At 49.5% G+C, this 140,155-nt stretch overlaps 5 protein-coding genes across 6 annotated transcripts in view; 2 read left to right on the top strand and 3 right to left on the bottom strand.

Annotated features, from left to right (window-relative positions):
• The window catches only part of POGLUT1 (protein O-glucosyltransferase 1), a 13,644-nt gene extending 6,173 nt beyond the window's left edge, over positions 1 to 7,471 (bottom strand). Inside the window, exons 1-5 of the mRNA XM_088533166.1 lie at positions 7,381 to 7,471; positions 6,579 to 6,669; positions 4,376 to 4,519; positions 3,820 to 3,955; positions 1,324 to 1,445 (exon numbers count right to left, since the gene is read on the bottom strand). Of these exons, the coding sequence (XP_088389292.1) occupies positions 1,324 to 1,445; positions 3,820 to 3,955; positions 4,376 to 4,519; positions 6,579 to 6,669; positions 7,381 to 7,471 (584 nt within the window). The remainder of the gene's footprint in view (positions 1 to 1,323; positions 1,446 to 3,819; positions 3,956 to 4,375; positions 4,520 to 6,578; positions 6,670 to 7,380) is intronic.
• Positions 7,472 to 44,337: 36,866 nt separating this feature from the next.
• On the top strand, positions 44,338 to 88,702 carry LOC148595987 (uncharacterized). 2 transcript variants are annotated; one of them, XM_088533152.1, is made up of 3 exons: positions 44,338 to 44,371; positions 85,431 to 85,513; positions 88,499 to 88,702. In XM_088533152.1, exon 3 carries the CDS (start codon positions 88,511 to 88,513, stop codon positions 88,700 to 88,702), a length of 192 nt encoding a protein of 63 aa, XP_088389278.1. In that variant the 5' UTR covers positions 44,338 to 44,371; positions 85,431 to 85,513; positions 88,499 to 88,510. The 2 variants fall into 2 exon arrangements, with proteins under 2 accessions (XP_088389278.1, XP_088389272.1); XM_088533146.1 differs by lacking the exon at positions 44,338 to 44,371 and having other exon boundaries at positions 85,382 to 85,513.
• A 50-nt stretch (positions 88,703 to 88,752) lies between these two features.
• On the top strand, positions 88,753 to 99,999 carry BCL9 (BCL9 transcription coactivator). Its single transcript, XM_010217292.2, has 7 exons — positions 88,753 to 88,805; positions 90,300 to 90,616; positions 91,558 to 91,747; positions 92,208 to 92,307; positions 92,751 to 94,980; positions 96,681 to 96,941; positions 97,787 to 99,999. The coding sequence occupies exons 1-7, from the start codon at positions 88,753 to 88,755 to the stop codon at positions 98,902 to 98,904; spliced, it is 4,269 nt and encodes a 1,422-aa protein (XP_010215594.2). The 3' UTR covers positions 98,905 to 99,999.
• Positions 100,000 to 106,206: 6,207 nt separating this feature from the next.
• On the bottom strand, positions 106,207 to 113,835 carry ACP6 (acid phosphatase 6, lysophosphatidic). Its single transcript, XM_088533138.1, has 10 exons — positions 113,665 to 113,835; positions 112,527 to 112,655; positions 112,304 to 112,434; positions 111,583 to 111,662; positions 110,636 to 110,723; positions 109,367 to 109,499; positions 108,574 to 108,674; positions 107,080 to 107,175; positions 106,716 to 106,881; positions 106,207 to 106,383 (listed from the first exon to the last, which is right to left on the bottom strand). Exons 1-10 carry the CDS (start codon positions 113,833 to 113,835, stop codon positions 106,243 to 106,245), a joined length of 1,236 nt encoding a protein of 411 aa, XP_088389264.1. The 3' UTR covers positions 106,207 to 106,242.
• Positions 113,836 to 131,551: 17,716 nt separating this feature from the next.
• Positions 131,552 to 133,296, bottom strand: GJA5 (gap junction protein alpha 5). Its single transcript, XM_010217296.2, has one exon. It carries the CDS (start codon positions 133,222 to 133,224, stop codon positions 132,115 to 132,117), a length of 1,110 nt encoding a protein of 369 aa, XP_010215598.1. The 5' UTR covers positions 133,225 to 133,296; the 3' UTR covers positions 131,552 to 132,114.
• Positions 133,297 to 140,155: the final 6,859 nt, after the last annotated feature.

Below are 140,155 nucleotides of genomic sequence, written 5' to 3'. Positions count from 1 at the left end.
TCCAATGAAACAGGTTTTCCTGTGAATAATTCTGTTCAAAGCAACATGATATAGGCTACTTTTCAGAGTTACAGTCAAAAGAATAAATTACACACAAAAACTCTTATCAAACCTTTGCTTTAAGAATATTAACATTTTCCAAAAATTTGAATATACCATTTACATTGCTCCTTTACTGCTCTTCATTTCACTGAATATGCATAGTGCAAAATGACTATACAGAATTTCTAACTGTTATCACATTCCTCTTTTTACAAAGAAAATGTTGTTTTGTGTTTAAAACACATGGGCTTGTTGTTTCCCTAAATATCTTTAAAGTAAATCCTGCAGAATAGTCCTCATATGCCTTCTCTCTCCCTCAGAGGATTTTTTTTTTTATTATTATTTTTTGCACCTGGCCAGATATGTAGGTCCTGATCCCCAACCTCATCTGTGCAGACTGATCTTTGCCTCTGCATGTAACCCAGAGCTGTCAGTGAGGCCTGCTGGAAATGCAAGGATAAGTAAATGCTTCGGACATCTTCTATATTACATTATAGCACATTAGCATTCAACTATGACTAATCCCACAAGTCTTCAGGTTTTGGACATGTATGGCATTCTGATATCAACTGACATATATCTTTTTCCCCCCCACCCCTTGTTGCGTTTCTATTTTCACTCACTGTTACATTCTTTTACGTCACTTTTCAGGAGAAACAACTCCTTATTCTGCTAACAGTCAAAGATTTGCCAGAAGACAGACTTCCTGTCAGAAACATGTTCCATCTTTCTAGCCCATCTGAGCCCAGTAATGACTCTTGCTCCCTGGGAATGATTCCAGGTTTCTCTGGTGCACAACTGCAGCCCTCAAGTGAAGGTAGGTCTGAGGAAGGCTTTTCCTTCACCCTTCCAGAAGCTTATACAAACAGTTTGGATCATCTCTGCAGTGGAAAAAACAAAAACATGGATCCTACAGAAGTAGCTGGAAACAAAGGAGAATATTGCCATGTGTTGAGGAAGATTTCTGCAGACAAGTGATAACAACTACTGCTTTAATGACCAGCTCTATCCCACTGAAAATGACAGTAATCAGGCTTTGACTGTGTGCCTTGCAAAAGGGCTGGAAATAGAGAAGCTAACTGTAACTTCTGGCTGCACCATGCAAGGTTTCCATGAAGAATTCTTACGCAGCACTTCGGCTGTATGCAGTTTATCAGAGCCAACAGATTGGACCCCAGGACTTCAATATTGCCCCAGAGCTTCCATGGTGCTAGAAAACTTTTACCGAGATAGACTCATTGTTGTGCCTCCCCACCCAGCATCTGCCTTCACACAACATACCTCCTCAGGTCCTCTCTCATGAGATCCCAGCGCCCTAAACCTGTCGGGTAAATTGGCCAAACAGCTGGTCCTCCTTCCCAAAACGTCCACGCAGGATACATGATATCACTGTATTCAGGTGTCTTAAGAAAAAGGAGATTGTAGTTAAGAGGAATCTAGGAGTACAAGTAACACTTAACTTAGTTTTCTGAATGACTCAGTCAGCAAGACAGACTCCTTTCAGGAGTTCTGCCTGTTTTTTCTGTTACTGTCTTGTAAGCAACCACTGGAGCTCTATGATCACTACTGGATTTCTGGGGATCACACCAAGACAACCCCAACAGAGAAAAAAAGCAAGTGTTATTTCAGCATGTATATTTCATATTTAGTCCTGCTCTGAACAGGGCACTAGAACAAACAACCTCCTGAGGTTCCTTCCAACCTATTTTCTATGAAACTAAAGAAGCTGCAACTTGCTGCAAGACAACACATGATTTTCATGATTTTGAATGCTAAGCCATCCATCCAGAGGGTAGCTGTTTTCTTGCTGGTTTTCAACAACTATCAAAGTTCTCTTTGGGATAAATAATTCAGTTTGGTACCATGCCAAGTTGTTATCAGTGAGAGACGAGTCAAATTCTGGCTTCACTTAATCTAATTTTCCTCATCATGCCTTCCTGTCAGCAAGTTAGCAGAGCTGCTCTTCCACTGCCGAGAAGGCATTTGCTCACGGAGTTCAGCTGTGTGCATGGGAGGACCAGAAGAACCAGGTTTGTTCATCCATGAGAACAGAAGGCGAGGGGGGATATAATTGCTATCTTCTACCACCTAACAGGAGGGTTGAGAAAAGGTACAGGCAGACTCTTTTCAGAAGTGCACTGAGACAGAATGAGAGGCAAGAGACACTGATTATAATACAGGTAATTGCAAGTAGATATCAGGAAACATGTTTTCACTGAGAGCGAGGTCGAATGCTGCAGCAGGTGCCCAGGAAGCCTGTGGAATCCCTATCCTAGCAATACTCAGAGTTGGGCAGGACGAGCCACAAGCACCATGAGCCAACTCATGGTGCTCTCAGTAGGGTGCTGAACCAGAGAATCAGCTCTCCTCCTCAGGTTCCTTTCAACCTAAATGAGTTTGTGCTTCTGTGATCTCCTTGGACACATTGTGTTGGCACTGACATCAAACCATGCCAATTCCAGACATCACCCTAGCCCTCTGGGCCTTCCAGGATGCACAAGAAGCACTCAATCCTTTATACCTTTGGCATCAAACCTAAGCCTCCTCCTTCCGGTAGAGGCTAGCACTGGCTGCTTACGTAGGAGCTGGGTCTGAATCACTCCGTTACGGTTAAGGCTAGGGCTGAGGTCACGGTTCAGATACTGAACAAGGACTGGAGAACTCTGCGTCCAGCTGGCTTCTGCAAGCCTCCCAGGGAAGGATGATGAATACATCTGTGTGAAGAGAAAGCTATTGCAGCCTATTCTGCACCTACTTGGGTCCTGCCAGCTAGAACTAAGGTTGTGCTAGGGTCAAGGAGTAACACAGTTAGTTTTACTACTGCATCCTGCAAAGACCACAGTTCTTGAATGACAGTGCTTGCAAAGCTGTATTAAAATCTGCAGAGATAGTTTTAGGATGGCTGGGAACTACTATGTAATGACTATGAATCATATGAGAGTTTGGACTGCATGAGCTAAAGACCAGGGTCTAGGGTAACATACTTACAAGTTAGCAGAAATAGAATCAGGTTCCCGAGTTAGTGAGAACCAATGGTTTATTCCTTCATTCTGCACCTGTTATGGCTTGCAAGGGCAAACCCTTTCAGTCAAGAAAAAGAACAGGACTAGACAAAATTCAGAATTTGGGCATGTTGGACCACCCTGAGCCAGAACAAGATTTGCTGAGACATGAAGTGCAAGGATATTTTGGTGAAAAGGTTGGGACACTGATTTGCTACACTCAAGCTTGGCAATGCCAGAGGCAAGAGAATAGGCAGTAGAGATCTGCAGTCTGGCAAGGGAGAGATAAAGAGTGTGTATGTGGATGGAGTAAAGAATATGGGGAAAAGGGTTAACAGAAGACAAAAATATCACAGAAAAGAAGATGAAGAATATTTATCTATGGTATCAAGAGAGACCCAAGATTTACATATTAACTCAGCCTAGCTGTATGGCAGCTGACTGAGGATCACGTTTTCTGAGCTACACTTTTAACAGAGGCACTGTAGCAAATCAGTGATGCTGGCACACATCTCACCTAGCTGTGCAGCACTTCACTGCGGCAGAAGTGTATTTTTGACCTGGAAAAGGAGCTAATGAGGGGTAAAAACTATTCCATTGAATAAGCCTCCAAGTCTCTGTGCTAGAAAACTGGAAGTAGGAAGGAACATAAAGAGCAAAATAGAACAAACAATTTTGACGCAAAAGAGATCTTTGGACGACCACCTTCAAAGACAGGGGCCAAAGAAAAAAGAGGATGTAAGTCTCAGAATTGCCCAGCATGTGAACCCCTCACCTTACTGAAAGAGAAGACTGGGATAAGAGGCTTCATCCACTTGAGGACTTGGGGGTAGTCTCGCACATTGATCACCATCTCCATGTCTGGGAGTCGGTTGATGATCCCCAGAAGGAAATGCTCCACTCCACTGCATCTGTGGAAAAATGACACATACTCCAGGAACTGTGCTTGTTCTCTCGGAAGGCTTTTGCAGTCTGTGTAGAAGCAGGAGAGATGGTGAATCTGAACCATACCTTAATTCAGGCTGGAATTGCCTATAGCAGCGCTGAGCTCCAGCACAGATGCCAATGAAGCCACCTACCCTGCTACAGCAGCCCCAATCCATAGCTGTCTCTGGGATCCCACATTTATCTTATGCTCTGTACAATGAGGTGCAATAGTGACTTTTACTTCTTGCCTACGTTTCAGTCTCATACATAATCTTGTAGGCTCTGACCCTGTTAAGAAATTCAGAACTCTGAAATATCATTTGCTCGATGACTTTTAAACTTGGCAGGCTTGGAAATACTCTTGTGTCCTGGTTAGGGAGAAGGATATTCTGCATGACTCTCACCTTGCAGGGAACATGCAGTCATGCTCACGATATAACTTGTTCTTAATGATTTGGTAGTGTGTTCCAAGCTTCCGGCTCACCACATCTGATATTATCTCCTTGGAAATGCCACCTTGAAATGGAGCCAGGTCCTGCTTCCAGACGCTGAAATAGAGCAAATACCAGCCACCATTAGGCACAGCAGGGAGGATACTGCACATAAATTACTGCAGCATACAAGAGAGGCTTCTAAGGTAAGCTCAGTGTAGCTTCCAGGAGCTCTCCTATACATGGTACTAGAGAGGATTCAATTCAGCTCACACCAAACAGATGCTACTCAGAGACCATAAGATCCTAGCCTTGCTCTCTGATTACCTACCCGCTGCCTGCCCAAACAAAAAGCCCAACACAGGACTCGGAAATGCAGTCAACACAGACAACTCCAGCTACTCTCCTGGAAAGCACCTTACACACCTTGACATGTTACGATTAAAAGCTTTTATCTTATTTAATGTTTGAATCCTGCACCTGGAGCTCTGGCCTTCCAGGAATGCCAGGCTACTTCAAGACCAATTTCCTCATAGAGTGTGATGCTATTTAGCCATAAAAATGCAAGTTAAGAGTCAGTCTCAAGAAGCAGCACTGTCCAGTCACGCTGTGCTCGGTGAAAACCAGTCCAGGGCACCGAGCCTAAGCAGAGTACGCTCTGTGACACCTGCACACCACCAGCGAGCTCCAGGAATGAAATATGAAAACACAGATCCAAATATATGTAATACAAGACAGGAGAAGTAGAACGCAGTTTATGTCAGTTTGAAGATCCTCAGATCTAATTGCTTGGAGCAGTTAGGAAAACGGTCAGATGAGAGCAACCATGGAGAACTCCTCTCTATTTCTTGATGATACTATATTGATGCCTTGGTTTAATATAACACTACAATGTTTAAACAGGTATAAGATTATAAAACTACATAAAAAATGCTGCTTAACAGATGGGCCAACCATGGGATGAGCTGTCAGGCAGGGATGGAAACGGAACGTGCATGAAAACAGGATGAGAATAGGAGAGATTTATGGCACATCCACGTCATGTTAATTTAGGTCACTACCTTCCAGTTGTCACTAACGAGTTTGGACCTCCAGTCATTGTCCACTGAGTGGCAGAAAACCAGACACAAGTAGAATCTACTACATGGGGGAAGGCAGGGCTTTCGCTGTTCTGCTGAGCATTTAAAGATCTCCAAATCAGCTAGCAAAACGAGTCGGGTTTCTTAGTGACACACAGTGCACACGCTATATTATCTTGCTTGATTCTTTTATAATGCTTGTCACTATAGAGTACCCGTGCTTCACTACAACCCTTAAATAAACCACACTACAGTGAAAACTATGTTTGGGGCCCACAGCAACTGTAACTTTCTGTTACTATCAATTGTCACGTTCTGAAGCAAGTTCAGAGGCTGTAAGCACCTGGGAAGGGGCTTTGGGCTCTCACCAAAGCCAGGCAGGAGACGATGGCATGTATGTTTAAAGCTTAAGTGATATCCTCAGGCTCTAGCAGATTTGGAATGAGGAAAAAGACTGGGAAATGAAGCTACAAGAGGCTTTCCCTCACCAGTATTTCAAGAACAGTGAAGATCAAAAGCTCCAGGCACAGCATACAAACAGCTGCCTAACATGAATCATCCATCCGATTTTAAAAATCAATATAGTACCTAGTCTCAGCCTCAAAATAAATGGTACAGTTAAAGGGTGTTTTCATTTATTTATTTATTTTTAAAGAGGGAACTTAAAGCTGGGCATCTGTGTTTGGAAACCTGATCCTAAAGATGGAAGAATTAATATTTTCACTCTTCCCTGTACTCCTCCTCCCTGTATCCCCCCTTCCTCTTTTAGCTTAAAAAAAAAAAAAAAAAAAAAGCTTAGAGATGCCCAAAATAATACAGTCCTACAGTCTCTACCTACATGACAATTATAGCCTAGATATCTGGAATGTAATTCTCCATACTGCAGCCATGCTCTGTCAGTAGAAACAGATGTCAATCTTAAACTGGCTAGGTCTATGGGACAGCTTAGCCCTTGTAGTATCCACAGGTATCCTGCATCCACATATAGAAGTCCCTAGCTCTCTGTATTTCATGGTAATTCCCATCCTTTAGTGCTGGAATGGCTATTCCCTTTGAGGGCCAGGGGCCTGTCCAGGAAAACGAACCCAGTCTCTCACCTTTGGTGGCAGCTGCAATTCTCCTTTATACATGGCTTATAGACCTCCACAGCTCTGTTAATTTGGTCAGTGATTGCTTTCCATTTGGCATCTAAAACATGCATGAAAGAAAAGTGAAAGGAATTTATCCATTACACTCCCAGAGCAACCTGTGGGAGCTGAAGAGGATTTCTGCTCCCGCTGCCATCAGGGCAATAGCAACGCACTCCAATCCCAGCACACACTTAGTACTTCCCATGCAGTGGAGCAGAGCATGCCTGACGGAGAACGTGCTCAGGCTGCCGCCGGAGGAGGGACGGGGCTGGACCTCTGCTCACTGCCATTCCAGCCACCACTGCTCCACTGACACCATGACCAACTGGGTGTCAGGGATTCTTTTAACACAGACTTTACTGAGTGCAGGCTGCAAAACTAACCGCAGCTTCCCGCACAAGCATTTGAGAACCGTGACGACTGAAGCGAGTTAGCCGTGCTTGGCTCCATAATGATACAGACCCAGCGCGTGTCCCCTGGCCCGAAGAGCCTCCAGCAGTGATCCCCCCAGCCCCAGTTAAGGTTGTGGGCTCGGCTGGTGATGAGGCAGCTTCGCTATAAGAGGGAACCCAGCACGGAGACAGAGAGAGGGCTAGGCCTCCCCTGCCCGGGCGCCGCGCCGTTAGGCTAACGGTTAACGGCCGGGCGGCGGTGGCCCCTCTCCCAGCGGCCGCTCCTCCAGCCCAACAGTAGCGTACTCGGCGCCCCCGCGAGATCCCGGGGCGCCACCCGTCCCTCCTCCTCCCCGCTCGCTCGCTCGCTCGCTCACCTGCCGGGCCGCCCGCCGCCGCCGCGGGCACCGGCCACCACACGGCAGCGGCCGCCGCCAGCGCCCACAGGGCCGCGGCCGCCCGCCCCATGCTGCCGCCAGCGCCGCTCCGCGCATGCGCGCCCCGCCCCGGGCGGAGGGCGGGGAGAGACGGCGGCGCCCCGAGCAAAGATGGCGGCCGCCCCGCACAAAGATGGCGGCGGGGCGGGGGCGCCGCAGGGGCTGGTGGGGGTTGTAGTTCCACGCGGGCTGGGTCCCACGCAGAGCCTCCTGCTGTCCCTGCGTGATGGGGAGGGCAGCCGCAGCTCCGCCGGGGAGCGTGGACGTGGGCCCTAGCCCCGAACGGGTCGGGCACGAGCGGTTTTATCAGCCATCTTTGCTAGCCCTCATGGCCTGGCACTCCCGGGCTTTCTGAATGAAGAGTAAAATTAACCTTCTCTACCTGGTGCCGCTTGGGTCTGTCTACATGAGCTCCTGAAAGCAAGAAGCCCCCATATTTTGCTGCTGCCAAGCGTGGCTCAGTTTGATCACCTGAGTTTAAGTCTTGAATCTTACAGTGTAAAAACTGAGGCTGCTTTGTGCAAGTCTTCCTGCCCCTTCAGGAATGTGGATGTTAAGGAGAAAGGCAAACAATGTTGAAGAATGCAGTTAATGGTCAGCTTAGCCATATGAAGCCAGTCTTCAGGAGACAGGCTCATTAATACAGCCTGGATGTGATAACCGTACTGATAAGCAGCCAAATAACACAAGTAGGAAGGTCAGGGCTATGCTGACGCTATCTTAACAACAGCCCAGATCATTTTATTGATGTTTCCTCCCTAGGTTGAGTGTGGCATGGACCACCTCTCTTCCTGGGGTCAGAGGATTCAAATGTGAACGCCAAACTTTCATCTTTCAGAGCCCGGATCCATACTACTGGATTTTGGATTCTCGGAGGAGGCTCTGTAGTGGCTCACACATTTACACTAAGTTTGTCCCTGAACATAGCAGGAAGGCTGAAGGATTAGCCACACAAGGCACCAATTAAATTTGCCCTAAACACCTCTTGTGTGAGATTGAAGGGGTTTCATAGGCATCCTTAGGTTTGGATGGAGAAACAGTTACCAGAAAATGGGCCAAAGAGGAAAATATGTGCTGAGGACGCTCATGAGACTTTCCTGAAAACTGGCAAATTCTGGCAATTGGTACTTCTGTTAATCTACAAAAGCTGGTAACTTAGGGCCCCAAGTATCTGCTGTGCAAGGCCACAAGTAAACACTAGCATCAACAGTGGTGGGCTGTGTGACTAGAGGGCATGGGTTTCTGTATACATACAAAGACTGCAGGATCATATATGCATCTGTTGAAATAAATGAGTTTGAGGGACTTTCCAAACACCTACCTAAAAGCTGCTAATGTGTCAGCGCAACCCACTAAGTATACAGCTGGCGTTGGCCACTCAACTGTTGCTCCAGCTGGATAACTGCGTGAACTATGTGAGTAAGTGAATGTGTTGTGGGTAGTTATCTGCTATTAGTAGTAACAGCTTCCTACAGCAAAAATCTGGAGTATTTCTGTCTTGTATTTTCATCTTAAACTTGTGTTGCGTGGCCAAAGAATTTTTCAGCAAATTGGGGGATGCATCCCTTCTTTCCAACTTCTGCTAGAATCCTTCTGTCTTCCTTTTGCTTTCTACACAGGATCTAGTTTCTTCATCTTCTACAGTCTGTCACTTCTGTAATTGCAATAGTAATAGATCCAAAACTGGAGGCTGGTCGGAAAACTCTGCCAAAAGTATGAACCTTAAGGTAAAAAATCAAAAGCGGATTATAGGCTCGATATATTTGCTTGCCTCACTCAGCCCTAGTTGTTTCTACAAATCCAATCCACTCATTATTTCTAGTATTAGTTTCTGTCTTCCCCTTGAAGTTGCAGACTAGATTTTCCTGCTCTTTCCCCACTCACCAAACAGACATCAGTGTGCTGTTCCAACACCATTTCTGGTTGTTTCCCACAGCTCCCCTCTAGTCCGTTTACACAGCCAGCAGAACTGTAGTAGTTTGCTCGGTAGCAAAGGTTATTTCGGGTGCTTTCTCCAAGGCAAAGAGTAGGAGTGGTAGTCAGCATAAATGTTTAATAGGCCCTGAGAGCTAAGACTTTAAGATGAGGCTCCTTTTGAAGCTGCATTTACAGCCTCTGCTCTCCCAGGCTTTGTATAATGAAAGCCCCTCGGGCCACTGTGGTGTGGTTTTGGTATGTGCTGCAGTTTCCCTCAAGCATCTTGGATGGCTCTAAGTTTCGAACCCCTTGACTCTCATTTCAAACACACCCTTTGCCTCACCTTCTCTACCTGCTTAATTTCCTGCAAATCCAGAGCTCTGTGAAGGAGCATCTGGCTCTGATCTTTGATACCCTCCCTCAAACACTGTCCTTCCCTCATGTTTTTTCCTGCCAAATCAAGCACAAACACCCACAAACTGACTTTCATCATGTTCCATCTGCCTGGAGTGGAAAATCACTTGGCTGCAAGTCTGGTGTCCTTGTTTTACATATTCAACATAGGTTAGAAGAAGGGTGCTTGGGAAAGAGTTTGATTCTCTGAGATGGTTATAAGACTGAGCTAAAGACAGTGATTTGCTTTCCAGATCTTGAGTTTCTCCCAAAAGCGTAGTTTCGCTTTTCTGCTAGTTGCTACTGTCTGCTCGTGAAGGGGTGCTGGTAGGCTTTTTCCTCCCTTAATCCATCCTTTTGTGCTAAACACAAAAGAAGTTCTAAATTTTCTGAACTCAATGGCAATTTTCTTTCTTAAGCCCCATTCTCTTCTCTGAGTGCTTTTGAGATGACACAGTGTTACCAGGCTCCATAGCTCATTAGTTGAGACGAGTTCCATCACTGCCACCTCTTTTTTTTTTTTTTTTTTTTTTTTTGGAGTGTGGGCTTTTTAATCTACTTTCCTCTTTCCACCTGTGTTATCAAGATGGTGTGCTGTAAGAGGATGTTTGAGCCTCAGCATCTGGACCTTGTACCTTAAAAAGGTTGTTTCATTGCCTGATTGGAACTGTCTGTATTATATACTGGCTACACTGTGTCTTGCAAGCAGTTAGTGTACAGATGTTGAACAAAGAAGAGTTTTGTTTAATGCTCGGGTCTTTGACTATATGAAATATGGACTAGAGAATATACCAAGTGAAGGATGGGTGCCCTACCTGCACTCAACTTCAGAAACATGGAGACCTTGGGAGGTTTAGATGCAGGAAAAAAAAAAGTGATAGCAAGAAGGGAAATACCCAGGGATAAAACTTCTAATGGCTGCGAAGCAGGCAGTCTATGGCTCTTCAGAGGTCTTTATCATCTGTGGAGCTAGGCTAGCACAGAGAACAGTCTCAAAGCCCAGTTGTGCAAGGGAGGAAGGAAACTACAGAGCCTATTGAAGTTCAAAACTTGGCTGATGTTACCAAGGCTTCTTGGGGATGAGCCCAGCCCTTCCCATAAGAAGCTGCATTGTTTCTAGAGAGTCAAGACCATTTCTGTCTATGAACCACTCATGGAGCTTCTCTTCCTCTGTTATTGTGAGATTTGTGTCCTGTAACTCTTAGCCTTGTGGAGGTGTTGAACTGTGCATGGCAGGCTTAGGAAAGTGGGCACACCCAAAGTACCTGCCTCAGGGGTATTTGGTATTGAGTGTTCTTTTATTTTAAGAAAAGGAGGCTAATTGAAACTGTTACAGTGACAGGAGAGCTAAATAAGAACCATTTTAAGAGTACCAGAATGACACCTAGAAAGAGTCATGAACTAGCACTAGAGATCCAGTCTTGTAGTTTTACAGAGTCTGCAGAAACACTGGACAGGGGGTAAACAATTCCAGGAGGACCCAGAGCCAACTCTTGATGAGGCCTCATCTGAGACTATCCAATGAAGAAAGTCATCCAGTTGAGTGTGAATGTTTGAAGATGGGCAGGACTGGAAGCATTGGAGGATCTAAGAAAAAATTGGAACAAGGTATCTACAGCTCAAGCCCGAAGTCGGGTTTCAAGGACTTGCACATGCTGCGGGAACAACACAAACCAGCAATGTCTGGTGTTTGAGAAAAGATGCAAGAACTGCAGTAGTTTCATCCTTGAAGGAATTCATATGTGCCAGGGGATGCCTGTGCTCATGACAGCAGCGTCTGCATTATGGAGAATTCTTCATAACAGCAACATAGTGTAACAGCCCCCAAAAGGAAGGAGGTTGAATTTTTAGTGTAAACTGGGATTTTCAAGTACCTATATAAATGTAGAGTCAGGAGTAATATTCATGTTTGTTTATGTTGCCAAAGAGGGAACAAGCAAAATCTACTATCCTTAGAAGAGAACAGAAAATGTGGGACTTTTCTTTTAGCACAAAAGGATGAATTAAGGGAGGAAAAGCTACTGATACCCCTACACAAACACCAGTGTGGAAAAGGTACAGATATGTAATGGTGGAGCATGCGGGGGAGATGGTAGATTCAGAAAGGATCAAGTCCTCAGCCTCATCAAGAGGATGTGTTCAGTACTGTAGCCATTTGCTTTTGCAGTTTGCCCCAGTAGACACCAACACATGCTAAAACTGAATATATTTCAATAGAAAAAGTCACGGCCTTAAGCAATGGCTGCACAGACTTTTAAAAAATCAGTTTGAGAGGCCATATTAACTAAAACTGATGATAAATCACTTACTGCCACTGTCTGTGGGTAGCTGGTAAACACCTTCCTGCAAATCGAACGTCTGTTTCTTTAGCTATAGTTGCAAATTGAACGTCTGTTTCTTTAGCTATAGTTGCAAATTGAATGCAAACCTGAGAAAGATTTAGTAGTTACAGGCGTACTCTCTAGTGCCTTTGACAAAAATGCAGTGGAACAAAGTCCCAGGCTAGATTATGTATATGTCAATTGGGGAAAACAAAACAAAAAAACCCAACCCTGTTGGTTCTCAAATGAAATGCAGACTTTTATTGCTAGTGGTTTGCTGAGGATGAGACGCTGCAGGATGTAATTAAGGCTCTAGTAGAAAATGATTTGCACAGCTTATTCTGTCCCTGTTTCAGTTTAAAGCGATTTAGATACCACTTCTTTGAGGCACGAAGAAAACTGATCCTTGAAGTGTTACAGGAAAATAGTTTAAAGATGCAGAGTCATTCAGAGTCTGAAAGCAACATGAGACATCCCTGCCTCCATCAACAGTCAGAAGTAACAGCGACGTTAAATGGAAGCACGTACGCTGGTAGAAAACACCGGCCCTCTAGAGCCGAATTAACTTAGGTTTACACTGGCTAGATGGAGGAGCCCTATGCTGCCATTTTCATATCCCTTTGGTATCTTTATTGGAAGATACTATAGCATTATAAGGAATCAGGACTTGCACTCCTAACAATGAATTTGATATAGATGACATTAAGGCCTCTCAGCATGCTGCGGTTTAGCTGTGTAAGCACTGAAATCCACGTTCAGCTGCATAGCAGTTGGCCCCACTGCCTGTATCTCCTGTGCTGGTGGAAAGCCGTGTGAGAAGAGCACCAGGAAGGGGCAGTGCCAGCACTGCTCGGGTGCAGGAGATTGTCTGTGCTAGCAGAAACAGATATCATAACCTGTGGGGGTTTGCCAAGATAAGTCAATGGAAAAAGGTGAACAAAGACCTAGTGTGATTTTGGGAATATGGGATTGGCCATGTTTCACAAATGATGTATGTGCATAGCAACAGTTGGAAATAACAATTCCTGACAAGCCGTGCTCTGTGGTGGCTTTGTGATCACATGAAGTGGTTGTTGTAGGCTGTGGAGAAATGCTCCCTGCTGTGAAGAAATACTCATATCTTCCAAGTCCCAAAGGGCTGGAAGTGAAAGTGCAAATTGCTGGCCTTTCCTGTGAAGAACTCGGGTGATACCTACAGCAGGCTGAGGTGACTGTACACCAGAAAGACGTCTAGGAACTAGTGGACTTTCTGCTAAGTAGCCATGGGCATGGATTTTTCAAAGGACGCAGGAGACAGCAAAGAGTGTCTCAAACATGAAAACTTCTATTAAAGAGTAGTGTTTATGGTTGACATTGTCCACTCTGTTGGCGTAGATGACCTTGATTTCCCAGAGAAGCTCTAGAGATCTGTATATACATACATTTTTTTTTCAGAAGATGCCAGCTGTGAAGAGCTCCTACTGAACAGCCCTGATCAGCTAGTCCTCAGGCAGTGAATGATGCAAAGCTCTTCAGGTCCCAGGCCCAGAGTAATTCCTGAACAATGTGGAGTATGGAAATGATCTTGTATAAAGTACTGAGAGTTCAGAGGGCTCTAGTCCCTTCTAAATTCCTGAACGGCACTTGCCATTACCAGTGTCACTTGTTTCAGCTATTTTGTCTCTTAAAGACCATCACCGGGCAGTTCCTAGATATTTCTGACTTCCCAGCGATTAATTCATTCAAATTGTTGCATCATTGAAGCATTGAGCAGTGATTGAGTATTTTGTTTTCTGTACTTTGGCGGTTGTGAGTAGTTTTGTTGTAGGCTTTGCTAGTAATTTTATTTGCAGAGCTGCATAAAATTGTGGCTCTCTCTCTTAGCACTGCCTGAATGTAAAATAATTTTCTTTGGCTAATAAATACATGAATTAAGTTTCTAATTTAGGGTGGTATAAAATGAGTTGTGTTGTGATTTCTAATCATGGGAGAACTCTTCTAATGTGCATGAATGTTTAGTGTTGGTCTTACAAATGGTTTCTTAACAATGCCCATTGCAGCTAATTTGTAACTACACAGTGTAAACATTGATTTCTAAAGTTTTTTAATAGATCCCCATGCTACTTAATTATCACTTACTGACCCTTGTTTTCTAATGGTGATTAGTTTAGTTTCATCAAACTTTGTAAGAACCAGGTCTCAAGTGAGGGTAAGATGGGCAACTTCTTATTTCATCTCTAATAGGATAGCAAGATCTCCTTAGTATTATTAGTTCATGTCTTCCCTAGGGTAGAGTCTTTCTTATCAGTGATACCCCTCATGGTTGGAAATCTGGAATACACTTTCTTGTTCATCTGAAGTTTGTATTAAAAGTAGGGAGGAAAAAAATTCAGATCAGTGTTGCCTTGAGGTTTAAGGAATTCTCCCCTGTACTGAGATGTTTTCTTGTGCTAGGCTTCTTTTCAGGTCTGGTTTCAGGTTTTTTCACACCTTTTGGTGTGCGAACCAGCTGGACTCTGAAATACCAGCACCTGCATGAGTTGAGGGGGGAAAAGAACTTTCTTCTTTCTTCTGCTTTCTGAGAACATTTTTTCCATGAGGAAAATCTTGGCTAGCCTAAACCCTACTGCAGTTCCATTGGCTTCCTAATCTTCTTTTAGAGGGTGTCCACTCCACAATTTTACATCTACATTACACTTAAATGACTAGTATGTGGGCTATAAAGTCACTATCACATCTTGCTCTGATACTCCTGTGAACAGATGGAGCAGTTCAGGGACTTGGAATCCCTTGGATGAGTTGTCTCCAACAGGAAAGAGGAGATGGTTGTCGAAAAGCTTGACTCATCTTTTTTTTTCTTGTATTTGCCAGAAAAGAAAAGCCGAGTTACATGGGGGAGAGATTGGGGAAAGATAAGGAAATGACAAGATTCGTGTGAGACACCAGAGACCCTAGAGGCTTTTAAGACCTTCACAGACTTTCGCTACATTCCTTATTGTCCTTGTGTGTCTGAACATTAGTCACCAATTTGCATCAGGCACTACACCAGCAGATTGAATGCATGTGCTCAGAAAGTACCTGCTACACTGCTCCTGCTACAAAAATAATGATGGTATGTTACTTGTGAGGTAAATGCTACAGCTTATAAAGGGTAAGTAATTATCGAAGATCGGAGGAGTAGGAGGTGCATGCATCCTGGAAAAAAAAAAGAAGTGTTTGAAACAGTTGGCACAGAGTTCAAGAGACTGCTTTTATTCCTCAATAGCAGTGTGGAACAGCTTTCCTTCGTGTATGTAACGTAATGTAACTGGAAAGAAGCTCCTTGGACTAGGGATTCGAGCCCTTGGAACATGTGCTGCAAGCAGCTGTGTTGTGCAGTTCACCCCACAAGATGAAAAGCATTTGGCTTGTTTAATACTCTTGCAGGATGAAGCACGAGCCTGATAGCATTGGTGATTGCTGCAATACATTGAGAAGATTTGAGGAAAAGGAGGGAGTCTGGGGAAAAATGCAAATTAAACATTAAAACTGATCTTGAATATATTTAGGTGGGAAATTTAAAAAAGGCTTTCATCCATCAGAGAGCTTAAGTTCTGTAGGAGACTTCCAAAACCAGTATAGGGCTGAATCTATACTAAAAAGCATGCTGAGACAGTCTTGGTGGTGATAGAGCATAGCTCAAAAAGAGACCTCGCCAGTCCAAAACAAGACATTCCATCTTGTCAAATAGGGTAGGAGAAAATATGGCTGAAAGATGCATTGGCTTGCTCTCTGGCCATCCCCTCAAAGGATGATTAGTTAATTTATGTCATTCTTGACAAATGTTTGCCCAACCTATTCTTAAAGATGTGCCTGCCCAGGCAATTTATTACAATGGTTTATTATTCTCAATAGTGGGGAATCTTTCATTCTTCTTAGGCTTGCTCCCATGCTTCTACTGTTGGCATTGTGGCTCCAGTTAGCTAGTCCGACCCCAGTCTAGATTTAAATAGATGATTTTTGCTAAGTAATTGTAGAATTTAGCATGTCCTTTTTGAATAGCAACTTATTTTGCAAATTTTCTCAAATAGTCAAAGTTGCTTTGAATTCCAGTTCTGTTTTCTAGCATTATTTGCAGCCCCTCCCAGCAGGATGCCTTCTAAAAATTTAATAAATGCAGTCTCCATTCTCTCATTCTTGTCATTAATGAAAATACTGAATAATAGAAGTTCTGGGAGAGTTCTCTTCAGAAATCTACCTTGATGCATCTCTGGTTTGATGGTGAATCAGGGATAATTACTTTGGGTATGAAACTTCCCCTTTCCCCAGCCAACTCTGTCAAGAACAGTTTACTTTCATGGACTACAAAATGTTTCAAGTTTAAAATCAGCTTTGGAAAAATGTCTCTAAAGAAGAGACTTGGGAGACACTGGGTGAGTACAGGATATACTTCTAGCAGCATATCCAAAGTTTACTCAGATCATAGAAGACACATGCTCTAGCTGTAAAATCCCAAACATATAAAGGGAGAAGATCTACTCAAGGAAAAAAAAAAAAAAAGTTTATGGCTCTCTGTCAGACTGCTTTCAAGCTGTCTGGCCTTAAAGCTGGAGTGTTATAGGAATAGTCCCAGTGGATTGCTGGAAAAATCCTATGTCTTTAAGTTTTTTTTTTTTTTTGAATAGCTATAACCTCTATAGAAAGTGGAGTAATTCCCTGAAGGTTTAATTTATTCAAAAAAGCTCTGAAGATTTACTTTTATCTTGAACTCCCAAGTGATGTAGTGATCACAAATACCGATGGTATGTTGATATTAGTGCTACTGATCTGCATGTTGCAAAATTGTACACCAATGCGCGAAGCATGGGGAATAAGCAGGATGAACTGGAGATCTGTGTGCGGTCCCAGCATCATGATCTTATTGGTATCACAGAGACGTGGTGGGATAGCTCGCACAACTGGAGCACTGCCATGGAAGGCTATGTGCCTTTAGGAAGGACAGGCTGGGAAGGCGAGGTGGTGGAGTTGCTCTTTATGTGAGAGAGCAACTGGAATGCATGGAGCTCAACCTGGGGGTGGAGGATGAGCGAGTTGAGAGCTTGTGGGTAAGGATTAGAGGGCAGGCTAATGTGGGAGACACTGTGGTGGGTGTCTGCTACAGGCCACCTGACCAAGATGAGGAGGTTGATGAGGCCTTCTATAGGCAGCTCGATATTGCCTCACAGTCACAGGCCCTGGTTCTCATGGGGGACTTCAACTACCCCGACATCAGCTTGAAGGACAGCACAGCCAGGCACAAGCAGTCCTGGAGGTTCCTGCAGAGCGTCGACGATAACTTTTTGACGCAGGTTGTGGAGGAGCCGACGAGGAGAGGTGGGCTACTCGACCTCGTGCTATCAAATAGGGAGGGCCTAGTAGGAGATGTTAAGGTGGGGGGTAGCCTCGGCTGCAGTGACCATGAGTTGGTGGAGTTCAGGATTCAACGAGGAGGAGGCAGGGCTGTAAGTAGCCTTGCGACGATGGACTTCAGGAGGGCCAACTTTAGCCTCTTCAGGGACCTCCTCAGTAGAATCCCATGGGCTAGAGCTCTAGAAGACAGGGGGGCCCAAGAGAGCTGGTTAGTTTTCAAGCGGCACTTCCTCCACGCCCAGCAGCAGTGCATCCCTGTGTGTAAGAAGGGAGGCAGAGGGGGCAGGAGACCTGTGTGGATGAGCAGGGAGCTTGTGGCAATGCTCAAGCAGAAGGCAGCGGTATACAGAATGTGGAAAAAAGGACAGGTCCCCTGGGAGAAATACAGGAACGTAGTCAGGGAATGCAGAGATGCGACAAGGAAAGCTAAGGCATGGTTGGAACGCAATATGGCAAGGGATGTTAAAAATAACAAAAAAAATTCTTCAAATACATTAACAGCAAAAGGAAAATCAGGGAAAACGTGGGTCTGCTGGCAGACGGGATGGGCACCCTGGTTACAAATAACACAGAAAAAGCAGAGTTGCTCAATGCCTTCTTTGCTTCGGTGTTTACCAAGGGCAGCCCATTAGAGCCCCAGGCCCTAAGGACAAGAGAAGAAGCTGGTGGAGAGGAAGACCTGCCCTGGGTAGAGGAAGATTGGGTCAGAGAGCACCTAAGGAACTTCGATACCCACAAATCCATGGGCCCTGATGGGATGCGCCCCAGAGTGCTGCGAGAGCTGGTGAATGTCATAGCTAAGCCACTCTCCATCATCTTTGAAAGATCCTGGAGAACGGGGGAGGTGCCGGAGGACTGGAAGAAGGCCAATGTCACGCCAGTCTTCAAAAAAGGCAAGAAGGAGGACCCAGGCAACTACAGACCAGTCAGCCTCACCTCCGTCCCCGGAAAAGTGATGAACGGCTCATACTGGCCGTTGTCTCCAGGCACATGGAGGACAAGAAGGTGCTCAAGAGTAGTCAGCATGGATTCACCAAGGGGAAATCTTGCTTGACTAACCTGATAGCCTTCTATGATGAAATGACCGGCTGGATAGATGAGGGGAGAGCGGTGGATGTCGTCTGTCTCGACTTCACCAAGGCTTTTGACACTGTCCCTCACAACATCCTCCTGGGCAAGCTCCGGAAGTGTGGGTTAGATGAGTGGACAGTGAGGTGGATTAGGAACTGGCTGGATGGCAGGGCCCAGAGAGTGGTGATCAGCGGTGCAGAGTCTAGTTGGAGGCCTGTAGCTAGCGGGGTCCCCCAGGGGTCAGTCCTTGGTCCAGTCCTGTTCAATTTATTCATCAATGACCTGGATGAAGGCACAGAGTGCTCCCTCAGCAAGTTTGCTGATGACACGAAACTGGGAGGAGTAGCTGATACCTCAGAGGGCTGCGCTGCCATCCAGAGGGACCTGGACAGACTGGACAAGTGGGCGGTGAAAAACCTCATGCAATTCAACAAGGCCAAGTGCAAGGTCCTGCACCTGGGGAGGAATAACCCCAGACACCAGTACAGGCTGGGGACTGACCTTGTGGAGAGCAGCTCTGCAGAGAAAGACCTGGGTGTCATGGTGGATGATAAGTTGACCATGAGGCAGCAGTGTGCTCTTGTGGCCAAGAAGGCCAATGGGATCCTGGGGTGCATCAAGAAGAGCATCTCCAGCAGATCGAGGGAGGTGATCCTGCCCCTCTACTCAGCCCTGGTGAGGCCGCATCTGGAGTATTGTGTCCAGGTCTGGGCTCCCAGTACAAGAGGGATGTGGAGCTGCTGGAGAGAGTCCAGCGCAGGGCCACAAGGATGATCAGGGGCCTGAAACATCTGCCCTATGAGGAGAGGCTGAGGGAGCTTGGCCTGTTCAGCCTGGAGAAGAGAAGGCTGAGAGGGGATCTCATCAGTGTATATAAGTACCTCAAGGGAGGGAGTGCAGAGGATGTTGCTGGTCTCTTTTCGGTGGTGGTCACTGATAGGACTAGAGGAAATGGCCGGAAACTGAAGCACCAAAAGTTCCACAGGAACTTAAGGACAAATTTCTTAACAGTGAGGGTGACAGAGCACTGGAACAGGCTGCCCAGAAAGGTTGTGGAGTCTCCTTCTCTGGAGATCTTCAAAACCCGCTTGGATGCAGTCCTGTGCCACGTGCTTTAGGTGACCCTGCGTATGCAGGGGGGTTGGACTAGATGATCTCTAGAGGTCCCTTCCAACCCTAAGCATTCTATGATTCTATGAAAATATTTCTAAGGGTACTTGGACACTCCAGTGACCCACGGGAGTACAAGAATTTCAGGACAACCATGCACTGTACCTTCAAGATTTTAGCGCACCTCTAACTTTTTGGTAGTAGGAAGAGCTCTCTGCAGAAGGCAAATTATCCATATGGTTGTGCTGCCATTCTGGAGGTCCTGGAGAGGTGGAGAAATGGCCCAATAAGAATCTCATGAAGCCGAATGAAGGGAAATGCCGAGTCCTGTCCTAGGAAGGAGTAGCCCTGTGCACCAGGGGCTGGAGAGCAGCTTGGCAGAAAAAGCTCTGGGGGTTGTGGTGAACAAGTTGACCATGAGCCCTTGCAGGCTAGCAATGTGCCCTCCTGGCTGCACTAAAAGTATGGCTAGCAGGTTGAGGGAGATGATCCTGGCCTGATCACTCAGCACTGGTGAGGCCACATCTGCAGTGCTGGGTCAAGTGCTGGGCTCTGCAGTATAAGGGAGTCTAGGATGTCCTGGAGAAAGTTTAGTGACTGAACACAAAGGCAGTTAATGAATTGGAGCCTCTGACACACAAAGAAAGGCTGAGAAATCTGTTTTGTTGTGGGTTTGTTTGCTTGTTTGTTTGTTTGTTATTTATTTTAATCCGGAGGGAAAAAAAAAAAAGATCAGAGTGATCTTATCAATATGTACAAGTGCCTAAGTGGGGAAGATTAAAGATGATGGTGCCAGACTCTTCTGTGGGGGCCAGTGGCAGGATGAGAGACAATGGATACAAGCTGAAGTACAGGAAATTCCATTTTAACATAAGAAAAAAACATTTTTTTGTGAAGGTGGTCAAACTCCAGAGCAGGTTGCTCAAACAGGGTTTGGAGTCCCTGTCCTTGAAGATATGCAATGGCCAACAGGACATGGTCCTGTGCAAACTGCTCCAGCTGACCCTGCTTGAGCAGTGAGGTTGGACTAGATCTAAAGAGAAGTCTTCCAGCCTCAAAGGTTCTGTGATTCTGTACTTGTCCTGGATAGTTTCTTAGATGTTCCTCTGAAGCATCTGTATGTGGAACTATCAGAAAAAGGACACTGACCTGAGTCCCAATTTGTTCAGCAGTGCAAAGCAAGAATTCACAGAATCACAGAATGGCTGAGGTTGGAAGGGACCTCTAGAGATCATAGAGTCCAACCCCCCGTGCTCCAGCAGGGGCACCTAGAGCACATGGCACAGGGTGGCATCCAGGCAGGTTTGGAAGATCTCCAGAGAAGGAGACTCCACAACCTCCCCGGGCAGCCTGTTCCAGGGCTCTGTCACCCTCACAAGTAAAGAAGTTCTTCCTGACATGGAGATAGAAATTCCTGTGTTTCAACTTACATCCATTACCCCTTGTCCTGTCACCGGCCACCACGGAAAAGAGCCTGGCCCCATCCTCCCTACCATCATTCCTCAGGTACTTGAACATGTTCATCAAATCTCCTCTCAGCCTCCTCTTCTGCAGACTAAACAGGCCCAACTCGCTTAGTCTTTCCTCATACGATAGATGCTCCAGTCCCTTAATCATCTTCGTGGCTCTCTGCTGCACCCTCTGTAGAAGCTCCATGTCCTTCTTGTACTGGGGAGCCCAGAACTGCACCCAGTACTCCAGGTGCGGCCTCACCAGACAACACAAGGGAATGAAAGAAAGGTATCTACTCCCTGCCTCTCTGGCACATAACAGACTCTAATACAGGTCCCGAACTGCTGCGAAGTTAGCATTTTACACATACCTAACTCTGCAAAGGCTAAAGGGAACAGTAAAAAAAGCCCTGTGTGATATAAGCGAGGCCTTTATGTTCATGGGTCTGAATGCGAGGTGCTGCACACATAGTTAAAAATAATCATGCTCAGATACAGGCATATCCTGTCCACATTACTACCATTAATATCTGTTTTCTGTTGCAGGTACGGGTGGGTATGTAGATCGTCCTGACCCAAAGATGAGGACACTGCATCCTCCTTGCTGTCCTGTGAGATGGCGCAGCAGAAGCCAGTGCCCCAAGATCCTGGTCTGACTGAGCAGAAGGTAAGCCATTAGTTTTGAAAGACCCATCTGGAAAACAGCAAATGGATCTGGTGAGCTGCTGCCAGGAAGAGCTGTGGAAACAGTTGGGAGGATGGCCTTGTGAGAGGAGAGGCAGACTCAGATTTCTGCATACAGAAACTGCCTGTCTTTGTGTGTTTCTTCAGCACTTAGGGAAACAGGAGTTTAGCAAAATACAGAGACTGTATATCAGGAAATGCTCCACTGATGTTTCTCCACACAGAAACAGCCCAGAGGAGCCTCAAAAGCCAAGCAATGAGCAATAGCATAGTGGATTTTTTTTTTCTGTGATATATTCTGATATATTAATGTTTTCCCAGCACTTTTCTCAGGTTAGGTAGTGCCTTTCCTGTTTTATTTTTTATTTCAGCAACCTTTTTTTTTTTTTTCTCTAAGCTGTATGTCTTTGTGTGCACCGCAGAGATGTATCTGTGAGCACAGTAAAGTCCCATAGGCCCTTGGCATGTAGTTAAATGCTGCTTTCTGAAGGCATCTGTAAGATCCCTAGAATAGATTATTCTTTAGTTTATGAATCGGTGAGAGATGTAGGTATTGCTCAAATGTAGAATTCCTCTCTCTTTGCTGTGTACAATCTGGAGCTCTATTTGTGCTTAGACTTCAGGTTGTTGTGTGACACAGTTGCTGTGTTACCATGTAATAGGCTTTATTTACAGGACAGGAAGGGGCAAATGTAAGGCAAAGATTTCAAGTGACATTGTAATGTGTAGGTAGAGTTTGATCAGTATTTCCACGATGCTTCTCTATTTCACAAAGCTCTTGCTGTGCTCATACCAGTAATTCTGGATTGGTTTTGAGGGCTGGTCTGTTACTTGGATGTAACTTGGTGCTCTGTGAAAGAGGGCAGCAAAAAATTGTCTCATCATTGCATCTGGCTCCTGCACAACATCTTGGAGCGACCTGTTGTCACCAGCTGGCCTGCTAAACCAGATGGCTTGATCTGGAGTTGTGAAGTGCTGCTGTGGTGCTGGTGCAAGAAGGCTCTGACTGAAGAGGGGTCCATCTCAAGTGAGCCGAGATGATGTGACAACAGTTGCCCACCACAGTGCCACTCAGATGGCACAGGATCCTCTCTGACAGCATTTCCCTATAAGCTCTCTGCAGCCCAGCACTGCCACCCTGCAGTAAAAAAAGATGGCCTGTGTGGCTCGCTCAGTCTTCTGACTTCACCCCAGGAGCTTTTCCTGTTATCCCAGACCTGAGACTCCAGGAAGAAGAACGAACTTCCACTTCACAGAACAGCATTTCTCAGCAGCACTAGTTTCAAGCAAGCAACTTTGAGATGAGCTGGTATCCTTTGGTGAGCCAGCAGTGCCCCAAGTGCGCGCCGTTCAGGGTCACATACTTTGGGCGTTAGTCCCTCCTGCCCCGAACGAAGAGGTCTGTATTTACAGGTTTAGCCGAACAGTGTTGTATCTGTGTAGAGTGGCGTATGCTGAAACTCAGTGTGCCAGACTCCCTTTTTCTTTAAGCTCGAGGGCGTTTCTGATTTATTCCTTTACTCTGCCCCCCTCGGCTGGGAGGAACAGTGTGTTGCTTAAGCGCTAGCCATGGGCAAGATGTGGTATGTGATTTCTCTCACCATCTCTGGAGTTAAGCATCAGCATGAGGCTGCTTTTCCTTGCTGTCCCATCCCGTTCTCCTTTCCCTCTCAAGAAGCACAGAGAAAATGCCACCCCTGTTGTTAACCCACAGCCACAGGGGACACTTGGGGCTTTAGCCACTGAGAGGTGGGGGCAGCCCCTGCTGCTGAAGCGCCTCCAGCTGCGGCCCTGCTGAGGCACCCCTGTGCGCAGCCCCAGCCGCGCTTCTAACTACCCTGCTCGCACTACGTGAAAAATAACTTTCTGTTGTCATTAACTCTGATCTATAGCCGCATTAATGCGTGAAATCACTGGGTGTGAAAATAGTGTACTAACCGCTACTTAATGTAATATTACCACAGTAATGTCTCTAAAAATATCTTGTCCACTTGATTGCTTTCATTGTGAACTAGAGATAATGTACCACTTACAGCTGATGATTAAAATTCATAAAGCTTTGGTTCTTAATTACAGCAACTTGCAATCAAAGTGAAATGTCAGATCCTGAATGTTGTTTATCTGTATACAAATTCACAAAAACAAGAAAATATAAGGACAGTCTACACAACAAAGCTGAGCTGCTTTGGTTTAAGGTTGAGCAAAATAAATACCCATGTGAGCATTTATTGAGACAGGCTGGAGTCTGTCAGCATGAGATCTTTGGCATGGCAGTATTCATCTTGTAGAAAATGTGTATCTTTAAGAATATGCATAAGTTGAAAGAAGGCAAGAAATTTAAAAAATACTTTGAAAATATAAACTTGAGAGCACACTGTTTGGGTGAATGGAAGAAACTGATAATTTATGTGCTAAGAATGGAAATTTTATAACTTGGGCTCAAGGTTGAAGTCCAGAGACATCCAAAGATGGAGTCACCTGGAAATACGGAGATTCCCACTGCCTTGAGGAACTACTACGGTCACTGGCAGAAGAGTAGAGCATCCTTTGCTTCAGCCATTAAAATGACTTCACTGTAATCATGCTCTTAGTTGATGGTGACACTGTCAAACAAAGTTACATTCTTTCAGGTGCATTTAACTGTTCATTTCCTGAACTATTGTATTTCAACTTTTTTTCTTCAAGTTAATTTTAAGTTCTGAGGGCTTGCAGTGCTCTGGTATGTATCTTACCCTAAATTTACTAACTCATACTCACAGCTCTAACTCCATGTCAACATTTTTTTTTTTTTGGTCTGGTATGTAAGAATCTAAGATACATGCATAACTCTGTGGAAACCACACTTCTATTCCATTTATAGTCCTGCTAGCCTTCTTCATTTGTTATATCTGTCCTATGCCCAGTTTGTAAAAATCTAACCCAGAGGGAGCCAATTTCTCATAACATCAGAATGAGAAAATAGCTTTAGAACAATAGAATCCTTACTAAATCTGGGTATCTCCATTTCTTTTGATCAAATGTCACTTTGGAGGAGACCTGGCCCATCGTTTGTTTTTTGTTTGTTTGTTTGTTTGTTTGACTATCTGCTATTCCTACTGTCTACACATTCATTATTTTTCATATCACATTTGCCATCATCACATTAATGAGAAAACTGAACGTGATGATAGCATTGATATTCCTGGCCATTTTTCAAACTCTTTTTTCCCTTCAGATGTTATTCTTCCTGCTGTTCTTGTTCAAATTTGCAGTGATGATGTTGAGGAAAGGGTATGTTTGTTTCAATGCTCCTTAGAACTGATCCAGTACACCCAAATAGTCTTCCTGTAGCAGCTTGTCTTGCAGACATTTGCACTGTTCCAGCTACAGCAGTGAACTTTTTTGAAAGAAGAAGGCCATCTCCTGTGCTGGCTACCCTAAGCAGATCTGTTTCACTGCGACTTGTCCTGGCATGGCGTCAGTCCTGGCAGCTGTTGTGGCTCATGACCTTTTTGTAGCTGTCACTGCTTACACTACTTGGATATCACGAAGAAGGCAGCTTGTTTGCAGTGGGAAAGATTTCCATGGCCACGTGGCATGGTGAATTCCTTGGCGTGTGCCAGCTTTAGCCATCAGGGCATCCAAACACCTTGGCACTTCTGGTATGTCCTGCTGCTCCTGAAGCTCTCCTGCTTGGGTAGTTACCCCAGCAAAAGCTGCTCTTCACACGCATCATGCTTCAGTTGGACTGAGTGTTCACTGTGGTTTTCTATACCCATTTCATGAGTGCCATCCTGAACATACGCTCAGCCAAAAGTAGAAAGAAAACTTTGAGCAACGTCAAACCAAATGTCTGCCCCTTCACAACCTGAGAATAGCCCATTGCGTGAGGCATGGTATGAACTTGCTGGGGTGTTATCTCATGTACCAGCTTGTCTTCAAAAGGCCTCTTGCTGAGTCCTCTTCTACCCTATCCCCTATCTCAGTGCTTAGGAATATGTGGTATGGTCTACGAGCTGGGCCAGATATCACAAGGGAGATTACTGCACTGAAAAAATATCATCTTGTTCCTCCTCTTGATATCCAGGGGCATTTCCTCTTGATAGCCAGGCAACTAGAAGAATTTGAGGTAAAGGTCCTGTTCATCTTTTGATATAGATGCCGCAGATGAGACGTGGTGCCTCAGATCCTAAACAAAGGCTTGCAAGATATTACTTCCCTCAAAATTTGTAAGAAAGACAGTTACCTATCGTTTTTAGTAACAAATGCATCAAGACATGTGTCAAATGGCTTGCAGCTTTGCTGCATCTTTATCTACTTCAGCTGTTCTGCTTCTAGTGTCCAAACAAATTCGTTTACAGGTACTTTGGGTATCTCTCCCTTCCATTGCAGTGTACACTGTGGCGATATTCTGCTCTGCTACTGTTTACTTTTTATTCCCACTTTCAGGGCTTTTCGCAGCCCCTTGGAGGTATAAGTGTTTCTGTTGGGATTTTGCAGCTGCAGCGAGGGTGTGAAAGGAGATACATTTAGCTGAGCTAAATGCAGTATAGGGTAGCAGGCAGAATCTGGTACAGTGGTGAGGAGAGACATAACCAGGAGCTGCCTTACAAGGGGGAGAATCCAGGGTTTTCTAAGCAGCTTGAGCCCCCTGAGGAGCACGTCCTCAGAGACGCTGTCTGACAGCTATCCCACTTGGCTGATACGCTGCATGTCAAGGAAGGCAGCGTGAATGCAGCGGGCCAGACTCGCGTTGTGCCTGTTGCCTCTTCACGCTTCCCGAAGGCCGCAAAAAGGCCCAAGCGTGGAAGGGGAGCCAGCCCCTTGCAGTCATGCCCCATGCTGCTGGGAACCTGGCAGGCCCTCGCTGCCCTATGCCACAGGTTACCGCCTGGGGACGGGAGGGCCTCCTCCTCCTCTCGTGTCCGCCTTTTATTGTGTGCAACAGGCTCAGGGGCTGCGATGCCAGCTTCGTACCAAGCTGTAAGACGGTTGATTTGGATTGGGCACCACGTTGTTCCCTTGTCCTCTCTGGTTGGAGACGAATCTCCTTTAAATACTGTGTTTATTACCTACCCTGTGAGCAAGAAATCAGACTGTGCAAAGGAGGCGAGGAGGTACAACATGTAAAAAAACATGTCCTCCCACTCTCCCTTTCCTGCAAGATAGGCTATGTTTGACTTCACACTTGAGGAAGCAGCTGAGAAATTCTTCAGATGTTGAAACATTTCAAGCAGTTTGGATGTGCAAATGTCCTAGATTTTTAAAATTTCACAGAAGTACTTGAGCTAAAGAGGACCACAAAATATTTGTGGAAACACCCTTAGCCTTTTCTTTCTGACATCAGAAAGAATAATGGGATGAGGGAGGTGAAGCAGGAATTTTAGGGCAACTCGGAAGGAAGCGGGTGATGATATGTTTAGAAATTAGATTCTTATCCTTGGAAAGGACATACTATACTTGCCTCTTGTGTTTCCCTTGTTTTAGAGATTCTCACGTCTGTGCAACTGTTTGCCATTTCAGTTTAGTGGCATTTATGCTTCAAGTGATGCTTCCCTTCCCAGAGCTGTGCTTACAGTGACCTGGGGCTAGGGTCTGGGCTCGCAGACGGTCATGAGGGAATCCAAAAGGGAAAACGGCTCCTGCCGGTAACTTAAGGTTTAGTAAGAGGAAAATACATGTTACAGAATATGTAGTGCTACTTCTTAGTGATTGTCTCAGTTTCTCATGCAGCAGCACTCAGAGATGAGTGATTTTTGTTTCATTCTGCAGTGAGTATGATGTTGGTGAAAGGTCCTGGCCTGACGGCTCTGGAAATTGAGCCCTTTGTGAACCCTCAACATAGAGAGCAAAAGAGTCCAGCGACGAGCTGTTCTTCTCATCCGGTTTCAATGATGGAAGAGGAAATCGAGTTTACACAAAACCTAGCCCAACCCCCAGAAACATCTTGCTTTGTTTATGTTTCGAGCTAAAGCCTGCAACTCTCGCTATTTGGGAAATCTATCCAGACATTTCTCCATCTGAGTGACTTTACATCTATTCTTTGATCTCATCAAGAAATCTGGCTTTTGGCTGCTGCGTGTGACGTTCCACTTTTCTCTCTCACTTTGCTTTCCAGTGTTTGAAAGATCCATGTATAACATGATTATGCAACCATGCAAATGGACACAGTTCTTTTCATTTACTGCAGACCGTGCTTCAGGTCTCCCTTTATGAAAACAAAATCATCAGGGGGAGACACGCTACAGAATGTGAAAAGAAGGGAGTGCTATGTGGCTGGGCTTGAATGTTTGAAGGTGGCATTAGAGACAGAAGCGGTCTATTTAAAGTAAATCAGTGAGCCACCATCTATCCACAGGAACCAGCATCAGTTAATACACTGAGACAATTCTGCTCCGAATCCCTTCTCTGTAGGAAATGGCAGACACTCACATTCCCGGTTGTTTTCCTCAGCTGGAAGCCTTCCCCTGCTCCAGCTGCAGGGAAATTAGTGAAGCTGCTCTCCCAGAAGGCTAATTTGCACCCTCCTACTGTAAACATGCAGTTGTGTTCTTCACTTTACACCCGGGCAGGAGGGCCTTTGGGAGGCAGTTGGCAGCATTGCTGCTGCACACGCATTCAGGAGAGGTGCTCGTGGCCCTGGGGCACCTGGGTGAGGGCTGTTCTCTGGGATGGACCTCTCAGATGAGTTGCATTGCCTGCTGCGGTGGTAGCAAAGAGGTCTTTTACAGAGGGAGGCAACCCTCCATAGCTCTGCTTTTTTTTTTTTTTTTTCCTCAAATTACAATCTTTCCACCCCTCCACAAAAAAAAAAATATGTAAAAGCACAAAGCTTCTAATGTTTGGTTAATGGTTCCGGGTGGATTTGCCACCCCTTGATGTTCCTGCAAGAAGTGAGGATGTCCCTCTCCACCATGCTAGGACTGAGACCTGTGGCATCTCTGGCTCTCAGTGCATAAGCTCCCTACTGATTGCTTGTGGTCCTCATCCTGCTGCAGGGGTTCACCCTTGTTTTAAACATGCTGAGAGCAGGGCAGAGGGCAGGCAGGCCTGTCACTTAGGTGGGCTGTGTGCCTGGGGCTCTCTTCCTCAGGCAGTCTCTTCCTCACTGCCCCACGGCAGTGCTACATGCACTGCCCGCATAGTTAGAGGAACGCATTGCCCCTCTCCAAGCCTTTCCAGAAGAGCTGTGCTGTTCCATCTCACTGCCACTGAAGAAGGCTTATTTCTTTAGTAAGTTTGTTCAGTTCCCCTTATTGGTAAACCAGGGATCCGATATTTCACAGGTTTGAGCAGCAGTTTTCAGTTCTGGTTATTTGAAAAAGCACCTAGAGCTCTCATGCTGCCAGGCTATGCAAGAGGAGATGCTAGTCCTTGGCTTAAAGGAATCATAAGCCAGCAGGATGAGGTTTGGGGTAAGAAGGCAAAAATCAGCGGGCTCCTTGCTGACCCGAGGCTGCCTGCTCCTGCGCTGGGACAAGCTGCCACTTTCACTGCGTATGACGGAAGCACCGGACTCTAATGAGAGGACGCAGAGAAGGTGCTGGCTTTGCAAGATGTGGCCAGGATCAAACGAGGGCAACGACCAAGTTCCTGCTGAAGAACCGCAGGGCAGCAAGGTGGGCGCTGCGAGGGAGGCTCCCCGTCGTCCCGCCACGTGCGGCCGCGCTCGCCCCGGCCGGCCTCGCTGCAGGCCCGGGGGAAGGCAGAGGCGGGCAGGGGTGCTGCTGTGAGCCCCAGCATGCAGCAGCCCTCACATCCACGCAGGGGAGAGCAGACGTGGTGCAGGCCGTAGGGAAAGCCTGCGTCAGGCAGGGCTGGGAAGGCTCCTACTTTGCAGCGGCAGAGGGCAGTACCTCTGCTCGTGTATGAAGGTGTTGGCGCCGCTGCGCAGCCGGATTCCTGCAAGGACCGGAGGGGACGTTGGAGGGAGGCGGGTTTGGGTGGGTTTGGGTGTTGGGGAGCCCCTGGCGCAGGGGGTCGGCCGGGCGGGCACAGTGGGGACGCACGGGGGCTGTTTCCCCTCGGCGGTGGATGCCTGCGCCTCCTGGCTGTGCCCGGCTTCAGGGAGCATCTGAGGCTCCCTGAGCGCGCCGAGTTGTACTGTAGCCTCTGCTCCTAAGCGCTGCTGGCCTCCCGTTTTGTCCCCCTTCTGCCCTCGCCGTCCTCTCAGTCTGCATCTCGGTTTGCTTCCCTCGTGTGTGTCACACACATGTACACAGCCCTGCGTGTTTCTGTGTTTCTCTCCCCGCCGTGCAGCCCTCCCTCTGTGCTGCTCTCTCCATGAAATGGAGCTGAACAACTGCACTGGAGCAGCTTTTGCTCTCGCTGCCATATGTGTGTATGCTGAGACACCATTCCTCTCGTGGTATTTTGAAGGCATTTGTGCTGGAAATGCTAAGACAATACCACAATCATGAATTTCTGCCCATGTCTCTTTGGAGCCTCTCTCTGGAGTTTTGAAATAAAGTATTACTGAGGCTTGATGGATGATTGTAGTGAAATGCTGGGCTTGTTTAGGACACAGATCACCTGAGATGTCCAGTCCTGATACTGCCCTGAGACCTTTCAGGAGGAAAGGAGAGCACCTCCCTGAATGTTACCTGCTACCAGAGCACAAAGAGGATGCATCAAGTCACGGAAGTGTCGTTTATCATTTTATTTTCTTTTCCGTTGGAGGTACATATGGCTCTGGAGGCAAGGAAGTGAGGAAACTGAACTAGTTGTCATTTCCTTAAATACGGGAAATTGATGCCCACCTGCACCTGCAGAGCACTTGAAGTGGCAGGAGCTCTAATCAGTGAGTGAGTAAGTGAGTGTCCCACTCATCTAAGCATTGAAGCTGCCTCCATGGCATGGGAGTCTCTACTCTTGCCCCTTGAAATTCCTGTTGGAGCATCCTACAGCTCCATCCCTCCCACACCAGGTGGATTCACACTCCCATGTCCTCCTGATATAGAGGGCCTCTGAGACTGGGAGCTGCACTGCCCTATAATTAACACACACTTGGCTTCAAACACGCAGCGACAACAACTTAAATGCCAGCGTTCCTAGTTAATCCCTTGCTAACAAAATACACCAGGAAAGAGACGGCTCTGCATAATCTCCAGTGAACAAGATCTTATTTTAGTAGCATAAGTACTTGGGAGATTTCCGTAGTTTGACCAATGAAACTGAAGGATCAGCTTCGTTAATCAGAGCTGTAAACGATGCATCTGATCCCGTTAGTGAAGAAGCCCATGGCATGCGGCAGAGCATCCAAACCCTCCTCTGCCCAAGCCCTCCTTCAAAGTAGGCTGGTCTTCCTGGGTGCTGTTTGTGTGGCAAGGAAAGTTATTTCTACTCTCTAGTGTGTGCTGCTCTCTCCTCTGCTCAGGGAATTGCTCACAAACTCTTCTTGAGCCACATTTTCCAGCAGAAACACCTAGAAGCATTAAAAAGGGAAGTGTAGGTGAAAATTGATTTTGATATCCTCTTGGGAGTGGGAGCAGAGACCACAGACATGTGGCAGTGTTTTCTCTCTTTATCTGGCCCAGCCGGCTCGGGAGTCCAAGCATGCTGCAAGTGGGTTTCACATTGTCTCCCTTTGGCTGTTTTAAGCTTGGGTGAAAGGCAGAGCACCTAGGTGAGGAGATGGAGCTCCTTACGCAAAGCAGTCCAATATTTCCACTGGCCTGGCTCCCCACAGGCAGAATACCTGTGCTGCCAAGATCTGCTCTCCACACATGCAAGGCAGCAGCATTGCCCTGGCAGGCGGGAGTGCCAGGGAGGTGCAAACACAAGATTTCTTTTCTGGAGCGGATCAGTGCCTGGCCTCCAGGCCCAGCACTGAAACACAGCAGAGAGACGGTGGGCCAAACTTCTGGGGATCACTGCAATTTAACATGCAGTCCCCGTGCCTGCTGGTTACTTGTCTCCATGTTATGTGCAAGCACATGTTGCAGAATTTTCCCATTCTGCCTATAGTTTTCAATCACTGGCTTGCAGCACATCAATGTCACCTTATATGTGATGATAGATTTTATATCCACTTTTTTTCCTTGCTTTTTATGTTTCCTTTTTTCTTGCCTTCATCCCGTCCTTTCTGAAGGAAGTGTGATGGGGGCTCTCCTCCCCGTTATTTCTAGTCGTTCGCTTCAGCCTGACTTCTGCTCATGTTCTCATTCTCATTCCACCTCTTTCATTCTGCTTTGTTCTCCCTCTACCTTTCATGGAATCCTCCTTCTTCCCATCTGCACTTTCTCCTAGAGACCTACAAGTTTCCTTTTTCCCCATTCCAAACCTCTCTCATTCGCTATTTTCTAAAGTATCTTCTTCATCTCCCTCTTTCCTCTCCCCACCACTCACCCCTACTTTACCTCTCCCTCCCAACCCTGCTGCTACAGAGACTGCCCATCCTGAGCTCTGCTGCCTCTCTTCCCCCAGGAGTCCTTCCCCTGGGATGTGTTTCCCCTTGGGTTCCCATCTCCCTTCCGCAGGGGCTCTGGGAGCTGTGGTCGTTTCCTCTTCCCACCTTGCCTGCGCAGAGCTCTCTCACCCGCTCTTTTGCAGAACTTCCAGAGCTTCCACCATCCCCTGCTCTTGCCTTATTCCTGCTTCTCTGTCCGTTCACTGTGACTGCTTTCTATTTTTACTCTTGACAAAGGGTTGCGGGCTTAGAGGCTGCTCTTGTAGCTGTAGATGTAAAATGCCTGCTATGTGGTGTCTGCCATGGAAGAACTGCTCCTGAAAATTAACTAATTCACAGACCTGTTAATGAACTTTGCAGCCATACAGATCTGTGGAGGAGACTCAGGGAGGTTTTACTGTTGAGGCCATGGAGTTGGGGGAGAAGAAGAGAGGTGGGGAGAAATGTGTTGTGATCCCAGCTCTTCCTCTGGTCCCTGTGGCCATGGGCAAGCCATTTCATATCTCTGTTCGCCCCCATCCATGCCCAGTGTCTTCCTTAATCGTGTTGCTCAGGGCAGGGACTGATTCCTGTTATGCCTGTTCAGTGTCTTGTACAGTGAGGCCTTGACTTTGGCGAGGGCTCTAATCACTGCCGTTATACAAACAATAAATATGAGAGAGACAAAGAGTTATGGAGCCAGATAGCTGCAGTTGTCAGTTCGTCCCTTGCTGGATTTGGCTTCCTTGGTTATCTCTGTCTCCAGAGGAATGGCCCTCCTGCTTTGACGAAGGACAGTTGGGTCCCCCATAAGGGCACCTCATGGAGCCTTTCCTCCTTCCCTCGGGCCCCAGCCCACTCCCCCCAGAAGCCAGTGACAAGATCCCAACTGAAATCCATTGGAAACTATGTCAGCCTCTTCCACAGTAAAAAGCCTAGTTTTGTCATCCAAACAGACAGTGTTTGGAGTACACTGCAAGCCAGACGAGGTCGCCCATACTATTTCAAGGCTGGATGCTTGATAGGAGAGGTTTCCTGTGGTGCACATTCCCGTGGAGGTTTGGTATGTCCATGCTAACTGCTTCGGCTTGTACAAACTAGTTCTCCCCCTCCTACGCTTGCAGTGCTGGCCGCCGGGGCAGCTCTGCTGGGGACATGCACGGTGGCTGCCGGCAGGACGAGGAAAGGGCTGAGCCTGCACCCCACGGGCCAGGAGCTCCTGTGACCCACGGGAAGGTTCCTGCTTCCTTCCACTCTGCGTCTGCCTCGGAGCAGGCAGCACAGGAACTGCAGCACCTCCTCGCTGGGGCGTCCGTCAGGGCTGGGGCTCGCCGGGCGACGCGCAGCTCGGGCGGGTTTCTGAGGCTCGGGGCTGTCTGCAAGCGCTCCCCTGTGGATGGGGCAGCCAGAATGCATGAGCCAGAAACACCCGGGTTCACTGAGTCCCAGCGGGCTGAGGTGGTGACAGCTGGTGCTCTTCGGGATCGGGGATCATGCCTCGTGTCACGGCTGCATGCGCCCCCAGCTGACATGCAGAGCTGAGCGTTGCTGGAACCACATCCAGTGAGGAGGCAGCGTCAGTCAGATGGGAGATCCACAATGAGAAGAGGAAACAGAATAATTGCTGGATGAGCAAGGAGAAACACCCAGCTTCTTGCTTTAAGCTTGCCTTTCTGCAGGGTTGCTAGACTGTGATTGCTGAGTGTGAGTTCTGGCCACCAGGGACAGGAGAGTGGGAGCTGTTCTGGCAGTTGATGGAAACTCGAGGAGAAGGCTCAGAGTCAGGCAATGCTCACTGAGGGGACACGAGACGGTGACTGCCAGGCTGGGTGTGTGTGCGCTGAAACATGCCCTACAGTGGGGGCAGGTGACAAAGTGTGCCTGAGATTACGCTGGGGTGCCCTCCGCCCAGGTTCTCCTGTGAGGATAAAACTTTCGATGTCATTCATTCCTCCTGTTACTCTCCCTGCATATTGCAGGTATCTTGACACCATGATGCAAGAGCGGGAGCAAAAATGTCCACGCTGATGAGACCCAAGCCAGTCAGTCTGAGCAGCACCAGGAAACCCTGCAGACTTCATAGTTTGGGTCTTGAATTCCACCAAGTCATGATACCTTTTTGAAGCTGAGAAGAAAGTAATAAGTGTCAGGCTTGCTACAGAAGGCATGCAGCTGAACTGAGGAAGCTAGACTAATACTAAACCTAAGACGCCTCATATCCCACCAGTTCTGTTATGTCTGTGTGCTCTGTTACAGAGTTAGCAGAGGCAGAGCTAAACTACATAGGTATCAGCATCACTGAGGGTTGCAGACCATCCTGGACCGTGGGGAGTTGCTCTTCAATGTGTTGGCTAACCTGGCAACTGCACAAGGTACAGTTTTCACAAGGACAGCATTCACACCTGGCGTCATCCCCATCAGTGCAGAGATATATCCAACCTGTGACTTCCAAGGACCTTCATACCTGCCGCTGGCTTGTGAAACTCTGCCTTGCCTCATGAGGATCACGCCAGTTATTGCCATGGTTGGTGAGTGTGAACCTGTAGAGAGCTAAAAGACAAATGGAGGTGACTGGAGTGTTGAAAATCTCCTCTTTGTAATTTCATCTTGAAGGACGTTTGTTAGAGCAAGTGCTCAGAGGACAACTGTGAGGGTAGAGCCAAAGCTGAGCAGAGGTAAGAATTAACCTTGGCAAAACCATTATCCCTGGTCCAAGGCCAGTGAGCTGCCCTCCTGCTTTCAAACTCTAGTTCAAGTTCAGCAGGCTACCAAGGCTGGTAGAGCAGTCAATGTGCTCTTGTACATGGCTCATATGTGGCTTTCATAAAACTTTGTACCAGAGGCTGTGCTCCCCTTCATACCAGATCTGTCTGTGTGCTGGAGAACCAGTAACTGCACTGGGCTGTCCTGAGCCACACTCGTAGGCTCTCTGTGGGCCTGGCAGTGCTCAGCACCATGAGTTTGCCCAGTCTGGGCTTGCCACCAGGTGCCTCTGCAATCACCAGGACAGTGCAGATGTTGGCTCAGGTTGGATTGGGAGCAAGTACTTCAGGCTAACAGCTGCAGAGAGGCATTGCTGCAGTGGGGTTTCTTCCAGCCCAAAAGCAAGGACTGTGGTTGTTAATTTTCCCTGGTAATTGCAACAGATTATTTCTGTAACAGAAAAGAACAATAAATAGCCAATTAGTGGTCTGAAGTCTTAATTCTCCCAGTGTCCCCACTACATGATACCCCACTTCCATGCCCTCTGATACTGGATTCTAGCCATACCTCCAGGCTTGCTGTGTTTCTCTGGACCACCATGCACACGGGTACATGCCATGGCGCTGCCTTATCCCTGGTCTGCATTGCACACCAGTGCCTTGTGCGCTACACATTCCCCAGAGCTTGGCCTCCAAGCAAGAGTGCAAGGTAGGACTTGGGATTATTGGAATGGTGAGGGGTAACATGAGGGATGCTCTTTCGGCACAGACCGTTCACTCGGGGTTGCTTTGGAGTGCCCTACCCCCAGCTCTGAGGGCGATTTGGCCACTGGTTTAGCCCTTGAGCACAGTGCCTGGGAAACAGCTCCGACGAGCATCCGTAACCGGGATTGTTTATCTGGAGCCTGGCATGGGGCTCGGTGTCCCCTGTAAACACAGGACGATTTCTCGGTACCCAGCGAGCAGGGCGGCCCGGGCCACGTGGCGGTGGGTGCGGGCCTGGCCCGCGCTCAGCCCTGCTCCAGCAGCCGGCAAGCGGCTGCAGGCAGCGGCTGCGGTGCTGCGCGGGGAGGCTGCCCGCGCCGAGCCGGCCCTGCGGGCTGCTCCGGGGGCAGGCGGCGCCGTGCAGCGCCAGCAGCCCCGGCCCCTGCGCCGGCAGGAAGGGCCGTGCGTGCAGCCGCGCGGCTGCCTCGCGGATGCTAATAGGAAACAGAAACGGCTCCGGCTGCATCGCGGTGGGGGAAATGCTAACAATGTGACAAGCTTGGAGCTTGCAGCAGTCCTGGTAGTGGAATAGCTGCTAGTGAAATCGCTTTGTTTTGGGGTGGGTTTTCCAGAAGTTTTCCAGCTTATACTGGGGCCAACAATATTCTTCAGTGTCAACAGGGTTCTTGGGCAAACCGAGGCTTTTTCTGCTAAGTATTAGCAGAGCAAGAAGAGCAGCGCATTGCATCCCCTCCCCGTGCACCGCAGCTGCAGCATGAGTCCCCAGGAGTGCAGCCCGCACCCTTGGTGTGCGCGTAGGCAGAGCACGCGCCGGGGCCCCTGCCAGCTGGGCAGCTCTCGGGGGCTGCTGCCCCTTGTTCTCGGCAGGAGCCCCTGCGGCGAGAGCGCGGCAAATGGCTCCCTTTGGGGAGACGGGCTGGAACCAGACTCTTTTCCTCTGGGAGGTAGCAGAGCACATTCTGGATAATCGTTTCATGCTGCTTGGGAGTGGTGTGCAGTTTGGTTTGCCTTTGGTCGCATTAATTGTGTGGTAAGGTGCCTAGAGCCTTATACTGGCATCTTTATTTATTTAAATATAAATGAAGGCTGCATTAAATCAATTGTTCCTTTTCTTTGGGCTCTCTTGTCTTATCATTGTTTCTATCAAGTACTCTTAACTGTACCAGACTTTGCTTTTTCAGCTGAATCAAGTACACCAAGTGAGAGTCCGAGGCTGAATTTCCTGCAGACTAACGGAGGAGGCTGCATGAGGGAGCACACTTTATATTGCTTTCTTTCCCCTGATGATATTCACATATATTTCAGGGCATTTCATAACCTTCTTTGCAGAAGACAGCTTCGGTCCATGCTGCCTGCGCCCACACCCCTTCTGCAATGTGAAAATAAACAATGGGAAAAGCTGCACAGTGTCACATTAGGTAGAGTTGAGATTAGAATACAGTTCTCTTGTTCCTTCAGTTACACTACTTCTCATCTGGATGTGCTAAATCTATGTAACTTGGTTGGTCCCTCTCCAGTTTTAACTTCAAGGTCCTAAAGCTAGAAGCACAGCCCACGATTTTGGATATTTTTTTCCTCCTCTCTTCTTCTTTCTCCTGCTATTTAGCAGATAGTTTGTAACCAAATGGCAAACTATGATTCGAGGTCCTCTCTCCTCGCCAGACTCCATAAAAGATAATTACTCCTGGAGTTCAAGTGGTGGCATGTTTTGTGAAGGATCTGGAAGCCTAGTATGCAGCCTTTCAGATAGACATTATAATTCTGCCTACGATTCTCCCTCTTCCTTTTTTTCTTCCCAACAGTTTCTTAAATTCACACATTGAAAATTGGCTTGAAAATGAAAATGTCCGTCAAATATCTTCTAGTTGTGATGCACCAGAAAACAAAGTACCCGTTTGGTCTTTGGGTCATTTCTTCAGCATACGAATTGGTGAGACCACAAGTGTGTGGCCCCCAAGACTGAGAAGTCTCCTCTCATTGCTGAGTGACGGCAGCAAGACCAAGGCGGCGCGGCTTGGTTTCAGAGGCAAGGCCATGGTCTGCGCCATGCAGTGGTCATAAAGGGGGATGCTTCTCCTTATGACTGGCCTGGATTGAGTTCCCTCTGTTCGGAGCCTCTATGTTTTCTTTTAAGCTTTGACTCTTCTTCTTCTCTGGTGATATCTCCTGCAGACGGATGCTGGCCTCTTTGCTTGGCCTAAATTCTATTGTACTTAGCTCATTACCCTCCTAATGACGAGCTGACAAATGCTTTCACTTGATTTACTGGCAGTGTTACAGGTGTTTGGAGCACTTGTCAGTGCCATGCTACTACATGCCTAATTTTTCAAACGGCTGGGTGTGCTTCCTTTGCAAAACGTGTACCTGGCATCCACGTCTACCATGGGTTTTATTTGCAGCCAAAACGTCCGGAGCTGTGCCCTGGGATTTTTGCCCTCCCACAGGGAAGGAGCTGCCTGCAGAGGTCGGTGGGACTGGCCTCCGGTTAAGGAGGCGCGGGTAGAGGAAGGAGATCATGGAGCGACCTCCCTTGGGCTGTGGGTGATGGGGGCCAAGGCTGGCCTGGCAGCCACGGCGCAAGGGGCTGCAAGGAGGTGCTGCTGCTCCGCCTGCCTCTCGTGTGGAGTGCCCGGCTGCCGCGTCCTCCGACACGGCCTGCACTCTGCTATTTTTTACCTCTCATATATTTATCTTTTTAAAACAGAAAAGGATTTTCACTGATCAAACCCCAGAAAATAGACTTTGCCGAAACCTCCGTAAGCACATTGCTGAGATCAAACGGGGCTTTCCGACAGGGCGAGCGGGGCAGGGGAAAAGTCTCCAGGCATCTCCCAGCAAACGGTGCGGGAGCTGCTCGGCAAGGGCGGAATACGGAGATTTCGCACGCAGATTTCTTCACGACTTGGGCAGAGCTCTCCCGCTCCTCTCCTGGCTGTGTTGCTAGGAGAGGAGCGCTCTGCCCTCTTTATGGCTATGAATAGCTCTGCCTTGTTTATCCAGCCCAGCTCCGCCTGCTGGTTACAACCACAAGCGGCACCATCTCATCGCATGACACCACCACCAAACAATGCACGGGCAGCGGGAGCAGGCCCCGCTCCGCCTGGGGGACGCCAGGACACCTCCATGGCACCTCAGGACACCTCGCTTCGGGGCTCTCCTCTCACCCGGCATCCTCCGCTCCTGGCAGAAGGGCCTCTGCCTGCCCAAGCACTTGTCACCCGCCCCCGAGAGCAAAACTCAGGGCCAGGCCCAGCGAGTCAGGGCTTTGTCCCGGAAATCTGCCCTGAAAATAAACACATGAACACTTTTCTGGTCTTCCAGTGCTATAGTGTTTTGGGGACTACCTAGAAAAGTTAGTTTTGTCTCTTTTAGTGAAAGCTAAGATTCTTGCATAAGCCCATGAATGCGGTATGAGGGACTTTAAGAAGAGTAACAGATGGCTTGAAAATTGGCAATAATGGGATTCCAGAGATTTTCTTAAGAATGTTTTATCAGAGGTCTGACCAGGATTGAGGTATCTATGGTAATGGAATTAGATGGGCTGTATTGATGATGGGAAAAACCTAACGGGGCTGAGCAAAAGACTCTCCGACGTGCTGCAAAGTGTGACCAAGCACAACGTATCAAAACAGCTACTACAAGGGACATGGGGGCAGCAATCACAGCCAGCCTACACCATACTGGGGGGATGTACATCCACGGGCAAGCACAGCGAGCCTTGCAAGTTCAGAGTAGTACAGTTTACGCAAATATCCCCGTTTTCAGAACAGACTGGGCACCTGACTGGGCAAAGAAAGTACTTTGTAAAACATAGCAGCATAGACCGGAAGAGGTGTGAATGGCTGCTGCACAGGTACGGATGAATCGTCCCTTCTTTTTAGTGTTGTGAGCGTCCACGTGTCTGCATTTCCCTGGACAGCTCATCTTACCCCACTTGAGATTTTTGTTGGGATGGAATCCAAATACCGTGTGCATTTATCCAGGATTTCCACGTGTCCACCAGGCCTTTCGCATAGCTGGGCTGCTGAACGTCCAGAATTTCAGGGTAGGTCAACCGCACGCTGGGGAGGTGAACTTTACAGCAGGCAGGCACAAAGTCTAATGAATCCCCAAATTGTCAGACCTGCTGTGCACACGCTGTGCAGATGATCTGCAGACGTACAGTATGCCCTGCGCCCTTTGAAGGTGTCCGATCTGCATACCTGCAGAGCACATGTATACAGTGCAGGTGCGTGTATTCCCGCCTGGGAAACAGGACAAACATAGTTTTACACATTCTCACTGTATTTGTAAAGGAGGGACTGTTTGACTGCTCCAGTCCAGTAAAGAATTGTAGGCGTATTCATATGTATAGAAGCCAGACTACCCTATTATGTGCTGCTTGCTTTACAGCAGCTACCTAAACAGCTGAGATGTGTTCAGGGTGATGTTAAAGAAGTACATGTGCATAATTAAAATGTGTTTTGCTCTCCCTGCTCCCCCCTGCAAAAAAAAAAAAAAAAAAAAAAAAAAGTCATTTACATTAACAGAGGTGCAAAAAGGAAACACCGTATTTCCTATTTGTCAAGAAACAAAGCCTAGAGAACAGCCAAATCAAAGAAGAGCGTTAGCTTCCTAAGGCAGGTCTCAGGTGAATTTTAGAAACCTGAGAGCAAATTGTAACCCTGCAAACCGTCGTTCAGCTGTTGCCTGGCCCTGGGGATGTGGGACCCCTCAGGCCCATGGGGTTGCACCGGGAGGCTCCGCAGCCACGGAGGTTCTGCTGCACAAGGCTCAGGGAAGGCCACCGTCCTGCCGTGGCCAAGCACCCCAGCAGCAGCAGGGTCCAGAGGCAAGGTGCTGTTTTGCCTAACGGAGCCGGCTTCCAGGACGTGGCCCTACGCACAGCTCAGAAGAAGCTGATGTTTCCTATCGTGCAGCAGCATGCAGTGTGTTTGAAGCACTCACCAGAGAGGTGGAAGTCCCACACGGAGCTGCCTCCTCTGCCCCAAGGGTTTCCTGTCAGCATCTCCCTTGCTCCAGTTCCCCAGCTGCTGGAAATTTCAGGAGGGAGGGCATGTTCACCTCTTCTGCAGGAGTTGTCCTGCTTTTCTGAAAAGTGGTGTGGCTTCCCAGAGAGGAAGCATGTGCAGGAGTCGCCAGCCTGGGCATTAAGGGTTTCACCTGGAGGCAGGGGAAGCCCATTTTCCAGCCTACGCTCTAGTGACCGCTTCTGAATTTTATCTCATGTCTCTTTAATGTAAAATTTGTAAGCAGGCACTGGGGAAAGGGACCATGTTTTCCTCTATGCGCAAAGTTCCGTAAGATCAATGAGATTAAACTTGTGCTTACATGCTGTCCTGAACTGGGGCCATGAGGAAAGCAATGAGGGAGTAAACAGCAGAAAAACGTTATGGAAATGAAAGAAGAGGGAAAATCCTTCCTGCCAAGAGCAGCAGCTCTCATCTGTTGCAAGAAGGTATGGCCTCACCAGGAGCTAATTAGGCATTAGGAAGTCCGGGGATTGGAAAACAAGACCAAGTCATCTCTAGCCAGGTGTAAAATCACCTAAAACTGTGAGACTGAGAGCAATGGGAAAAGGCTATCTCTTGGCTGCAGCCTCTTCCAGGCAAGTGAATTTAGCCCTGAGTTGTTTTTCCCCAGTGGCAGAACATGGATGCTTGAAATGATCAAGCTTCAAGCTGTGACAACCAAGAGAGGCTTTCATTCTCCCTTAAAGACTTTATTCAGAAATCCGGAGCTTTTAACGGGGGCTTGAACCGATCCCTGCCTTTACGATGGCTTGACAAGATTGCTGAAATGAGCTTAACCCAGGGCTCTCCTTATAAAAAAAAAAAAAAAAAAAAAAGGAAAGAAAGAAAGAAAGAAATCTAAGCCGCAGCTGTTGTAGGGGATACCACCACCAGGGTTGAAAATGGCTCTTGCATATAAAGCATCAGTGCCTGGGTGCGCAGTGGCTGCACGTTAGGCTCAGGACCTAACTGTGTACTGCAAGGGACCTGTGCATTGGCACTGTGCATGTCTACTGCTGCATCTCCCATGGCAGAGACTGCAGGAGATGAAGCTGCACCTGATGGCCGCCCTGCATAAAATCTGGCTTTGCTGTCATCGTTAAGCGTGGCGGCATCCTCTTTTGAGGAGTGCCTGCAATGCTGCCAGCCTCCCAGGATTTTCCAGCCCCAGGATTGGAGAGTCCCAAGCAGGAGAGCGTTTCAGCGCTGGGCACCTCCATGCTTTGCCTCACTGCTTCCTGCTCTGAGCCTGCTCAGAGAGGCTTTGACTTGCCCAAGGTTTTGGTGACAGCGATGCTCTATCAGTACTCAAGTGCCTGATTATGAATGGATTGATTTTGTTTCCCTGCCTTTTGGATTCTAGACTATACCTTCTGCCACCCGTCTGTATTTTTCACATTGCGTTAAGTCCTTCCACCCCGATTTCTTGGCACTATGCTAGTCTTCCAGCTGGGAAATTTGTAAGATTCTGTCTCTGATTTTCCAGCCTTATCTACTGGTTTTGCTCCCCCCTTCTGTTCCTCTTTTTTGTCTCACAAGTCGTTCTTGGTTGCAATCTTTCTTCCTTGCTTGACCTCTATTTCTCTTTCCTTGGAAGCACCTCATTTGCATCCCGTCCTAGTATCCAAACTACAAATTAGACCTGGTTAAATTTTTTTCACAGTGAAGCCCTGGCTCATGTAAAACTTGTAAGTTTGGAAGGATTGCTTGAGCTCTATTTTTGAGAGATGGCTTTTTGATTGAGCCCTTGAGTTTGAAAATTTGCATTCTCCCGCATCTCTGCTACAGACTCGGAAGGTGACCTTGGGCAGGTCATTTCATCAGTGCGAATCTGTTTTACCACTTGTTAAGTTTAGATAAAAATACTTGCCTAGGTTAGAGAAATGTCTTTGAGATCATTGGATGAGAAGAGCTATCCAAGTGGTAGCTATTGTGATAATTATAATTATTTTTATTAAATTAAACCAGCTGATGCTTGTGCAACACTTTTCTGGGCTTCACAGACCTTTTCCGCTGAGACTCACAGAAAAACCTTCTGTTGTCTCTGGACAGGGATGTGTTTTTTGAGATGGAGTTTTGTGGTTTTGTTATGAAACTTATGACAGTTGGTCATGTGGTCTGCTCTCTGGGCTGAATGAACCCTCATGAACCCGTACGCGAGGCGCACAGTTTAATGATTCACCGTGCCAGCTATGTTTCGGTTTAGCGCTTGCTGAACAGCGGGTGTGCAACACCAAACGCCCGGGAACCCCAAATCACCCAAACCACTCGGCGAGTCCTGCGGCAGGAGGCCGGTGCCTCCAGGACCTCTGCGGCTTGCGGCGCTCACAGAGGTAGCCGTGCCTGGAGAGACCTGACTTCCTTGCCGGAGAGTCCTGTGGTTAATGGGGATGGGGGCTGGAAAAAGGTCTCATACTCCAAAAGGCCTTGTGGGTTATTTTTGCTGATTCTTGGGGACAGGACAACACCTCTCCTTGTGTTTCCCTTCCACCTTTTCCCACCATGTTCCTCATGGAAGAGGGCTTGTGGCTGCAGGATAAAGTTGACCCTGAGGCCTCCAGGGTTTGGTATCTGCCATTTGGCGCGCAAGATGATTTGCGTGACCTTGGGCAAATCACGCAAATTCACTGTTGGCTCCTGCATGTGCAAAGCGCTGATAACAGCGCTTGGCTATCCAGAGCACTGGAGGACGTAATTAGCGCCTGCGAGCGCGGCATGCAGCGTGCTGCTCTTATTTACTTCGTTATTCACCGTTTGCTTTTACCCTCGCACCCTGAGCCCCAGCAGACGATGGGTGCCGAGCCCCACGCTGGATCCACCGTCCAGCCGCCCCCTGGCCAGACCCGCAGCGGAGCCAGCGCGGCCTAGGGGAAGGGGTGCAGGGAGGGGGGTTATTCCTGGCCTAGGGGAAGGGGCGCAGGGAGGGGGGTTATTCCTGGCCTAGGGGAAGGGGCGCAGGGAGGGGGTTATTCCTGGCCTAGGGGAAGGGGTGCAGGGAGGGGGTTATTCCTGGCCTAGGGGAAGGGGTGCAGGGAGGGGGGTTATTCCTGGCCTAGGGGTAGGGGTGCAGGGAGGGGGTTATTCCTGGCCTAGGGGAAGGGGTGCAGGGAGGGGGTTATTCCTGGCCTAGGGGAAGGGGTGCAGGGAGGGGGGTTATTCCTGCCTCGCAGGGGGTTGCGTGGCGCAGGGGCCGCCTGCACGGCGTCTCCCGCTGCCATTTTCCTGGGACACGGCAGGCAGCTTCCTCCCTGCCCCCAACTCAGCCTGGCCTTTCTTTTTTTTTTTCTTTTTTTTTTCCCCTGCCTCTGAACTCCTCCAGCGAGAGCAGGGCTGAGCTCTGTGTGTGCGTTGCGGGGAGGGGAGAGAAAGGCAGCGGCGAGGCCCAGCCCGCCTGCCTGTCACCAGAGTTGGAGTTCGCGTCGAGGAGGGAGGGGAGAGGCGGCGGCGAGGCGAGCAAGGGGGGAGGCGGGGAGGGCTGGAGGGAGGGCGCGGGGAGGGGGAACGTCTTGTTTGTGGCTTGTCAGCAGTCGCTCCCGAGCAGCCTCCATGTGTGAAAGCGCCCTGGCATGAATGCCTGGGCCGTACCAAGCGCGGCGGCGCGCGCGGGGGGAGCCCGCGCCGGAGCCCGGCCGCCCCGCGCACACAATAGGCCCCGCGAGGCTTCCCCCTGACGCGCTTTGATGTCGCCCTAGCGCCTGCCTCGCGGGCGGCCGCGCTCGCCGGGGCAGCCGAGGGGCCCCGCCGCGCTGCTCGCGCTCCCGCCCGCGCCGCCGCCGCCGCGCTCCGCCATGCGCCGCCGCGCCTGAAGCAGGTAAGCGCCGCGCCGGGGCCGCCCCCGCCCGGCCTCCCCACGCGTGTGCGCGGCGCGCGCGGCCCCCAAAGTTTGTGGCGGGGCGGGCGGCGCTGCCTCAGTTTCCCCGGGGCGGCGGCGCGGGAGCCGCGGGGCGGCCCCCACCTGTTGGCGCCGCCGCGGCGCGCGGGGAGCCCCGGGCGGGACGGGGCGCGCGCCCTTTTGTGCGCCCCGCGCCGGGGCACGGGCGCCCCCCTGCCCTTCTTCCCCCTGATCCTTTTCATTTTGTTCGTTTATTTATTTATTTACCCGTGGATTTTGGAGGTTAAACGAGCGTTACTTGCGACCGCCGCTTGTCGGCAAGGAAATGCCCAGCTCGGCGTGGGGCTAACAATGTGAAGCCTGTGCTGGCGCGGCCGGCGGTTTTGTGGCTGCTCGCCCGCTGCTGTGGAGGTGATAATGCGAAAGAGCCCCCGCCCCCCACCCGGAGAAAAAAAGAAAAAAAGGGGGGAGAAAAAAAAAAAAAAAGGGCAAAGGGATGAAACGCCGATCCTGCTTCCCCATCTCCTTACGGTGTTGACATTGGGTTTTGTTCAAATCCCGAGGGTTATTTTTCCTCTTGCTACGAGCCACCCGGTGCATTAGGTGTATCCTCAGGGAGGTCTTTCAAGTTTGCCCCACTGACCATAGCTGAGGTTTCGGCGATTCTGGTTGTTTTGCTTAAAAAATAGCCCGCGAGAGGCTGCGCTGCGCGCCTGTGCATCGTTCGAATGTCCTGGCGCAACCCGAGCGAGGCGGCAGCGGCGGGAGTGAGGATTCGTGCCTTCGCGGTCGAGGCTGGGAGGAGAGCATCGTGTGTTGGAGAATATGAGCAGGATGGGAGATGGGGGAGGGAGTCTAAATTGTCCTGAGACCCTATTCAATCCAGCAAGGAAGATGGAGGATCTTGCTGCTGCAAAAAAAAATGTACAGCAGAAAGCTCAACCAGCTTCTCTCTGACTTGTTACCTCCCTTCAAAAAATAAATAAGCAGGGGAAAAAAAAGAAAAAGAATCAAAGCAAAAATCCATTATTTGGTGTAACATTTTTCATCGTACCTTTATCCCATACGCTTTACAGTCAGAGAGTCCAGGGATGGAGCCGTGCAAGAAGCAGAGAGAAAGACTGTGATTTTCATTCACAGGAGGGGGAGAAGTATCAGATCGTGTTTGAAATGAGACTTGTCAGGCAGCGAGGTAGGGATAAAGGATGCCTGTTCCAGGCAGCCGGACCTGTGGAGGGGGAGGCTCTGGCACCTGCAGCCTTGATGCTGGGTGAAAAACCTGCGGAGAGAGCATATAGATGGATGAGGAAACAGGGAGGAAGGATGTCTGAGGAAGAGCATGGGCCAGCTCCTTGGAGAGCGTTAGGAAGAGGGGGATTTTGAACAGAATCAGGACACAAGCTGGGCAGCTGAGTGTGGTGTACCAGGACTTCTTGGCATGGGAGAAGAGGGAGGGAGCGAGCTCTGGGTATGCAGAGTTTGGGGCACTTGGTAGGGGAAGGAGATTTGCAAAGCCAGCCAAGGGGTGATGAGGATTTGGACCAGCTGAGGCAATCAGCCTGCCTCCACCCACCCAGGGAACGTATGGCGCATCCTTTCGATAGGTTGTTTGCTTGATGGCGCATCTTCCGTTAATGTGACTTTGGGAATTCTGGTTAGTTATGGTGGAATCTGGCAACAGCGAGGGCAAAATATCCTCCTCTTCCCAAACCCTTGCAAAAATACCTGTATGGATGAAATAAAGCTTTTCTCGTGAATGCTTCCATGCACCCTGCATGCATGGAAACCCTAAGTTTGTGCAAACACACCTGCTTGTATAGCACAGGCTTCCTCCCAAGGGGCAGCAGGCACGTGTTGTAAGCATGGCTCCTGCACGGACGTGGCCCAGTTCTCTTGCTTTCCTCAGTTTACATAATAGCTTGTTCTGTACGAGCAGTAGCATTTTGCAGCCAACTTGGCAATAGCATCGGTTGGGATGCGAGGCACAGGGCAGCTGGCGCTTGAGACCGGCGTGTTCCGTGCGTGAAGCATTTCTGGTCACAACGGCGATCCCGTGGCAGAGCAGATACGTATGTACCGTGGGCATCACGCACGCAGGCGATGCCCTAAGAATTTTATGCAGATTGGCGTGCAAAAACTGATGGCGGTCAAACGTGCGCAAGCCTGCTCTCCATGTGAAGAAAGGCCACGAGTGCCCCTTGCACGCAGAGGGAGCCCAGCTCGCAGCTCCCGCACGTATGGGTCGCCAGTGTGCATGCTCGACCCCTTCCCTCCGGGATCACCTGTTAACACTCCGGTGAGGCTGGCACCGCGCGGAAGTTTCGACCCCCAAATGGCAACCCGGTGCCCTTTCTCTTCCAGCTTTGTGCTGGGTGAGGCTGAGCCACAAAAGCTGAACGACAGCCACTCTAATGAGCCCTTGCTTGGCATGCTGAGAAGAAAGGCCGAGGGCTGAGCGGGCATGAAGACAGCGGTGCGGAGCCCCCTGGGCAGCGCGGGCCTCGGCACAAGCGCTGGCGAGGGAGCAGAGCCCCCGGAGCCGGCGGCAGCGCTGCAGCAGAGGCGCCGGAGGAGACCATGTTGGGGGGAGGAGAGCAGGCTGCTGTTTCCACATCGCCTGAAAACTCAGCCTGCTGTCAGGACAGAAGGGAGGCTTGTGCATATTTTATGTCACTTTCCTCCTTCTAGGACAAGCTGCTGATGTGATCTCAGCTACGCGCGCGCAAGTCCTGGACGCGCCGCGCAGCGAGCACGACTCGAGGCCACCATCGAGCCTCAGCCTCCTGCCTCTGCTCCGGTGCCGCTCGCCGCCCGGGCCACCCTTGTTCACAGGAGCGCGCACGGCCCGGGCTTGGCGCCGCGGGGAGGCGGGCATGAAGAGGGGCAGCGCGGTGGGTCTCGCAGGGGAGCTGGACGTCCCTTCTGCTGTTTGCTGGTGCCTACGAGGAGGCTGAGTGAACCGGTCGCCCTCGGGCTGTGGGCGTGTTGCTCCAGTCAGCGGCTCCCCTGGCTGGGCTCTGCGAGGGTGGCGCGGGAGTCGTGGCTGAGATCCTCAAGGGTAGCTCAGGAGTTGGGAGCGTGGCAGTGACCAAAACGTATCTCCTTCCTCCCGGCTGGATTTTGTCTCCTTTGGGGCTCTCGGGCAAAAGGATTTTCCCTCGTTGGTTCTTCAGTGCTGCTCCTGCACAGCAGCCACACAAGCCACCGAGGTGGTTCCTCTCCACTGGAGTCTCCCTGCCACCAGTGCTCCTTACCCCACACCCAAGGGTGCTGCTGTCCCAAGCATGGGATTTCTTATGCCCGTCTCTCACACGAACACACGTCATTCCTGTGTCCTGCAAGCTAACTCACCGGGCTAAGCACCATCGTGGGCCTCTCAGGGAAGCAGACAGTTTTGTGATGTGGGCTTGTGTTTGTGTGTAACTGTCCCAGCTAACATCACCCCTGCACTGCGCTTTGCTAGTCCTCTCCGGGAAACAGTGGTCTCAAACAGGGAGATCTCATGGACCTGGAGATCTCTCCACGCTAATTTGACAGGCAGCCTTAGGCAAATCACTCTAAGGCACAGACTGGTCTTCCTGGATCACAGTCGAAGTCTGTAAAATGGGAATAATACCTCCCTCCGTCTCGAGGAGCCCTACACCAAATTGCGCCTGTGCTTGGAAAGTGTCGTGTGCTCCTTTGCGGACAATATGGCAGAATCACACAACACTGCATGAACAAAGCCAGCATTTTTACACTCGGTGTGACTCACGCTACGATAAATTTTGCTAAAACTATGCATATAGTCGGTGCTCTGTTGGATAGAGAGTTCTGTTTTGTCCTTCCAGCAAAAAACAGTGCAACTTGCCAGTGACATGGACTGTACATGTATTCCCATAACAACAATATTATAAACATATGGTAAACCTGGTATAACAACTGCCGTCCATGTCTCCATGCAAAACAAGGGGCTGATTAACAAAAACCTAGTGTCTGAGGCTGTATCTCTCCAGACTGTGATCTCATCAGATTCCCCAAGCTAACCACAACCTGGTCACCACTTGAACTGCAAACTTGTGTGTGTGTGTGTGTGTGCTGGGGAAGGGGGTGTTATAGGAACTGCTATTCGTGATTCAATCCACTTCCCTGTGACTCAGTACGGAACCATTCCTCAGCAGGGTATTTGGGGATAGTATGCTTAGGACATTGTACATCAGTTGAGTTCTTGGAACAAATAGTGCAGTATCCATGCAAGTTGGTGGCATTCGGGCTTGCTTACTGCGGAATTTGTCCCAGCATCTTTCAGATGAAAAGTGAAGTTATAGATGTGAAAACTACTTCTGAGTCTTTAAAGACTCCATGAAGGGGGCAGGGAGGAGGAGGAGGGGGGAGTGGGAATGTCTTAGCCCTGGGCAATTTGCCAGATCCAAGCTCAGGAAATTGCAGTCTATCTAGGTAAAACTCCCCTATAGTTTAAATGAAAACAAGTATTCTTCTCTTGCTGTCTTAAACCGTTGGTTCTCTATTTCTCTGGAAAACAGATAGCTTAGTTAAACAGATATCACATTATGACTAGGGAGGTGATTCCAGTTGTTTGCTGGGAGAAGAATTTTTAATGCAAAAACTAGGGTTTTTTTGGGACATTTCTAATTGCAAAATGCTGTATATATTTTAGATTATTATAAGGCTTGAATGAATATGTAGATCAACTTGCAAATGTAAGTGCAAGGAAAATTTTGTGGTGAGCTGTCTGCACAAGGGGCAGGGGCAAGTGTGTATTTGTGTTAGCAAAAGCATGCTTTTTTTTTTCTGAAACAGAAAAAAAAAAATGTCTTTTGTGTGTGCATCTCCAGGCTGGATTTTGTATGTTTAGCAGGAATCGCTTTTGTAAGCTGCTGCTAAGGCACGTAACTGGCCGTGTGCAATTGCAGTAATGGAATGTGAAAATGCAACTGCACACAGACCTGTAATCTTGCATGCAAAATATTGCTTGTCTAGTTCTCCAAGTACAAAAATGGTCTAAGATGGTACTTGTCTCTCGATTTAACAGCATTCACCTGCATTTTTCAGGTGGCAGCTCTGTGTATGGAGCTTTGAATGGTTATCCTTGCTATTTTTGCTCCAGGAAGAAAGAGGAAATTAAATAATTACTGGTGATCTGGGTAGTGCATGTGTCATGGTAAGCACAGGCAAAAGTTGGGAGGGGGATATGATGGTTTCTTTCATCACTCTTTGAAATGCTAGAGAAAGGCTTGAAAATGAGTGAGGAAGAGGAACGAAGCAGGGAGCTCACGTTTTTCCTAAAGACTAGGCAAATTGGATTGTGGAACTGGGCGATGATGCTAGGAGGCAGCCGTGTCTTGTGGCAGAGCCATTCCCTTCCCAGCCCCCTGGAAGGGGATGTGCATTTTGGGGTGGATGGATGCAGGCTGGTTGTTGCTCGCGTGAGGTCTGGTGCTTCGCCTGCAGCCCTGGGCAGAGCAGACCAAAGCGTGGAACAAATTTCCTGGGCCGCGTCCTGCGGATGAGCCTCAGCCCTGGCCTGCGGAGGAGGAGGCGGCCAGGGGGGCAGGCAGGAGCTCACTTTCTCTGCCACTTCATTCTTGGGCTTCTCTGGTGACAGCGGTAACAAAGGGCTGCTCAGCACCAGGTGATACGGATCTCTCAGCCGAACGGAGCTGCTAAACCTGAGTCCCGCGTACTTCTCGCTCGCCCTCAGAGCTTGGGTGTCACTGCCCAGTCACTGACTCAGGTGGCTTTGGAAAATCCCCCTAGAAATAGGAGGCTGTACCTTCTCTACAAGGGCCACAAGGAGGTATTTCTTCTTCCAGAAAAAATGTGACCATATTCTGGGGGTTATTTCTTGCCGTCTCGGGTCCTTGACTGCAGTCATTTCCACCTTGCATGGTGCTCTTGGTAATTGAATCCATCGATGTATATTTAATACACTTGGCACCACGGTTCGTAACTAGGCTCTGCTTCCCAGCCTTCTGTCACTTGTTTTCACAATTACCATCTTTAAGTTACAGTGGGTGCCTGCCTTTCAGCCTTACGTCCAATTGCCCTACTGTCTTGGAGGACCTGCCTCTGATGATCAGGCCTACAACCCGCATAGCTCCGGTCCTTTCATCTGGATGTCAGCCAGGTATTTAGGGCTTGGTTAATAGAAGCTACCTCTGTTGGGTTTTATTCTCCTCTCTGCCACTGGTTTGCTGTGTGTGATCACGGGCAGGTCCTTTAACCTCAGATGGCCTCAGCTGACTTATCTACTTCAGAAAGGTGTTGTAAGGCTTAATTACTGCAAGCTCTTCAGAGACCACCGGGGAAAAATGCATTTTATTCAGAAATGCCTCTGACCTCCCTGGCCTTCCTAAGCCTTTTTGGTGGTGCTAGGTGATAGAGTCTTTATTCCCTTAATAATGTTTCTTCAATTTCTCATCTGTACATTCACCCACTCTCTCAGCTGCATGTAAAAATGCCAAGCTGTCTGAAGTCATGGAAATATTTTTATAATCTTGACAGCCACGACAAACATTCCTCCTCGGCAATAAACAAACAAGGTACACAACCTGCCATTAACATCAGTTTATAGCAGGGACCTTCGTCACTCATTGCCAAGGGAATCCTAGACAATTCCCATGCTAGCAAGTCGTAGAATAGTGTTGTCTGAGGTTAGGAAAACAGTGGATCCTGTGGGTTCATATGTGCAGCAGGTAACTGGGAAGCTCTGTTTGCCCGTGTGGGTATGGGAGGCACGAGGTATTTGGTTTATTCAGGGTTCTCACAAACTATATTTGGCTCAGGTGTTCGTGGCTTTAGGGATTTGATGTTTGCTTGTATGCACAAAAAAGCCTGTTTTCCATAGTGGCAGTTGTAACATAAAGGTGGTACAAATTAAACCAGATAAATATAAGACATCTAAAAAAAAAAATCTGCAACTGAAAGGTATTAGCGAGTGTTACAGGAGCAGAACCCTATCGCACAACATCCTGCATGCTGCTGTTTTCTGTCTTCTTTGCAACTGGCCTCTAAACTGGTGAGGCAGCCAAAAAGTAGTTGGACCAGCACTACAAAATCTTCTCCCTGCAGATAATTCTCTGTGTAGCAGCCAGCCGTTGTTTGTTTTGATGCATTCTAGGTTAATTTAATCTGAGTATCTCTAAAGAGAGATCTCCAGAGATTAAGTGTTGGAGGAAAAAAAAAAAGTGCGAGTCTTTTCCCTATGTTATTGTGTTTATCTCGTCTTCCTAGCGGCCCCCTTTCTGCCGCCCTTGGGTAGTGGGCTCTCCCTGGTGTGCTTGGTGAGAGAAAGTCAAGACTATTTTTTACTTGTGGCTTTCAGAGAAGACTTTAAGTAAGGAGCTAAACTCGTTTCTACCATCTTGCTCGTTCCCTGGGTCTCTCAGTCTCTGCAACTTAATTCTTCCACTTCTAAAATGGAAGTGTTTTTACAAAGCCTTTAAGAGCTAAGGAAAAAAAAATGCAGGGTTTTCTTCTTTATTTCCAGCAAGACCATAAATCCCTCTCCTCTCCTCTCCTCTCCTCTCCTCTCCTCTCCTCTCCTCTCCTCTCCTCTCCTCTCCTCTCCTCTCCTCTCCTCTCCTCTCCTCTCCTCTCCTCTCCTCTCCTCTCCTCTCCTCTCCTCTCCTCTCCTCTCCTCTCCTCTCCTCTCCTCTCCTCTCCTCTCCTCTCCTCTCCTCTCCTTCCATTGCTCTTGCAATCTGTTTATCTCTGCTGTTTTCCACGTCCCCTTCTATTTGCAGCTCTCCTCCTTCTGTTCATGTCATTTGCTTCTCTACCCTGTATGCTCTACCCTCCCCCCTTATTCATGTGTCATGCACTCCTCCTATCTCCTCCCTCTTATTTATTCCCCACACCCCCCAGATTCCTCCCTTGTGCGTCCCTCCACCTTGCACCCCTTTTTGTTGGGCTCTGCTGCGTGTCTGTGTGGTGGGAGCTGCCAGCTGTGCCTGCAGGCCTGGCCGGCAAGGGGCCCTGAGGGAAGGGCAGCGCGTGGCATCAGCCAGAGAGCCCCCTGGCCGGCCGCGGCCGCCTCAGGGCGGGCGGCGGGGAGCTCTCCCGCTGAGGAGGCAAGGTGAGGCGCCCTCTGCTCGGCGCTGCTGCCCTTGGAAGGGGCCGCCCTGGAGCGCGCTCCGAGCTGCAGCGTGCTTGTTGCCTCAGTGTCCGAGGGTTTTATTGCACCCTGGGAGTCTGGTGAAGTGTGCAGTCTCAGGGTTTGTGTCCTGACGTCACCTGACCTCAGCAGAGTCTTGGCCTGTTGTCCCAGTCCACCACCTTTCCCCTCTCTCTAGACACTCTGGACTGGAAATGTGGATCACACCCTACTTGTCTGCGGTACAGTGAAATCCCCAGTTAACCATTTAGAGACGTCTGTGGCAGTCACGAGGAGAGCAACTGCCCCACAAGTTGCTCCAAGCTGAGTTCAGGCACCTGTGCTTTGCCAGGGAAAGCTGGGGTGGGAGAGGAGCGACACCAGAAGCTGGGGGAGGTTCTGGTTGGGAAATCACACTCGGACCACAAGGCAGTGCACGGCGGGTCGAGACCGCTACAGTTCCTTCCTGAGACGCTTGGGTTTTAGTGGGAGATGAGTTGCTCTCTGGCCTGCTGAGTGACATCTGGATTCCTGCCTGAGAAAGATCCCTGCTTCCATCCACCTTAGCGAGGCACTTGCCCCCACTCAGAGATTATCCCACTGTCTGACACCTGACAGAGTTTCCTCTGAGTGTGCTGCAGTCAGTACAGCCTACATTTTCACCTCCATGTAGTGGCTGGATTTTGGTTGTAAGGATCCTGGCCACCAGCGACAGTTGAGAGGGTTGTGTTTTCTTGGATAGCTCTGCTGGACTGTTTTTCCTCCTCTGGGACTGTTCGGTCTCCCACAGCAGGTACATGCAGATGAGGGAGTTCTTTCCGCGGGGCAGGGAGAGGTGGCTGCAGCTCGGCTGATGGGAGAGCCAGCCAAGTTGGGGCTCGTCGGGTGTTCCTCACAGCAGAGGATGCAGAGGCCGCGCAGATGGCTGCGTGTGAAGGTTCGGGCTTGTCCCACAGGACAGGGCATGGTGACTTTCTAGCCTTGGTGGAGTTTAGCCCCATTTCTGGGTAAACCTACATTTGCTCCTGCCAGAAGTGTCTCAGTCCTAGGCTCACAAAATGATCTTCAGCTCTCCTAACCAGGTGATTCCTGATCTATCCCTTCAGTCAAAGGAATGTCCCTTCTTTTGTGTGCTGACACTGTCTCTCTCATGCTCCATGCAGGATGCCATACACCTTCTTCCATTTTTCCCACAGTCATTTCTCCGCCTCTCCATACCTGCTTCACCTGTTTTACCTGCTCTCTCTTTCCCACTCCGGCTCTGGGCTGGGTCTCTCCCCAGACTCTTTCCACGGGATTTCTCTGCCTTGCTTGCCCTCCCGTCTGACTTCCTTATCAGTTGGGTCACCCTGCAAACTGTCAGCAGCAAGGGCAGAAGGGATCCTTGGGAGACCAGCTCAGAGACTAGAGGGCGTCTGGGAGAGCGCAGAGGGAAGGAGGATTATGCCTAGAGGGGTGTCCTCTTTTGCTGGTAGCCCTGGCGTCCCCCAGGCATGTGCCATTAGTAACACAGCAAAAGTCTTCTTCCCACAGAACAGTGATTTTCCCGTTGCCTCCACTTCACTATTGGCAAGCTCCTGAAAGGTTAATGAAGCCATCCGCTGCAAAAGGGAAAAGAATGGCTTCCTGTATTTTGCCTATATTATTCTTTGGGACTACACTGCAGCCCGTGCACAGGGCGCAGAATATGCAACTATGTCCTTGAGTCTTGTCACCCAAAATGCAGCTGCTGGGAGCATCAGGTAGGTGACCTGTCTGTCCCCATCCTTAAGATCAGCTAAGGTTAACACCTTGATAAAAAGCTGTGGCCTCCCTACCTGTTTGTGTTCATGTTTCATTGCATCTCATGGGGATTGGGGAGGAGATGCTCAAGTCTGCCCATGAACCTCTTTTTCCTCCTATTGCAATGGATCCTCATTTTCCGCAGATCCTCTTTAGAAAATGCCCTCTGTCAGGTTTCATTCCCACTGTATTTTTTTTTCTCCCTGAGAAGAACAGAAAAAAATAATTTGGTTGGTTTTGAATCACACGAGTGGGAGAGGAAACAACCCCAGAAGATAAGTGTTCTGACCTTTACTGCACTCAGGTAACTGAAAATAAAAATAAATAAATACAACTTGTTTCTAAATCTCAGACTTAGGGATCCTGCCTTATGCAACAAGAGCCTGAGCTGGCGCTCTTAGAAGAGGGAAGGATACGAACCTGGCAGCAGTCTGTAATAAACAGCAGCAGCAGCCCTTCTGCTTTCCTTTGGAAATGCATCTGGTACCAACCAAGATAGGATGGGAGGGAACAGTGTTCCCCCCTCTCCTGCCACCCTGCTGCTGGGATTTTGGACAATTTTGTGAGGCCGACTCTTGCAGAGCAAGAACTAGATCGTTTCTAGTGACTAGATCGTTTCTAGGGTGGGCCATAAAGGACTGATCACCACCTGGATCTCCCTATATGTGGGCAGACTATGAATAAGAGTATGGGATCTACTCTGACTGAAAGAACATATTAAATCTGCCAAATTGGAGAGTTTTTGAAAATCACCTAGAAAGCCTGGCTTGGAAGAGGCACATACTGAAATGTGTCTCAGTGGGCACCCCTGGACTGGTCTCAGGGCTTCAATTCATCTCCCTGCCTCCAAGTTGCCCCTTGGGAGGTCCTCCTTAGATGGGCCCTGTTTGCAGGCTAGTGGTGGCACCAAGTATTTGTCCAGCACATACTGAAGTCCCGACACGGGACTGGGTTCCCACTGTGCGGTGTGCTTTCCAGACACTGGAAGGAAGCTCTCCCTATCCTGAAAGACTTAGTGTAGCCAGAAATTAGAGCATTCATGATGCTCTCTGTAATGGTTGTGACACGATGCTCTTCCACCGGAACGTTCCCTCCCTTTCCTTTCCCTTCCCTCCTCCTCTCCTGCGTCGGGAACTTGTTTGCTTGGTTGCTGCCCTCCAAACCACTGGTGGCTGAAAAGAGTCCTGTATGCTGAACCCGGGGAGGACGTTAGGAGGTTTGTGGTTCTATCTCAGTGTAAAGCATCTTATTTATTAGTGTCTCATGCTCGTCTGGGATGCATTCCTGATCTAAAGCTCCTGAATTCCTCCCTTTCAACACTAAAGATGCCATCAGAAGAGGTCCCCCAGGACCAGTGGGAGCTCCTGCTGAGCACTGCCTTCCCTGATAATCAGTCTACCACCATCTTGCTCAGAGGTTGGGTTCTCTGAATGTTTCCATTTGAAGACCTCTTCCCACCCTTCTCCTCCTGTGAAAGATCTAACGGATACACAAATGTGATTCAGGGGGCCATGGGCTACCATATTCCAGGACACGAAAGCACGTGTGTTTTCAGCTTGCAATCTGATATGTATATGGATGCCTGCATTTGTGTCTGATAGTGCACTTGGGCTGGAGGAGGTAGCCGTGAGGGCTTTGGCAGCTGGGAAGGAAGGAATGACAGGCTTGCCGAAGGAGGGAGGAGAGAGCTTGGTAGCTGAGATGATGAGGATTGGGTAACAACTGGAGTGGGAGATCAGATTTAGGACCCTTGTTCTCACTTAAGGAAAAGGGAGTAGTAGTAGTACATTGTTTATAAGGGATTGTGTTATTCTTCTGAGCTATTTATTAATCTGCTAATGGTGCTGTGCAAAGAAGTGGCATTTCTTCAGAAATTTCACAGACAGCTGGAGGATCAGGTCAAGGAGGAATCGTTACCAGGTCAGGTTGGCGTAGGGAGCCCTTTTGGGTCCAGTTTTGACAGCCTGTGGAGCACAGAAGATTGTCAGGAGGTGCTTGGAGAGGAAAAGGGAGGGTGTCTGTGGCCCGTGGGGGAACAACGGTCACTGCGAGGATAAACGGGTGGGCTGGGAGACCTGAAGACAGTGCTGAGTTCCTGGGCTCAGTGGCTTCAAGCCTGAAGTAGGAGAAAGTGGAAGAGAATGAAACGGGTAGGAGGAAGCTTTAGGAGCAATAAAGGGAGCTTGACAGAGAAAGCCAGAGGTAAAGAGTGGATTTTATTACAGATGGAGTTGCTGTGAGCCTTGGGGCAGGTGCTGGAAAGCTGGGGTTTGATGCCGAAGCTGGGAGACGGAAGGTGCAACCTGGAGGATCTGTGCAGTGAATGTGGCTGAGCCTCCCTGGTACGAGTTACCTGTAGCACAGAGGCGTCAGGCTGCAAGCTCTGCAGACCCCACGGGTCCGGCAGAGCACCGAGGGGCTTGGCTAGCACAGGGGCATAAGTTCACCAGGGTGAGTTCATAAGGTTCATGGCACAGACGCGTGGGTGCCTGGGACGGGTCCTGCCTTACGTTCAGGAAAGGTCCAGCTGCTTCAGGAGGTGGGACTGGCGTTTCGCTCGGCGACGTTCTGTGTCCAGGTAGCGTGAGCCTGAAGTTGTCCTACGCTGCGGGAGGAAACCATGCTGCTGGCGCAGATGTCGTTTGGGTGAGAAGCAACAGTTGAAACCCTGGCTGCTTGGTGTCCCCCAAACATCCTGCCGGGACCACAGTACTCCACAGTACTCTGAGGTTTTGTTTTTAAGCTTGGTTTTCCCCGCACTACGGTTGTATTGGCATAAGGCAGGGAAGAGCCCACTGCCTGCCTGACACCACTTCTGTGAGCCAAGGGTAGCTCTCAGTGGCAGTTTCGAAAGCAGCTGCTTGGTGTCTGTTTTTGTGAGAGACGTGGTGTCTCTTTTACGCGAGACTCTCACTGCTGAGCTGATGCAAAAAAAAAAGAAAAGGGGGTTGGGAGAGAGGAGGAGAAGCTGTAACATAAGCGCTGCCTTGTGGGCTGTGCTTTATTTTTTTGACCACCGTGACAAAACAACTTTGTTCAAAATACAGTCAGACTGTGAACACTGTGAATCCCGCAGCGCAGATGGGGCTTGCAGGTTGCTCTGCTAACTAGTCAGCCCCTTTCCTCAGCCACAGCGCACAGTATGGCCGAGCCACCATTGCTAAACAGTGCTGGGGTGTAATTTCTGATTGTACTCAGCATCAGTACAAGTCATGCAACAAGTATGTGTGGCCGGTAGCATATCTGAGAAATGTCATAGTAAGTTAATGCACACCTCAGCGTGGGGCAGGGTCCTGCAGCAAAACTGGGCAGCTCAGGTACAAGCAGTGATCAACACACTGAGAAAATAAAAGCAAAATTGAGCCCGAGCAGCCTGTAGGTTTTGAGTGAGCCGTGCTGTGGTGGAACATGGCTCTGCTAATCCGCTGCGCTGGATGGATCGATCCGGTGAGAGGCCATCGGAGAGAGTTTCCCATCTCTGGAAGAATCTGATCTCAGCCGAGATCTGGGATTGAGCTTTGAAAGGGTTTATCCACTGGGGAGGGACAGTCCAGTTCAAAAGCAAAGTGCTGATGAGTCCAGGAATGATAAAATCACCCTTGGATTTTTTTTGTGTGTGTGAACTCCTAGAAGTCATCTACGTTGGTATAAATGAGATCATTTGGCCTAATTAGTTCCAAGCTTAATTAGCAGTAATTATCCCAACATGGGAGTAATACCCGAGTAGGAAGTACTGAGTCCTCGATTAGATAGATCTCTAATTGGTGTTACAATATTGTAATTAAAGCATGCTTATACGCCTCTGCCTCAGCAAGTGATTTGTTTTATGTCTGATTAAACAGGGAGTCCAGCAGCCTCAAGGAGGCCAGGACATCACCACTGATTGAAACAGTGTATTATTCTTTGTTATAGGAAAGAAATGATGAATCACATATACCAGAAAGCAGTGTGGGCCAAATTAATCCTTTGTGTAATTGCTACTGCAGTTAGGGAAATTACAACAGGGGTGAATTTGGCCTCAAGTGCATAAGCTCTATCTGTATATCACACAGTTAAACAAATACTCATTTGAATGTGCAGTCTGGCAATTACACAATCAGACAAATGCAAGTAACTTAATCTGCATGTGCGATCACTGGATTGCACGGGTGAGTTTCTTTGGCTGCTGTGTGATCGCTATTAGGTTGCACGTCCCGCTCAAATTCTGCAGGAGGTGGTGCCTCGTGTCCCAGGACCTCATACGCTTTTGAACGGTTGCTGCTGGGTGCAACTGCTGCTCCTCATTGCAGTGAGATCTGTCTAGGGTCCCCAGGAGCACCTTGTGAGCCAAAGACATGGGCAGATAGATGGTGTCCTCTTCCCGGCATGATTACTTCTGATCTGGCCACTGTGGCTCTTCCTATTTGAAAATGTTTCAGAGGAGGAGGCAAACTTACATTTCTTAAAAGAAGTTTTAAAAAGAGCAAAACGGGAACTTTCTGAAATTAGTCAGCTTCGAAACATGAAAGCTTCCTATATGTCTTTTTAAGAAACCACCTCCTTAGAGCTTGGCAAGTGCACTGCTTTATTACTTATCTCTCCGCTTCGTGAGTGGGCGACTGCGCTTCCTGATTCGGTTCTCCAGTACAGAGAGATCATCAGCAGAGGACAGTAACTCCACGCCTCCAGAAAGCAGCAAATAGAGAGGAAGGATGCGTGTATCCTGCGGCTGTCACAAAGGATTTCAAAGCACAACACAGTCATAGCCGGAGTGAAACTTCCAGCAAGCTCTTTGCGAGCCGTTTCCCTTTCGCTGCCGAGGAAACTGAGGCACGGAGCAGCCGCGTGGCTGGGGTGCGTGGCCGAGGCAGGGGTGGCCTCGTGCCTCACCCACGGGGCCGCCTTCCCTCCCAAGTGAGAGGCAGGGGAGAGTCCAGAAGGACAGAGATGGCTTGAGCAAAGCAATCGAATACAGAAGACCGATCCTGTTGACGCAATATTAGCAATAAGAATTTAAACAGCTCCTATATGGGAATTCAAAGGAAGGGTTTCCATAGCAGCGTTGCTTGGCCATATTGTATATATACTATTTTGCATTGCTCTCATGATGTCAAAGGCATATTCTAATATCTGTGTGTGCAATATGTCTGAATCAGAGTTGCTATGAAACTTGAGGCTGAACTACACCATGGAGGCATATTCTGGTGCAGTGCTGGGAGGAAATAACAGAACTGGGTTTTGTTAGGATTTTTCTCCAGTGATACATTTTTCTTAGAAAAATGCTGATTTGCCGAAACTGTTGCTATTTTGGGGAAAATTTGATTCCAGTTTTGTGTCCGTCTTGGAAAAAAAAAATATGGACAAGAGTTTTGAAGCTGTCAAAATGCCCATGTGTTTAAAAAAATCAAAAATTACTACTCTGTTTTTCAGGTCAAAAGAGCTTTTTGAGGTAATGGGTACAAAAAGTGTGCAAGCTCGAGGTAAAAATCTTTTTCTTTTTTTTTTTTCTCTACCTGATTCTGAACAAAGCAATCATTTGAAATCTCTGAAATTCCCGGAGGAGGGAAAAGCCTTCCCCTTTGCTCTGAAGAGCCCTGAGCTGCCCCAGGGATAGGTGGTGACAGGGCGAGAGGTTCCCTCTGCCTGCCCCGTGCACACGTGCAGATAAAAATACCCATGGGGTGCTGCTTGAGCCTTTCACAGGACCCAAGTCTATCTAGACTTGCTTTGCTGTTTATTGAAGCCGTTCCTGTTGGGGAAGGAGACAGCACAAGGAGTGTGGAACAGAGAGAGGGGAAAAAAGAGCTTTTTTTCCTCCCTCTGCGGTAGCGACGGATGCTGGGTATTAGACAGAGACAAGCTGACAAACATCTGAATGAGCAGAAGAGACTCCTAACCCAAAGGGAGGAGTTGTGGTTTCGGTTAAAGCCACAAAGGAAGTGAAGGAGGTTACCACTTTCCTGTCTGTGGGCAGGAGGTTCTCCTCGTGCTCATTTGAAGCCTTCGCTCCGGCGCGTGCTTCCCTAGGAACGCTCTCATCAGTGAACTTCTTGGAAAGCATTTGATCTGCCTTCTGATCTTGGGAGCGCCGAACATGCCCCGTACCCCTGGAAAGCAGCAGGAGCTACGAGCTCGGGAGCTGGGATCAGAGGCTGATGTACAGAGCCAGCTGTTGTGAAGCAGATTGTTGAGCCGTGCGTTTTGTTCGGTGCTCGAGCGACCAGTGTTGCTCTCCTCGCGGCTTCCTCGCGCTGATCCCACCTGAGTTTTTTTGCTGTGAATCTCTGGGGCCTGCTGGCTCGCTGCAGGTTTCAGTTCTCTCTTGCTCCCGAGTGCTTGGCAAATGGTGTGCCTGGATCTCGCTGGCCCACATGTCGGTGCAGGGCAAGCCCTGAGTGCCGCTGGGTTCCGATCAGCATGGCCTGTGATCAATATTGCCCTTGATTTTCCCTGCGTGCTGTCCTCCTAACGGCTCCGAGGCTGTCGCTGCGTGTGGTTGAACATTTTGTCACCTCGGCTCTCCAGCCGCGCTCTCCATCTGCGTGGGCCGAGGGGCTGCTCGAGCCCGACGGGCCGGGTGGGAGCAGAGGGCTGCCCTGCGAGAGGGCAGCTTGGAGCAGGCGCATTGGCTGGTGCTCTGAACCTGGGCTCCTGCTTGCTGAGGAGCCCTGTCCGTGACAGCGACTTCCGCCTGTGCCACCGGGGCCTTCTGATCAGGGCGCGCTGCTCAACATGGAAAGAGCGTCTGAAAGGTGCTCCCTGAAGAGCCCTTATGTGTTATTTGGTCCCTAACCTTCCGCTAACAGCTTGCCTCAGCCCCTAACCCTGACCTTGGGAAGCTGCGTGGACATTTCGTTCCGCAGGTGTGAAAATCGTAGGTTTTCCGTGTGAGGATTATTGCTCTATCAGGTGTATTACATTATCTGGACCTTTTTTTTTTTTTTTTTTTTTTAAAGAAAAAGCTTGGTTAGAACTACAAGATATCATTAAAGATTTATGTGTGGCAAATGTGTCCTTTTTTTGTGGAGTGTTTCCTTTTAGAGACCTTCAAGTATTGATTTCAAGTAGGTTTTCCTCTTCTGTTTTAAAACATTTCCTCTGTGTATAGATTTTCTGCATTACCCCTGGATCTGTGTGCAGAGCTTCCCCCCGACCGTACTGTTAAGCTGCAGTTCCTCACAGCTGGCCTTCGGGGACCGCTTTGGGAGCAGCAAAGACCATTCATTCCCTGTGCTCATTCAGTCCCGAGCTGCCGTGCAGCGTGACAGTCTTCTGGCTCCGGAGTGTTTTTTGTTGTCTAGCTGAACCTGTGAGGCCTTGGCCAGCGTGGGCCAGGAGACCCCCTGTCTGGCTTAGCAAGGCCCTAGAGCTGTTGCTTTCTTGGAGGCAGGGATGGTTTTTTTGATGTTTTAGAGAGAACAAGCTGTATGCTGGGGAATTGAAGAGAATGGAGCAATACCCGAGTGGAGCAGTACTTGTAGGGAGGATGGGGCCAAACTCTTCTCCGTGGTGGCCAGCGACAGGACAAGGGGGAACGGGTACAAGTTGAAACACAGGAACTCCTCATGTGAGGAGGAACTTCTTTACTGTGAGGGTGACAGAGCCCTGGAACAGGCTGCCCAGAGAGGCTGTGGAGTCTCCTTCTCTGGAGATCTTCAGAGATCTCCAAACCCGCCTGGATGCCGCCCTGTCCCACGTGCTCTAGGTGTTCCTGCTGGAGCAGGGAACTCGGACTAGATGCTCTCTAGAGGTCCCTTCCAACCTCAACCCTTCTGTGATTCTGTGTGTGATAGGCAGCTGGAGCATCAAAGTCATTTGCCTTTGGTCTTGTGAGCCTGTTCTTGTTTAAAGCCACCCCTGTGAGCGCTACAGCAGCGCGAGGGGTTTTCGTGTGCACAGCGATCTGGGGAGCAGACGCAGCACCGCGTCCCAAGCTCCGCGGTGGCGCTGCCGCCCAGGAGCACGTCCGTGTCCTCCGGCCACTGCTCTGCCTTGGCACGAGGGCCCCGCGCCCATGCTCTACTTGGAGATGAAGGAGATCTCTGACAGCTGAAAGTAGGGGTGGGTTCAGTTGTCTTTAGATGCATGATGTGTGTAAGGCATTGAAGGCTTGGATTCAGACCTTAAAGCATCTGGCTTTTGGTGTTTGGCTTTACTTACTGTAGTGTTGTAGCCTAAGAGCCACAGAAAGTGCAACTTGGTTGGAATTGTTAGAGTTGTGACTGCTTATGCCAGCAGGGAGCTGGGGACATGTTTTTTTTTCGTTTGTTTTGTTTTTTGGATCATGTTGCAAGGAACATAAACCTTTTCCTTGGGGAGATGCTGTGTAAGGATAGCTCAGGTAAGATTGGAAAGCAGAGTCCTGACAGAAACAAGAAGCAGAAACGAGCAGATCTCAGAACAGCTGGTGGACACCTATTATTTATTTCCCAGAGCTGTGTCTTACAGAGCCCCCCATGCTAAAGCTCTGTCCTCCTTCCTCCTTGCCCTCAAGCGTTTAGTTTAGACCACCACACAGGCCGCCAGCAGCTGGGGCTCCATGGACAGGCCGCTGTCTCTCTGCGTGGGTGACCAGGGGAAGGAGGCCAGTTGACTTGCACTGGACCCAGGAGAGCTCAACTTATTATGGGATGAAGCAACAGCAGTTTTTATTGTCCAGTTCTTCTTAAGTTGAAATTACCTATGCTCTGGCACTTAAATGTTTACTAGAGATTCATAGTGCAGTCTTTGATGCTGATACTCTTATAAAAGCAATGAGCAAAAAAATGTTGGTGAAATTTAAAGACAAAGGAGCCAGAGTATTGCCCACATCACTCACATATCGGCGACAATGCTGATGTTCATTTTGTGCTGATCTGATGGAAAGGAGGGCCTTGGGTACAGGTTTTGTGTGAGCCACCTGAGGCATTGGGAAGGTGCCCATCAGAGCTACATGATCTAAGCAGCAGATCTACCCCCATAGGCAGCACTATCTCACGTCATATATGTGCTTTAGAATATGAAAAGTATAGACCACACAGAAGCATTCTGTCCCAGGAGCCTCTCAGGACCTGCATGGCAGATATTGTAAGCAGGCGTATTGATAACGGGAAATAGACAGCTATAATTTGAACTCAGCTGGCTGATTCATTCACGTAGTCTTTTCTTGCTTTTCAGCTGTGAGAGTCCATCAGTTTCAGAAAAATGCTTGGGCAGAAGTAGGTCCAATCACAGCATCGTGTGCTGAAGCAATCCAGAGTTTGCACGCTAACAGCGCCCAAGTGGAAGTGCCAAGGAGTGAGAGTGAAGTGTTTGTGTAGCTAACCCAAATCTCTCAAGTGTCCCCTAGAAAGGAAGACTCTGTTTCTTTGTCAGTGTAGTCCTTTATCATCTGGGATCTTGCAGCTCTGAAAAGTCTCCCGTGATTGCTGCAGAAGAAAGTCAGCACCACGCTCTGATAATAGATCAGTGTCTTTACAAAAGAGCAAGGGGGAAGTCTGCTTGTTTTCTTTCAAGGGATCTCACTGTTTTGGGTAATCCTTGTGCAGAACCTGTAAATCAGTGATTTGTGCTTTTGAAATGCATTTCCTTCATCAAAAGCTATTTGAAACAACAGGTAGCACCTATCCTTTCAGTCTAAGCTCCCTTGACATTTTTAAATGACAGATAATGAAAACTGCCTTCATTATAACTCACGCAATTTCATCAGACTGTCACCAGCAAACAATGGCAAATTAGACTGAACAACCCTCCGATCCGCTCTGCGAGGCACCCGCGCAAACTCGCGTGTCTTCGCGATGCTGCTGTGTGAAATAAAAAGGTGGTCAAATCCGGTCTGTTCAAGATCAAGCTGGGCAGCCGATTCCTGGTAATCCAGTCGAAACAGCCGGTGTCTTTTCCACCGCTGCTGAGAAGCGTGCGAGGTGGCCTCCTGGGCTCCCCCGCTGCAGGCCGCGAGCAGCGTGTCGAGATCTCTCCGGAAGGCGGCCAGAGCGTGTTGAAGTCTGCCTGGGAGCCTGTGCTCGGGGCCGGGGGAGACGGGGCGCCAGCGCGAGGCTGGCCGCGGGCGAGAGGCGCCGCGTGTCTGGCGGGGAGCTGAGCCCCGCGCTGGCGCCGGCTCGCGAGCGGGTCCGGAGCGCAGTGCCAAGCGGAGCAGGTTGCCGTTGTCCGGTCCGTAGGTGACGGAGGCAGGCGCGGCAGCACGGAGCTGCCTCCGAGGGGGCTCGCCGGAGCAGCCCAGCTTGTCCGGTCGGTGGGAATGGGATGCATCCCTGCATCCGAAGGGCCCCAGGCAAATGTGGTCATGGAGGCGCCGTTAACATGCGGGACTCACTGCGTCTCGCCTCGCTCGGCTCCCTGGCCGGTGTCGCTTCACGCTGGGCCCAGCATCAGTCACTGGGCTCATCTCCCCCTTCCCCTCCTCCCTCAGTGTCATAGGCTTAACCAAGCCACCCCCCGCAGGTAGATTAAGGGGAGCCCGAGACCAGAAGGAGCATTTCGCCATGAGGCACCATTTATACGAGATGGCCACGTTATGGAAGAGTCTAGCGCCAGGGATTGAATTATAGGGGTCCAGGGAAGAAAGAGGCAGTGGCAGTGAGAGGGTTGTTATTGGAGCACATGGGGAGCAAAATGACTGAGATAGAGGGTGTAGAAAATAGTTAGAAATAGCCCTGATGATGTGATTTGGAAGGAAAATCAGTTGTGCTTCAGTCACCAGTGGTGTTCCGTTTGGGGAGCTGAGTGGTAAATTACAGGCGGGTTAGGACTCTGAGAACATCTGTGACCCTGCGAAACGCTGGAGAGAGGAAAGTCGCAGCAGCAGTGGATACGACTCAGATCTCGTCTATCTGAGTATCTCAAGGTGAAATAACAGAAGGAGAGGAGGCGGGAATATTGATTTCTGCCTCACAAAACAGACAACAACGCCTACTTTTTCATGGCAAGAGTTTAAGCGTTCGCCTTAATGGGCCAGTCTGCATGACAGTGGGGGCCTGGTTTCTGCTTCGCGCTCAATCTAGAGAGGAAGTCTCGCTGTAGTTACTTTTATTTTATTGTAGCCTCGCAGCAGAGACACGAGCCGAACGCTCCCCTTGGACCTGGCAGCAGGGGTGGCTGCAGCCCGCGTGCCCCGTTGTGCTGCACGCAGCTGCTAGAGGGGCTGCGTGGGAACGAGCAAAAAGCCTCCCGCACCAAAAGGGCTGCTGGATGGATTGGCCGCAGGTGACTTCTTCAGTGGGGTGGAATTGGCTTCCTGCCGTGGGACCTGCGGGAAGGTGCAGGGATGAACGGCTCGAGGTGCAGGCAGTTCCACCACCAAGTTCTCCCCACTGGGCTGCAGCACCTGGGATGTGTGAGCGGTTCCCTGTGGAACATGGCAGCAGCGCCTCGGGGCCTCCGTTGGGAACGTCCTGACTTCTGTATGCCAGGATTTTCCACCTTTGTTTCACAGGAGTTCATAGTTTTCATCTGTTGCATATATTTCCTCAGCTTCTGTTTACATGATTTCCCTTCTTATTCAATCTCTTCTTTCTTCCTTCTTTTTTTTAATCATAGGCGATAAAGCTGAGTATTTATCTGTACATGCTGCAAAATATTTGCTTCCTATCTGCTTATTGACTTCAGGGATGACTCTCTAACTAGGATAAGAGCCTCCCACATTTGGAATTTTATAATGCGTGGGATTTGTTCATCATGTCAGAGTTTTGATGACTCAAAGGGGACAGATCAACCAGAAGTCAAGGCTGCAATCCTTGTGTTCCTCCTGAGGATCAGGGTGTTCCTCGGGGGTCCCTGGCCATCCAGGAGCTACTTCGCTTGTGTGTTTTCAGCACGAGCCCAGTTCTGTGCTCCAGCCCGAACTAGCCTAGCAGAGCTGTGTGCTGGGCGGCCACCGGGGTAGCAGGGTTCAGCCCTGGTGCCCTCGTGGCAGCAGTGGGCAGCCGTGTGAGTGTGCGTGTGTTTCTGGGGGTTATACCGGGATCTGCGGGTGAATCCTCTCCTCTGTGGGCCTGCGACGTCCCCCAGCAGCCGGGTGCAGAGCAGCCGCTCGCCTCGGTCGGTTAGGGATGTCCTGCTGGGTTGGGGTGCAGCAAACCTGGCCAGGCTCGGCGTGCTCTCCTGTACCAAAAGCAGCTGAACTACAAAGAAAGCCATAACAATCAGCTTTCCCCCTGCCAAGTCCAGGTCTTCTAACTGTTTATGATGGTTTATAATAGACACAACGCTTTCTGAAAGAAGAGGGTTAGCAGTAAATGAAAGAAGAGGGTTAGATAGCAGTAAATGTTTAACTATCTTCCCTGTGGCCCTCTGCCATCTCCTTCACACTCTCTTCAGCCTTAGACTTCATCCAGCACCAAGACACGAGGGCAGCTCCCCTGCGCCCGTGCCGAAATCGATGCGCTGTGAGGACCGGAATGGCCAGGGCTCCTTGCACAAGGGCTCGTTTCCTTTCTCGAAGGCTCATCAGAGCACGCAGCTGTGTAAAACCCAGAGCTCACGAGGAAAAGAATTCGCGCTGCTGCGATCCCACTCTGGGCTTGCCACTGCTGTGATCATTTACACCAGTGCAAAAAGAGGGGGAAACAACCCCTTCCAAACGTGAAGCAAACAAAGCAAAACATCTTCCTAATGATGCGTGTTTCCTCCCTTCCAACAGCAAGGGTGTTTTGCACCCACTTTGCGCAGGTGGACGCGAGCACAGGAGTCGGGAGGCAGCATAGAAAGCAGAGCTCTTATGGAGTTAGTGGAGCTTCCCTGCTGGAATTGCGCTGAAAGAGGGAAATCTTGCCTCAGCAGGCAGGAAATATGTGATGCAATTTCAGCACAGAGTTGCTAGAGATAAAACAGCCTGTAAACCAAAAAAATCGTAGGGAACACTTCGCATGGCCCAAGTGTGCCACGTTAAAGCTAATGGTGAAGGGTCCTTGGAGTGCAGGGCCGCTGCCGTGGCTGCAGATGCACGTCGTAACAACACCCTGGCTTGTAGAGCAAGGCCTCGGTCCTGGCCACAGTAAGTGTTGGCAAATCCTTCTTAATGGTGACAATTCTGTTTGAGAGGAGGTTTTTAAACCTTAATGACTGAAAAGGCTGGATTTGCCGTTTCCCTTGAGGTGAAACTTACTTTGTGCAGAACAACTGCGGTTAGGGGAGAGATTCAGTCTGGGAGGGCGGTCAGGATCAGGGCGTCGCTTCGGGGCCATGAGGGCGATGCCTTCGCACGTGTCGCCACCTCCCCTGCCCTCGGTCCCTGGGTCCCACGGGTGCTCCCACCTCCTCCAGCTGTGCCAGTGCAGCCCCTCGCGGGGGTGAGGCCTGCGCCGGGGCTGACCTGGCTTCGAGGGGCTGTCTGTGGCAGCGGGGCTCTCAAAGGAGACGGAGAAGCTGGATCATTTAAGCAGCTCACCTAGGCGTGCGGCTACATAAGCAGTTCAACTGGTGTAAGCGGGCAGCAGCGCCTGAGAGAGGGAGCAGCAGGATCCTCTCGAGCTGGGCCCGCTGCAGATGAAGGGAGACGCAGTCCCGCGCGCTCCCAGCGCTGCCTGCTTGGGTAGCACCGGTGCGCTTCCGCGGGTCGCTGCTTGCACACGTGAAACTAAGTGTTCGCAGGGCAGGGCCCTGAAGGAGCGCGAACGCGCTGATTGGGGTGTGCCGTGAACACACGCTCTGAGCCACACGGAGGAAGCGTAATGCAAACGTGTGTCGCTGGCTGGCCTGTCTAGTCTGATGGGTCTGCCCTGCAGGACTGGGGCTCCTGTAGCAACTTTCCTTGGGCTCGGTTCGCCGGCGTGGAGGAGGACCCTGCTTTTGAGCAGTAGAGCCGGCCTGCCAGCCTGGCCGCCGCGGGGGAGCTGTAAGGAGCGCGCATGCGGCGTGCGGAAAGCCATAATGCTTCTAAGATGATCCTGAACTTGCTGGAGGGCCTGGATTTGCCGGGCTCCGCCGGGCTCTCTCTTGGCCAAGGGAAGGCCCGTCTGAGCTTGGCCAAGGGAAGGCCCGTCCAACCGCAGCTCTCGAGGTTGGCGGTGCCGGTCACGCAGCCCGGGCCTCCACCACCGGGAAGGCTCCGCGCAGCCCGTGCTCGCGGCTGGGAGTCGCCGGGGAGCCTGTTGCTGCCAGTTCCCATGGCAGAGCCCTTGGAGGGCAGCGCGAGGGATTTCTCGGCTGCGAGTCCCCGCCTGGGGAATTCGGCGCTCGCGGCAGTTTGCTGTGGCAGATTCCCAGAGGTGGGGGGTGAAGCGGCAGCTTAGCTGCGGGGAGCGAAGCAAAACACCTTGATGGCTGCTGCGCGGAGCCCCAGTGAGAGGAAGGAAGAGATGCGGGGCCGTTGAGGGGAGAGGCTCCGTGCGGTTATTTGAGACCGCGGCCTGCAGAGTTGCACAGTCATTTATAACTGTTGGGAACGGGGGGGAGGGGCTGGGGGAAGGGAGCTGGAGGAGCCACCGCGCGTCTGAACCGGGAGCGCTTCAGGCTCCCTCTCCTTGGTCCAACTCTGCTAGGGACAAGTCAGTAAAGGACGGGGCCAGGGGAGGAGTGGGGATAAAGCGGGGCATCTGCTAGCACCTCGTGCGTTGTTGCTGCTCTTGCGTGTGTCATGACAGGAGCACGGGCTGCATTTTCTCGGGCACCTTCAGGAAGTGCAAATTGGACTCCTGACTTGTGTAGGCCCCTTAGAGAAAGGCTGGTCTCCACGACCCAGGGAAGCAAATTTCCTTCCAAGGAGCCACAGTGCGCCCATCGCAGCAGCGCGAGCAGCAGTGAGTCTTGCGTCTCGAGGCGCCTTGTTCCCCATGCTGTGTGTAGAGCACCACGAGGCAGATTGTTCCATACACCGTGTCTAGGGCACCACGAGGCCCGTTGTTCCCTACGCTGTGTCTAGGGCACCACGAGGCGCGTTGTTCCCTACGCTGTGTCTAGGGCACCACGAGGCAGATTGTTCCATACACCGTGTCTAGGGCACCACGAGGCCCGTTGTTCCCTACGCTGTGTCTAGGGCACCACGGGGCGCCTTGTTCCCTACGCTGTGTCTAGGGCACCACGAGGCGCCTTGTTCCCTACGCTGTGTCTAGGGCACCACGAGGCGCGTTGTTCCCTACGCTGTGTCTAGGGCACCACGAGGCGCCTTGTTCCCTACACCGTGTCTAGGGCACCACGAGGCGCCTTGTTCCCTACGCTGTGTCTAGGGCACCACGAGGCGCCTTGTTCCCTACGCTGTGTCTAGGGCACCACGAGGCGCGTTGTTCCCTACGCTGTGTCTAGGGCACCACGAGGCGCCTTGTTCCCTACGCTGTGTCTAGGGCACCACGAGGCGCCTTGTTCCCCATGCTGTGTCTAGGGCACCACGAGGCGCCTTGTTCCCCATGCTGTGTGTAGAGCACCACGAGGCAGATTGTTCCACACACCGTGTCTAGGGCACCACGAGGCGCCTTGTTCCCTACGCTGTGTCTAGGGCACCACGAGGCGCGTTGTTCCCTACGCTGTGTCTAGGGCACCACGAGGCGCGTTGTTCCCTACGCTATGTCTAGGGCACCACGAGGCGCCTTGTTCCCTATGCTGTGTCTAGGGCACCATGAGGCGCCTTGTTCCCTACGCTGTGTCTAGGGCACCACGAGGCGCCTTGTTCCCTACGCTGTGTCTAGGGCACCACGAGGCGCCTTGTTCCCTATGCCATGTTTTGCTGCCTGGCTTGTCTGCTGTGTACGACCATTGCTGCTGCTGCACTGTTTTCCGAGCTTCGTTCATTCTGGCGGTAGGTGAGCCCTGTCTATCGTGGGATTTGTGAAGGGGATGAGGAACTGGGGATGTTGCTTAAGAAAAGAGCCCCATCAGTGTGGAAAGAGATGAGGTTTAGACATCAGGTAAGAGAGCGGACTGAACTGATGGCAGCGAAAGCGGTAGTTGAAGAGGAGCCCGTGTTTGACCAAAGCTTTACCCTTGAAAAGCATTACTGTGGTAAGGGAACTGTGCACATGGGGCCCATGTCAGTGGAAAGGCTGGTCAGAGAGACCCATCGTTCCCAGCTTTGGGACAGCAGACCCCGGAGCATGGAGCCCAAGGCCGCTGGTTGTAACGGGGAGCGCTTGGGAAAGCAAGCTTGCCAGGGAGTGGAAATAAGGGTCAGGGGGTCTACAAATCAGAGCCCCCTCCGTTGGTGGCAAACCCCACCGTTACACAGCATCGCCCCTTCCCAGAAGGGTGTCTGTGCAGGGTGAGGGGTGGGAACACGCTCGTGCTGGGGGCTCGGGAAGCAGCAGAGAGGTTTCCCTTGCCACAGTTAAGTGGGGATGGATAAGGGAAGGAGCAGAGTGGGAGAGGGAAGGAAAACACTTTGGGAAGCAGGACTGAGGCCAGGAGGGAGCGGGCTGTAGCTGCCTGCCGAAACCAGCGCTGCAGGAAGAGGGGAATCGTTGGAGATCCCTGGGAAGGGCAGATAAGCGGCCCACGCGAGTGCTCTGTCCTGGAGCTGCCCTTTCCCGAGGAGCTGGGATGAGGTTATCGGTGGGAAAGGGGCAGCGTGTGGGGCGCTCCCCCGAGGATGCGGGAGAGCCGCCCGCCTGGCTCGCGCTGCGCGGGGCGCGCGGGGGGCTCCCAGCAGCGCCGCTGCCCAGCGTGCAGGCGCCGGGCGCGCCGGCTGGCCCGGGAGCGGCCCCGCGGGCTGGCCCGGGCGCTGGTCGCCCGCGGCTGTCGGTCATCGCCCCGCTGCCCCCTGCCCCGCGCCTCTCCCCCCTGGCGGGGGCGGGCCCTTTAAGAGGCGCCCGGGGCGCGCGGTCTCTTTAAAAAGGGAGCAGGGGGCGGGGCCGCCTCGAGGCCGGGAGGGGCGTGGCTATGCTAATGTGGAGGGCGGTACCACGGCGTCCGCGGGGCGGGGGGGGGGCGCAAGGGCGGCGCTTCCTGCGGACGCGCAGGGCGCGCGCCGCTGCGCGCCGGTCCCTTTAAGAGCGCGGCCGCTACCACCGCGCAGGCGAGGGCGGGAGCGGGGGGAGGGGAGCGCAGGCCCCGCCCCTCGCGCCGGGCGAGCCCATTGCCCGAAGCGGGAGGGGGGCAGGGGGCGGTCCCGCCGCCGCCGGAGCGAGCAGGGTCCGGCGGCGCCGGCGGGGCGGGGCGCGGCGGGCGGTACCACCGCGCTGCGGGGCGCGGGGGGGGCCGGCGCGCGGCTCCGCGGTGGGCGGCTCCGCGCGCGCGGGCGGGAGGGAGGGGGAGGCGCCGGCGGACAATGGAGCCTGTGTGTGAGCGCGGGGGGGGGCCCGCGCGCCCGGCGCTGAGCGGGGCCGCGCGCCCGCCCCGCCCCGCCCCCCCGGCCCGGCCCGGCGGTGAGTGGGGGGCGGGGGGGAGGCGGCGCCGCCCGCGGAAAGTTTGAGAGTTTCGGGGAGGCCCCGGGGGGCCGGGGCGGCGCTGGGGGGCGGCGCGGGGCCCGGGCTGCGCGGAGGGGTGAGGGGCGCGCGATGGCCCGCGCCGCGGCGGGGGGCGCCCCGGTGCGCGGCTGCGTGCGGAGGTGCCCGGGGCGCTGCGCGTGGGGGGCAGCGAGGGCTCTGCCGTGGGGAGGGCTGCGTGGGGCGCCCTGGGGGCTCTGCGTGGGGAGGGGTGTGTGGGGCGCCCTAGGGACCCTGCTCTCCGGAGGGGTCGGTGGGGTCCCCGGGGCGCCCTAGGGACCCTGCTCTCCGGAGGGGTCGGTGGGGTCCCCGGGGCGCCCTAGGGACCCTGCTCTCCGGAGGGGTCGGTGGGGTCCCTGGGGCGCCCTAGGGACCCTGCTCTCTGGAGGGGTCGGTGGGGTCCCCGGGGCGCACTGGGGCTGCGGGACGCATCGGGCTGCCCCACGGGCTGTGCTGTGTGTGCAGAGAGCTGGGTCAGTGCGTGGGGGGCTGGGTGCGGCCGTCTGGGGGCAGTGGGATGAGGAGGGTGTCCCAGGGACGTGGAGATGGAGCCCGGGGCCTCCGGTGACCGGGATGTGCTGCGAGGAACGGCTGGGAGGTTGTAGCAGGCGGGAGCTCAAATGTGGGTGTTTGGGGTAAGGGATGGGGAGAGGTGGCTGCGACGTGTGGAGCAGGAGATGGGCTGGGGGGACCGAGGCTGGTGTGTGAGGGGGGCTGAGGGGAGCTGGGACGTGAGGGGCTGAGGGGAGCTGTGGTTGGGGAAGGGCTGGGATGTGGCAGATGGGGAGGGAATGGGGCCGTGTGGTTGGAAAAGGGGAAGGTGGATGTGGGGTGAGCAGGAGTAGCAGGAGGCTCCGTGCGTGGTGAGAGCTGCCGTGAGGAGAGTGGGGCAAGGGGGGCTGTGGGATAGCGGGAGTGTGGGGATGGATCTCGTGGGTAGAGAAATACCTGGCGAGGCCGGGAGAGCGTAGCGGGAGGCTCGTGTGGAAGCGTTTCTGCGAGGTAGGGGCGCGTGTCCGCGCTGCAGGAGGCCTCTGCCCCGGCCTCCTGCGTCAGCGGGATCCCAAAGGCTTGGGCAGTGATGGGGCAGGCAGCTGGATGTGTGCGGGAGGCGAGGCGGCGCCTCCGGGGTGAAAGGGCATCTGATATCCCTGCTCTGTCCCCAAGGCCCCTGTGAAGGTGATGAGACTATGGGAGGAAAAACGTCCCTGAGGAGAGAGCGTTTGGGACGTGGAAGGTGAATGGTACATATTGAGGGAAGCTGAGCCATGAGGGCACAGATGGGAAGAGTCAGATCTTGGAGTTATTGGCGAAGGTGGGAAAAGATGTGGAAATGAGTTGCGGGTTATTATTTGGGCCTCCAATAAATACTGAGGTTGGCGTGATTACCTGGTTCGTAGTTTAACGGGAAACAAAATGAGAATCCAGTCAGGAGATTGGTGTTGGGTGAGGGGAAAAAAAGTATGAAATAATGCATGACGGTAGAGAGTTGACTTTGGGAAATTCAAAGTTCACCAATGCGAAAGGGAAGACACTTATATTCGGCTAACTCAGAGTCTAGAGCTGGCCTAGGAGTAGCCAAGAAGCCTTACGTGGTGGCAGAGGAGCATCAAACCTGCAGCCCTTGTCTTCAGGAGCAGGCTGCAAGGGCTTCTGCTCGGGGTGGCCGTTTGCTGATAACCCGCTGCTCCTTGGGCACAGGAGAGGAGAAGAAGGTTGTGCCAAGTCAAGTTTGCCTCCTTGAGCCTACCTGTTGGTGACCGCTCACTGCGTGGCCAAAAAGGCGCTTGGGAAAGGGGGAGGCAGCTCTGTACGAAAACCCCTTGCAATCTGGGGGGAAATATTGTGTTAGTGGTTGCTCCGAGCATTGCTAAAGCAAGTTTAGGAAAGGTAGGCAGGACACAACGCGGAATCCAATAAAAAATATGTGTGGAATGAAAGAAGCAGCCTACTTAAATGGCTTCATTTCTCCCTCCTTTTTGCCTGCCTCCATCCTGCTTGGTGCTCGGGCTGTGGTGCCCGACGGCCGCCTGCAGGAGGGTGTTAACGGATGGTGACGCCGAGGACGGGCCCTAACGAAGTGGTTTTGTGCCCACCGTGCACCCGGAGCGCAGCTCTGCCGGCAGGAGCGCCCCGGCGTCGCACCCGCGCGGGACGGCTCTGCTTCCCGATGGGAATCGTAGGGCTTGCTGCGACGAGAGACTGGAGCCCTTCTGGCCTAGTTGGCCTGATGGCTCTTTGCTTTTTTTAAAGTGATCTCCAAAGAGGTTATTTTCAATGAATGTGTCCCTTTTTCTTGCTCAGAGCATAAAAGTGGCCCAAGGGCTCATATTCTCCTCCGTCTCCCATGCTGGCCCCTCCTCAAACAACAGAAGAAAGGCAGCTTTCTTTTTAGCTTGGAGTTAGCCACCACGTCAGGTTGGAGATTCACAATTTTCCCCTGATTTTTTTTTTCCCCCTTCGTGGAGAGGAGACCGGGGATCTTGGGTCTCCCTGCGCTGTTGTGAACTCTTAACACCTTAATTGAAGGGGTGGAGATGCTGGATCACTAACAAAGACCTCCTTTATCCTGAATGTTAATCAATCATTGACGTTAAATAAGTGTGAACAAAACCAAACAACACACACACACAAAAAAAACCCTAAACAACTTTTGTCCCCAGGCCCCCTCCCATCCAGCTGCCCATCCTTGCACAGGTTCCCGCTCCGGGTTCCCGCTCCGTTTTGCCTGCGCGCAGGCGGGCTCGTTCCGGGGCGGTGTGCGCTCACGTCCAAGCTGTGCGGTTCCCGGCGGCGCTTCCCGTGTTCGAGCTGTTCCAGCCCCTCGGGGCGGCTGTGATCCGCCGGGAATTGCGCGGCGCCGCTCTCCCCGCATGGACAACACCCGGGAGGCGCATGTGGGTCAGGACCTCCTCGAACCATGTGTTTCGGGGGGCGCTTTCGCCTCTTGCCACCTCTGCGTTTGTCCCTCGGTCAGCGGAGTCCTTGGGGCTAGGCGAGACCTGAATGTTAACGCGGAAGGAAATGAGTAGCTCCCTCCTCGCGCAAGCAGCTTGGTGGGCTGCTTCTGCACCCGGCAAAGACCAAGGGGGTGCGGGCCCTTCCCGTCCCGGCCCACGCGGCGCTTCTCCCTCGGGGCTCCTGCGCTGCGGCCGCTCCGGCCGGGGTGAGTCTGCGGCCGGAGAAACTGCGTTTGCCACCCAATGCCCAAATATCGAGGCTGAGGCAACTGCAAGCCATGAGGCTGAAATATCGCCGTGCAGCCGCTTTGGTGGACAGTTCATGTGTTCGAGGTGGGTCAGGATGGAGTAGCTTTGATCCGTGTTTCTTAGCTATTCAGCGATCTATTATTCTGTGGTGTGTTGACTCTCCATATCTGTTTCTATGTATTTATTTCCAGATTTTTTTTCCTCTCGAGCTCCTCACATGCCATGGCAATTCCGTTGCATTACAAACTGTGCGCGGCTTAGGAATTTCGCTGCTCTTTTATAAAGTCAATAGGAAGGGAAAAAAAAAAAGCTTTTATTTTTAGCCTGTGGAGCAATCTGCGCTCAAGTGAGTGTTTAAACTAGTTTCCATCCTAACGTCAGCAGTGTTACCTGGCGTTATTTGGTCTCTTTCACTTTCTGGAAGTTTACTGGCCTTTTCTAAGGGCAACGCAGACAACTGCCTCAGAGTGCCTCAAAATCCCTCTATCTGGTGTGTGTGGCCTTGGACTTCAGGGAAGCCTGTGCCTCGCTGAGGCCTTCGGTGCTCTGTTTGCGTAGATAGGAGGTCCTTCAGCCCAGCAAGAGTGCTCTGCCCTTGGGTTTCCTGCGAGGGAGCCCTGCGGGGGCCTCCGCGCGCCGCTCCTGCGGCAGAACGAAGGGGTCAGCGCGGCTTTCGGGGCGCGCTGTGGTGGAAGGAGACTTGATCGGTGGCAATTGGTGTGACAGTGCTGTGCCCATCGTGGCTGGAAGAGCTTCCCCCTGTGTTTTTCGCTTGTCTGTCCGTTTTTGAGCATTTTAGAACTTCAACAGCTTGGGAGCTGGACCTGTCTTGTGCTGGTGACTGTGCAAACACAGAGGAACTGGGTCCTCTGCTTGTTCGCAGTTAGGGCTTCCAGCTAATTTTTAAGAATACAATCAATCAATCTTGAGAAACTTCCAAAGAGCTGCGTTTAAGACCGTGCAATTTAAAAACCACCCGTTAACTCGATAACAAAAGATAAGGTGATGCTCCGATGTGTGCTGGCTCCCCGTTAGCTGTTCTGATCCTGAGCTTCAAGCAAGCATCCTTCAGAGCCCTGGCACAAAGCGGGGCTGTGGTTTGTACCTGTGCTTTTTCGCGTGTGCCTCGGCCTCCTCTGCTCGTAGGCTGCTCCGTGAACACTTTTCCCTGCGGGTAGAGCTGGTTTTTGGGAAGTCCTCAGCCCGTTTCTGCTCCTCCAGCAGCCTCCGATGGGCGCTTGCGCTGCTGCCCGAGCAGCTGTGATGCCCACACGGATCGAGGAACCGACACAGGCTCTAAGTAGCCTGGAGAAAGAAAGTTCATATTTAGCGTGGGTCCGTTTGCCAGCTGAGTTCTGTGTTTGGCCGTGCAAACAGTTGTTACCAGCACATCGAGCAGCGCGGCGCAGGGGTGGCAGTGAGTACTGGTAGCAGCAGTTTGTAAAGCTGGAGTTGCTGCCAAAAGAAATGCTCATCTAACTACACCCCAAAGAGTCTGCTAAACTTGCTAAATGTTGTTTACACCTATTCGTTACAGCTTCCTAGCTTGAGAACATTCCTTCGATTTACCGCATTCTTTTTGCCAAAAGTGCATCTCATCTCTGAACATACATGCAATGCATAGAAAGAAGAAACCCTTTTTAGTAGCTTTAAGAAGGGCGGAGAGAGGAGTGTGGTATAAGTTCAGCTACGGAGAAGTTTCCGCTGCTTCAGGACCGTCTGATGATATGGAGCATGTAGTGTAAACTGATGACAGAATATTTAGGATGGTTGCAATTAAGCAGTGAAACTCATGCTGCGAGAGTCATCAGGAGCAAGAACTGAGCAAGAGTTAAAAAGGATCAGATGTCTGGAGGAATATGAAGAATATTCAGTTATCATAATCAGTGGCAGTATAAATTCTGGAAGAGATGTTAAGCCTGTGGTCTAAACCTCTATTTTATTTTGCTGTAACAGATGTGCTTCTATATTGGGAAAAGAGAGGGAGGGAATAACTTGTTTCGCCTGGGTGTGCTGAGGGATTCTCACACGCTTCTCCCCTTTGAGAGCAGTGTTTGAGACGTGCTGTTGGCTCTGTGGGCTGCTGGCCTGGCCCTCGTGGTCCCTTCTGAGGTCTCTGCTGGGATGCTCAGGGCTGACAGTGGTGGGGAGTGAACTGCAGCTACCCGAGCTTTTTCATGTGTCTGACCCCCACATCTGCGGGTTCTTCCTACTTGCTCTTCAGCAGAGTCAGATCTCAGCTCTGTTTTTGATTTATTTTGATATCATTCATTGAACGTATTTTAAAGGCTGTTAAAAATTTGCGGATTGCTGTACCTGAAGACTGAGTGTCATCTACTTAGGGGCATAAGCGTGCTCAGAGTTCCCTTTATTTTCCAGAGCAGAGGTCAGCTCTTCCTTGTGTGGCCCTGGAGAAGGAGCTTGTGGCGTAGGGAATGGACGTGGAAGGTGGAGCAACGAGGCGCGGTTTTTATGCGACTCCCTGTCTGTTTGCAAAGCTCAGGCAGCATCAATGAAATGCTTTGGGAGGAAGGAAGATGGAAAGTGCGCTTGAGCAGGGACATAATTCTCCCGGCACAGCGGGGCTGAGAGGTAGTGGAGCAGCATCCTCGGTGAGATCGCTCCGAGCTGGGTGCTCCAGTCTCGAGAACAAGGGATGTTGCCGCCTGCTGCGCCCATGGGCGCTCTCCAAGCAGCTCGGCTTGCATCTGGTGGTGGTGCTGAGGAAAGAGTCTTCATGTGCCTGTGTTTTACCAGCTATACTGTGTTACTTCTGCTCCTCACGTTGCTGTGAATCTGTGTGCCTGACCTGTGCGTGTTGCATGAGGCATCTTTGCAGCGGATGTGGAATTGTGCAAGAGCTGCGGAAAACCCTGTTTCAGTGGTTCACTGCGAAAAGGCCAAGCACAGGGCTCCGGCTCAGGCTGGGCCGAGTTGTGCTCTTGCATTTTGGCTAAACTGACTTTAGGTGTCTCGATACCTCTATTTCTCTGCTTGTGAAATGGCAGTGTTTTATCTACTGGTTTTGTTTGAGTGTTGATTAGAAATATATTTGCAGTGTAATATGAAACAAAGCTGTAACCTGTGAAAGTGAAGGTTTTGTGAAGCAGCCGCCGCTTCTGCACTTAGAGGTTTATTGTGCAGAGCTGAGACAGTCTCGTGTGTGGAGAGATTCTTTGCAGAGCCGTAGACCAGTAGGACTGAAATTTTCCATGACATTTTTAGATGTATGGATGAAAAGAGAGTAAAAAACTTAAGGCCAGAGTGGCTTGACAGCTTGTTAGCAAGAAAATGCTATTCCATGTCTCTTAAAAAAAAAAAAATAAAAAAAGTTAACCTTCTTGTGGCTGGGGATGGAAAGTTGAAACTGTGAGGCGAATAGCCACCATCCAGGAGAAGTGCTCTGAGCGCTCCTGTGAAAGCTAGTTTCGATTTGACAGTTATGAGTCTTTGAAAGGAGCGCTGTGTTTATACAGCACAGTAAATACTTTGAAGTACGTAGGCTTCGCTGTACATGTGTGGCTAACTAGGAAAATATTAAACATGTACATCTTGTATTGAAGGAGGGCAGGCTTTGCAGCCATTGGAATTGCATGTACTTAATGCTTTCGTAAGATCTTGCCAAAGAGGTGGGTTCCATGAAAGACCTGATTATGGAATTGCTTAATTTCCTGTCAGAATACGTTTTTTTTTACGTGCAGTGCTTTGCGATCTTTAGGTGACCTCACGTTATTTAGGAAATGTCAGGTTCGTATCTCTACGGCCCGTAGCATCGCGGAGCGCCGCGTAGGGCAGCGCTCGCGTGCTGCAGTTCCTGGGAGCTCCTGCTGGCCCCTGAGCGGAGTCGCCGCGCTGCTGAGGACCCCGTCCTTGGCACCCGGGCAGCCAGTGCTCAGAAGCACTCGGGGTGGTGCTACCTACAAGAGGCCTAGCGTGGGGCTAGAGGTGAAGGAGTGAGAAGTTCGCCTTGCCAGGAGCACTGCCCCTTGACACACAGCTTACCCACTAGTCGAAGATACTTCAAACTCCATGAGATGTAGTGGTGGTTCAGCTGTGTCCCCGCGGGAATGCCTGCTTTGCCTTGCTGGCCTCCCGGGTGGTATGAACCTGCAGGAGGGCTCACGAAAGGGGCGAGAGCAGAGCAGGGGGTGCCTGGCCTTGGCGGCAGTGACTGGAGGCTGCAGTAGCAGGTAGCGCTGGGAGGGAGGCGTGTGTCGGGGAGCCCTGGAACAGCCTTGGAAAACTGCCCTTGTGGGATAAGGGAGAGAGAGAGACGGAGCAGGTAGCTGTTAAGTGCAGGTTAACATGAAGGGAAGGTGTGTGGGTCGCCCCTAGCAATTCTGAAAGGCATCGTGTGTGATGTCCCCTTACAGCATCCCGGGGAATTACTGCAAGCTGTAGCACCAGGTTTTCCTTGGAGGAGGTCTCTCCTGTACTGACCCATCCCGGCTCCATTTAGTTTATGGAAACTGACAGGATTGCAGCTGGAGGTGTTATGCCTGAGGACTGTTTCATCTCTCTCGTTCATGAAACCTGGAGAAGGGATACTGAAATAAATAGAAAAAGTCCTTACGTCTTTCCTTGCTGAACTGGTAGGTGGCTTATTTCTCCCCAGCTTTCTGCTTGAGTGTTATGGATTACTATATATTGAAGAACAAACCGATGTCTCTTCAGACCTGTCTTCCTATCTATTGCATTTCTGTCTTGTGTTTTTTTTTTTTTTTTTTTTTTCCTTCCATGGTTTAGAAGAAGGGGCTGTCGACATGCTGTTTGCAGATTACTTCTACCTGTTCATGCTGATGCTACTGTTGAAACTTTCGCAAAAATAAACACAGAGAAGTAAGAAAAAAAGATCGCCAACCGTGTTACCTGCATCCCGAGATGAGGACGAAATTTTGATGGAAGGAGATGCTACGAAAGCAGCCTGTGGAAACTCCTCTATTGCCCTCTGGACTTCTGCTTGCCGTGTTGACTGATGCTAGGTCTGATAACTGCTAACACAGTGTAGCGAGCCACAGAGGCCTTTCTTATATCAGAGAAATATCGTTAAAATATCTTTGTTGTTGTTTTGAAAAATCCCTGGTTGCTAAAAGCACTTGATGTTTTTAAGTCCTAACACAGTAGGGACTCTAGAGCCAGACAAGCCGCCGCGGAGGTAGACGATGCTGCACATCCAGTGCTCCGAGCTCCAGCTGCAGTGTACATAGGCTGCTCCCAGCATTGCTAACATAGGTGGAGCCGCGCCGATAGCAGCGGCTGCGCGGGATACACTGGGGCTGAGCCGTGGTGACGCGACAGCATGCGCGTTATTACGGGTTACGCGGCCGCGAAGCACCCCGAGAGCAGCCTGGCCCACCTATAGAGCAACAACAGGACCCAGCGTTCTTGTGTAGGTACAGGTAGTTGTGTCTTGGGCTTTGCTTCTCTCCCAGGTGTATTTCTGGAACTACATTGGAGTTTGCAAGAGGCCATGTTCTAGGCCTCCAGGGCTGAGGAGTTCATGACTTTGTACACAATACAGTCTGGAAAACTGAACAAAGCTTCAGGTGTCTCCGGTCGCCTTGCCCTTGCTCAGCAGTCTCTGCAAGTGTCCATCTCCCCCACTGCTGTGTGGAAGGAGTTGTGGCAAGCTGTGCAAAATCAGAAACTGTCTAGGACAGTTATTCATCCTCACTATATTATTAACACACTAAAGTATCGTTAACTGCACAAAAACAAACAAACCCCAGATGTTTCATCTTTTTTTACAAAAAGTGCTATTGACAAATCTTAAAATGGTGGTTATGAGTTAGGTGGACAACATGCTCTTGAATGTGTACAAAATCTATTGCAAAAGGGTATTTTATAATGATTTTGCACATAACCAGAAAGAATAACTGCTTAAACAGCCTCTACATCATGGCTACTGTTTGTTATCCTTGTACTTGTTGGAAGCAGGAAGGAAGGGACTAGTCTGTGCAGACACCACCACAGGAGAGCAGGGGGTGGTAGCAGTGGAAATGTCACAGGGAGGTCCTTTCTCAGAGCCTTGCTCTCTCAGTGGCTCTCCAAACTGCACCTTTTGCATGGAGAGCAACAAGTTGGACTTCCTGCGACCATCTCTTGTTTTGAGCAGACTTGAGGAAAATGCCTACGTGTGTGCAATGGTAGCAGCTGGAAGCAGGAGTATGGGAGAGAGACTGGCTCTACTCTGCCTTACCCAGAGTACATGGATGGGCAGACACAGCCAGGCTCAACTGAGTGTCATTTGTATGATAGCGTGTGCACACACACACAAACCCCTGCACACGTTTATACAGGGATAATTCACAGGATCACAGAGTGGCTGGGGTTGGCAGGGACCTCTGGAGGTCATCTAGTCCAACCCCCCTGCTCCAGCAGGGACACCTAGAGCACGTGGCACAGGGTGGCATCCAGGCGGGTTTGGAAGATCTCCGGAGAAGGAGACTCCACAACCTCTCTGGGCAGCCTGTTCCAGGGCTCTGTCACCACCACAGGAAAGAAGTTTTTCCTCACATGGAGGTGGAACTGCCTGTGTTTCAACTCGTAGCCATTATCCCAGTTGTCTGACCCCCTCCCCCGAATCCGCTGATTTGAGCATGTTCTTAACAGTTTCTGGGCAGTTTATGCCATATCTAAATTTTTGCATTAATCTGAGCTAGTCAAAGAATTTCTCTTCCTTGTAATGGCATGGGGTCTTGCCTGCTTTTTCTCCCTAATTAGATCATCAAGGTGTTAATTTTCTTCTAAGTGTGCCTCCCTTTGCTCATCCCCTTTCTCATGCAGTGCCTAGAATGCCTTTCAAGGCATGGAGGTGGTTCTGGGAAATGGCCTGTCTGTTTTTAAAGGGTAGTAGAGGTGCAGATACAGAACACATACATGAGGAGAGGTACTCCATCAACCTCTTAGGACACTGTAGAGGTTGTGACTACTGGTGAATATCGTGTAGGCCCCATGGTGATTTAGGCGACCCAAGTTCCTCTCTTGATTGACTCACTTCTTGTATAAGACTATAAGCAAAGAGATAATATTGTGCAGACTTGGGATGAGCAGTCACTTCTCTGATTTCCACATGAGGAGGAATTACTGGTTAGGGGAAACTCTGAGAACTTTGTATATGGCATCTCTTTTATGGCCAAGATCTAGGCATAGAGAAGTTCATGCTGTTGCACAATAAGTTAGGACCATATAGAAGAAATAGGTGTCTAGCCCTGACTACATGTTGTTAACTGCTCAGCTCAGTATTAACAAGTCGGCTATTGGCACTGAGAAATTGATTTACAAGCAATGACATTTGTGGCCCACTGGGAACGACAGAACTCTCTAGTTTCCCCATTTAAGCAGCTGTTTTGAGCAGGATATGGTTGTACTGTGTTTAGATGGCCTGTGTGTTCATGCTGAATCCTTAGCCCCAGTTATTCCTCAGGTACGCACTGTATTTCTTGCTTTTGCTTAAGGAGAGAGGCAAGGGGAATGGGGCAGGGAAGGATGTAGGTGTACTTAAACAACGGGAGCCTGTGCCAGCAGTCACTGGTTGTGCTGGTTCCAGAGAACAGGTGGTCCTCTGGTTGGCTCAAACTGGAAACCCCTCTCCTGGAAATCAGTCATCTCTCTTCTTAAGTGTTCTGGGGAGACTTGTGTGAGACTATTCATGTCAATTTGTCTGTTTGCTTCTACATGACCATAAGGGAGCCTGGCAGTTGACTAAGGCACTGGGAAACACTTCCTGCCTCCTCCTTGTTCGTAGTTGCATCCTTATCAATGAGGTGTGCAACCAAATGCTTTATTGAAGAGCAGCTCATAAAAGAAGGAGTAACATGGGTGGTTCAGCTGCAAGGATCTCAAATAAGCAAATACTAACGAAACTGAGAAGTGCAGCTCGTGGCGAAAGCCAGAGGCAGCTCTTGGTGCGTTGCGAGCAGAGTCGCCATTTGCTGCTGCAGCTCTTCTCCCTCTCCCGTGGCCGAGCGAGGGTCGGAGGGACAGGATGAGGCTGTCCCGGGAGAGCTGCGCTGAAGGGGCGCGTCGGTTGGCTTGGGCTGCCTCTCGGGGCCCTGCTGGGTGCGCGGGGCCCTGCGGCGTCGCGGCGCCTCGCGGGCCGAGCGGCTGCTCCAGCGGCCGCCTCAGCTCTCCACAGCGCGCCCGCCCTCCCGCTCTGCTCCCTGTCCCGCTCCGCTGCTACGCTCAGGGCGCTGGCTCAGCTGGCGTTCAGAGTCTCCGCTTGTTTCCCGTAGCAGCAGGTTTCTAGCCTTTTTTTCTTTTTTTCCATGCTGGTTTTTGGGCTCTTGCCACCCTCAGTCCAGCGCAGATTGACAGTCTCAGAAAGGCCGTGGAAGAAAAAGAAGTGCGCTCTTTCTTGTGCGCAGAGAGAGAGGTTCCTTGCCTTTAATGCTTCGTGTCACAGTCAGGCCACAAGTTTGGTACTTTTATCTACTTGGTATGCCTTTATTTCATCTCTCCACATTCTCCTTCTCAAAGAGGGGGAAGAGACTGAAGTGAATCAGTGGTAACTGCAGCTCTTCCTGCCGAAGCAGCCGTAACGCTGTGCATCTTTCCAAGTGTCTGGCCACTCACTACTTCTAAGGTACAGAAGCACCACTTCTGCTGTTTTAAATGGAAAAAAAGAAGGAGAAATAAACTGTTTTATTTTTTTTCTTTAATTTGTTCGTGCTACAGTAGCACGGTGGCTAGTTCACAGGAGTAAAGGGATGGTTTGTGAGTTGCCGAAAGGTAAACCACAGCATGGGTTTGTGTCATGTTAGCCACTCCGTGGTTGCTCCTTGTGTACCTGCTCCCACCTTTTGCTCCTAAATGCACCGAGGAGCAAGCAGTCTTGCGCCAGCCGTGGGCTGGGAGGATGCGGGTGGGCAGCAGCGGTGGGAAATCGGGGCAGGGGATCACACTGCAGTAACTCCCGCGCGCAGCCTCCAAGGTGCCGCCTGTCCCATCAGTTGTGTCCTGTCCCCCTTTCAGCCGTGAATGATGCTGTGTGAAGCTGCCTTTCCCCCGTGCCGTGCCAAGCAGAAGCGGAATGCTTGGAGAGCAGTTTTCTCGCCGTCTCGGTGCGCGCGCGATGGTGTTCATCTGCGTTCCCCGCCGCGCTGCTTGGCAGAGGTGTGTCCTGCTGGCGCTGGCAGGGCTTAGCCCGGGTTGTTTTGCTGGGTGGGGTGGGGGAAAGGGAAGAGCTAACTGGGTAATTGGATTCGGGGATGATTCTGCTGCTCTGGTAGGTTTTGCTGGGCGAAGCGGCTTGTTGGGATAGGTGTTTGCTCCAGCTTCTGTCTGCAGGTGTGACTTGGCCAGATAAGGATGGTCTGTCGCGTTGATGATTTCACTGTTTGATTTGGCTAGTCTGGGTGGAGAGGGTAGCTCCATTGTTTGGGACTGGCTTTGTAGTTTGGTTTTGTTGGGGTAGATTGCATGGTGGAGGATTGCAAATCATCCAGGGGAAGCTGCAGCTTCGGAGGGCAGGGAATGTGCAAAAGGTTTCACAACACGTAGCTAATCGCGCCTTGCAGCAGCCCTTGTGTTTGAGCGTACAGACGTGATCAGCAGAATACCCTGAGATCACACCGAAAACGTCTGGTAGCGATTTCAGTTTGCAGTCCTGCTGTGACGGCGGCGCTGGCCAAGCTGTGTAAATAGCTGTGGGAGCGCTGAGAGATGATGGCATTCGGCCCTGGCGGTGTGGACGCTGCCTGGATCCGTGCTGTTCTTGCAGCGTTTGGAGTGGGAGAGGTGCAAGAGGCCGGCGCGTGGCTGCTCTTCCTGCTGCGCTGACCTCGGATTTGCCATTGAGCCTTGCCTCAGAGCCTGAGTTGCTTTGCGTTACTGAACTTTCAAGCTCTTGCATATGTCTTAATGTGTGGCTGCGCCTTCATTGATGATTGAAGGGCTGTCTCCATTAACTGCAAGTGTGGGTGATTGGCTCTTAGGCTGTGAAATATTTTGGCATTATAGGAGATGGCTGTAGCATCCAAGGGATTTAGTGACATACCTGCCTGTCTAACTTGGGCAAACTTACGGTATGCCTTATTTGGGAAAGTTTGCTCCTGGATTCGCTTCTCCCTGTAGTGTAGCACCACGGTGTGAAGCAGGATAGCAGTAGGCAGCGCTTCTCCCTGCTGCAATCTGTCCCTGAGATGTGACTGAGCAATTGCCTTGCTTTACCTGCTACTCGGCGGGTTTGCTTCTAGCCATGCAGCAGCAGGGTTGGCACAAGAGCTGAGCTCCTAAGTGAGGGCAAAGCAAGCCTTTGAAGAGAGAAGGCTGCAGCAGAGGGGACGTTGCTTGTACGAGCTTTGTGCCAGCTCCTTGGAGCACCGGTGAGCTCATGGGAAGCCAGCTAGCTCAAAACGTGAGAGTGCTGAAGCAGGACTGAGCTACTTCCCCTCTGTACCTTCATGTGCAGCAGGCATCCTCAAACTATTCCAGTCGGACTGAGGCTTTCTCCTTGCTAGCAAATCCTGCCCGTTTGAGCGATGGCTCCTCCTTGTCAAGGGTTCAGAGCAAGTTTTGATTCCTCCTCTTCTGTGGCTGGACATGCTAGAGGAGGCGGTGGCAGCTTGGCTGTGCTGTGTGCACTTTCTTGCTGGTGAAACTCTGCCTTTGCCTTCTCTTTTCAGGTGATTCTTGCTTGTGAGAGCAGTGCTTCCCAGTTCATGGCCTCCACAATGAGGACTGCTGTGTCGTGACACCAGGCGTCTCGGTGAGTGCGTTACCTCTTGGGAAGGCAAGGGCCTGTAATGTCCCCCCTACTAATGTGGATCCATCTCTCTGCCTCTGGAATTGAGGTTTAAAGTCATTTTAAGTCATCCTAATCGTGAGCTGTCACCAAATGTCAAGGGGTTACTTTTCCCCTGCGCTTTTGAGTGTGCAGCGACATTGATGTAGCTGCTTGGGGACCGATCCAGCTGGGGAAAAAAAAAAAAAAGTATCCTTTGGTTTAGTTCCCATGCATATCTTTCCTTGGCCTGGTCAGGAGAGAGCTAGTATGGGAATAGGTGATACGGTGGAGCAGTCCCTTTTCCCTTCAGCCTGCATTTGTCTTTCCATAAAGCAGTCCCGAAGCTTTACCCTCAGATGCTGCTTGCCAAAATGTCTTGAAAAGTGGCCTGACCATTCACAGGTGATGATCTTTAGAGCAATGGTAAAGGCTTGGCTATGGCAGGCAGTCTCCAGCTGCATAAAGACATTTCTCTGGAGATTTTCTGTTTTTGAGGCATAGGTTTCCTAGACACACACATGTTAGAAACACACTTAGAAAAATCATGAGGCTCTCCATTTTACATTATAAAAGATACTACATTCCCAGTGTGCAGAAACGAGAAGCAGAGGAAGGCGAGTAGCCATTGTACCCCAGTGAGTGTATTGACATATCCCTTAAAGCTCCCTCTGGTAAGAAGAAGAAATTTGAATTGGGATTGGAAAATACATTTCTCTTGCAGACTATGTCAATCCTAATACACTGAAGGAAAGTTTGTGTAATATAAAATACAGGGTTAAAAATTGGAGGCTTTTTACATTACCCTGTGAAGTACTTGAAAGTTTGATAATGTCAGAAATACTGTTCAGCCAGTGTGATCTTAATTCTGTTCCTCTTCATGTTTTCCCATTGCCCTGTGTGAGACTGGGAGTCCGAGAAAATTCTTTTCTTATAATAAAAGATAACATCATAATGCATAAATATCAAAAGTGGAAATGTAGAGGATGAAACAACTAGAATACTGAAGTCCACCACACAGGCATCCATGTCCTGCTTTCAGCCTTGAACCCTACTCATTATAATGCTATTGTTCCTTTTTTTTTTTCTTTTCTCTCTCTTTTTTTTTTTTTACCAGAAATTCACTGTATTTTCAGTCACACCTCCACCTTTAGTGGAAAGTTGTCTGGGTTTAGATACATGTGAAGATATTCCCCACCACCACCCCTGCCTTTTTTTTCTCTATAATATGCCTGTATGGCGCTAGGTCCAACTACAGCGTGATGGAAACGACAATAGTAATAGAATAACTCAAAATTGTCTTCAGAATCAATGAGATAACCAGCTTATAGGCCCAGAGAGACACGTGGATCCTGTGGAGTGCGTGGCTCAAATTGGAGTTCATCTGATTGTGCCTAACAGGAGGCAGAACAAACGAGGCCTTTCCTGCAGAAATGCCCCCCGCGTTAGCAGGCTAGTGCAGCTCAGCGGAGGCGCGAGGAGGGAGCCGAGTGATTCCTGTGGATCCTAAAGGAGGCAGGTAGTGGAGGCAGCAGCTTTTGGGGATGCAGAGCTTCGGGGAAGAACAGCACCGTGGAGCTCTGTCACACCAAAGTACGGTGATACAGGGCCACTCAAGGAGGATGATAGCCCAGGGAACATGGAGAACCTCAGAGCCCAATGCAACGACTTACTGATAACTGCTTGGCTGGAGGTGGTCGTGTAGTGGCTAGTGTTTCTTATTCCTCTGGTACCGGCGCATGAGCAATGCAATTTTTGCTTTCTAAATGCAGTTCAAACAATGTTTTCTTAAAATTCAGGACACTTCCCGTCTGTGGAGATGTATTTTGTTTCATTGATACACACAGGAAGAAACTGCTTCTTCACTGCTGAGAAGGAATACCAGGAATATTTACATTTGAATAATGTTTAACTAGCAATGCTTAATACATTAACAATAAATCTTGGTTAGATTCTAAATGAAGTGGATTTGCATCTGAGTAGGTGAGATGAACAGAATAGATTCTGTTGAAATATAAACAAGACAGAAATTTGTTCCAAAATAATTTAGCCCAGAGGACATAAACAGTAATGTTCAATATTTTCCTCCTCCAGAAACGGTTTTACATTCCTTATTGCAAGCATGTTGTTTCTTAGAATGAAGCTCCAAAAATGTTATTTTGTTCTTTTTAAAAAAGTCTGCACTTTTGTATTAGCTAATAGTTTGTACGGTGCTGCTGAGCTAATTTAGGTGGGCAGCTCTCTAATGATGTGTTGCCCTTTCTAATAGGAGGGATGGCTGTAGCCTCTCTCTGATATTTGCAGAGTAATTGCTGCCCAGGCAGCTGCTTACAGGTGGCTAGGAAGGCTTTTTTTGGCTCCCTTTGGGCAACCCTTAGCGCACATCATTGAACATATGTCTGGTTATATTGGACCGAGGGGACAGAAGGGATTTGAACAGAGTTTATGTTCCTAAGAAACATCGGATTATGGCCGTTCACAGGGGAATTCGGGATAGCTAAGTCATGTTGGGGGTTTATAGCGTTGGTTTCCTGCTGGCTTTCTGTGAGGCGTTTTCCCGCTGCGCGCAGATACAGAATCACAGTGTCTAGATGCGAGAAGTGTCCCTGCTTTGTTGACTCAGGAATGATTTGCTTTGGATGAAGGGAACCTGGCCTCGCTGCCTGTAAACGGGATGTCCAGCCAGGGCTCCATCTGGCCTGAAGCGCTCAGCTGTGTTCCAGCCATCTGAAAGCTCTTCTCCTGTGTAGGAATCCCAGAATCCCAGGGTGGTTGAGGTTGGAAGGGCCCTCTGGAGATCACCTAGTCCAACCGCCTGCTCAAACAGGGACGCCTAGAGCACATGGCACAGGGTGGCAGCCAGACGGGTAACGGGGCAGGAATTGCCGTTTACTGCTCCGCAGCAGGCGGATGTGCTCGGCAAGTTGCTCACCTGTTTTCTGTTCTCTTCTCGCGGGCTGGTTTCCGCAGCGTGCTCTGGAGATGCGAGACTTCCCCTGGGCAGCAGGAGGCTCACATCTGGAGAATGCTGGAGCTGCAGGAGGGGAGCGCCCTGTGCAAACCCAGAGAGGAGCGAGGAGGAAAAAGGCGAGCAGGCCAACGGTGCTGAGAGCAGCGGGCGGCAGAAGGTGCTCCGGAGCTGCCTGCGGCAGCGCGCTCCCACGGGGAACTTGACGAGAGCCCATCTGTGCGCGCGCGAGACGGGGAGCTCAGGATTCCTGTCAATGCATTCCAGTAACCCCAAAGTGAGGAACTCCCCATCAGGCAACACGCAGAGGTGAGGAAAGGGCCCCGGTGCGCGGTGCCTCCGCAGCGCTGCGGCGCGAGGCTGGGGCTGCTGCGCGGGACGTGCTCGGCCTCCTGCTCGGCTGCGCCCGATGCGGGTGCCGGCCGCTCGCTCCCGAGGAGCCGCTCCGCTGCGGGGCTCAGGGCTGCGCCTGCGCGGCAGGTCCTCCTGCCCCCTGCCTTCTCTCACGGTTTAAATAGGTTGCAGGACAGTGAACATGCTGTTTCTGTCTGTTTTTTTTCCCCTTCTAATTATCTGTTTCCCCAAGGGGCAGTTGGGCAGCAGAAGGTCTCTCTGCCAGTACTTTCACACAAAATGCTTCCCTCGTATTATGTGCTTGAACAGCCTGGAGGACTGCTCAGCTGTGCACTGAGGTCCTCTCTGTCATTCACCTGCCAGTGCAGCAGGTCAGCATCGCTCCTCCGCTAATTTGGAAGGGGAAAAACATGGAAGCAAAGCGGCGCCCAGGGACTTGCAGCGCTGTGATTGACAGCGTTCCCAGGGTTGATTATTTGCTCCCAGGCACCTGAAGCTTAAGGACAACTCAGAGGGAGCGCTTCCGAGTCCAATGCCTGGCCAAAGGAGCGAGTGGCATGTGCGAGTCTCCCTGATGCTGGCAAGCGCCGTCCCTGGGAGTGGCGGGATGTACGGAGGAGCCCTGTAGCAGTGGAGGGACTGCCGGGCGAGAGGAAAGCGTGGCTAACCAGTGTGTAGAAAAACAAAAACAGAGGAACAGAGTAGTTTTAGGATGCAATTGGCTGAATGGGGGAAGGAAGGAAAATACGCTGAATTTCCTTCGACAAATAAACGAAGCCTCGTCTGCCCCATTTTGCAGGAGTGTGCAGGGAGATGGCATCCCGCTCTCTCCTTGTTCAGAGGCAGGTTGTAGCTGGTTTAATTGTTTTCACGGTCAGAGGTTTGTGTTTCCCTGGCAGCTCGCCCCGGCGCATGATGAATGCTGCAGCAATGCTGGGTTTTCCTTGTGCTCCCTGTAGAACTGGCTGGGGAGGAGCAGGGGGAGAGGGAAGGTGGGGAGGGGGTCTGCTCGGAGCAGGGCTGCGCTGTGTGGTTTGGGCCTGGGAGAGTGGCGAGGTGAACTTTACTGGGCCTTGTTTGTTTGCTCGGAGCTGGTCTTGGTGCGAGGCGCTTCTCTGTGCACATAGAAACCGTTGTCTTTATTGACAGAAGCCCCAGAGGTGGGTCCTCATGTGACAGCAGCTCCTGGGCTCTGGCAGGTCTCTAGCTTGCCCTAGTGCCTCCTTGAGCGATGAGATCCCATCTTGGATAATAACCCTTTCAGGGCATGTTCAAAAAAGCACCTGGATGACTCTAAGCTTGCAGGCATTTTTATTTGTCAGCAATTGCCTTAGCTTGCATGGGTGGCTGTGGAGGTTTCTAATCTGTTCCCACAGGGTTGAATGATTCTACAGTCTGATTTTTCTTTTTTCTTTTTCTTTTTCCTCCCTCTCTTTCTCTTGCCCCCAGTAGCCCCAAATCAAAGCAGGAGGTGATGGTCCGTCCCCCTACAGTGATGTCCCCGTCTGGCAACCCCCAGCTGGATTCCAAGTTTTCCAACCAGGGCAAACAGGGGGGCTCCACCAGCCAATCCCAGCCCTCTCCCTGTGACCCCAAAAGTGGAGGTCACCCTCCCAAAGTACTCCCTGGCCCAGGTGGGAGTATGGGGCTGAAGAATGGGGCTGGAAATGGTGCCAAGGGGAAGGGAAAGAGAGAGAGGAGCATTTCGGCAGATTCCTTTGAGCAGAGGGATGCTGGGACTCCTAATGATGACCCCGAAATCAAAGGTATGTCAGCTTGAAGGAAACGCGTGCGAATGCAGAGAACTGGCAGGAGTGTTTTGTGAAATGAAGAATTGCTCTGCCACTGTTAGCCAAACACTTATGTGCCTGGGGTTCTGCCAGTGCCAGCCAATGGAGTCTAAAGGTCCTGAGAGCAAGTGAAGAGGGGAGGTTTCATAGCTGCATCAGTAAATGTGTCCGGTCCTGTTCATATTCGATTGAATCGCAGCCCTAACTACAGCAGGAAGGTTCCCTGGTAATTCCAAAACGCCCCCAGAGGGTTGGAAAGTACAAATGCAACCTGTTGGTTTCCTTCTGGCCTTCAGCCTTCCAGGAACTACTTTGGTTGAACTGGGGTTGGGAACAGTGTTCAAGCCTGTTTGAACAAAACAGATAGATAAACAGAGAGATAGATACCTCAGAGCTCTCTGACTGATCACGCAAGCCAGAGAGCTGCGATGTGTGGGTGCTGTATCTCACTCCAGCACTGTCCCAGCGAGGCTGTGTGAAAACAGACTAGATGGGCAGTCCTCCATCACTCACCTGCAGCGCTTTGTTGTCCGTCTGCGTGGTAGGTCTTCTGGCGAAGGTTGCCAAAGAGGAAAAAAACTAAGGTTTTGCACAATGTTTTCCTTGAATAGAGACATTTTTAGATTTCTTCATTTTAATGTGTACTTTTCATGCTATTGCTTATGCCCATTAGGGGAATGTAAAGGGGTCAGCTCTGGGAACTGCCTTTTGTGTTGGTATGGGACAAGATAAACCTTATCCCAGCAATGGCTTTAGGATAACATGGCATTAGAGACATGGTGTAAGAGAAGACATTCTTTAGCTGTGGTTGGAAGAAAAAAGTTGTGAGCGTTTTCCAAATGTGAGCCAAAGTTTGGGTCTCTAAGGAACTCCCAAGTTAGTAATTTCCCTCTTTCCCCCTTCCCTTACCACTCCAGACTGCAATTCTGCCGATCACGTGAAGTCCCAGGATTCTCAGCACACACCGCACTCCATGACTCCTTCAAATGCTTCAGCCCCAAGGTCTTCCACACCTTCCCATGGCCTGACTGCTGCTTTGGAGCCAGCCAGTGGGCAGAAAACTCCATCCAAAGTAGTTTACGTCTTTTCTACTGAGATGGCCAACAAGTAAGTAGGTGGATGCTTGAATGTCCTCAGGGAGCGGGGCTTGTGTTTGTGCTCCCTTTTTATGAGACTCGGTAGTGTGTTTTCTCCATCAAGCCTGTTTCTGTAGCGAAAAATCTTTATTAAGTATTTGGGGGAGGATGAAAGCTCTTGGAGGAACACCGCTGCTTCTTGCCCTCTGAGAAGTGATTATTTCTTCATCTGAGCCTTGTTTTTGGCAAATACTGATAGATACTGTTTCACAATCCATGTAGTGAATGGAGGCAGGGATGGCTTAAATGTGGGCCTACATTCTGATGGGCTTGCAGATGTAAGCATTCCTTTTGCTTCTCATCTGGAGTCAAATGCGCATGGCTCTGTCTTTCTCCCTTCTGCCCGCTGAAGGACAGAAGGGGAGGGTGGTTAGGGAAAAATCATTCTTAGCTTCAACTGGGTATGTGCATCTGTCTGTCTGTCTTTGCAGGGCTGCAGAAGCTGTGCTGAAGGGACAGGTGGAAACCATTGTGTCCTTTCATATCCAGAACATCTCAAACAGCAAGGCAGAACGAAACACTGTACCCTTGGTAGGGATTACCTGCATGTGGGTGGGAAGGGACGTGGGAGATATGCTTGTGTGTGCTTGTGTTTCAGAGAGAGGGATGATTACTTATGCTCTGAAATAAATTTTAGGATGGAAAAGAGAGAGCCAGTTGTTGTCCTAGCCTTCTGTGAATAAATGGCTTGGATCAACCAAAGGAGAGCCGAGTCCTGCAGTATTTGGGCAGTATATTTCTGTCTTACTGCTCGTGCAGAGTTAGCCCAGTGGCAGAGGTAGCTGCTTTTGCTTGAGCAAAGCAGATGTTTCTCCACATCCAGGACGCTGCTCTGTAACTGCTGTGTGCAGAGTCCCCTTCCTCGCAAGGCGCGCGGGCTCGCGGGGTTGACGCGGGTCGTTCCGTTCGCACCTCTGCTGCGCGACGCGGCGGTGGGGAGAGCGCGTGACCACAGCGCTACCTTTGTCTTTCAGAACCCCCAGATCGCAGCGCTCCGGACTGAACCCAAGCCCCTGCCACAGCCACAGCCTCCTGGCGCCCCGGACCAGAACCCTGCCCAGAACGCCAAAATGCAGCCCACTCCACCCGTGTCAGCACCCGTATCCAAATCCAGCGGCCCCCCGTGCCCCATAGATCAGGACAGTCCCAGCGTGGAGAGCAAAGTGATGTCTGTGGGCAGCCCTGCCAACTCCACCCCCTTGCAGACAGAAGGATTCGGGCAGAGTTCGACTCCCAATAATCGAGCGGTTAGCCCGGTCTCCCAAGGTAGCAATAGCTCTGCTGCGGAGCCCAAAGGTCCCCCCCAGCAGGTGTCTGGTGGGGACCCGTCCAGCTTGGGCGAGAATCCGGACGGACTGTCGCAGGAGCAGCTGGAACATCGAGAGCGCTCATTGCAGACACTGAGAGACATACAGCGCATGCTCTTCCCCGACGAGAAGGAGTTTGCAGGAGGGCAGAGTGGGGGGCCACCGCCGAATCCTGGGGTGCTGGATGGTCCCCAAAAGAAACCCGAAGGGCCGATACAGGCCATGATGGCTCAATCCCAAAGTTTAGGCAAAGGGTCAGGGTCTCGGACAGATGGAGGGGCTCCTTTTGGCCCTCAAGGGCACAGGGACATGCCCTTTTCCCCAGATGAAATGGGGCCGCCGCCCATGAACTCGCAGTCGGGACCCATAGGCCCAGACCATCTCGACCACATGACTCCTGAGCAGGTGGCCTGGCTCAAGCTGCAGCAGGAGTTCTATGAGGAGAAGAGGAGAAAGCAAGAGCAGGTGGTTGTGCAGCAGTGTTCCCTGCAGGACATGATGGTCCATCAACACGGGCCTCGTGGGGTGGTCCGAGGGCCTCCACCTCCCTACCAGATGACCCCTGGGGAGGGCTGGGGCCCTGGGGGTCCAGAGCCCTTCCCTGAAGGCATGAACATGTCGCACTCTCTGCCCCCCAGGGGCATGGCCCCTCACCCCAACATGCCTGGGAGCCAGATGCGCCTGCCTGGTTTCGCAGGAATGATGAACCCTGACATGGAGGGCCCCAGTGTCCCAAATCCTGCCTCCAGACCTGGGCTTTCTGGAGTTACTTGGCCAGATGATGTGCCAAAAATCCCAGATGGCCGAAACTTCCCTCCTGGACAGGGCGTCTTCAGCGGCCCTGGCCGAGGGGAGCGATTCCCCAATCCGCAGGGCCTGCCCGAAGAGATCTATCAGCAGCAGCTGGCTGAGAAGCAGATGGGCCTCCCTCCTGGCCTGAACATGGAAGGCATCAGGCCTGGCATGGAGATGAACAGAATGATTCCCTCCCAGAGACACATGGACCCTGGGAACAACCCCATTTTCCCTCGCATGCCGGTGGAAGGGCCGATGAGTCCTTCCAGGGGAGACTTCCCAAAAGGAATACCCCCGCAAATGGGCTCTGGTAGGGAGCTGGAGTTCGGGATGGGCCCTGGCAGCATGAAGGGGGACATGGGTATGAACGTCAGCATGGGCTCCAACCCACCCCTGGTGCCTCAGAAGCTGAGGGAGGCGGGAGTGGGGCCGGAAGAGATGATGAAGCTGCGCCCCGGTGTGTCGGAGATGCTCTCCTCTCAGCAGAAAATGGTGCCGCTGCCGTTCGGGGAGCACCCCCAGCAGGAGTACGGCATGGGTCCCAGGCCCTTCCTCCCCATGTCTCAGGGCCCAGGAGTCGGTCTCCGAAATCTCAGAGAACAGATCGGGCCTGACCAAAGGACTAACAACCGGCTCAGCCACATGCCGCCACTACCTCTCAACGCCCCCAGTAACCCCAACAGCCTCAACACTGCTCCCCCTGCGCAGCGCGGCCTGGGCCGCAAGCCCCTGGACATCGCCGCCGCCGGCCAGGTGCACTCTCCAGGAATCAACCCCCTGAAGTCTCCCACGATGCGCCAGGTGCAGTCTCCCATGATGGGGTCTCCCTCGGGGAACCTCAAGTCTCCCCAGACGCCCTCGCAGCTGGCAGGAATGCTTGCAGGCCCCACTGCTGCAGCTGCCGCTGCCTCCATTAAATCCCCCCCGGTTTTGGGGTCTGCTGCTGCTTCTCCTGTCCACCTCAAGTCTCCGTCTCTCCCTGCACCTTCTCCTGGCTGGACTTCGTCTCCAAAGCCTCCTTTGCAGAGCCCTGGGATTCCCCCGAACCACAAGGCGTCTCTCACCATGTCTTCTCCAGCCATGCTGGGGAATGTGGAGTCAGGTCAGTGCCTCCTCATTTACCGTTTGGGTCTTTGGTTTGCAGCGGGCGCTGCGGAGCATGCAGGAGGGTCAGGAGGTCGGAGGCAGATGGAGCAGCAGAGCCGCACGGCCCTTCTCGGTCCGCTCCCTGAGGCAGGCTGAGCTGGGGCTCCGAGCTTGGCCCAAACGCTGGCAGGGCCTAAGTGGTTTTCTTCCTTGTTTTGTGCTTGTGTGCTGTGATACCTCCCTAGCATCCAGGTGAGGGTGGTCTGGAGGGTGTGAAGAGGAAGGGGATGGTCGACAGGTGGCAAAAAAGGTAGCAAAAGGGGACAGAAAGTAGTCCTCAGAGTGATTCTTCCAAATGGCTGTTCTGCCCCTAGCTCCTGACGACTGCAGCGTTGTGGAGAGGTTTCTGCTCGTGTCACGGAAGCGCTTTGGGGCTGGGTTGTGTCCTGGGACCTTGGCGTGAAGGCTGTGCCTGAGAATGTGGGCTGCTGCATTTGAGGCCCCCTGAGCTGCTTGGCCTTTGGGCAGCGTGGGTCTCCCAAATACTCCCGGGGCTTGTAAGGGACAAAGCTGCGACTGCAGCAGCTCCCTACGTGGGAAAAGCTGCTGGGGAACTTGGCCAGAGGCCGGGGAAGAGGTTTGCCCACGTTGCCCTCTAGTGCTGCCGAGAATAACAGCCTGCAGAGGGGTTGCGGCAGGACCAGCCGCCCTGACACAGAGGCCGTGGAGGGGAGGTAACCCCTTGTATCACTTAGCAGGATTGCAGGCGTCCTGTCACAGTGTGCTTGACTGCCTAGGCTGTATTTGTGCTCAGTATGAGCCCAGACTGCTAAAAGTCTGAACCGAATGCTTTAATCTGTGCCTAAGACCATGCTTAAACCTTGCTTTCCAAAGCTCTTCCAAAGCAGCAGTGTTTGGGGGCTGAGGGATTTTGTCTTCTCCATTTTTGTGGGGTGGGAATGTAGTGCAATGGATTTTGAGTGTCAGTACAACTTTGGTTTAGCACCTTTCCTTCGGGTGTGGTTCAAGAAGGATGAAATTTATTGCTGAAGAATAAAAGAGATTGGAAGTATGGTTAAGTTACTTCTAGTTTTGGGAGGGCAAATAATTATATTAATAGGTACAGAGAGTGCTTAACGAGAATGAACAATAGATATGTGAGTGTAAGAGCTGAAATGAAATTAAAACAAGGGACTTTATTTGTGGCTGCTGGTACAGCTTGTCAGAAATCTGCCCATGTGTCTCAGCATAAGACTCTACGGCTTTTCATGTACAGCCAGTGTCTTCTGTGCTTGTTTGGTTCTTCTTGAAAGAAAAAGGGAAAGGAGTTAAAGTTTACGTTTGCTGGGTGCAAGAAAAATTGATTGACCTACATTTGGATTTTTTTATACCTAGATCTCATGAATAAGTCTGTCTCCAGTCCATGAAAGTTGAATAGGAGGATTTAATAGTACAGTTGTCAGACTGTGGGTTTGTACAGGCTCCAGATAGTTCCAGTAGAAGTACAGATTCCAGGGTGTAACATACATTAACCATCTAGAGGAACAAGCTTATTTTTCTGGTTTACCTTTCACAGGCATTGACTGCAGTAGGTAGATTATCTCTTGTAATAAAAGGGGTTATGGAAACTTGTAGGAGAAAAGGGTGTGATTGAGAAAGAAACTTCAAGATGTGAAAAAATATATATTTATTATTATTATTATTTTTAATCTTAAGGTGGTCCACCTCCTTCCACAGTCAGCCAGTCTGCTCCTGCGACTCTCCCTGGAAATCTTCCCTCTAGCAGTCCTTACACAATGCCTCCAGAGCCGACCCTTTCTCAGAATCCTCTCTCCATAATGATGTCCAGGATGTCCAAATTTGCCATGCCCAGCTCTACTCCGCTCTATCATGATGCCATCAAAACTGTGGCCAGTTCAGATGATGACTCCCCTCCAGCACGATCCCCAAACTTGCCACCTATGAACAGTGTACCAGGTGAGAAACTCGAGGAAGCGTAGGTCCAAGTTATCAGACAATGCAGTGAGAGTGATTTTTATGGAAGTTGCATCAGATGAAAAGCATAAACAAACAAACAAATACTGTCTTCTCAGGTTGTTTATGGGTGAACATGTTTATATGAGAAATCCTTGCTGATTGCTTACTGTTCATGAGCACATGCATATTTAATAATAATAAAAAAAGTGTGGTTGTCCCTGTGTGCCAGTTCAGTTAACATAATTGAAAGCAAGGATGACTGGATGTTTCATTACAGTGGCAATTGGTAGGAATTCTTGATGAGCTTACTTGTAGGGTTCACTCCCTGTTGCGCAAAGTAGTGATCAGAGTTGCTGAATAGACCTGGAGAAGCTTGTTAATTGAATAAGCTCGTGGTGATAGCTCATTAACCTCAGTGATCGTGTCCTAGTCTCATGAGGGTTTCCTGATTCATGCATTCCATAAGTTTTGAAAGGAGATTCAGTCACCTCCCGGTGGACAAGAGTCCATACGTTGATAATGTGCTGCTGCTGTGTTTGCTGCTGACTGCCTTGCCTAGGCTGCCAGGGAAGTACTCAAAGCAGGGCTTGCACTGAGAGCCTGCTTCCAGAGCAGCCTTTGGCTGCTTTTTGATGGGGCAGTGACAAGCTTAACGTGGCTGCTGCGTAGGCAGCATCCATTTGCTGGTTAACATGGTAATCTCCAGAGTCACGACTGACACCTCTCTACAAGTGCGATTGTTTTGTGGGTTTGGGAGTATTGCAGAAAGCTCTTTGGTATCTTTGTTGTTTTTATGGGCTGTTATCTAAATCTGACTCCTTTTTTTATTATTTTTTTTCCGCTAGGAATGGGCATTAATTCTCAGAATCCTCGAATTTCAGGTCCAAACCCAGTGGGTCCAATGCCAACCCTTAGCCCAATGGGAATGACCCAACCTCTTTCCCATAACAACCAGATGCCCTCTCCAAATGCTATGGGACCCAACATACCTCCTCACGGGGTCCCCGTGGGACCTGGCCTGATGTCACACAACCCGATGATGGGGCACGGTTCCCAAGAGTCTCCAATGGTACCTCAAGGACGCCTGGGCTTCCCACAGGGGTTCCCTCCCGTACAGTCCCCTCCACAGCAGGTGCCATTTCCACACAACGGGCCCAGTGGAGGACAAGGCAACTTCCCGGCGGGAATGGGCTTCCATGGAGAAGGACCTCTGGGGCGCCCCACCAACCTGCCCCAAAGTTCGACAGATCCAGCACTTTGCAAGACTGGAGGCCCTGGCGGTCCGGACTCCTTCACTGTTCTTGGCAACAACATGCCTTCGGTTTTCGCGGATCCGGAGCTGCAGGAGGTGATCCGCCCTGGAGCCACGGGGATCCCCGAGTTTGACCTGTCCAGGATTATCCCATCGGAGAAGCCTAGCCAGACGCTGCAGTATTTCCCTCGCGGGGAGGTGCCGGGCCGCAAGCAGCCGCAGGGCCCCGGGCCTGGCTTCTCCCACATGCAGGGGATGATGGGAGAGCAGGCCCCGCGGATGGGACTGGCGCTGCCCGGCATGGGGGGCCCCGGGCCGGTGGGGACGCCGGAGCTGCCGCTGGGCTCGGCGCCGTCCATGCCGGGCCACGGCGCGATGCGGGCGCCCGCCTTCCTGCAGCAGGGCATGATGGGCCCGCACCACCGCATGATGTCACCAGCACAGCCGGCCATGGCCGGCCAGCCGGCGCTCATGGGCAACCCTGTGGCGGCCGTGGGCATGATGCCGGGCAAGGACCGAGCGCCCGCGGGCCTCTACAGCCACCCGGGCCCCGTGGGCTCCCCCGGCATGATGATGTCCATGCAGGGCATGATGGGGCCCCAACAGAACATCATGATCCCCCCGCAGATGAGGCCCCGCGGCATGGCTGCTGACGTTGGCATGGGGGGCTTTAGCCAAGGCCCCGGGAACCCGGGGAACATGATGTTTTAAGCTGCTACCGTTAAGACTGGATGTTGTGATCCTTGTCGAGATGAGATTCCGAGTCCTGAGGGCTTTTTTGGGAGCTTCAGGAATACAGTTTGGCCATGCAATAGGTGAAAAGAGACCAGAGGACGCTTTGGGAAATCTCGAATGTATGGAATTACCTGAAAAAAAAGAATATTCATTTTAACAGGTTGTTTTTTTGTTTTGTTTTGTTTTTTAAGATTTATTTTTTAAAAATTATTTTTGTGGACTTGGGTATCCCGTGATGGCACCTGCTTTGAGAATCTGTAGCTGTATTTTGAGAATTGCCATTTGTCACAAGTTGCACCATTCTCTGTATGTTTACGTCCTTCGGACTGGCTTCTCCCGGGACTGACTTTTTTTTTTTTTTTTTTTTTTTTTTTGTGTACTGTACTATATTGTAAAAGGGATTTTAGCAGAGACTTTAGTCTTTGGGGTGAGAGGAGAATGGGATTCTAGGCTGTTTACTTTAGGTGGAGAATCCATCTTCAGAACTTCGGACTATTTTCCTTCAACTCCAATGTATAGAAAAACCAAACTACGACCTCAGAGCAGAGTATTAATGAAAAGCACAAAAAGGAACTTAAGTTCAGTGAGGGGAATCTTTTAAAAGAAATAAATAATAAGTTAAGGACATATTTTTCAAATTATGGCGTGCTATCCAGCACCTTCTGTCTCTCCCTCCCACTCTTTATTAAATAGGCTTCTCTCTCTCCGTCCCCCTTCTGTCTCCTCCTATGGCAGCTGCAATACGTTGTGTTATTTTGGGGCATAAATCTAGGAGAGCCTCTCCTCACGTGGGGACTCTTCCCACTTTCAGGAAGGGGCTGGACTTGGACACTGTTACATTCTACAGTAGTCTCTCTCACTGTTTCCTGTTCTCCTTTTCTTAGAAACCCCAAGTGATTTTATTAATGTGGGAGTGGAACAGACACTAAAAGTTATCCAGGATTTTTTTTGTGGTTATTTTTTTTCTTCCCCAGCGTAAAACGTTCTGTGTAACCTCCATTAAATTTGGTACAAAACCACTCGCCAGGGCTGTGGTGTCAGAAAAATAAAATATATTGTTTCTTACAAAAATGAACTGTCTTTCTTACCCAGTTCAGCTGTGTTTCATGTACATGCGAGGGGCGACCAGGTGACTGTTTGCTCTTCCACGTCGTACCCAGTCTGGAGGTGGGATGAGCCTTGCCAGCCCATAGAGAGCTGGTCTGTAAGCAATTGAGTGCTTCTTGCAAGACGCTTTTCTCCTCTTCTGAGAAAAGGCTGCTTATCCTTCTAGTGAGGTCTCATTTCAGAGCAGCTCAAGGATGGTGGTTACAGTCCTGCTCCCTCGACTGAGAGAGGGTTAAGGAACAGATAAAACTCGCTGGCTCTCTTGCTTCCTCCTGGTAAGTTTTTGCAGCGCTACCAGGTAGGTGGTTTGGAGCTTTCCCTAAGTGGTGACGTCCTCCTGCTGAGCACTGGAGACTCTAATGCCATGCAAGACGCTTAGGTTGAGTGTCCCCCTCGGAGCTGTTGGACTGGATAGAGTGTCTGACTTCAGTTGCTCAGAGGCTGAAATAGTGGGGACTGGATGAGGTTAAATAACAAAGGTGAGAGATAAATCGTTGGTGAGCAGATTTGTCTCAAGACAACCCTGCTGGGTAAATTGTTGCTTTGCTGTGCTTCTCATTGATTGCTTCCTAATCCCTTGTCTGTCTTTTCAAACTTCACTTTTGAGAGAATTTCAACAAGCAAGTTTCAAGGCTTTGTCTAGGAGCAGTGGAAGACCAGACACAAAAAGGCCAACCACAAGTTGAGCACGACTCCTGGAGAGGATAAGGATGCCCAGGAAGAAGATCCTTAGGGAAGGGAGCCATCTGCTGAGGCAGGTAGCAATTTGTGTGCTCTGCACCAGCACCCTATGGAAAATACAATCTGTTCTGCCGTCCCCTTACCTCAATTTGAACCTGCTTCAGTGAGTAGTTAACTCATTGAAAAGTTGGCTGCTGGTGGGAAACTTCATGTGGAGAATGAATGTCTTCAAAGTTCTTTTAGAGCAACAAAGATGATTAAGGGACTGGAGCATCTATCTTATGAGGAAAGACTAAGCGAGCTGGGCCTATTTAGCCTGGAGAAGAGAAGACTGAGAGGAGATCTGATCAATATGTATAAGTACCTGAGAGGAGAATGTAAAGACGATGGGGCCAAACTCTTCTTCGTGGTGGCCGGTGACAAGACAAGGGGGAATGGGTGCAAGCTGAAACACAGGAAGTTCTACCTCCGTGTGAGGAAGAACTTTACTGTGAGGGTGACAGAACCCTGGAACAGGCTGCCCAGAGAGGCTGTGGAGTCTCCTTCTCCGGAGATCTTCCAAACCTGCCTGGCTGCCACCCTGTGCCACGTGCTCTAGGTGTCCCTGCTGGAGCAGGGGGGTTGGACTAGATGATCTCTAGAGGTCCCTGCCAACCTCAACCATTCTGAGATTCTGTGACTTGAGCGTGTGGGTTTTTAGACTTTTCTGACAGACTGCTGTTTCACAGGTGGGAAAAGAACTGTTGTCCATGGCGGGTTCACCAAAGTTGAGTGGCTAGTGAATCAAACCGAGTGAACCCGTGCACCTTTGCAGGCACACAGTGCCGAGCACGTTCTGATGACTGTTTCCAAATTCACCTTTGTGCTGTCATGCAAATTTAAAATGATTTTGGGTGAGAATTACTCCCTTGACAAAGTGTAGGATGTATGTTTTGGTGCTTCCCTCTAACGAGACAAGTAGTGCGCCTGAAGCAGAGGCTTGTCAAGATTTTAGAAAGAGCTGACAATGACACAGTAAGTGCTATTTCCGTACTGTGGAGTTACCTCTTCTTTAAATGGTTGCATAGCTTCCTTTTTGGGATCTTGCACAGGAGCTGTCACCGTGCAGTCTTCTTAAGTGTTGCCATTTCTGCCGTATGACTCCTGAATATTTTTATAATGTTGAATAAACTTTTTGACTGACATAGAAATAACCTGGATTTTTTTTATGATCTTCCTCAGCGACTCCTCTACCTGCTAAGGTATTCTGAATAGCAAAGCATTTTAGAGGGGACTGTGGCTTAATCTGGAAAAAATAGCCTAAATGGGTCATTGTTTCAAAGCTACCTAACTGTGAGAGGACAGATGTTTAAGATGATAGGTAATTAAAGCTTCTTCTATGTCCATCTAGTGTAAAATTTTGCCATTTGATACCTTAAAAAGATCTTTTCCTATAGAAAATGCAGAAAACTTGGGTTTTCCCGAGTCCGCACAGGTCCCCTTACCCTCAGTGCCATTACCTGATTTCCCCCTGGATAATTGACAGGAGGTTCTAATGCTTCAGCTGGCTCTGGTCTGAAAATCAACTTGGTGGGTATAGACAGAGCTGCTTTGTTTTGCTCCAATTTTCTTTTCCCCTTTCCACTTTGCAAATGAAAAAGCTTTCTAGCTGCCAGCCTTGCAAATTTACCTTGGGATCTGTAAGTCAGGCTCTGTTCTCTCCTGCTTATTTATAATCAATAGTAGCTGTGACTCAGCTCTGGTAGTCATAGTGCAGTCGAAGATGGAAACTGGGATTGCCATTTTTAGTTTTCTCCCCCCCCCTCCTTTTTTTTTTTAATTTAACTTTCAAATTCTCCTCCTCCACCTTTGTTTGAAAGAATGAAGTAGACTTTATTCATACATGCTTGGCTGCTCTTCCTCTCTAGTAACATGGGAGGAAACAGTCTGCCGTTCAAATTATCTCATCCCAGATGGCTGCGCAGCCGGAGCGCGGAGAGACTTAAAAGGTAAACCCAGCAGATGGTGAACTTCTGAAAGGCAGAAGTAACGCGGTGCCTAAATCAAAAGTTAAAATATTTGAAATCTGCTTGTTTTAAAGTAGTAGGCTGCTGCAAACTGGTCATCTGTGAAGTATACTGGCAGTTTGAAGCACAATCCAAAATAATTTTGATTTGAGCTTTGTACCTGTCTACCAAAGAATGTGGCAAGCAACTAAGTAGTCTTAGTTTAGTGCGGAGCTCCTGGTGGTACCGGTGGGTGACACTCCAGAGAAAAGACCAGTACGTGGAGATGGGGTCTGCATGAGCCTTCTTTGGGTGTGGGGTGCTGTGGGTGCGACGCGCGTGTCCCCGCTGGGAGCAGGCACGGGCAAGCGACCCCTTCCTGGTGACAGGAGGGAGCCGTCAACTTCAATGCGCCTTAGACTGTTTGAGCTTAATGTTTGTGGTCATGAAATGTTCAGGCTGTTACAAATACTCTGTGTACAGGACTTAATCTTGTGGTGCTTGGTATGTTGATTGCCTATTGTGCTGTTTTTCATTCCAATGGCAGAAAAAGCTACATTTGATTAGTGATTTCTCTCTCTCTCTCTCTCTCTCGGCACTTGTGAGTCTGAATGCTTTCCTTACGCAGTCTTGGCAGGCTGTTTGCTGAAAACTGTTCCCTATTTTGATCTTTCTTGAGGAGAAATGGTCCCTATTCAATATAGGTCTGCATTTAGTGGAGCATGCCTCACTGTATCGACTTGGTAATAATTCTCAAGCTAAAAAAGATATTTTCTATCTTATTTCTGTGCTGGATGTGTCATTCTCCTGATGTGGTGACCTCTTATTGAAAGATCTTTCAGTCTTTTGCCAATTCACATAGTTTCCAATTATTTCTGCTAATGCTGGTTGTTGTGGTAGGTACGTAACACTTTGTTATTGCTGTTTCTGTTTAAAATTAAAGCATGTCATCTGGGGTGTTTCTCAGGCCTTAAAAAACCCCAAGCCCCAACTGCTGAGCTATGTTGGAACTATTGGCAAACTAGAAGGAGCTCAGTGTCCCCTTGATCCCCTTTGGCTTCCAGCTGGCAAAGCTTTGGTGTTGTGCTCAATGTGCTTCACGAGGAGACCTGCTTCCTCACTGGGGCAGGTTGCTACACACTCAGATTTTAACCTTGCTATTGCCTTTGTCTTGAGCCAGAGCACGAGTGGGGAAAGAAAGGAAATGGGCTTTTAACTGGGACACTGGAAACTCTAAAAGAGAGGAGAAAATAAATTTTTGAATTCGCGTTGACATCTTCCCTCCTCATCACATACTGTACTACTCTTGCCCTAAATGTAACACAGTATATGATAATGAAAAGAAAGATAAAAAAAGAAAGATAAAAAGTCTGTGAGGTTAAACTGACCTGCCTGAGTCAACTGCATCAAATCAAAACAGCGATGGACGGAAACTAATCTGAGTTATCAGCTACAGTTCAAGTTTATAAGGGAGACTGGGGTTGAATTACTTAGCTGATTTGAGAAGTTCTTGCATTTACAGCCTTGAGATGGGTGAGCCCCCCCTTCCCTGTCATCTCAGTTTTGCCTTTTTCCCAGTTTTTGGGGAGAGCAGACCTATTCCTGTGTAGAGTCCTTGTTTCCTTAAGGAACTCTTGGTTTCTGGAAATATATCTTCCATATTCTCAGAAATGCCTCAGCCCTTCCATATGGTATTTGCTGTTTGGCACTTCCCGCCTAGCTCTTTCCTTTGGTCTTAAAACTCTTCCATGGTCCCAGCTACTCCCTTTGGAAACAGTCATTTACAGCCGCGCCTCCAAGGAGGTGTCTTCCTGACCACTGCCAGGAAGGAGCTGGCCTGTTCTTAGAGGCTTTCCCCTTTCCGAAATGTGTGCTATCCTGCCTGGTGCAGTTGGATTATTTTAATGGTGTGAACGTAGTGCCCTTTAATAAGCTACTGTGCACTTGGAAGGGCTTGTGATGTTGACATCTGTAGATCTTGGTTGTGTTGCCATTTTTCACATGGTTGCTGTTCGGTTTGCTGGAATATGTTCTTGCTCCTGTTGTAGGAGAAGGTACATGAAGTCTTGTTTTGTCTACTGATGTGACCAAGGTTTTTGGTGCCATTTCCTAAGCAGTCCATGTCTGTCAGGGGTAATTCACTATCATATACTGAATGTTTCCATCCCTCTTTTACAAATACTCCATAACATGTTTAAGAGGGAGAGATTAGAGCAGAACACACTGTTCTTAAGCAATGGTAGGGCATTGATTTTTATATAACGACGTTATGTTTTTAGGCTGTGTAAAGAACTCGTTGGAAAATAACCATGTTTTGTTTGCTTTCTTGACTTCCATTTGCTCTACTGAATACAGCAGTGTCTTTAGTATTCAAATTATTCTGTTCACTGTATGTGATGTCAACATGTAATTTTGGAGGGGGAGCAGTCTGGTAAAAGAGCAGAGCTAAATCCAGCCCACACTTCTCAGGGAGAAGCTGGTCTAGCACCTCCAGTTGTGTGTCCATCAGTGACATATCAATGTGACTGCAGTCAGCTTTCCTTGGGTCTGAACAGATAACCGAACCAAAACTGCAGGATCATTTTACCAAGTGGTGCCCCTGCTGTAATCTTTTCAAACGCCAAAGAAAGCAGGACAAGGCCCAAGTTCTACTTGCTGATTTTTTTTAAGGAATTTTAGGTACATAGTCACCCTTCATACTCTTTTAGGGGAAAAAGTGTCATTATCTATCTCAGGTAAAACAACCAGTAGTACTTGTGCTGACTGTACTGGTTATCTTCCCAATGCTGTATCAGCAAGCACAGAATAGATGCAGTGCTGCCAAAGTGAGTGTCAATAGAGGCTGCCTGGGCTTCCTTGTCTAAAGCACATTAAGCAGAGTTCATCAGGAACATGGGTTCCTGTGCTTGGCCCACGGGGGTGGTTCTGCATGTTCACAGCAGAACTCCCTTATGTGCGGGAGTGCAGGGAAGAGATTTGGAGTCTGTCTGTCCCCTCAGAGAGGTTTTGTGTGCACAAAAGTGCCCTCAAACAGATGGAGTAGCTAAATGCCAGCAATCTGGGACGATAATCTCTCCCTAGAGCAACTCTAGAACATGAAGAAAGGGAAAGGGACAGTGGTTTCTGCAGCTCTCCAGGTATAAAAGCAGTGGTGATGTCAAAGGCCTTAGGTCTGGCAGCACAGACTTCATCTCACCTTCCCAGCATGGGAGTTTGCTCTCGTACCCTGAATCAGCAGGGCAACTCAAACAGGCCTCTCCTCTCTTTTACTGCTTCCAGCCTCTCCATTCCTTTGTATGGCTACCCCAGAAGTGCACTCCAGCCATTCTGTTAGCAGCTTCTTTTATCCCGCTGCTGACAGTGAAGAGAGACACTGTGCTACTCTGTGTCTGGTAGCAACCTGTCTCCTCATCTAAAATAGCTTGGAATGGGGAAGGCTGGGAAGAATTAAAAGAAGGAAAGAAAGAAGGAAAGAAGGAAAGAAAGAAGGAAAAAAAGATACTCAAAGGTTGTGACAATAAGTTTAATTTAAGATAACTATTTATGAGTCACTTTGCTGACTGTGCTCCATTTGGGAGCACAGGTTATTGTACTCCTCCGGACTGACAGCGTATTGTGAAAGAACTTGTAGAAATTCTTCGAGTGGACAGAGACCAGCTCTACATCCTTTCACCACCTGTTCCTGCAAAGGCAAAGAGACAAAAATCACATTTCCTGCAGCTAGCCTTTTTTATTGTTGTTAATGATGCATTCTGCAGCAGGGAACTACGCTAGTCAAGGCAAACACAGAGGCAGACGTTGAAAGACTTCTTGCCTGAAACTCACAGTAGGTCAACCGCCACATCAAGAGAAAAGTGTCTTGGCTGGCAAGCACATGCTCCAGCGTCTGACTGCGTTACCTGGCTGACAACAGCACGCTCAGAACAAGTCTTGTGTGGCAGCTTTGTGTGAATGCAAGGCAGAACTCAATGACTATAACATGCGTGAGGACCTTCCTGGGGGCTCTTCTCTTACCTCTCCATGGTAGGACAGGCGCACAAACCACTCTTTAGACTGCTGGTGCTGATACAGTTCCAGGGTCACGTCCACAGCGTAAGGCGGCCACTTGTGATCAAAGGTGCCCAGGGCCACCAGCAGAGGAATAAGGGTAAGGTCATGAGAAGCATAGAGAATGAGCTTCCTGATTAAAAAAGGGAAGGAAAAAAACCCTCAAAATGGTACCTCTGTTCCCCATGGATAGTCAGTATCCCTCATGCTTTTTCTCTCGGCTAAGCGCTCATTCTCTTTACCCACACGTTCAACATCCTTCTGAACTAGCTCTTCATGCTGACAGCAAGTCAGAATTTATAACGATTAGAAGAAGAGATCTGCCCTGTACCTGGCCTTTCCAGCTGGAGTTAAGGGATCTGTTGCTTCCATAATGTTCTTCTGTAAGGTATAGAAAAGAAGACCAACACTCATCTGAAGGACTTCTCTACAAAAGAGGTAGAAATAAATCTACTAGCATTTTTTTTTTTTAAAAAAAGAAAAAACTTCAAATTAGGTAGTTTCAGGTGAACACCTTGGAATCCTCTTTTCTCTTACAAATTGACAGTCTGCTGAATGCAGCTAAGAACCATTAAATGTGATTCCTACAGTTACTTTTTTATTTCAACAATTGCTTAGTCACCACAGAGATTTTTATGTGATTGCTGACTGGGAAGGGAGAGGTGTTAACAAGGCAGTCTCACCAGATGTGGTCCACATAAAGGAAGAACCATGGTGTTCTGTATCCTATTTTGTATCCCTAGTTGTGATTTTGGATGCATGCATTTCCCCTAGGGAAGATAACCATAGCTGACTGCAAAACTGCAACTGAAGGTGGGGGGTTTGTTTATTTTTCATGGGCAAGGGAAATGCAAGGATAAGAAAGCAGCTATTCTTAAAGATTTGTTTTTATCCTAGTACTGAATGAATGGATGATATTTCAACAGTTTCTGGTGTGAAGAAATGCCCTCTATCTAATGAGCACCACAGTGGGAATGGAGGATGAGCTTGACTGGCTTTCTCCAGTGTTGGAATGTGACTAAACTGGGGGAGTTTAGTCTCTCGGTACCTGGCATCTCTCCTGTAAGTTAAAGAAAAGGCTAAGAACAACTGCCTTAACAGGAAAGGGGATCATCCTAAGTCACCAAGGGAGAATTGCTGGTGATTACAGTAGCTGTGAGTGAAGCTGAGATGAAAACTGCTGCTAGACTAGCAGCCCAGCTGCCTCGACAGGTACTGCAGAGCAGGTAAGGTAAGTATGCAGTAGCAGCTGGGTCTCCTGCAAGCTGTACTGTGTGAGTGCAGGGCCTGGCGCTACCTCTTCCACTAGCATCAACACTCCTCCACCAAGCTGTGCAGGTGCCCTCCCTGGGAAAAACTGTCTCATGTTGGAATTCACACTGTAGCCGTGTGTCCACAGGGACAACCCTGCTCATGCAACCTCAGCTTCAGGCTGGAGGCTTCTCCTGGTCTCTTCTGCTTCTGACTGCGACATGGGTTAACTCAAACAACTGAGGCAACCGCGCAACTTGCCGCTTGCCTCAGTGGTGCTTCTGCGAGGAGGTCACTCCCTCCACAAGTCTCACAGCAAAATGGGACATAAGCCCTTACCTTGGCCTGCTCAGGGTGGATTCCCATGCCTAGCTCACGCTTACGACCTGAGGCACAGGATGTTGCACTGAGCTGGCTGAGGCACAAAGTTCCTGAAGCAGCAGGAACCTCTGGTGCGGGAACACGGCCCATCACAAGGACTTCTCACACCTGCCCCAGTAACCTGGGTAGCTCATCCCCGCTGTGCAGGCCCCCGACAGCCCCCGCAGCTGGGAGCAAGGCTACAGGTTACTACCTTGAACTCTCCTCCAGGAGGAAAAGCACTGAGTCAACAGAACGACGCTCAACCGTCTCCCAGAAGCTCTTCAGCACAGGGCAGCTTGGCAAATTGTGCACCTGGAGGAAGAGGAGACAATGTAACAACAGGTAGTCAACCTGAAGACAGATGCATGCCCTTCCACAGGAGGCAGCTCCTCATGTCACAACATTTGTACCACAGTGTGCACCCCTTGCAGGGTTTTTAAACATACAGGTTTGCTCCATGTACCAAAAGGATGTATGTTTGTTCTTGAGGCTACATTTACATGTAAAAGGAGCATAACAGGCCTTCAACTATTTAACTTACAGACAGGCCAACAGGTCTAATGACCATTAGCTCCAGCAAAAATGGGTTATTAAGAGTTGCACAAATATTCAACTCCCCTCCAGTAGCACAAGAAATATGGCCCACGGGCAGTGTGCTACAACCAGGACGAAGACGCCTGTGGATGCTAACTGCCAAAAGAGAAGAATGCAACTTGTAAGGAAGTACACAGCCCAACTGCCCTCTGCTCTGCTTGTTACACTTCCAAGAGCCACTGGATTTTAAGTTAAGGACATAGATGTGGGAGATGAGTCTTGAGCCACTCCCGAGCAACGCTGACATTGCAGGCTGCCCTTAGGAAGGTTATGCTATTCCTATAGGCTTGCAGGACTGCATGGAAGGGTATGGGGCCCCCCACTGGCATCAGTGGGTTTTGGTGCCTTTGTGGCTTCTCCACATGCACGATTCCTATCTGCGACCGCGCAGCAGACAGGACTCAGCTCACCTGCTCAGCGAGAATGTTATCCAGGAGATTAAAAAAATCTATGGACTTATCACCATCAATACCCATCTGCTCCTTAATTGTTTTCAAGTCATCAGAGATACCTGGTTGTAGCTGAGCATTCTTCAACCCCTCCCTGTTAGGAGATTAAGAAGGAAAAAAAATAACAATACTTTGGTATGGTGTTTGCAAAGTGAAGCACCTAGAGACCCACTTGTGACAAGTTCACCACTCCCTTTGTTAGAAGCCATCTGACCCCTTCATGCACTTTTAAACTTCACTTCATAACATTTAGCTGCTGTTTAGCTGGAAGTATCACTGCTGGCCATGAACTTCAGATATGGCACATAGGTTTTCTTTTGTTTTCTTTGACCCTGCTTGGTTAGGGAGTGGGCAGGAGTAGTATGGTTTAGGATTTATAACGGGATTTGGGGGTTTGATTTAAGGAACCACTCTAGTTTATTTTCTAAATTAAAGATGTTTGGGAAGGGTAGCTGTAACCTGGGAGAATACTTTTTAGTGCACCTTAAAAAATACTTTGACACAGCGGCAAAATGTTGGACAGTTGGTAGGCTGGGGTGGGTGTGGGGACGAATTTTATTCGCTTTTTGCAAAGTTCACGTTACTAGTCGAGTCTGAATATATTTGGCCTTTCCTGAGCTGCTTCTAGAAGCCACCATCTCACCATGGTGAAGTTTTTGCAAATGACTGCTGATAACTCTTTAACAATTTTGTACAAAACTATGCTAGCGTATAATGCAACAACACTGTGAGGCACTTGCCACTGCTCTCTAATTTCCATGCATTACTCCCCATACCTAACCTGGCTTACACTTGGGTTTTCTTTATTGGATACTTGACTCTGCCAACCACCGTGTTCTTTTTATGCAGTGTATTTCTTATTTTCCCTAACTAGTCTTTGTTGGGACTCTTAGATGTATCAAAGCTGAGTATAATACAGTTTTTTGAAGGTATAAATATGACAGGAAAGTTGTAAAAACACCCAAACCAGACAAATGCCCTCCCCCCATTCCGTTTCTCCCCCCTCTCTACCTAGACAAATACACACACACCTTTTTTTCTCTTTCTTTTCGTGCCACTGCATAGTATTTGACTCCTCTCACCTACCACTTTACACAACAACTGTCTAAGCATTTCCAGAGAACAGTAACTGGCAGGGCAAGACACTGGGAAATGTGAAGAAAATGTGCTGTTTTGAATTGCTACCACTGAAGTGAGAGAGCAGTGCAATCACACGGGGCTGGCAAGTACCTGGTCAAGCACTTCAGGCGCTGGCAGTTCTGGTAATTGGGGTAGAGGATTTCAGAGCTTGCTTCATCGGTGACGATGATGACAGGTCCTGTGGAATGAGAAAGAAGGAAGCAACTTGAAGCAACTGCACATCTCTAGGTACTTCAATCTCTCCCACACTCTTGGGACCAAATTTTGATTTTCTTGTGCACAGCAATTCCCCCCGAAGTTCTGTTGCACTAAATGAAACAGCCTGATCTGTGGCTTTGGCCCAAGTTCACTACTGTCAACTGGCAATTCCCACTGAGCTACCACCCTCAACCCAATCCACCAGGCTTGTTTCTGTCTATGTTTGTTTTCAGTGGGCTGTCTGTTAAGTGCCATGTTAACTCCTTCTAGTTGTGTGTGGTGAAAAACAGTTTCTGTGCTGGGAGGAGTCATAATCTCTGGCAAGTCACTTTGGTATTTGTTCCTAGACCTGAATACCTGGGGAACTGAGATGAGCTATTCATACAGCATGTTACAGAACGTATGAATATTTGCCAACTACAGGATACAGCCAAAAGTTTCTCCAAGTGCCAAACTTGTGAAGGATCCTGGGACTCCTACAGATGAGATACTTGGGTTTTGCTAGAAGCTTTTTCCCAGATGCAACAGTGCATCTTGTGAACAGTGAACCTGGAACTCTTTGCTGAAGCTGGTAAACGCTAACCTCCTCAGTTGATCTGAAACTGCAGCACTGATGGCAACAGATCCAAGCTGGGCGCCAGCAGAATGCTACATAAAGAGAGGGAGCAAGTGACAAGCTGATAAAGGACACACGGAACAGCAGGTCATGGGGAAGAGGGGTACAAGCCAAGAACAGAGGAAGAGGCAACAACCAGGAGCCAAGGGAAACTGGGATGTGAGATATGCGCATCTAGGGAAGGCTGAGAAAGCAAAGGAACTGGTTGGAAGTCTCCCCTAACCTTCTTTCTGTTGTTGGTACAGTCCAGCTAGCAGGCACCGTGTGGACTCCAGATTCCGGAAAATATTAGTGGAACGGACACTGAAAGAGAGGAAGCAGCTTGTGAGGCAGCACCTTCTCCTTGCTGTGGCCAGGGCCGCAGCTGGTAAGGACTTACTGGAATGGAGGGTTCTGCCTTCTCTGTGGCTTTAGAAGGATTCGTCTCCCCTTGCTACGGAAGTCTTAAGAAAACAGACACTTATGTCTGACTTGCCACTTAGCTTCCCTTCAGAGAAAGTGGAGATGACAAATGGGCACCTGTTAGGTGTGATTTATCTCATCCAAAGCCAGACGCTTCCAGCACTACTGATGTGAGCAGCAAGGATGTTCTTCATCTCACTCACCTTTGGCTGCTTGCTCTACAGTGAGTGAAGCTGTGCTCAAGAAACACCTATTTCTCTTCACTTACCATAAAGGCAGTTTACCTAACACCACTGTCAATGGCTAAACCTAGGCGAGATGGATGTGTCCCTGAGGGGCTTTCAGCACTGCTGGGAAACTGAATGCCTTGTGCCTTGGGCCAGTTCCCATACTGGGCTCTGCAGCCTGAGGCAGAAGGCAAAGCACAGGGGGCAGCTGGGTGGGAGAGCCAGGGCCGGCTGCTTGGAAAGGCCCTAGCACTGCAGCACTTGTGGGAAGGGAGGAAACAGGAAAGGTCCAGAGAGAGGAACCGAGACACTCACAAGACCTCCGCAGGCTTAAACGTGGGTGAGAGGAAGTTGGCTTCTTCCACGTAGCGTCTCCTTAACCTTTGCCCCAGGGCAAACATCTGCTGCATCCCGACTGTGGTCAGCTGTCCTGCAATTGCACCACCCTGAACAGAGAGAAGGGAGGAGACCCATTTGAAACACGGGAATAAGCAAATCTTTGGAGGGAACATGACAGAACCAGGACAGGGAGCCTCACCTTAAATACCGTCTTTTTGTATTGCTCATCATCGGGTGAGGGAGGTCGGGGGTTTCCATTGAGGTCAGTCACTGTGTAATCAAACTTAGTCTGGGTAGGGATATCTAGAAGAGTGGGGTGCCACTCTACCTGTTTCAAAACAAACAAACAACGTTCCAGCAGAAAACAAGCACCTTCAGGAGCGTCAGGGGAGGCCTGTTAGGACGTGCTGCCTTGGAGGCAACGCGGCGCGGAGTCAGGCAGAACCACCCTCCTCTGCTGCACAGCTTGTGCGGCAGCGACAACCGGAGAGCCGTGGGCCTTTCCTGCCACTCGTTACACACGGGAAGGTTTCTTTGCGCTACTAACTAGCACCACTACTTCAGCCAAACAGGCTTTCTTCTGCTCCAAACACAAATCAACAGAAACCTAAAGTCAATGTTAGCACAACTAATCTCACCATAAAGAGAGCTTGCATCCTGTCAGCTCACGGATCAGGACAACAAAACCAGCCTGCAGGTACTCAGCCCATTGCAAACATTGTAATCAAAAGTGGCTTTAGCTTTCACTGTATCTTTTCCACACTGTTAAGGCCCTGCACTTCAATCCTGTCACAAGGTCACATGCTCTACATGCATTCTACTTGCATGACAAGTGTGAGAGCAGTGTTTTCCTTTTTGAAAAAAAGCTGGAGCTTTAATTCCAGATTGCTCCAGTATGGGAGCAGCCGGCGGCGGTGCTGAAGGGCACTCGTGCTGTCCCACTGCTCGGTGTGTTGGACGCGATCTGGCGCTCCCGCCGCAGCTGCCCAGCGCAGCTGCGTTCCCCGAGGCGCCCGCGGGCGCCACCTGATTGACCCAAAGCATCCCCGCTCCGGCGGGGAATCTGGGCTGGAAAAAAGGCTTCGGAAACAGCCTTGAGGCGATGCAGCCTCCGGAAAGGCGAAAGTTAGCAGCCCGCTGCGGAGAAACCCCGCGGCGTTTCCAGGACTGCCCCGGCGCTCCGTGAGCACCGACAAGGCGGGCGCTCGCAGATGACGGTGTATATAAACACAAACGCATCCGTATTTACAGAACCGAGCTGCGGGCAGCCCGCGCAGCGCACGGCGCCCCCGCCGCCCCCGAGGGCCCCCGCCGCCGCCCGCGGCCCCGTCGCTCACCGGCGGCGCCCCCGGGACGGGCCGCAGCGGGGTGCGCGCCCCGTGCCGGAACACCACCTGCACCAGCTTCAGATCCAGCTCCCGCTCCCCGCCCGCCGCTGCCGCCGCCCGCCGCCGCTGCGTCCAGGCGGCCAGCCCGCCCAGCAGCGCCAGGCGACTCCCCCAGCCCATGGCGCCGGCCGCGCCGCCGCCGGCCCGCAGCGCAGCGCAGCCCGGCCCGGCGCGGCGCGGCCCACGCGGGGCCTCACGGGAAACGGAGTCCCCCGCCGGCCCCACTAGCAGAGCGCGCGCGGCGGCGGGACTACAGCTCCCAGCAGGCACCGCGGGGGCCGTTGTGGGCATGCGCGGGGGCGGTCGCTGGCCGTTGGCGGGGCGGGGCCGCCCCGGCGGGAGGCCGGGAAGGGGCCGGCGGCGCCTCCGCCTCCGCGAGGCGCCTCGTCTGCGTGCGCGCGGCGGCCTCGGCCCGCAGCCCTGCCCGTCCCTCCGCAACGGGGAGACACGCGGGGCTGGCAGCTCCACAGCACTCCTGTCTGCTGCTGCCGCCTCTGCCTCTCTCCTCCCACCCCTCCTTTTTTTTTTTTTTTTTTTTTTTTTTTTTTTTTTTTTTTTTAATTCCTTGTGCTTACCGTGAGCTCATCAACCCACAAAGTGAAAATCTGCAGAGCCCCAGGAAGAAGTCTTCCTGTGCTTTATTCTTTTGTTGTTGTTGTTTCGGTCTTTACACTCTTGGACCCAAAGATGTGATGCGTTTAGATAGGAAAGTCGGCGCTGGCGCTTATCAGTGCATTGAATTTAGTGTTGTGTCAGGTGGGCTAGGGAATGTTGGAGGAAAGAATTCATGGTGGAGAGACAGGGGGCTGTAAATAATTCCTGTCAGTTTGGCTGCTAATGCCCTCTTAACAGCAGAGAGTTTGGAGGGAAGCTGGGGAAGGGGAGGGCATTGCATTCAGTTAAGTCTCTTGGGGGCCAGCCACAATATACAAAATATTCTGTATACAATATCTACACAATACACAGCATACAATACTTTGGTCTTTAATCTGCCCATACAGGCATAGCACGAGCAGCAGGAGACGTTTCCCTCTCATCATTTCCCCTGGCCCATGTTTTAATGGGAACATTTCACTGAGAGCATGGCTCTGCTCTTTGCCACTGCAGCCTTTTCCTTTCCCTGTCCACATTCCCTCAATCCCTTAACCTTACTGTGCTGCTCGTGCTAAATGAGGCGGTGGCAGGGTGTTCTGTTAGCAGGATTTTTAGTCAGGGCACTTTCACATTGTGGGTTTGCTTTTTGAATTGGGTGCCCAGCGGCGGCCCCTCTGGGAAGGCGGTGGAGGGCCTCGACCCCTTCCTGCTCGGCCCTCCTTCCCAGCCGCAGGGCGGGAGAGCAGGATGCCTCGGCGCGGATCCCGGCGGGAGCGAGGCAGGGCCCCGTCACACGAGCCGCAGCCGGGCATGGCCCGCAGGGCTGTCTGTAACACTGGGGCTGCCTCTTGGCACCCACCGGCAGCACTTGGCAAAGCTGCTCGGGGGAGAATTGGAACCCACAGCCTCGAGGTGCGTGTCCCACTGCTCGTTTCTTCAGGCATTGCTTCTCCTTTCTTTTCAGTGATTTGCAGTGCCACTGAGTGTGCACAGGTTAACTCTTCAGTGCTGTTTTGTATCTTCTTAGCGTAGTAGCTAATAACTTTGATATTTGAGGAAGCTAAATTGCTCTGCCTTCACAGAGCATTTCTTGACCTTTAGCAAGCATTCAACATGATGCCATTTCCTTGATTCCTGTAACTCTTGTTCAAGACTTGGTAGTGATGTCACTCTGACACAAGTTTTTTTTTTTTTTTTTTTTTTTTTTTTTAACCACAGAATAAACCCTTTTCTTTACATCACTTCTCTCCCACTTGGACTTCCTGGGAATTCCTGCATCCCTCCTTTCCATCCTGACTCCTTATTTACACTGTAATCCACAGTATTTTTTCCTCTAGCTTTTCATCTTGACTTACGGACAATTTCTCTCTCTTTCCCCACTTTTCCTCCTCACTTTGAGGGTTTTTTGTGGCCCCTTTCCTTGGTTACCTTTATCTCCCCTGTGTATTCTCCTGCTCCCCCCCACCATCACTTTGTTCACTCATCGAAGGTGCTGTCAATCTCTTCAAGGAGATCGGGATAGCTTGATAAGAATTTGGGGTGTTCATAGAGACTATCAATCAGTTCTCTAACCTATAGACAGTTGCAGGCCTGATTAAAGCTGTATTTGCTGTCCCTTTCTTTGTGATTTTCTCCTTTTGAAGTGGGCTCTATCTATGAGGAGCTGGAGCGCTCTCTGAAGTGCTGGAGTTGATAGGAGGTGATAGCTTTGAGAGCTATCACAACCAAGAAATGCTGTGGAGACTAGGCCAGAGAATGTGTTTTCAGTAAAGCAGGTCTTCAGGAAACCTGCCAAGTGGAGATTGCTTCAGTAAGATGTTTGCATCTTTGGGGCATCATAAAGTGTCCATGTTTTGTTACAGGGATATAAGATTTCCCTCTGCCCTTCACTGCTGCCCTAGTCCAGAGCATTCCTTCCTCTTGGAAGAGTCTCCTCTGAGTTTCTAAGACGTGCTATGTCCCCTCGACCAGAGATGCGCTGGGCCGCTGCCTGCCTCCGCTCTGAGTTTCCTGGTGTGTGTGTGTGTTCGTTCCCTTTGTCCTCTTGCCCTGCAAAGAATCAACACGAGAAGGCCTTGCCCAGCAGTTAAAACATCGGGCTGATATCGTGGGTGCTGACCCAGCACAGCAGCCCCAGCTGCTTGCAGAAGCTGATCGCTCAGAAGTGGGTGCTGCCAGGTCTGCCTGGGTTGTTGCCAGCTAGGCCTGGGGGGTGAGAGGATCTAGAGAGCCTCCTGCCTGAGCTGCCTCCCCTTGGGTCCCAGCCATCCTGCTTTCCATTTTCCCCAGTGCCAGCAATTAAAGAAAACGTGGGAAGAGAGACAAGACTGTTTCCGAGAAGAGTGCCACAGAAAGGAAGAGTGGCCCCATGAAGTACATGCATGGTACAGCTGCCAAGCTAGTAGGCTGGAAATGGGAAAAAAATCACCATGGGCTTAATGAGACTGCTTCTAAATGTCCATATGGACATTAGACACAAGAATTTCCTGCTTCTCAGTTCTCATGGACACCTGCTGGAAACTCATGCTCAGTCCTTACCGCCACCGTGTCAAACTCTAAAGGCAAGAATTCTCAAGTCATCCTGGAGTACAAATGCTCTGCTACAGATGGCAACCCGAGACATAGAGAGGCTAAAGGATTTGCCTTGAGTTAGTTAGTTCCTGGGTACAGGAACGCAGTCCTCTGAGGGCACCTTTACTGGTCTCTTATACGAGGAGCTCCGGGCGTTGATTCAAGCTGTGCTCGCTCGTAACAGGCTGGCGGAGAGGCTGGGGCAGGCGGGAGTCATGCAGGGAGCAGGGCAAGGGTGAGGGAGCAGGAGGGCAGAGAGCACAAGGGGCGCAGGGAGGAGCTGCCGCAGGTGGCCAGAGTTTGGCACAGTCACCAGGACATCAGTCCCTGTGCGAAGCAGGGGGGATTGGCAATCGCACTGGTATCGCTCAAAACAGGGCTGCTCCAAAAGGGCCGCCTTTGGTTTGGAGCCTGGCATGTGAAACAGGGAGGCGTGACAAGAGCAGAGTGAGTTAAGAGAAGGAATCCACGGCTGCAGAAGTCAGGAAAATAACGAACAGGGAGAAATTGAGCCTGAATCTTGAGGTGGGGGAGGTCAAGGTGGCAAAGATGCTGGGTGGAGAGAAGGAATAGCAAAAAGTAGTCAAAGGATGGGGATTTGGAGGCAAGGAGGAGGGAGAGTAATGTAATGTAATTCGAATGAGCGGAGGTGAAACAAAGAAAGAAGCCCATACTGAATTTATTTGAATTTCCATTCCAGTGTTGTCTTGGAAGAAACCCCTGTTCTTGTGATGTTGTGAGGGCTGGGACTGCAGCGCTGCTCCTGGGGGATGTGGCTGCTGCAGCGTTGCTGGAGAGGTATATTTTAGAATATACCCTGCCACAGCAGGTGTGTGCAATTAGAGGAGCGCTCTCCAAAATAGCAGGCGGCTGTCAGGTTTTTTAGCAAATGGTGTTACCCTTTTTTCCTTTGTCCAACTGTGCAGAAATTTATTCTCAGATGCATCATCTTTACAGAAACGCTTTCAAAGGGCCTGTTATTTTTACCCTTCTGTTGCTTTCTGTGAGCAGATAGGGAGCAGAAGGCTATTTCGGTGGCCGCGGTGGGAGAGCTTTGTCTCGCTGGGGGAAGCTAATGAACTCTAACGAGCAAGCGAGTTCCAGGCAACCTCACCCTCCGACAGCAGAATCCAGGTTTCCTCCTGAATACAACTGAATCAAATTACAGTGATTTCTGCCTTTGCAAAGCACTGCTATTGCTACAGCATCTCAGACTGCTCCTATGTGATAAGTTTGCATTTAGATCCTTGTTTTCTTGGAAAGGAAACTGAGTCATGATGAGTTGCATAGTTCAACCAAACCAGGCAGTAGTTACATGGCTGATGGCTTGGTTTTGTCCACGGATGTTTGCTTAGAGTACGAGACTGACTGTCATGATTAGATTTTTGTTCCATAAAGTATTTTGCAGTTAAATAGTCATTAAAAAATACCCACCCAAAACAGTTTATCCTGGTGTGTTCCTGTGTTTTATTGCTTCTTGGATTCAGAGAATTCCTTCCCCCTGAACAAATGGCTGTAGCCGTTTGTGATGTAAATTGGAGACACCAGAACTTGTCTGAATGGTAGAGACACAAATAGAATTGAGGTAGTTATTTTTTCTAAACAGTAAGGGGCAGAAAATAGACTTACAAACCCTCTGGCTTGCTTGGTTCCTTTCCAAGCGCTTTTTGCTCAGCGAGGGGAGCGAGCTGGGCACGGGCTCCAGCAGCCCAAGGGAAGCGCAGGTTTTAGCGGCACGGGGACCTTGGCAGCGAAGCCGTCTGCCAACGAGGGGTGACATAACCAGGCTGCTGTTATGGCCCAAAGTGAGCCAGGAGCAGCTGGTGCAAAGGGAGGTGCCTCCCTATCCCTGTGTGGTGTGCACGTGCCCGTTCTGGGGCCGCTCTGGGGCCGTGGGGTGCATCCCGCTGGCCAGCTACCGTGCTTGCTGGAGTCACATGTGCCTGGGCTGCTGAGGGACCTCGCGGGGCTAAAGGACTGCATGCACCAGGGCACGTGGAGGGGTGCTCAGCAGCTGTAGGGCCTTTGGACACTGCCCAAAAGAGCTCTTCTCCCTTACATGTGTTCTCAGCGCTGTCGTGCAGGAGAAGTGGTGAAGTCTTCCAGTGAGAGCTTCTGTTCTGCTCTAGCACAAAATATTTTCCTGAAATACCCTTTACTCCAATATGTTCCTACGTCTAGCTCTCTAACTGCATACAGTTAGGAAGGGCTACTTGTCCCTCTGGTCTCCAGAAGTAACTGTGGCTGCTCAGGTCTCGGGTGCTGTAACTGGGAGTTCTCCGCTTGGGCACCATGGGCAGAACTGTATGAAGGTTTCCTCTGCAAAATCAGAGGGCCAAAAGAGCCTTCACCCTTCCCAAAGGCAGTGCTAATGATGACATTCTGTATCATGCAAGGGCTCACGACCGATCACAGCAGTGTCTGTTACCAAGTAGTCGGTCTAAGCCTGTCAACTGTGCTGCCAGCCCAAAGAGCAGGAGTTATTTATTTCTAAAACGTTCGAGCCTGCTGTATTGCTTCCTGTGGCACCGTCTCGCTCTTGTCCCCACCCGTCTGCCTATTGTTGTAAACCTTATGGCCAGCTGCTTGGTGAGCGTCTCTGGACATGGAAAGAATGTTTCCACTCCTAGTTTCTGTGATCCTTTGGGATGGAATCAGCAAAAATAAACTCCTAAGTGCCGCCACGGGCCTAGCCTTCCCCGTAAGGCACCATTCATAGTATGGTGTGCGGATCTTAGGTGTTTCTTTTTCTGCATGCTTTCATATCAGCAGTTTATCTCCCTTATTTTGGTCAGCAAAGAAATTGTGTATGTTGAGACTTGCAGGTCATTGTTAGATTTCTGAGTCTGTGTGTGTTATGTGAGACAGTCCGGGAATGCAGAGTCTTGGCATCTAGCGTCATGAGGAAAGTTTTTAAGATTTTATTTCTGTGGGTTTTAGAAACATTATATCAGGCAGTTGGTTGTTCCATGTGCCTTATGCCTCAGACATATAATGTTTTTTCCTCTCTTTTCCTTTTAAATTATAGGCTTGGGCATGTAGGCATTGCCAGTGCTGCAGCAGAGCAAGAGCCAGGCTGTGCGCCGAGTGACACACTGACTGTATGAAGGTTTAGCTGTGCCTGTAGCCTAGTGCAAAAGATACACTCCCAGCCTTCTGTTTGCCTTTTGTTCAAACTTTGTCATCCTAAACTGGATGGCCCACAGCCATCTGCTGCATTCGGGAATCTGCGGGATCACGCAGGCTCAATTATGCTTCTCTCTGGGATAACAGCAGGCAGGTTTTCTCGTCAACTTTAAAGGGTGTTTCCTCCATGCAAATGCAGGCTTAGATGAGCAGCATCCGCCAGAAGCAAGCCCAGTCAGCTGCTTATTACAGCAACGGCACTGAGTTCTCTATTTCTGCGTGGTAGACCTGCCTGCGTGGTGCAGGAGAAGCGCCGAGACGCTTCACGCCAGGGCGCCGTGCTCTGCCTCGCCGCCGCAGATGGGCTCCCCTGTGGCAGCACTGAGCCGTTCAGCATTCTTAATCTGTACCATCTCTGTTGCTTTTGGGGAATATGTGCTGCGCTAAGTGATCTAGGATGATGTGATATTAACGAAATGGGGCAAGTGTAAATTATTGTGGTTAACTACTCTTTTCTAAGCAGAAGAGAAGGGCTACAAGGAGGCATTTTTGAAGCTTACAATGGGCGCCCAGCAAAACAGGCTATTCTGCTATGCTTTCCTATCCAGACATAAGGGACTAGAGAGTAGAATTTGTGTGTTTGGTATAACCTGTGCCCTCTGCCTTCTCCTGGGGTAGGGTGAGGAGACAACATTATAACCTTTTGCTTCAGGCTTAGGTTGAGGTTTGAGACCCAAGGGCTGCTTCCTGTGTAGTTCTTTGACTTCACTGCAGGTAGTGCACCTGATGGGTTTCAAACCAGAGTCATCCAGCCTGGCTCTTTGAATGCTTTTGTGTTGTCCATGGTTTCTCCTTTAATATCTACTCCTCTATTACAAGAGGATGGGGATTAGACCAAGTGGTGAGGTGCCAGAAGAGGGGACCCCTGCTATTTACATTCAAGACATTTCTGGCCCTACCAGCTGTTCCATGCGTGTTATTTTCAGAAGGGCAGTAATCCACAGGAGGTCAGGAGGGTGGAATTGTGTGAATACATTGGGTGGAGGAGATCAAAACACTTGGGAGTCCTCAGGCCTTGTCATGACAGAGCATCCAGATCCCAAATGACTATGGCTTGCGGACTAGGAGAATTCAAGGAGAGCTTCAAACGTGCTGCTCATATGGCCAGGGAAGGCTGCTTAGCCACGCGTTTGTCAGCAGTGTTCAACAGTCATCTGTATTTACACTGTTGGAGGGCCCACCTGTTATTTTTTGAACAATAATATATACATGTGCATATATATAAATATGTATGTGTGTGTGCATGCATCTATCTATCTATTGCTCCATTTCTGTGTTTATTTTTAGCCCTTTCTAAAAAACCCCAACAGGTTTGAAAGATGCTGTGGATTGTAAGCGGTGCCTGGCGGCATTGCTCACATTGACAGTTGTCAGAATTTCCATGATATATCTCTGCTTTGAAAGGCTTATAACTCATCCTTCTATTCTTGGTCCTGCAATTCTCGTATCCTGGAAAAAATATGTATTTTTTCACAGATTTGTGAAAATCAGTTTTGTTGTTTTATATCAGAGGTTTTTCAAAGCAGGCACTGAACACTTTATTTTTCAGTGGCTAATTTTAAGTATTTTGCAGATCTCTTTAATGCATTTGATATGGTCAGGCGTAAAAAAATAAAATCATATCACAATGAAATAGATACTTCATGGTGTAAATCAGGAGGGAGGCAGCAACAGTTTGTTCCCCATCACCAGCTAAAGTCACACAAGTGACTAAGTAACACAAAAGCAGCTGAGTTACAGCAGAAACTGAGCAGACTCCCAGCCTGGTGTGTTGCCAAGTGCAGAGCTACTTGCATCAAATCCAGGCAGAGGGATGCCTTGGTTGGTTGTTCTCTACATCCATGAACAAGGGGGATTCGTCTTCCTTGTTACTTGCAGTCACCAAGAGAAGCTGCTTAAAAATCAGGAGCTAGTAATTTTAATAAAGGCATATAGGCAGGTATCCCTTGTCCTAAACTTTATGGTTGTGTGTCTGTAGCAGCCTCCATCCGTGCCATGCAGAGCATTAATCTCTGCCGTTCCCCAGCAAAGTGCTGTGGGTGTCATTATTATGATTTCTAGTGCATGCGCAGGAGACACAGCGAGGGGAAGAGATTTAATGACTTGTCTCAATGATGCAGTGAATCCACAGCAAAGCAGAAAATAAAAGCCCAAGTCATGCGGTAGTGCTGGAAAGGACTGGGCTGCATCTGTTTGTAGGGTTTTCATAGCTCTTGAAAACCATTAAAATACCAAGCGCAAATATGCAGGCGGTGGGTACAAAGTCTAGGTGCTAATTCAAAACATGAAGGTAATGAACTTGAAACTGGGTCCTCATACAGTATGAGAGATGTGGAGGAAACAAGGAGAGCTGAATCAAAATCAATGTCATTTCACATGCTGCCTTCAGTAGGCCATAGAAACACAGATTTTGTTTTGGTAGATGGGAACAATACTTAATCCTTGTCTCTCCAGGAAGGTTGTGAAGTAGCAAGATGCCTGCAGAAAGGCTGGTATATGCAAGAGCTCAGCGGTTTTTGAAGCAACATTAGCAGCTATGTGAATGGGAGATATATCAGGTCTTGCCTTACATTTCTGGACCACATCACTGCCACTACAGTGTGGAAATGTCCTGCATTGCCTTTGTATATGTTGTGTGGGCACATGCACAGTGCCTTAGCTATGTAATCTATGTGTCTATGTATGTAGTAGTTCCAGATGTGCGTTTAAGCTGTTTTGTGCTCATTTTTCTTCTGCATTTGACTTTCCTTTGGACATTTAATTTTGCTAGTTCTGGTTCCCATGTCCACCTCTTGTCCATCTTGACCTTGCATTCCTGTAGGATCTCAGCACCTCCTTAGCAGTAGCTCATAGACACTATGAGCTAGTCCCCATTGCTGGATGGGGACTTCGGGAAAGGAAGGCTCAGTGACTTGCCCCTTCTCATACCCAAGGCTTGCTTGAGCATGGAGCTGAGACCACCCTCCCAAGTCCTAGGCTGGTATCTGAGCTGCTTGCCAGGACTCGGTGTCATGATTTGTTGCTGTTCTGATCCCTTGTGGGATCTGTTCTGATCCCCTGTCAGCTGTGCCAGTCGGGACTTCATGGGTATTTACTCTAGTACCAGTTCTCACTGTCTCAGCTGGGAATCATTTAATGCATGTGGCTGAGACTGCTTGAGAGGAGGAATTTGAACTCTGCCAGGCAATGGCAGAGTCAATGTCAGCTTTGTTGTAAGAGTGCTTTTTAGTATTTATTTTAAAGATATTGACGTATATGATTTTTTTCCAGTGTTTTAGTATTTGTGGTTTCAGTCAGGAAACAGTGTTGGACAAAACATACTTGACATTGGAGTTTAATATCCTTCTCTTGTAAAACAATAGAATAAATGGATAAAGAAATGTGTGATTTAAAATCTTCAGTGGTAAAAGACTGTAAGAAAAGGGTAAGATAACATTTTTCAAGAAGTATTTGTTATTTCTGAAGAAAGATTCCTAGACAAACATGATCACAAGTTGGTGGTGTTAACACATGAAACAGCAAAGGGAATGTGACAAGTCTCCCTTAGTGAAAGGCTTTATTACCTGATCTCTTACTTTCAATTACCCTAATTTGAAGCAGGAAGCTAATGAATATTGCTAAGTGGGTTGAAACTAGTAGCAACACTGTGGCCTAAAAGTAATCATTAAGACTTGCCCTGTAGCAACTGCAGCAAAGGTTTTACAGATTTATAGGTTTTAGTGCTTGGCTGACCAACCTGTTGTTCTGTTTAGTGGAGGACAGAGAACCTTAACCAATAATGTTGGGTGTCAGTAATTTCTGTTAGCACCAGTGCCTCCATTTTCAAAACACCTCACAATAATAATTAAAAAACATATCGTATCCCTAGATGCTATTTTCCAGTTGTTAATTAGCTCACCATTAAAATAATAGCTCTCATGGTGTGACTGATTATGCTAGAAGAGCAGTTGATCATTGCAAGTTTTGTCCCACTCGTAAGTACTTGCATATCAGGATTGGTACGTAAGAACTTGAGTATCAGGATTTAAATGCTTCGTAGCCTACTCTTAGGTAAATGAAATAGAGCACGCTTTGGACTTTCATTGCAAGCCTATTGCTGACATTGAGATGACAATATTGAGATGACAATGGGTTGCACTGGAGCTGGGGTCACCTGCAAGTGCAGTGCAGTCAAATACAGCCTCACTGTTTGTTTCTGGACCTGGGATGGTACGAATGTGTGTGTGTTGCAGGCTTGCCACCTGCTTTGAAATAGGTGTAGGGAGAGTGGCAGCCCTGAGTCGACTTGTGAGGCAGGAGGGTTTGCAAAGCTGTAGGCTGTTTGACCTACAGGAAGCTGGCTGTTTGCTTTGACTACAGCTGGGAAAGGGAAAAGGTTAAGCTCTCCTGGTCTTCTGTGAAAGCTCTAGTTGCTTCCTATGCTGCTCTGTCGTGCCAGAGAGTTGTGCTCTATAACATGGTCCCCAGACTCCTCACTCTTCTTGGCAGCTTGGCTGAACCTTCTCCAGTCTGCCAAGTCTGGGGATATCACCCCCAAGTAGTCTGTGTGTGCGCTCTGATGGCCAGGCTATAGTGTCTCCTGTGCCTTTGATATCTCTGCATGTTTCCTTTTGAGGATCTCATGAATCAACCAGCTGCAGGCTCCCTCAGTTTGCTGGAAGTCTGTAATGTGCTTGTCTGGTCAGATGTGCTCATCAGGAATTAGTAAGGATTATTGTAAGTCTTTTTCTTTTCACCTAAGTACTCGTAGTACTGAGTACTCTTGTCGTTCATTTAGAACTAGGCATTTTACTGAATGAACTCTTCAGAAAGTCCTTAAATTTGACATATTGGAAGTGCCAAAGATAAAAGGAGATCTGGAGAAACTCGAAATACCAAGAGGAAAGTATAACCGTATCTTGAGGAAATACAAGATCACATAGGGTTGGAAAAATCCAAAGCCTCATTACAGAGGAAAGAAAAGGTGCGATGAGACTTTTAGTGATCTGTAAGGGGAAAAGGAATTGAGAGGGGAAAAAAAGTTTTCAGTGGAATATCAAATACATGTGTGCTTTTCGGTTACTGGATCATGTCATGCAGTGAATATATATATGCTATACGTATACCTGTAAGTGCTTCCTTCAGTCAGGGTTTAAATGAAAGAAAAGCAAGATGGGAACTGGACACAGCTTCCTTGTAACACACTACTTAGTAATGACTAAGTTTAGACACTTGTTTCTGAAACTCTTTGCCTTTAGACTGGCACCCATCAAGCCCGTTCTGTTGAAAGTGTTTTTCAAGCTCGAACTTTTGTTCCCAGGCTGAACAGCCAGCCTGGCATTTACTGAAAGAGCAAACCCAGACAAAGAGCAGCAAGTTTCTGACCTCAAGCTTGCCTCCCCCTGCTAATCTGATTCCTTTTAAGGGTAGGAGCTGGTGGCTAAAGTAATTTTTAGTGAAAGCCTGTGTGTAGTTGAATATAAGCATTGGGTTTTGTTGGGAGGGGGTGTTAAAAATGGCACGCCTGTATCAAGTTTCTTGAAAAATCACTAGATGGGTTTTTTGCTTGCTTTATGTTGTCACATATCTGTCCATTGCCGACATGCCTTTTTAAGGGTAACTTCATGCCCTACACAAACAAGAAAATTTAACTCTCTCCTAGGTCACTAGTGGTTCCTTTTGGTCTTTACCTAGCTTAGCCACACGTATCTTAGCAAGTCACCACATGCAAATAGCGAGTCACAAAACCCAGTTCAGAGTAATCCCTGAACATCTTCCCACTGTGATCCAGCTATGTCAGATGGAGATGTCCTCTTATACAAGCAGCGGTAGCCTATAGAGACCTCACTTAAGTGGAGCTGTTGCCTCACAGGAGCTCATCACGTGCCAGGCGGATGGCGTTTGAGTCTATGTAATAAAAAAAGAAAAAAGAAAAAAACGGATTGCCTGATTTACTCATAAAACATAGATACCTCAAGGGAGGAGGTGAATTTAATGTTAGTTTAATTGCACTGACATTTAATTTGGTAGTCTTACAGGCTTTAGTCCAGGAATAAGTCTAAATGAATAAGCAAATATTGCAACTTTTCAGAATTTTTCTTCTTGGCTTGCTCTGGGGAATGCTTCTTGGCAACAAACACAGCATGATTGCTTTTATTCATCTGGAGAACGGGGCTTTCTTATTAATAGGTGGGATAAGAAGCCCTGCTTTATCTTGGCAGATTGCATTAGAGGATGGGGACTACATTTTATGCCTGAGTCTTTCATGTACTTTCACTACATTTTTGCCTGTGAAGTGTAGGAGATTGCGAGGATGTTATAGAACCTTCTGTGTAGGAGCACAAAGTGGCAGAAAGTATTTATGTTAATGCTGAGAAATTAGAATTTTCCCAGGGGAGCTCTGTGAGTGGTCAAGGAAGCGGGGTGGTCTTCACTCTTACCTCCCTTTACCTTTCTGCAGTATTCAGGGGACAGTTTTAGAGGATTCCCAGATACGTTTCAGCAGAGCACAGAGCCTAGTTAAAGGGAGACAAAAATGTTTTTAATGTGCTCACTGTTTCCACTAGCAGATTACTAGAAGATCACGGTTCTCTGAGATACCTACTCTTACCAATTTAATCAAAATGTATCTTTAAAACATTCCTCTGTGAATTGATGACATATTCTCAAGTGGAGGTGTGTTCTTTGGTTTGTGATTGGTTACACAATATTGCCCATGCTTCTTGATGACTTGGGAAACACATTGCAGCCTCCAGGATGAATGTTTACAGAAATGAATTTAAAATCTAGTTTCTATGCCTGACACGCACTTTCTGAGAAGTCTATTGCTCGTCAAACTTAATTGCTGAAATTGCTCTGTGGGAAACCAGCAGTGGTATGTGAACGTGGTCTTGGCAAATTCATTTTAAAATATGTAAACGAATGTTCGCTGGAGGAAAAATGAAGCATTTCTGCATTATTTGCTTAGAGTGAGTATTATAAGCTCATTTGATCATCTTTCTTTTTCTATAATCAGTTTTCCATGACAATGTTGTAGGTATATACCTGGTATGGAAATTCCTGTGGTCCCCTGAAAGATCTTCGGTCATCTAGGACATATAAGCAACAACCACTTAAGGCAAGAGCAAAGCTACTAATTTATTACTTTAAAGTGTAGTTTCCCCCCCACCCAAAAAGAAAAATGCATCTTAAGAAGCCGATACCCTCTGTCCTTATTCTCAGCTCATCTGTGCTGCTTCTGCTGTTGGTAACCTAATCGCTGAAATGTTCCATTTTATTCACAGTTGCATGTGTGTGTCCAAGAAATGGCATGTCAAATATAGGATACCCTGCTGTAATACGTATTTGGGAGGAACTACTAGAAATCCTTTGGGCTGTTGGAAGTTGTGCTGGGAAAAGAGAGAGGAGGCCTGGTCCTCTCTTGACTGCTGAAGGTAAATGTTGACACTTTCCTGGTGTTCATTTTGTAATATTAGAGCCCAGAACAGGGGATACTTATTTGTATATTTATTTATTTATTTACTGCTTGGATAAGCAGAAGGTGGTGACAGCTACCGTTGGGCCTAGAATGAGAGAATCCCTATGTGCCAGCCATACCTTGACTCTCTTGTCGAGGTCAGGCTTGAAAGTACCCCTGCCATCCCTCCGGTGTGACTGCATCCTTGCTGAAAGAGAGTAGAGGCAGAGGAGACTCTCTGGGGGACAGTGACTCCGCTTGTCTTTCCATAGGTCCGGCCCTCCTGAAGGGCTGCACGGCTCCGGCCGGCAACTCCGGCAGTCTGGAGCGCTCAGCACTGCTGCAGAGCCGCCCTCGCCTATTGCATTGCCACCAAGAATGTTGATGATTCCTATGGACATCTGATCCTTTTATTTTTCCTGCTTTTTTGGATCTTCCTATGTCCTTGGCCTCAATGGTATTTTCTGGAAGTGTCTGGGGGGAGGTGGTATAGTCTGGGATTTTTTTGCCTGCTCTCTTCTAGCAGTCTTCAATGTTGTCAGCACTGAGTTTAGTTGAGTGCTGCCTTGCTGACATATTCTGAAAGAGGAAAGAACTTGCTTCATTTGCATGCTTTATATCAGCCATTACTTTTAAGTAACCCTCTCAGGTTCTCCCTGTTTTGTCTTTTAGCTTTTAGCTTGCTAAACGGTCCTAATATGATGTTTTGAGAGAGGAAAGGGACTCCAGGCATGAGCATGTCTTGATTCCTTGCTTTGTTGGTTTTGGCATTCTGTGTATTTTTAAATATAACTTTTCCCTTTATAGGAATAAATATTTTGGTTTTAAGAGCTTGATGAATGCAGATTTTCATGCTCTCTTATCTTAGAGTCAGCAGCTGATTAATAAAGGGCCTTAGAGCAGGACGGATTTCAGACACCAGTTAAAGAAGGGAATGCTGAAATGGTGTGAGGTGTACTGAAGAAGACTGGAGACGGTGGTATCTATTGCATGTCAGTTCTGTTCTGGAAAATTCTGGGTTTTCAGAGACTGAGCTAACCCCATCAGGTAAGACTCTCAAGAAATGAGGGGCAAGTTCAGAAACATTCTCCCATGTTCTCTTTCTGCCTCCCCAGCATATGGTCTTCATAATGCTTGTGCTTAGAGATTGAGTGCCTATTCAAGGGCTGAATTTAATAAATAATATTTATTTAGCTCATAGCTATAAGATTGTCCATCCATCCATCTGGTACAAAGTAATAAATATAAAATCTGTCTGAAATGACAGGTCAGTGAATAGAGGTTCGCTGGCTGAAGTAAATATGTTCCCATTGTGGTATGATAGCCCAGGCAGCCTTGACAGTGGATTCCAAGGATCCTAAGTTTATGGTCTGTCATCAGTGCAAACAGCCATCCATCAAATACACCCTACTTCATATATGTCGAGAACAGAACCAGTGGGGCTTTGAGAAAAGAGTGGCAGAGGAGGGACTATGTGCTTTGATGCATGTGGCTCTAGTCTGGGACACAGAGAGATGGTTGTTCTCCTGTGGTCTCAAAAATCAGCAAAACCCCACCTATGAACATGTTTAGATTCTACAGGACTGAAATGAAGTGGAGAAAATCCACATCCTCATTTTTCAGCCATACCCTTACTCTCCAGCAGAGATGCTACACCTCTGAGTGCCCACAGCATAGAGTTTTATAGTTTGGGCCACTGCTTGCCATAAACCAAGAACAGTTTATTAACAAGGCCTGGGCTAGTGCTTGCATAGAATCTTTCCAAGGAAAACTCAGCTATGAATATGTATTAATAAGCTGCTGACTTATTCATTGCGTATTTCTCACAGAAAGGCTGTATCCTAAGGGACACACACGCTCAGGGCTGAACACATGCCAGTTCAAAGGCTAGGATTAATCCTGCCTCTGTGCTGCTTGGTGTGGCTGTGGGTGCTGAGGTGGCATCCTCCCATCTGGGCTGAAATCCCCCAAGTGATCTTAAAGTGTCCCTGCAGTTTCTCATATGGTTAAAGGTCCTTGTTCTGGTGATTCATCATATTCTGATTTCACTCTTTTATGGCCTCTCTTAGGCTTATTGCTGGGAGCCAGTCCTTTACCTCTCTCCTCCTTCCCAGCTTGCAGAGTCCCACGGGATGGGAGATTATGTGGTGAGAGGGAGGACAGGCACTTCCTGTGGGTGGACAGGATGATTCAAGGTCAGGAGAAGGGGGCCTGTGAAAGCCAGAAAGAGGGAACAAAGATGAGCATCAGATTGGGTATAGGAAGGAGAGGCATCAGCTGGTGAGAGAAAGGGTCATCTTTGGGCTGAACAACTGCGCCTTAAGATGCAGTTCCTGCAGGAACCCTTTGCAGAGGTGGTTAATAGCGCACTCTGCCTCCCTGGACCTCACCTCCTAAAAAGACTTTCAAGGCAGGTTACTTTTCTGACTTTGGTGGATGAAAGACTGGATGCTCAGGGTACGGGTTCTTCTAACCTTTTCCTGCTCTGCTGGCCTCACCTCCCAGCTGGCTTCCTGGGTACGGCAGTGCGCTAAGGGAGACGCGCGGCGAGTATTTCATTGCCACTGGAAGCGGTGCTGCTCTCCGTACAGCTTCGTACATTCTTCCTTGGTAAGGCAAAGACAGGCAGGGGAGCTGCAGGGGGTTTCTGCTTGCAGACCAGTCAGTCAATCAATCATTCTCCATGTTTATTATTTATCCCCTTGGCCAAGCTCTCCCCTCATTCCTGCCACTCTGGGCGAAGGAAATTTCTGTGATCTCTGCACAGCTGAGGCTGGCGGGCAGTCTGACTAGTGCTAGCAGCTCATTCTCAGCCACACGAGAGGCGAAACGCCAACAAGAGTTGAAGTTAGAACTTTATTAGGACAAACCTAGGAACAATTGACCACAATCTCACATTAAGAGCACACAGGTCATTTCAGGATTAAAAAATACATGTATGAAAAACACCTTACAAACAAAAGAAAACGTTACTCTGCTCTGTGAGTGGCAATGCATGTGTGTGTACAGGGAACTGTACCAAACCTAATGCCATGTCAGGAGCAAGTGTTCACAGTCCCTTTCAACTGCCCCTATGAGAGGGAATGGCTCAGCCCTCTTATAAGCTGTTCCCAGGCCATATGCTCACACAGTCCAGTGCTGGGAAGCTGTGGGCCAGTTCTGAAAGGGCAGTGCAGGGTAAACAGAAGGGAGCAGCTTGGATCTGGTAGCGTGTCTCTGTAAAAGGCGAATGTGAGCTCTGCGGTGAGGAAACATATCTGGAGTGAGAGCAGCCGACAGGTCTCATCCACCGGACTCACTCACTCAGTGTTGGCCTCCAAGAGCTGCTCTGCATGGCTACAGTGCAGGCCCATGGCTGGTTCCTTAGGCCTGTGCACTGGGGATGGCGTGGACCCAATGGCAGAACTAGGACCTGTCGCAAGCACAAATATCATGGCTTGCACTGGCTGACAGGTCTCAGAGAGCAGCCGAGAGCTGAATGTCATGCGGGGCCTGGAGAGGACTCTTGCTCCTTGCAAATGATGCTGAAGTGTTTTGGCAGGGCAGTGAGGAGACGACACAGGCTGTACCTCTTCTGCAGATAAACGGAAGATGGCTTTTTCTCCCAAGCTGGCATCTGGTAGCACCTTTTCAGCAGCATTCAGGTTGTTTGAAAGATGCAATTTAAAAGGGGGGAAAATCATTTTGTTTCCACATGATAAGTCCTCCTTTCTTTTTGCTAATAGAATGTATATTTTCACAGGAGAATGTCTATTTCTATTAATGGATGTCTTGCTTAGAATTGATCATATAAATTTATCGGGAAAATTCCATAGCCTCCATCAGCTGGTCACCTAATCAATATCCCAGAGCTCCTGGGACCCATCTGCTTTTCTGAAGTAGGAATGAGAAAGGGATTTCAAAGTTGGACACAAGGCAATGGTGTTTGGGGGCTCATGGACTTTTCTTACCTATGGGAAAATACACATATGGGTTATATACACAATACAAAAATTCAAGTAGGATTTACTGTATCAGTAAACTGCTGGGCTCAAGAAGAGAAAGGGTAAACTGCTATAAAATATCTGGGCTCAAGAAGAGAAAGGGAGTCTTAGAAAGACAACAAAGCAGAGGAAAAAGTCTTTCTTTTAGAAAGCCTACTAATGTGTTTCTGTTCCCTGCAGGTGAGAGAAGCATCAACTTTGTATAATTGCCGAGCCAATGCAGCAAATGTTAAAATGACACCAAAGAAGATGCAGGTGGGTTGAGGTCCAGTCTGCTGAATATAGTGTCGCAGTGGATGACGGACCCTATGCTTGAGTGAATCTAACAGCCAGTTCTACCCGCTAAGGACAGGAAGTCCCCAATCCCCATGGGTCCCATGAGATGTGAACATGGCCCTTTTTGACTGTATTTTCATCAGGATAGGTGCCTCTCTTCAGCCTCCAGGTGTGTGTGCCCCTGTGGCTGCCTCTGTCTTAAGCTGTGAGGGATGCTTCCTGCAATGTGACAATGATGTTCACTGAAAAGGAGCAGGAGGGTGCTAAAAGAGAGGTTAATGGCGAAAGTCTGGAGTCCATCTTGTAGAAGTTTGCTAAGCGCTAAGACTGTTCCTCATCCCTCCCAGGGACAGGTCACACAGACAGATCATCCGACCTGGCCTTACTGCTGGCACGGCTGGTCTTGCTGAGTCGGCGCTTCTCATTGAAGTAGCTCTCGGGGAAGACAGGCGCTGCGCACTCATTGGCCACCTCGGGGCTCTCCGCGTAGCTGGACTTAATGAAGGGCCCCTCGCTGGTGGCGTCCTCCTGACTGTGGACCCTCTCGGTGGCGAAGTTGGCAGTGTTCTGCTGTGAAGCCATCTTATTGCTGAAGGGGCTGATGAACTTCCCATTGGGACTTGCCAAGCATTGATTAAAATCTGGAGGGGGAGTGTACATCTGGGCCCTCTCTACTTGTGGGGCAGACTCCAGTCTGCCAGGGGCCGTGCTGGGGCTGGGTTTGTAAGCCCGAGAGCACTTCTCTTTGGCTTTTTTCCAGCCCAAGTGGTACAGCTCAGCCAGGCTGAGGAACAGAGAGAGCACGGCCACTGCCAGCATGAAGACAATGAACACGTTCTTCTCAGTGGGCCGGGAAACGTAGCAGTTGACTGGATGGGGGCAAGGGGCCCGCTGGCAAATGTATAGGGTCTCCAAGAAGATCCCGTACAAGATGTACTGTCCCACAATGAAGGCCACTTCCATGGCAGTGCGAATCAAAATGCTGTAGACGTAGGTGTTCAGCAAACTGCCCCTAAGTATAATTTTGCCTCCTGATTCATCCCAGCAAGAGAGCTCAGCCTTTTCTGCCACGGAGCACTTCTGCTGGTAGTATGTGTCACCGCTGCTTTTCATCTCCCGGGCCTCAATTTCTGCTTCCTTCATCTTCCTCTTCTCTTCCATGCGCACTGTGTGCATTGCGTGGCCCATGTACACCAGAGATGGAGTGGAGACAAAGATGATCTGGAGGACCCAAAACCGGACGTGGGAGATGGGGAAAGCCTTGTCATAGCAGACATTCTCACAACCAGGCTGCTGGGTATCACACATGAAGTCGGACTGCTCGTCGCCCCATGAGGACTCGGCTGCTGTACCAAGCACCAGCATCCGAAAGATGAAGAGAACGGTCAGCCAGACTTTCCCCACCACTGTGGAGTGTTTGTGAACCTCCTCGAGGAACTCTCCCAGGAAACTCCAGTCCCCCATTTTTGCTCACCAGGAAGGGTGAGAAGCCTTGAAGGGAGAATCAGGCACAGCCTCTGTGGGAGAAAAAGGACAGAAGAGAGAAAGTGGTTCTAAGGAAAGTTAGGAAATTTTCGTACCACGAGTCTCTAGAGTAAAATGGCTTAGTATGTACCAATGCAAATGAGAGTGTTTTTTTTTTTCTTTTTAAGCCGAAATAAACAAATTCTGGCTTGCTGAAAACTAGTTTCATAACCATTGAAAACTTTTTTTTTGTTCAACTACTGAAGCAAAAAATGTCCCTTTTTCACATTCCAACTACAATCTGTTAAATGGGCTTATAAGTTTTTTGAGGATGAGCCAGATATTCTTCTTGGTTCAGGAAATCCTTTCACTGTGGTCAGCATATTCAGTCCTCAGTGGACTGTGTAGTTAAACCAATATTCATCTGTCTGCAAACTGTACTTTGGGGAGTCCTTAAATGGACTGATCCTCTGGGAGAGAAGACTGGACTCTACAGGTTGGGCTGAGCAGTGCCTTGGGCCTTTTATATGTCTGCAGTTCCCAGTGACTTTGAGTGGTATTATCTGCACAGACATATGGGACGTGAAGTGCCCACAGCATTAGGCTTCATTTTTGAGCTGGGTGCTAGCACTAAAAGAACTGCACAGACAGCTTTCCTGCTGCCCACCCATCCCTCACCCATGGGTTTTGGTTTGGTTTTGCGATGTTGCTGAATCCAAGTGCTGCAGTCAAGTTGCGAACACTTTGGGGAGCAGCAAAGGCTTCAGCCAGCTGTGCCCATCTTATAAACTTAACTCTGCTGCCATCCCTGTCTCACTGAAGAAGGAACTGCTGCAAAATCTAAATGGTGAGTTTTGTTTCCTCCCCTTTTCTTAAGGTCTCAAATAAAACTCTCAGATCAACTGCACAAGCAAACAAACAATCAAAAAAAAAATCTCCCTTGGAACGCCTCTCAAGAAATACCTCCAAGGGACTAAGAGCTGTTGGGAACTGCTGTTCAGGAGGTGGTCTGAAGAGATGGGCTGGTAGTAAGACTGCAATTTCAGGATGCAGCAGAGCCTGCTTCCATTTTGTTTCTGACTCTGACAGATTGCTTCTGGCCGAGTCACTTAACCCTCTGGATAAAAAGAGACTGATGGGTTTAATCCATCCTTCGTGTGGCTCTGTGGGAGCGCAAGAGAGAGCATTTGATTCAGTTACACTCACCTTACTTAGCTTCCCGGGGCACTGTGAAGCTCTCCCCTGTGCATCAACCTATAGCAAGGGCTAGGTGCTATAAAGTGCACAATACTACCTTGGAGATAATGCTCTCCCACAACCACTCTTTTTGAAAATGCTCTCTTAATAAATAAATGAAAAGCTTAATAATTGTCAAAATGAAATATCAAAAGCCACTAGACAAAGTCAACCCTCAAGCTGTAGGGACCAGAAGTGTTAACTCTCCTTCTTTATTGTCCCTTGTCTTGTCTTTTAAGAGCCAATTGTTTTTATTGTGCAAAGAATGGCTGTGGAGAGCAGACACTGCTAAATGCTGAAAATTTACTGCAGCAATATTGAGATTTCCTGTGTGCAGAAGCTGGAAAAAAAAGAGATGCAATTGTTGTGGGAACAAATCTCCCCTCGCTGCCAGGTACGTAACTGATACAATTCAATATAGCAGTGCACACACTTTATACCACCAAAAGTTGAATCCTTAAGCTCCTGTTGCTACCAATTGCTGCCCTGATGAAAGCCAAGAATTCCTCCCAGGTAGGGAGAGAAGAGATGCTCATTTGCTGCCTCCTCTGCATGTTGAGAATGGAGAAAGGGCACACCAGGAAGCAAAAGCTTGGATACGGCTCTTTTCTGGCAGGAATGCTGCAATAATGCTAATGTAGATCCCAGTTCCTGCTTGGAGTTATATAGAGGCTGTTTCATCTGCTGCCAGTCCAGAACCAGGGAAGCAGTAACACGGAAAACTATTTAATCATTTTGGAAAATCATCTAATCTTTTAGACTCTCCCTTTAACTGCACTGGTAAAAATGGTGAACCTGGAGGTCTGTCCTGTCTTCTGAACTTCCTGGCTTTGCTGTAGTTACTACAGCCTGGATAAATTAGCATCATGATTTTTCCTGTGAGCACCTGGAGCAGCCAAAGCATTAAATATAGGAAGATAGATCAGCAATGAGCAATATGTAAAGACAGTTACCTGGAATCAGCACATAGTTCCTTGCAGACTGCTGTCATGGCAGTCTGAGTTTTCTGTACTGGTTTGTCCAATGAGCTGGACACTTGCTGCACATGTGGAATATTCCCTCTGTGGCAACATGATCAATATTTCCATTTTTCTATGTGAGCACCTGTTGTTTGGAGGTGTGTCCCTGTGGCTCCTGCACTTGCTAGTTGACTGGTTGCCTTTTCTTGATTCACTTTGCTCATTAGAGTAAAAATGAACAGTGTTCTCCCTTGTTGCAGCAACACTGACTTTTCTGTGCTGCTGTGTATTTTAGAATTGCAGACCAAGTTTGTCTTCAGATGGGTTTTACCTAATGCAGGTACCGTTTGGAGTGGTACTGTGGCTTGTTTTATTCGGGGAAGGCTGTTACACTGGGCATGTGCAGGTAGTAAAACTGAAGGACACAGAACATGAAGTTAGAGAACTAAAATGCAAGAGCAGTCCAGAAATAAAAAATGACAGTGGGCATTAGAGTAACTAATTTACCTGACTCACACATGTGTAATTTTCTTTAAGAGAAGGTGTGTCAGAATGGTCCAAGATTGACAGCTGTAGGGCTTAGGCTGGATTTTAGGGCCATTCCCTCCTCTTTCCTGGTGGCTGCTGCCCTGCATAGGCTGATGAAATGAAGAGCTGTTGTCTGAGAAGCAAGTGCTACCCAGAGAGCCAAATATGTCCTCCTATGCCTGCTTACAGTCCAACAGAGAGCCAGGTGGCAGCTGCGAGGAGGTAGGTGGAAAGGGAGGGTGAGTTTCTGATACCAGGAGAAGGTTGTTTCCCTCTCAGTGCTGTATATGTGGCTTAGCTGTTCTTTACTTATTAGTGAGTTGTTCTGCCAGTGCCAATCTAAGAGCTTCCTAAAGCAACAGAAGAAAGCATCTAGCTGTCTGTTGCCAGCAAGCAAAGAAGTAAAGTTATCACCTCCTGACAGCTTTCCCTGTCTCTGCAGGACTTTCTCTGGCTTAACCTTTCTCCTCAGGGCTTTACTATTCTTGGGAATTTTCCATGTAGTTCCTTTTCCTCTTTCACAGACCACTGTGACTCCCATATGGTTTTACCTCCCAGCATGGGAGCATCTGTGACCTTTTATTTTCTTCGTTTGGACTTAATTGCATGAATCTGGTCTCACTCTGGTGTGACTCAGCAAAAAAATAAAAAAACCCTCTGGTATCTTTGCAGGGTCTCAGCAGCTGATAGCAGAACGTCCTGACAGGAGTGTTGTGCATACTCCTGCAGACCCTTGGGCTGTGCCATTGCACTGCTGTGCCTTGCTTAGTAACTTTCTGCTGGGTCAACAGAGAAGTTGTGCGCAGTCATGAGACCTTGGCAACAGCGAACGTGTATGTGACAAAGATCAGCTTTGCCCGGCACAAACCCAACAACGTGGCCATTCCAGCTTAATCATCACCTGGAACGCTATTAAAGCTGGGGAAAACCAAGTATCAAGGCCACAGACCAGGCGTGGAATCCACACAGCTCCAGGCCTCATGACTGCCGAATTCCAAGATAAAAATACCCCTGCAGAGACAGCACCATCTAGTATGCCAGGCTGGCTTGCAAACGCATTGCTGCTACTTCCTATCTTTTTTTTTTTTTCTCCTTTGTGTTAACTTCTTGGGTGAGAGGATAAGTTTTTGTAGCTCTCAGAACAGTTTTGCCCTTCCTGTTTATGATGCCACATGGTCGGGATGACAGGCAGGCATTTCACATCACTGCTTCTTGCTCTGGCAGATGCGCTGGTTCTGGTCACACTAGCCATGGCTTCGGGGAGCAGCTGGGAAATTCACACCAGAGAGGCAGGCAGGCTGTTCCTGCCATGTGAATGTTTTCTCTACACAATTCTCTTCTCAGTATAAGCCTATTTCCCCAGGGGTTGCTAGGAATCTACTGGTTTCCCTTGCTATAGAAAGACAGGCGAGACTATCAGTAGAGATATAAATAGCTGAGCTCAACACTTCACAGTAACTTTTCCCACAAGGAAGGTGACAGGAGGACGCCATCTCTGCAGGATGTTTCTAAAATAAAGCGGAGAGCCTGATTATAGCATTGTTTCTGCTCGCTCTCTCTCAGCTCACCTCTTCCCCTTGGCAGGTCCCAGGCGCACCCAGAGAGGCTCCCCGAGAAAGGCCTGTTTGTGAGGGGGAAGTGTGTTTCCCAAAGAGGAAGAAAGGAGACAATTCAAAGATATCATAGTTTTGCCTTGAAGCCCTCGTCTACTTGATATTAATCAGGCTTCCCAATCAACTTTAGGTCTGGGACATGCGATGTTATGAACAGGGTCTCGCAACAGACACAGCCCTAGTGTATGAAGGCCGTGTGGCAAGCCCCCCACTTCTGAGACACCAAGCGGACAGGGAATCATGTCAGTTAAGCACTGGACGTGAAGGATTTGACAGCCTGCTTTAGTTAGAGCATCTTGACTACTTGTGGTGTGGTCTGTGCCTCGGAGTTGCCTGTGGCCTTCTTCAGCTGCCAGCTCCTACCAGGTCCTCTGGAGTGTATGGCGCAACAGATACTACCTCAGGGACACTTGTGTGGAGATCTTTTCCCTGGGGAAGCATTACAGTTGTCAGGGAACAGCCAGACCTGAGTGGTCCCAGCACTGCGAACCTGGCTGTTCGCACTTCTAGACACTTAGGAAGAACACTTCCAGCTCGGCCACCAGAAAACGTAGATAACACTGTTTTTTTTTTTTTTTTTTTTTTTTAATAAAAGCTATGCCTTTCACTTAAAGATCTCTGCCCCCCTGTTAGCAGTGGCTCAGTCTCACAGCATCCCGTCACCTCTATCTTGCAAATGACAACCACTGGGGTATAGAATGAGAAAAATGTTTCTTCAAGGTCATGTGTCAGCATGGGGATGGAGTCCCCAGGTTGTGACTTGCAAACCTGTGTTCTTTCTTCTGAGCAGTGCCCTCTTAGGCTTCAAAACAGCAACATGAGGCTGCTTCCACAGGCTCCATCACAGGCCATAGCTGCAGGGCAAACTGACGCCCTTCTCTTCTTGTGCCCCAGGACAGTAGTGTCCTGGTGATCTGAAAGAAACCCCTCCTGTGCTATCCTTCTATAACAAGCCCTTATGTACCCTTCTGCAACAGGCACACCACCAGAGGGGTGCTTTTCTAAGAGACGAGTGTCTGTTATTTCTGACAGAGCCTGCAGCCATAATCTGTACCCCAAAGGAAGAAGCAACCTTTTCAGGACAAGTGTATCATGCTCCTCTGTTGCTCGGACCTCAACAGGGAGGCTTTTGGGCATGTGTGGTTTACAACATTGCAAGGAGCCGAATAAAGCTGGAACTGCACTCTCCAGAGTGGGTGCAATGCTTTGAATTCCAGGGACTTCTTAGGAGGTTGGGACACAAATTACTGCTAAAGCCCACCTCAGCATATATTTTTCTGGTCACTGCTACTGATGCTGGTTCTTTCATACATGTTTACAGTGACCCGTTAGACACTGTGATCCAAACATTATCCCTCTGGCATCATACACATGAGCATGTGCTTATGTTAAGTTTCTGCCTGAAATAGGCCAGTGCTTTATCCAGTTTTGTAATTCTGATCCATGCATGGATCTGAATTAAGTGTGTTCATATTCCTTTCTGCTTAAAAAAACGGATTGGCACATTTATACAGGCTCCTTTTTGGTTTGTTGTGTTAAAAATCCTGTGCTGGAATCAGTAACAAGGACAGTGATTTTGATTCCTATGCTTAAATGAAATGGAAAAGACAGAGCTCTGTGTTAACAGCTTCTGTCCTAGAAGACAGTCATCCTGTATCTCTTGTCACTCCGCTCATCCTGAGTTAACTGCAATTTCTGGAAGGGTCATGCTCGTGTCCAGACCATTGGCCCTGCCTGCAGTTGCAGACAGCTCGTTATTCCTTGATGAGGTGTCCTTTCGCTCTGCTCTCCAAGTGTGGAGGATCTCAGAGTTCACAGAAAAGAGAGTGTGTGAGGAGATAAAGGAGCTGAATGACCTGTCGCCTCCTGAACACACACATACCCTGTTGTACACGGAGACACAGACAGAGGGAAATCACTCAGCACCTCCAAGTGTACACATTAGGGATGTATTACACACACAGATGACAGTATTATGTAGAATATTTTCATCTGAAGTGGTGGTGGAAACTGAAGAGTTTTCCATTTTACTGAATTCTTATTATTTGTCTATCTAGGACATTTAATGCCCTTTTTTTTTTTTTTTTTTTGGCCAGGGCCCAGCTGTGCTTTGACATATATAAACCTTAGGGCAAAGGTTCCTCATGTAGAGGGTGGAGACCAGGAACAGAAGAGACCTTGAACTCAGGTGAGTTGCGGGTTGAACGTGGCCCAGGGTGTTTGAAAATCCTGCTTTGAGTAACTACATGATGCTATGCAGGCTTGCATTTTGCATACATGAATCCCTCAGATTCTCTTGGGATTTCCCCTGTGCCTTACAAAGATGGGCCCTTAGGCCAACAAATGTAGCAAAACTGGACTTGATATAAGCCATGTAAAGTCTCATATGGCTTTTGTTTTAGGGGAAAAAATCATTTCTCTCTGATATAAATGCTGCAAACGGGCAAATAGATTTTATTTAGCTTACTCCTTAACTAACAGTATGAAAAATATCCAGTTCAGTATTACAGAGCTTAGTGCTCTTTACAGTATCTTTATCTCTGTAAGGAGAAGCCAACTTATATGCATTTGTGGTTGATACTAAATTGGGCAGTG

The sequence above is a fragment of the Tinamus guttatus genome, unplaced genomic scaffold (assembly GCF_059628265.1).
Source record: "Tinamus guttatus ecotype Peru unplaced genomic scaffold, ASM5962826v1 Tinamus_guttatus_pri_ptg000035l, whole genome shotgun sequence".
Lineage (NCBI taxonomy): Eukaryota > Metazoa > Chordata > Aves > Tinamiformes > Tinamidae > Tinamus > Tinamus guttatus.
Note: the sequence above shows the minus strand (reverse complement) of the source record. Positions and strands in the feature narration are given on the sequence as shown.

Excerpts from the sequence above, each read along its gene's own strand:
- LOC148595987 (XM_088533152.1), top strand. The coding sequence starts at position 88,511 with ATGCGAGACTTCCCCTGGGCAGCAGGAGGCTCACATCTGGAGAATGCT.
- BCL9 (XM_010217292.2), top strand. The coding sequence starts at position 88,753 with ATGCATTCCAGTAACCCCAAAGTGAGGAACTCCCCATCAGGCAACACG. Across the intron at positions 88,806-90,299 it reads CCATCAGGCAACACGCAGAG|TAGCCCCAAATCAAAGCAGG; the intron begins GTGAGGAAAGGG and ends TCTTGCCCCCAG. Across the intron at positions 94,981-96,680 it reads GCTGGGGAATGTGGAGTCAG|GTGGTCCACCTCCTTCCACA; the intron begins GTCAGTGCCTCC and ends TTTAATCTTAAG.
- ACP6 (XM_088533138.1), bottom strand. The coding sequence starts at position 113,835 with ATGGGCTGGGGGAGTCGCCTGGCGCTGCTGGGCGGGCTGGCCGCCTGG. Across the intron at positions 111,663-112,303 it reads TTTAAGCCTGCGGAGGTCTT|TGTCCGTTCCACTAATATTT; the intron begins GTGAGTGTCTCG and ends CCTCTCTTTCAG. Across the intron at positions 106,384-106,715 it reads GCCTGTCCTACCATGGAGAG|GAACAGGTGGTGAAAGGATG; the intron begins GTAAGAGAAGAG and ends TTGCCTTTGCAG.
- GJA5 (XM_010217296.2), bottom strand. The coding sequence starts at position 133,224 with ATGGGGGACTGGAGTTTCCTGGGAGAGTTCCTCGAGGAGGTTCACAAA.